The sequence below is a fragment of the Octopus bimaculoides genome, chromosome 2 (assembly GCF_046866305.1).
Source record: "Octopus bimaculoides isolate indiv1 chromosome 2, ASM4686630v1, whole genome shotgun sequence".
NCBI lineage: Eukaryota > Metazoa > Mollusca > Cephalopoda > Octopoda > Octopodidae > Octopus > Octopus bimaculoides.
In genome coordinates, this window is record NC_142929.1 from 108,284,841 (window position 1) to 108,429,019 (window position 144,179).

The window sequence follows — 144,179 nt, forward strand, 5'->3', positions numbered from 1 at the left end:
ACATTTATACATATCAATAAACGTAACAATACTGGGCTTAGTAAATTAATCTGGGATCTAAAGGATCATAATATCATACGGTATATCTTTACCGTATGATAAAGGTAAATCTTTTTGTTCGCTTTGTAACAGTGAAACGTATTTCATCCTATTCTCAGATAATCCTCTTGTAAACCCGTTTATAGAACGCATTTATCTTTGAAAACATTGGCAGAAACATGCTATAAGTGATGCTATAAGTGATTTTTACCATTTTATAAAATTCGACCTTTGACTGTCTTCTTACATTTCACTTCCACTAAATATATCTACTTCCGTGCCTTTAAGCTTTATTATAATTCACCTATCACTCTATATCTCCCCACTATTAGTTTTCTGCTAATTTATTTCTTTCTCCTCCTTCTATAAACTACTTTGGCGTTGTATCTACTTACGTTTTTATTCCCTTCATCATATACGCAGTCATCACATTCTGTTAAAATGTCTTATTGATGCGTTTGGTTTCTTTCTTTCCCCGATGAAAATTTTACATTGTATTATACCATTTTATTCCTTCTGAGTAATACCAATGTTTTCTTCGAAACATATGTCGGAAGTAAAAGAATTTGAATTACACCTGTGTTTAACTCCATTTATTTATTTATCTATATTATATAGAACATTTCGCCTAAACTTGGAGTTTCTACCTTTATAAGTAGGCTGTTACATCCTTGGTACTTGTGTGAATATTTGCTATCCTTGTAACTATTTATTTATTTTTTCCGTGTTATTTGTAAACATTGAAAAAACACATATACATTTATATATATATATATATATATATATATATATATATATATATATATATATATATATATATATATATATATATATATATATTAGAAATATAATATTTCTAAATCTCTGAGAGATTTAAGCAGTAGTGGAGCGATAAAGTTGTAGTATATTGTCAACTTAATGTGACAATCCCAATAAGGGAACACACTACTGCCGTTTAGCCCTAGGAAGCTGGACCGCTTCCTAGGGCTAAACGGCAGTAGTGTGTTCCCTTATTGGGATTGTCACATTAAGTTGACAATATACTACAACTTTATATATATATATATATATATATATATATATATATATATATATATATATATATATATATATATATATATATATATATATATATAAATGTGTGTGTGTGTGTGTGTGTGTATGTATATATATATATATATATATATATATATATATATATATATTACGGAGATGTACTTGCATAGCAAGTGACCTGATCTGAGATCGTGTGCTGGAACGAAAACAATTGCAGCGTGGAAGGTGTTTATAAGCCATTTAGAATAACACACAAAAGCCGTCAGATTCACTTCAACGTTTGAATTTAATTTGTCAAAATATTTTCGTCGCTTTGAGACCGCGACCTGTTCACTGACAAAATTGTTCTGCATCTCAATTTTGTCAGTGAACAGGTCGCGGTCTCAAAGCGACGAAAATATTTTGACAAATTAAATTTAAACATTGAAGTGAATCTGACGGCTTTTGTGTGTTATTTTAAATGGCTTATAAACACCTTCCACGCTGCAATTGTTTATATATATATAAATTTGCACGAAGCGTAATGATGCTTAATGAGCATCTACCTGCTAGAAATAAGAGCCAAGTCTTAAATAATCCACCGTAGCGCACCAATATAACAGAGAAAAACAGTATGCGAGGAAAACAGAAAGAATTAAAACATTTAACAGCACAAATAAAAATATTATGCAATTAGGGATATCCACAAACCAGGTTTCGGCTTTTGGTTATTCAACCTTGAGCCTCGTCAGTGTGGACTACGAGTTTAAATCCATGACTGTTCACGTTAGTCTCTGACTGTGCAACTGGTTTTGTTTTGCGCCAAAATCAGAGCACATGGTGCGTAAAAATATATAAATGAAATATTCAAACACTGAGATTTGAAGTTAGATGTTCAAATGAGCAGATAGATGCTCATTAAGCATCATTACGCTTCGTGCAAATTTATATTTCATAGCTCCTTAAAGCTATCATAACTGCGTTCCACCCATGCTACTACTGGTGATATCATCAAATTTTGAATTTATCCACAGATGATATGAACAGTAGTGACATCTAACTTCAAATCTCAGTGTTTGAATATTTCATTTATATATATATATATATATATATATATATATATATATATATATATATATATATATAACACTATATGAAACCTCACGCCAGAAATTTGGACACCTTTTCCACATCTTTTTAATGGATAACTGGAAAAGATATTTGGATGATTGTTTCATCATATGGAAGGAACCCTATGAAAAACTTCTAGAATTCAAATCCATACTTAATAACATACATCCCAGCATTCAATTCACTATGGAATTCAGCAAACATCATCTCCCTTTTCTTGATCTCTTAATTATAAAAACACCTAATAACCAAATCACAACCGACATCTACCACAAACCTACAGACTCACAACAATACCTCCTTTTCAGCTCATGCCACCCAAAACACACCAAGATAAATATCCCCTTTAATTTAGCTAAAAGAATTTGCACCATTGTCTCTGACCCAACCACTCGAGAAATACGCTTACAAGACCTCAAAAAAACACTGTTACAACGCCAATATCCCTCCACACTCATAGATCTTGGAATAAAACGTGCCAAGGAACTTGACAAAAACACACTAAAAACCAACCAACATAATAACACACCCAACCCCAAAATACTTCCATACATCTCCACCCATAACCCCCAAAACATCGAAGCATACACCACAATTAAACAAAACCTCCCCTTACTCACCACAGACCCGAAAATGAACAATATCATTAATACACACAAAGTCCTTAAATGCAAAAGGCAACACAAATCTTTGAAAACATTATTAACCAATTCCAAACTACATACACCACTTCCACCCCCATCAGTTAAAAAATGTGCACGCCCTAATTGTGGCACCTGCCCCTACCTACTTGAAGGCTCTGAATTTACCTTCAAACGAGGAACAAAGTTTAAAATTAAAACCAATTTCTCTTGTTCCTCTGGTAACCTCATTTATGTCCTCACTTGCGCAGGTTGCCAAAACTTCTATATCGGACAGACGAGCCTCCCATTGCGTAGAAGAGTAGCTGTCCATAAGGAACAAATAAACCTCCCTCAATACCGCCAAATTCCACTCAGTGGCCACATAGACTCTTGCGCCAGAAACAAAAACCCCAAATTCATTATATTCCCTTTCTATCAATGTGAAGACAGAATCTCCACACAAGAAAGAATCAACAAGGAGAATCTTTTCAAAGAGAAATTCCAACCATTTCTTAACACACACACCCCTCAGTGACCTTATTTCTCTATGAACAGACACAAACTTCCTGTTGAAAAAGAGTTCATAACTCCAACTAAAAACACTTGTCTCCCCTTACACACACTTCCTGTTTTGACACCACATTTCCTGCTTAACACAAACTTTTAAACCTTTTTTAAACCTAACAAAACTCCCAACTCTCATGCATCCTTATTTTTCCTACCAGTTTATACATGAACTACTATTGAACTACAAAAGCTCAAAGACAATATAATGTATGGGTATATTTATTTTTTTATATATTATTGTTTTATATATTATTTTCTTCATTTTGTACTTCTTTGTAAAAAAACATTTTCATTCTCCTTCTTCTTGATAATTTGCTTTTTCGCAATGAAAACCGGTTAGAAGAAATCTTTATTAAAATATGCTTCCAGTTCAGCATTCTGGCTTTTTTTCATTTTCCAATTATTTCTCCACGTGCGGTTAACACAACCCCACTATTTACTGACTTATATATATATATATATATATATATATATATATGTATATTACTTATGAACTCATCTAGATGTATAGGTACTAATAGCATGAAAGTACATCTACGCACTTGACCTCACTCATGTAATATTAATAGGCACACAAGTAACACATGTGAAAAACTTAAGATGTTAAATAACCAACCAACCTTATATTAATGAATTTTGTGAAATAAATAGGACACATCTGTCAACATCTTTACTTCCATGCCTGAGTGAACCCATGACAATTGCGATATTTCTACACCATAAATATATATATATATATATATATATATATATATATATATATATATATATATATATATATATATATGTACATACATATATACATATAAGTATATATATATTTAAATATATATATATATATATATATATATATATATATATATATATATATATATATATATATATTTATATGCATAAACACCGAGTAACAGTCTTTTGTTATATTTCTGCTGCTTTTAAATAAAGCATATTACTCTACCTCTGGTATTTGAGTACTCTTTTTTCCACCTTGTTGCACATTTTATGTGCTTACTCCGGTATATATTTAAATATATATATATATTTATATGTGTATATTTATATTTATATATATATATATATATATATATATATATATATATATATATATATATATATATATATATATATATATATATATATATATATATATATATATATAATACGTCAAGAAATAGCTATTGTTTCTTTTAAAAGAGACAAAGAGTTAATAAGACTGCAAAAAAGAAGTGCTGAAATAAATGAGGCAAGGATAATTAAACATTGGTCATAGAACAACCATTAAAATGAGTTAACGACTTTATATACGGTATCAAACCTCCAAAATACATCATATATAAATAAATATTACCATGGCTTTCATAATATATAAATCAAAATATAAAATATATAAAAATACAAATATAGAAAAACACCAAAGGTAAAAAAATATATACATATATGCGAAAAAACACGTATAGGAACGTCCCATCAAAAAATGACTAAAAATTATAAAATACTTAAAATACTAAAAATATATCATACTGAAAAATTTGAGAAAGCGGGTAAACAAATAAAGAATAAATCGACTAAAAAGCTATTATTACTTCACTCACACCAAAAGGTAATAATCCATGAGTAAAACCTATGTAAGGCCAAACATAATTTTTTCTACATCTATTTTTATTTCTATACACCCTCAAAAAAGTGGAAGAGAAACTGTGATTGCAAAAGGGGATCACTTCAGCAAATTTATTTAACGTTTTGGGCCCGAAAGACCTAAGGATAGCAAGGGATTCCCTCACACATAGCTTACATTTATTAATATTAACCCTAAAGTTTGGGGCCCTCGAAATAATGGACCATTCCAAGGAGTGCCTTTTATTATTCCTCTTTAGAAGGTGTATGCACCAACTGCAAATGAAGTCTCTGTTATTTTACCCTATACAAAGCAAGATGCATCCCCCTTGCATATCGTCTGGAAGGAAAGAGGAGGTGAACTAACCATAAATTCGGAAACTCATCGTTCGTATGACCCATTGCAGTACGTTCTCTTTTTTCCTGAAGGTAACAATGGGTGGAACATCCACTTGAATATGACAAACAATAAGCGATTGTCAATATTATGAAAATAATAAGCGATTGTCAATATTAAGAAATATTATGCCAACAGTATTTGGTCGATCAAGCTGCAAAAATCGAATCTAATAACCTCTCTTTTTTGATACAGCATCAAGTTTATTTAAGAAGTACAACATACAAGTGACTAACGGATGCCATAAACGACAATAATGATTTTAATGACGTTGGAAAAAAGATCTTACTTCCTTCAAAATTTACTGGGGGTCTATGATACATGGCTGAAAAGCAGGTGGATGCTATGGAAATTTTGAAGAGACACAGAATACCATCGTTGTTCATTACACTTACTTGTAATTCCAAGTGGCCACAAATTACTCAAAATCTTTTTCCTGGACAGGTAGCATCTGACAGGCCAGATTTGATTGCAAGAGTTTTCCATCTGAAGAAACACGTGTTTATGGACTTGATTGTCAAGAGAAAACTCTGGGGTGAAGTCAAAGCACATACTCATACCGCTGAATATCAAAAACGTGGCTTGCTACACTTGTATACCTTTTTTGGTCGCTAAACAATATAAGACCAAATGAGATTGACGACAAGCAGAAATTCTAGATCCAGCAACAGATAAGGAACTACATGATTTAGTCATTGTTGATATGATTCATGGTCCATATTGTAATGCAGATTTTCCATGCTAGAAGAATGGATCATGCACCAAGAGATTTTCCCCAAAATACTTGCAAAGTACTGTCCGTGGAGAAGATTTTTATCCTCTTTATGTTTTTTCTTAAAAGGAAAATTACTATGCTTTCTCTTTTCCACCAGGAGTAGTATCAACGAACATGACACTAGTATTTTTTGTTGTCATACCAAGTGTTGGCCTTATTTATCTTATTACTGGTCCTTTCCGTGCTGTTCCAGGATTTACTCCTATACAGCGGGCAGATCCCCTTAGCATCACTCTCTATGATGGCTGTGTACTTAGTCCTGGCTCTTTTATACACTCTTATCCTGTTCCTTTGGATGTAGGCAGAGAACTGCATGCGGTGGATGAAGTGTTGTATGCGTTTTTCCAATTCCATAGAGATGCATATGCGAGACACGTTTCTCATTACTCTCACCAAGTCAGCTATCAGAATGTTGAACTTGGCGTTGTCCGCAATCGCTGCGTTCTTGTAAACAAGGTACTTAGAGGCCATAGGTTTAGCAGAATGAGAGTGAAGGATTTGGACCTTAACGTTTTTCGTTTCTAGCCAGATCTCAGTATCTAAAACGGGTAATCCATAGTTAGGGTGCTTACTGGAGTTAGCTATTTGCTGGATGCTCTCCATAGTGTTAGCTTTTAGATCATCAACATTGTCTTGTAGGGGTGCTCTGGCTACTATGTTGATATCATCCACGTAGCGGGAGTACATGGTTAAGTTTAATGGAGTTCTCTGCTAATTTCTCTTTAAGTCTCCCATCCCATCATACCATAAATAGGTTAGCCATATCGCCATCTATACTGACACAGATGGCTGCACCTTCCTCTCAGGCGTATATCTTGTTATTAAACTTAAACATATGGCCCTTGAGTGTGGTCTTGGCACTCGCACCCACCGCATGTGTAACCATCTTTTTAACCTGATCATTATTTTCAGGAGTCCGTATAGCTCTGGTTCACCCATTCCATCTCTCTTGGGGGTCTTCTTGGCTATAGAAGTTATAGTGGTGGGGTGTCTTCCTCTTATCAATCCAGTGGGGCAGAAACAACTAAGGTCATGTTTATCTAAATACTCATTGTCGCATGTCAGTCTCAGGAGGAGGCCTAGTTCTTCAGTGTCAGCACTACAGAACTCCACATTACTCTCGTTGATCACTTCCACACATTTCTCCACAGCAAAATCAAAATCAATACTGCCTATCAGGTCGTGGGCACGGTTGCATTCATTGATTCTGCTGAGGAAGTCCTCTTTGCTGTCACACACATCTGGGGACATTTTTATCAGGAGGCGTATGATCACTGAGAGGAAGTAGGAGATCTGGTAGTTGTATATATATATATATATATATATATATATATATATATATATATATATATATATATATATATATATACATATACATATACATATACATATACATATATATATATATATATATATATATATATATATATATATATATATCTTTTCGATATCAGTGAAGAATTTCACTGGAAAAGTATACATAAGATTGCCAAGGATTTATCTCTCTCATCAAAGATCAGTAGCTATCGGACGCTGACGATGGGAAGTAACCCTGAAACCCGGGTCCGTTCGTGCTACAGATCATGATGGGAGGGATAACTTCCCTTGGCAAACAGGACACAGCAGCGTGTCGATAAGCCAGCTGGAGGAGATGTCCTCCTGGGGCTAAAAGCAACAGTAACATCCACCCTAGGGGTCAGCCACACTTAAGTGGCAATATACTACACTATATATATATATATATATATATATATATATATATATATATATATATATATATAACATACAAAAATAAGAGGAATGACCAGCAAAAGTGGACTCCTATAGGAGTCCACTTTTGCTGGTCATTCCTCTTATTTTTGTATGTTATATAATTTTAATCTTCGGATTTTTTTAATATGCTAGACCACTGGTTTTAATTCATTTATATCAATTTCTACCCTCATTAATAAATTATATATATATATATATATATTATATGTAACGATAGACGTTAATTAGTGTAACGGTTGAGTCACCAATTTGTAACGGTAGAAGTTTATTTTTGTAACGGTTGAAATTAATTTGTAAACAATAGTATGGAACGTCGGAGTCGTATTTAATTTGTAAGGATTGGTTCTTCGTTGATTGCCATTATGTAAAGATAAAAGAACAGCGATTGAAATTTTGAAGAAAGTATTTATTTACCGTTACAATGTAAAACACCTTGCCTCGACGGGTAGGTGATAAAATCGTAAAGCATGAGAAGTAAAAAGAGATGTAGATTTTCCTTGAATAGTTTGTGTTTGTGTTCTTGTCATTGTTTAGTAGTAATTACAGATAGAAATAGAGTGATGTTATAAGATAAAAATAAAGTGAGCTAGTGAGAGTGTGGGATGAAACAACTGCTTCGTTGGTAAGTTACCATAGTTTTCCTTTTGTGCCCTTGTAGTGAAACTACCTCCCGCCATTAGATACAAACTACTATCGCCATTACATACAATCTTCTCATTTAAATATAAATAAATGCGAGCGTAGTAGAGAACCCATTCCTTGTCATCACGTGACTGATTATTATTCGAATCGGCAAATTCTTCGAACCTTTCCCGCCAGAACGCAAACTGACCAATCACGGCCCCTAATAAGGTCACGTGATAGAGTAAAATTCTGAAGCCATCTGGGAGCCCTCTTAACGCTATAAATAGATCAACTCATATCCCACAAATTTGTCCCGGTCCAGTTTCTCTTTGAGAACTGTTCCGTGTACCACACGACAGCAGCAGCAGTTCCAGCGACCACTTCAACAGCTTCGTCCAGCCAACGATGACCACCGCCGTCGCCACATCAGCAACAAGAGTCTACGACTACTATCCAGCATCATCGTCATGACCAACACGATTACTACCAAGCAGCCTCTACACCACCAGCGTCAACACGACTTACTATGTACACCAAACCAAACCTCCGCGGCACATCTCTCTCTTCGATTCTGTTAGGTGACTCAGCTTCACCACGATAAATAAACAGACAAGAAATTCTCAGCCAGCGACGAACATCTGTATAACAAGAATCACGGCCCGGCATCGATGCCACGACATCACAACAAGTGATCAGCTCTGCCACACTCAGCCAACTCATTTCACATACAGAACTTTTCCTATAGTGTACTAAACAACTGGTATAATTACTCACGTGTTATTGACTCTCTTTCTATCTGCTGTAAACACTCATACACACATGTATCACTCACATACACACTTTTCATTGTATGACGGCCTGTCTTTGATTATGTTATTATATGTCGCATTCACACTCTCACACAGACATACATCTTTAACGCCATAATAAATATCTCTGTTATTCATCTAATACGGTTGTGGTCTTTCATTACTGGTCATCTATGTTATCGTCGTATAACATTTTGTATATCATATCTGATATATATAATATTGTGTGTTCGACCGTGTGATACGTTTAAATAAAAGGAGTCCTCTGTTTTTCCATTCGTCACCATATCTCCTTTTTGAGTTCGCACGGTCGTCCGTTACACCCTTTTCTTTTGCGACGGCGTTTTGTTCAGCCGGTCAACCAGACTCCGTTCTCACTAACTCACTTACTGACTTTTGCTTGGGGGTTCTTGCTTTTATAACCATCCAGAAGGATAGACATATCGTTGAGAACAATAGATTTCGTTGGTGGTACTTGTTATCTTAATTCTAGCTTTTGGTGGCCTATAAGAGGTTAGAAGGGTCAGGTGGCGAAGACATTATTTTGCTTAGTTAAGGCATCTGGCAAATGTAAACTGCTGTCACAGAAAAACTATTGTTTTACCATGAGAAAAGTGATGTCGACGTGTTAATTTAAATTTGGCTATCTAGGATCGAATCTACATCATGCCTGCAAGATCCACTACGAATTCCTATTTATAAGCTTTATGCTAATTTAGAATCTTCACTTTCTCACCAAATTTGGGACGGTGCTATACACAAAAGTCAAGGTGGAAGGCACTGTTTTGCAGGAATATGAAGCAGTGACAGGAGCAAATAATTAATCAAATAAATACTTACAGTTTGGTACTTGAAGAGACAAGTCCCTGGTACCTGTCAGTGACATAAAGCGCTGAACTAATGAACCAATTAAGTTGCTTGAGTTCTGGTTTGAATTGGGTCACTAATCTCACAAAGAAATGGGCTGAAAAGAAGCTGTTTTTGAAAAGTCGGTCGTATTTTAACGTGTATAAAGAACACTTTTTTTGTCAAAAGTTAGGTTAAAAAATATGGGAGTTTCTTATACATGGAGATAGTATTATAATCCCTTACAAAACTTTTTTTTTCCAAATTTTAAGCATCCAAAATTAGGGGTTTCTCTATACACGTTAGAATGTGGTACATCCCTTCTCTTATATATTACTGCCCGATTGTCATGCTTTGCTCCAATTTTCATCTGACTAGATTGGAGCATCTGTTCTTTTGCATTTTGTGGAAGAGACTGGTTTCATTGATCAAGCAGTTCATCTGTTACTGAAATATTGTCAGGTGGGTGATCACATTCTCGTAACAGTTGGGTAATGTATCGATGAAATTCACACGTTAGTAATCTATAGAAGACTAGTGGTGGGAAAGGGAGATGGCCTTCTCAACAACTCTGGATGTCAACAAAAATCTAGGTGATTTGAGTTCAGAGAATATGAATATCATCTAGAAATCCTCGATCTACCAGTTCTACTGAGGGAGAGGAAGCATTGGTTTGAAATAAATTTATAACACTTATAAATAGTTATATATTGACATGTCATGCTCCAGCTGAGACATAGAAGGATTAAAGATCAATCGTCAGGTGTCACCAAATGTGTAATGGATTTTTTGAAAAGTCCATGGAATGAATGACAGAAGAAAATAATAATTGAAGTGGCTTTTATTTTACTGTTAGAATATTAAAGACAACTGCTTCAAGTTGTTGTATAAAAAAATAATTGAATTTCTGTTCTCCATTTCAGAGGTAGTTGTGTTCATTTATGTAACTGCTAGAAGATGGGTGGAAGAAGGAGAGAGAAAAGGTAATAGAATTTACCTTTCTGGGTTCAAGAGTTGAGAGGTTGAAAGATATATAGACTTTCATTGACATATAAGAAACGCTTCTGTCAGACGCTAGGCTAAAGCGTGATATGATCTGTGGGCAAAGCACTGAGTGAAAAGGGAGAACTGAATTTAGGTTCTGTATTTATATTTTCCTACTTAAATTAGATCATGCTAAACAAAAGATTTTTTTGTCTGTTATCTGCTCTGAGCTGTATTTAATCTACAATAGGAAACAATAGAACTTCTCTAAATATGACTGTTGACTCTCATAAATATCTTAGTGTAAATGCAAAGAACAATAGAAAGGGACTCATCGAAAAATGTAGACTGGATTTCGAATTTTGGCTCAGAATGCAGGTAGTGATTTGTTTCCAATTCTACAAGTGTGGAAATACCATCAGCTGGGTCCTGTCAAAGATGCGTGCAGAGCAATGTATCCTTTCTGCATGCAGTCATTCAGTGTCAGCATTGCTGACATGTAGAGTTTTGTTGCTTATAGGAGGAATCTGACTATTAGAGTACTTCATTGTAAAGATTGTCCTGTCACCTTCCCTTGACTAATAAGACGTATTGTTTCTCACTGGTAGAAGCAACTGAAAAGAATGACAAACGCTTTCCTCTTCAGCTAAGCCCTGGTAGGAACAGAGTTCAAGTGAGAATTGTGCCTGTACCAATTTCAGTGAAAGAGAAGATTTTTCTGATTGTCTAAGAGAGCATCCACACCGTTCTGTACCATAACCAATCAATAACGTTTCATCGTGTGATTTATTTTTTTAGCACTGCTGGCCAGGGTGTGGTTAGTCATGATTCTTCCCATCATTTGTTTTATGCTGTACTGGCAAAGATGTCATTCATGTGTGTTTCCCGCCTTTCTCCAGAGAATTCGAATAAAAATATTGTCTATTGGATCTTTTGACAGCTAACTTCGTAAATTCTTTCTCTCATCCAAGCCAAATGTCATTGCTCACCATATACCACATGCTTGCATATACTTGTCGAACTTTGTATTTGGAAATGTTTTATGAACAAGACAGGTGTCTTCGTGCACAATACATTATGCTTTTACATAATTGTTGAACATTGTATTTCAACTGTGTCAATACGAAGCCAGGTGTCTTCACATACGATACGTCGTATGTTTTCACATTGCTATTGAACAGTAAAGAAGAAAAAGGTGAGGGGAAGAAAAATTGAATCACAATTTTTTAAGTAAAAGAAATAAACGTTGTTACGATGTTTCTCGTGTCTTCCACACTATTCTCTCTTTATCTTTTTCTATGTGAATATTTTCAAAAGAAAAATAACAGCCCATTATTCATCTTTCTTGTTTAACAATTTTGATTAAAAAGCAAAAACAAAAACAAAAAATAAAAATAAAATAATGGATTTTCAATCTATAGTTGACTGAGAGATAATAGCTAACTATGTAACTTATGTCACTGGACTGTTTGGATTACACGCATCGTAATATTATTAAGCAGAGATTTTTGTGGTTTTCGTCACCGTTTACAATTTTGTTCCAATTGTTTTCAAATATGGTATCCCCAAAACATGTACCGAGAGTGACAAAAATCAAACATCCAGTCAACATTATATTGTTTTGGAGTGATCACTGGACGTTATGCCTCCATTCATCCTCCCACACGGCCTCAGACTCAACATGGAGGCCTACATCAAGTGCCTGGAAGAGGTAGTGCTGCTCTGAGTCAAAAGGGTGGCTGCTGGAAGACCCTATGTCTGGAAAAAGGACTCCGACCATGCCACACAAGCAAGAGAACCCAGTCAGGCTATCAGACAATTTCTGCGACCACGTCCTCCCTAACATCTGGCCACCTAACTCCTCAGACTTCCCCCCACTTGATTATTATATGTGGGGCGCAATTGAGCGAGAGATTAACAAAACTCCTTGTAGCACCAAAAATGAACTGAAGGCAAGGGTTATGGCAGCATTCACCAACTTAAACAAGGAGATTGTCTGGAAGAGTTGCAGGAGATTCCAAAGTTGTCTGGAGGCCGTGGTGGAAGCCAATGGCGATTTTATTGAATAAATTTACTCTTTAGTATTTCGAGATATGTTTATGTAATTTTGGTAAATACATCTGTTAAAATGAGATATCAATATGTATGTATGTATGTATGTATGTATGTATGTATGTATGTATGTATGTATGTATGTATGTATGTATGTGTGTGTGTGTGTGTGTGTGTGTGTGTGTAGATATGTATGTATGCGTGTGTGTGTAAGTCATAACACCCGTTGCCTGGGTGTTATGACTTACAGCCACATTGTATTATTTGTTTTTTTTCTTATGAGCATATCAGCACAAGAGGAGTATGAAGCAAGCAACTATTCTGTACAAACGTGTTTTTCGGTCATTTTCTGATGAACAGCGCTGCAGTTTCCGTCTACCAAATTCAGTTAACAAGTCTGTGGTTGGCTTAGCGCTATAGTAGAAAATGCTTGCCCAAGGTACCATGCAGAGGGACTGAACGTGGAACCATGTGGTTGGGAAGCAAACTTCTCAACCATACAGTCATTGTTGCACCTAATATGTGTGTGTGTGTGTGTGTGTGTGTTTACATTTGTTGCTAAATCGAGTGCTGATAAATATTGCTCAAGTAGAGTTGCCTTCCTTAGCTAAAGACCTCAAAATTGTGCGACCCAACCTCGTTTTCGAAGTTATTTTTGTAGTAAAAAAGAGTTGCGAGAAAAACATAATTTATTTGGTAGCCGAAAGATTATTGAATATTTTGATACCTCATACGTCAAAATCAGGAACTCAGTTTTCGTATCCATAAGGAACATATGTGCGCGCACACACACACACACACACACACACAAACTTTGTTTTATATATTAACATATTAACTCCAGCTTTCAAATGACCTCATTACCTCCGCCAAGGAAGGAGGTTATATTTTCATCGGCGTTGGTTCGTCCGTCTGTCCGTCTATGTGCAAATAACCCAAAAAGTTGTGAACGGTACTCGATGAAACTTGCAGAAAAGGTTGGTAATAACACAAGGAACAAATGATGAAATTTTGGTAGCGATCTGGGAATTTTTATGGATTCTTCATTTGTTATATTTACTTTACATGAAGTATTACAATGTTACGTTGAAGTCTTTCTCTGATTATCTCCCTTGAAAACACGTTCATGGTTTTCACGTAACCTATGGTAGCGTTACTGCGTCCAAGGTTTTATTTTTGTTTCTCTATTAGTAATTTTACTCGCGTGTCTAACTTTACTAAAAACTGATGGATAAAGAGATCAAACTACATAAACAAACGGCAGCGAAACAGTTCAGAAATTAAATGACACTAACATATTCAAGGGTTGCTAAAAGCAGCAGCAGAGGAGGAGGCAGTGGTAGCAACAACTGATGCTGGACTCTTGAGGGATGATTGATAATATACTGACCACAGAGGGATGTTAAGTATGTAGGTAGATTTAGTTTGGTATGGTTACGGTTTAGGGTTGTTTTTTTTATCATATGGCTGTTTTTTCTTTTTACCCCCGCCAAGGGAAATTTTACCCCCGTTTGGGAAATTGGGCGATTTTCAGCATGCGTGTATATGGGTGGAAATGAGCTGCTTGACAGGGGTCTGCGCTCCCCGAGTGCTTTTCTAGTTTGTAATTAATTACTGTCCTTGAGCATGAAGAAGGATAGATGCCATTTTTTTGTTGGGATTACCACTTGGCTGTTTTTCCTTCGCCCAAATTTAATGAAGAGCCAAAAGTTTCAGCAGCCACCTAACACAGTGAAATTTGTATTTGAACCTAGTGCGAAGCTACAAAGTAATAATGTAATATATATTTACTATGAAATCTTTTGTATAATCTGGCAGTCATCCAGTCTTTTCACCTTGCACTTAAAACTTTTAAAACTGTTTAGTTCTATTTTCACCTTCAATAGATCTACAATCCTAAAAGTTAGCAATTCTTAATTAATGACGATTACTAATTATACGTTTTTAGGTAAAGTGTATTGTAATTTAGCAAAAGAAAACTATTTTACCTGTAAAGAAAAAATAACAAACAGTGATCAAACTTTGTCGTTTAGGCGCTTAAATGTTGAGTGTCTCCAATTTGTGACTGGAATTTTGAATTCGAACGTAAGAGAAAAAAGTTTGGTGACATCCATATTTGTGTCTAGTTAACCATTATTAATAACTAGCATACCTGTGTCGTTAAAAATGCCGACAGTTTTATTAAGGATAGAAAATGACCCATCAATACAATGGGAAAAATAATTAATAAATGTCAGCGATAGAGTAAATATATCTACTTACACAGAACTGAAGCACTTGAATGATCAGATATAACTGGAACGTCTCGGTTGACAATATCGCCCACAAAATGTATGTATGTGCACATACACAGAAACGCACATAGACGTACTTATAAATACATACATACATAATTATATAATATATATATATATATATAAATGAGCATACATACATACATACATACGGCAATCTCCTTTCAGTCTACTCAAGGCTTTGCTCAGGCCTACGATATAGTAGAAGACTGTGTGTGTGTACATGTGTGTGTGACTGTGTACATACATATATACATACACACATACACACACATATGTATACACATAATACTTATATACATACATACATATAAAAAAATATATATATGTATGTATGTATATGTGTGTGTGTGTGTGTATAGGCGCAGGCGTGGCTGTGTGGTAAGAAGCTTGCTTCTCAATCACATGGTTCCGGGTTCAGTCCTAATGCGTGGCATCTTGAGTAAGTGTCTTCTACTATAGCCTCAGGCCGACCAAAGCCTTGTGAGTGGATTTGGTAGATGGAAACTGAAAGAAGCCCGTCGTATATATATAATGATTGCTTCATCTTGACATATGATAGCCGTCCCATCAACACACACATCCCATCCCATCACACAGCACAGTCCATCTGTTGATGAACCCTAAAGATGACTTTTAAGATCAGCTACTGACTGACGGTTTAAAACACAAGTGACAGATATTATTCAACTTTCTTCTACATCTTTGCCCTTTGGAATCTAATGCTGAAGGAATGCTTTTGTGAACTAGCCTATGTCTTTTAAGTCCAGATATTGTCTTATAAGTTTTGTGACATATGACACAAATTGTAAGAGGCGGTTGGGGTTCAAGATTATTACCCACCTGGGCATTTCGATTTTCAAGTGATTTCATATGATTCATGCATCCTGCTTTTGACAACAGAATACGATCACACACAATGTATATCCAATATTCCCTGTTGATTTCTGTTCCAGTTGTTTTTTTCCGACAAGCCCTTTTTAGCTCAGAGCTCTGAATCATCTTTTCCTCCCAGGCGTTGCAACCAGTCCTAGCAGCATATCTTGACTTGTTCCGATCCAGAGCATTAGTTTCCCAATCACTTTTGTTCATATCTAGTTTCTTCAGATTTTCCTTCACACAGTCTTTATACATTTTCCTCGGTTTATGTTGTGGTCGCTTACCAGAGGTGAGCTCACCTATAAAAGACGTTTTAGCAATCGCTCATCTTTCATTCTAATAACATGTCCAGCCCGTCTCATTTGAGCCAAGATGACATTTTGCTCAATTGAGTTATAACGTGCCATTCGTAAAACTTCTGTTATCTGGTATGAAACATTCCCACTTGACTCCCAAGATACGTCTGAGGCACTTTTTGATGAAATCTCTCCAGCATTTCCATATGACACCTATAAGTGGTCTATGTCTCACTCGAATAAAGAACTACAGTCAATACACACGTTATATAGACACTGACTTTTGTCTGCAAGAAAAAAACCTCTATCCACCCATACTCGCTGTCAAGCTTTCCAAATGCAACACTTCCCTTCCTTATTCGATAGTATATCTCTACATCAAGACCACCATCTCTTGACAGTGTGCTTCTAAGGTAAACAAAAGTGTCAATGATTTCTAACCTTGTCTGCTCACAAAGTCCATGACTATTCCCAAGTCCTTCAGCTTCATGGACTTTTCTTCTCTTTGCCTGGAATCCGGAGCTGCAACTCACCCGGAAATTTCCGGTGCTAGATTTGATATACGACTCGAATTTCAGAGCCCTAGCCAGCGCTTCCTGCATTGTACCTGGTCGTGTCTGCTTCACCTGGACCTTGAGATCTGCACTGTCCAGAGCATCTATGAATTGTTCTTTCAAAAGAAGAGACAAGAGGTCGGGAGTCGCTGTAGGGTAGGCTTTGTGCACCGTGCTCTCCAAGTCCTGGGCAAGCTGCTGTAGGGGCTCCCCTCTAGCCCTGATTGGGTGCGGAAGCGTGCCCTGTACATTTCGCTCTGGCACATAGTGCCATATTTCCCCTGGAGAACTTCAACCAGCGCCGAGTAACGACCCCTGTCTATTTTTGACAGCTGGCCCAGCACCTCCAGTGCAAGACCCTTCAAACTGATGGCAAGCTGAACGGCTCTTTGCCCCTCGTCCCAATCGTTCTGGTCAGCCAGCATCTCAAACTGGATTCGGTAGGCCTCCCAAGATACTTTGCCATCGAATTCCTGCGGCTTCTTCCTAATGGGAACTACACAGCTACTTTGAACCCCAGGAGACCCGGGCCCAGACGTCGGAGCATTACGATATGGCGCAGCAACAGCAACTACTTCAGGTTCAGCAACCTTAGGCTCGGTAGCACAAAATTTCTCCACGCACTCCATTCTACTGTCAAGCCTGTCCATTTGCTGCTTACTCCATGTGACATCGCCACTCATTCTGCGGAACTCCTCCTTAAACTGCTGGTGATCTCCCTGCAACCGCTGTTGCTCTTTCATGAGTTCAGTAAAACTCTGTTTCTGTTCCTCCAACATTCGCACAATTGTGGCCAGGGATATCTCTTCCTTCCTTGCCTGACCCTTCGTACGTGCTCCTTCCGAGGCCATAGCGGACAACTGACTCACTGCAGCAATGAAGGTCCCACTTCTGACACCAGTTGTTATGCCGCACGCGAACCTCTGATGCCACCACGGGTCTCACACAAACAGCCCGCAAATTGCTGGCCCAGAGAAACTCGCGCGCGACGACGACGCTCAAAGAATCAGAAATCCACGAAGCCTGTAGAGTCAGCAACAATAACAACAAAAGAAATAACACACACAAAACGTTGCGTAATCAAACTAATTTAAAAAAACAAAAACAACATTCAATATTCCTATAATTTGCAATGTATTAATTCTACATTTTGCTTGGCGCATAGTTCAGTGGTTAGAGCGTCGGGCTCACAATAATGAGGTAGTGAGTTCGATCCCCGGACCGGGTTGTGTGTTGTGCTCTTCCCGTTGTTCCTGTTCACTCAGTAAGTTGTGACATCACTGCTACCAAGCTGTATCGACCTTTGCCTTTCCCTTGGTCATCTTCGGTGGCGCCGAGAGGGGAGACTGGTATGCATGGGCAGCTGCTGATCTTTTATAAACAACCATGCCCGGACTTGTGCCTCGGAGGGTAACCTTCTCGGTGCAATCCTATGGTCATTCATGACCGAAGGGGGTCTTTACCCTTTACCCTAATCTCATACGAAAGAAACATTTCAAATGACCAACGATAAAATAAGATAAGGGTCGAGTAACCCTGAAATGGAGAGGATTCATACTGGCTTCACAACGTTGCAACCATTTGATATATACTTAAATGTCTCGAAACTGTCAGAATAAAATAAAAATATTGCGTAATTCAGTATTCTTTTTTTAAATCATGATTTCAAGAACAACACAGTCTTCTTATATCTCCTCAGGAGGAGGGAGTTTAAGATTTATAATTCTTACTTTATCTTTCAATACACCAATGAAAGGCAAACTTTTCTCTCCAGTACCGGCAACTTTCTAATCATTTATGTGCAAAACTATGAATTTTCAATTTCGGGATGATTTCTCTACTTGACGGAAAACTAAACGAAATTTCATTTACCGGCTAGAAATTTTGTATTACACTGTGTTACAAACTTTTGCAGATGTTTCGTTAATCCTAATTTTTAAGTGTTCATTATGCAAATTTTTGCGCCGAACCCGAAAACGATCTTACTTTTTTTTCTACTATCGACCGTTGTTGAGATATATAAAAATTACGCTAATTATCAACAAATGTAATGTTTGGGCTAGCTAAGGAAAATCGCCTTTTGGGTTTAATGTAAACCTCTAATGAATGGTCAGTGATAAGCTACTCCACTTTTCATGGAACTCAACAGGTATGCCAGTTTCATTTCAATCTGATAAAATTGACGGACTTGCTTCTTATGTAGGAGAGAGACTGTCCATTAAGGTGTATATTGATATGGTACTAATATTTTTTCCTCTTTCAGCTCTGTATTGTGAACATTACTCTATATTGGAACAAAGCATGTATCACTTAAAATCGCGAAAGGTGCCAAATATTCGAATGAATTTAGGGGACCAAGATAAGCCTTAGCCACTCCACTACACACACACCCCACACCATGTAATATTTGGAAGTTGTCGATCAAATTTAGAAGGATGGTTAAGAGGTGCAAGAAGAGCCATAACTTTTAGTATTCCAAGAATATGGCGTGAGCCAAAAGAACTATCACGATGATTGCTGTTTTTACATGATTGACGTAACAAAGTACAGAAAAGTTAAAGGAAAACAAATACTCCAATATCCAAGCATATCATCCTCTACTGCACTTGTGCCACATGATGACAAGTTACTGGTGTCACAACCACCAGAAAATGTAAGAAAATCTCATCACAATGTTTAAATTGAATTTAAATTTCTATGCTAGATAAAATAATAAAATTCAAAGGTAGAAAGAAAATTTAGCTCAGTTTTCTTTTAATGTTATGGTCACTAATAAAACTCATACTATGGTTCAAGTTATTATACGCAAAACATTTTATTATGTCAAATAGAAGATACTATGGAGGTGTCATCAGGAGAGTCTGAAGGTAGCAGTAACCAAGAAATGGATGAAGCATTCGAGCCAATAGTAAGTACCCGCCCACACTTTCCACATCAACGTGAACTGGATGATCTTAGGAACTTAAGCTTCACCAAATCATGAGGTGAACTTTTAGCATCCAGGCTGAAGGAATGGAATTTATTGGGGGAGGACTGCAACCCAACAATGTACAGGAGATTACATGAGGAATTTGAAGCATACTTTGATATTTGTGAAGGTCTCTGTTTCTGCAAAAATATAAATGGCTTGTTTGCAGCTACTGGAATTGATCATGACCCCAAAGAAAAGCGACTTTTCATACACAGCTCAGCAAAAAGCCTCAAAGCAGTTTTACTGCACAATAGAAATCAATACCTATCTCTGCCTATCGCATACTCTGTACAGATGAAAGAAATATGTGAAAATGTCAAAAAGTTTCTTCAGGAAGTAAACTATGCGGACTATAAGTTGGATGTTTGAGGTAATTTTAAGATGCTTGCTTTCTTGCTTTGATTACAGGGAAAATACACAAAATATTCGTGCTATCTCTGCCTATGAGGAAGCACAACTGATCATGAACATTACTGGAAGGTTGAGTGCCAACAACGAAATGATATGCAGTCGGGACTGCAAAATGTTATAACGCAACCTCTTGTAGAGCCTGCTAAGTTTTGTTACTTTCGCTTCACATAAAACTGGGTTTGGTAAAAACGTTTCTGAAGGCCTTAGATCATGGTGGAGAACCCTTTCAAGAAATTCATTTAGTCTTTCCAAAGCTATTTGCAGCAAAGATTAAGGGTGGAATTTAGTAGACCGCAAATAAGGACAATGTTGCCGTCAGAGAAATTTGAAAAGACAATGAGTGATGTCGATACAAGATATGGTGGCATAATTCATGGTTTCCTTGATAACAAGATCCCAACTACAAGCAATGGTTGCAAAGCTTATTGCGAGTTTTAAGAATGTAGGCTGTCGAATGTCCTTAAAGATGTACTTTCGACATTCACATTTAGACTTCTTTACTGAAAACTTAGGTCATGTCAGTAAGGAGCATGGTGAGAAGTCCCATCAGGACAATACTGCAAGGGAGAAGAGATACCAAGGAAGATAGGACACTGCTATGATGGGAGATATTGTATAGTCGCTTATCCGTAAAGATAAAAGAGCTCACAGTAGGCAAACATGATCTTTAATGCATTTCTGGTGTAATCTCATCATACGCCTTATATTTCCTGTTTTGCTTAAAGTGAGATGCAATAAAAGATTACAAAAATACTACTTGATTGATATTGTCGCACAATATAAAGCACTACCACAACAAAATATTATTATTCGAGTTCACACCGAAAGCCAACAAGAAATCAATATCTGACTTTTACAAGAAAGCTTATCGTGCTTATTCTCATAATATTATTTCTTAAATTACACTGGTCAACACGATTTTTGGTGACAAGAAACAAAACACGATTCTAGCTAATTTGATGGTGCTGATTCCGAAAATGACCTTAGTTTTTCATGGTTAGCTACCGTTTTAGCTGTATTCAAATTGCTCAATTTTGGAAAAAAGATCAATTAACGATCTTGGCTGATCGCAAATATTGGTCTGCTTATTGAGAAATACTATTTTTGCAATAACAATTAGACCCTGAGTCTTTAAAAATAACACGATTGAATATACCAAGACCAACAAGTATTTTCATCAAATCACCCCGCCCTCTTTTTCCGAACCAAAATAAGGAATTTGCAGCATATTAGAAGGTGAGGGCACTTGATTCCATACAAAAGAATCCGAGATTTGTTTTTTCTTAGTGAAAATTGTGCGGGTGTTTGCGCCCTCAAATTAGCTAAAAAAGATGTTTGGTGTCTCGGCACCATTTCAAAAATTCTTTTGTTGTTGACCAGTGTTATCAATGGTATGCAAAATCTAAGGCTATTTTTGAAATCGGGAGAAGAAAAACACTATGAAACATAGAAGAGATTTAGAGAAACAAAATTGGCGTTACACAGTGTTATTGCATCCTCTTCCGAAAATACATCTATGTTAAATCGAGGGTCAAAAATAGTGCAATAGGTGTACAACAACATGTAGTAAACGAATATGAAAAAAAAATGTGCGCTGGCGAAAGGGGGAGAGGACTCGGAAAATTCACATCGGGAATGTTCCGAGTCCTCTCACTACTTCCCCGTCCGTCGGCGAAACTTTTTTTTATTCATATTCGTTTACTACACATTATTTTACACCTAGTACACTATTTTTTTTTTCAATTTTTGTGACGTTGGATGGGTGGGTGCTGACTCGGATAATTCACACGATCCAGTAAAAAAAAAAAAAATGCGCGCTGGTAAATGGGAAGCGAGGGAGAGGACTCGGAAATTTTTATTTTTTCATATTCGTTTACTACATGCTGTTTTACACCTATTACACTTTTTTTTTTTGCATTTTTGTGACCAGGTGTCGAAGTGAGATTACTGGATCGTGTGAATTATCCGAGTTCGCACCCTACCCACCCCGTCACAAAATTTTTTTTAAATAGTGTACTAGGTGTAAAATAATATGTAGTAAATGAATATGAAGAAAAAAAAATTTCGCCGACGGAAGGGGAAGGGACTCGGAACATTCCCGATGTGAATGTTCCGAGTCCTCTCCCTCGTTCGCCAGCGCGCATTTTTTTCCATTTCATTTCGTTTACTACATGTTGATGTACACCTATTGCACTATTTTTTTTTCTTTGCTCGGGTCAAACACTTTAATTTGACCGAATCGAGTGTAGTAGAGGTATATCCTCAACTCGGTTTCTCATGTGTTGAAATCATTTCACTTCTCTTACCAAAGACTTTTGAGGTAGGCATTTGACTCCAAAATGATATGCACCATAATCAGATGACCTCTAGATTTTAAAACCCTAGGTTTTTGCCTGCCAAGCCTATAGGTAAATCCGGCACCGGTTGTGGTTATGTAAAAAAAATATACTGATATTAACATCATCTGCTTAAAGAAAATGAAAATGCGAAAGAGGAAACGCGCGCGAGAAAGATATATATAACTCATCACCTTTAGTTTTATTTCAATCGGTTGTTTACGGGGTGTATTTATTTTGTCGAATACAGCTCATGACTTTAACTTGTACATATTTTTGAGCTCTTTTTAACCATTTTTTTCTCGTATATGACGATAAATCCCGTGCTGTAGCATCCTGCGTCGCATCTTGTGTGGACGTTTCCGAGTTATCTACTGTGCCTTCGTCGCACGATATTTCATCGTCGTCGGAAGTGTTACTTCGTTCACAAGAACAATTGGACTGTTTCTCTGATACATGATCAGCATAATCAGGATCAATTTCTAATACACTATGAGATGAATCCGATGAGGTACTCTTCTCAGCGCTAACATCGGAGATGTCGTCTCGGAATTGAGTCTTCTTACGAAGTTCGCCATTTTCTCCAAAGTTGCCCATCTGAGTTAACGTTTCACACGTCTGTGTTTCTGAATATTCATCGCAAGAATAATAATTTTCTGCATTATTTACAGCCTCGACGTGTTTATCGTTCGAATTATTATTCATAAATGAAGAAATACCTTGCGAAGTTCGATGATGTGAAGTTCTTTTCAAACCAGAGTACTCAGTACGAGTGTTTCTATTCTTATTTTTGCGTGAATTGAAATCTTTATCAAAAGCCGAATAGTTTTGTGAATCGCGTGGCACTAAGTTAACATCGTAGCTTTTCTCGAAATCTCTGTTTTTCAGGGTAATTTTGATCCGAGAAGAAATGTTTTCCGGTGTCATCAAGAAAGTCGTCTTTAAATTATACATGTTAGACATTTTCGGACGAGACAGATTAAATGCTTTCGTGCTTCTAGCTTTATTCATGTAGGTTGGTTTGTTTCTAGGAGTATAGTTTCCTTTACTTGATAAGTGGTGTTCGGCTTTTGATAAACAACGTCTAAGAATTTTCATACAGTCAGAATGTTTGTAATCTTTAGCCAAATCCATTGGTGTATTCCCATCATCGTCTCGATTCGCTACGTTAGCTCCTTTTTCTAGTAACAATTTAACAATATCTAATTGACCCCATGAAGCCGCTATATGTAAAGGTGTAAGTCCATCAATAGTTTTTATGTTTGGGTCTGCTCCATGATCGAGTAATAAACGAGTAATGGATTCATGTAGTCCTGCACTGTAATGAATAGGTGCGAACTTTTCTCCGGGTATGTTTGCGTTTGGATCAACTCCATTTGCTAATATATTCATTATAGTAACTTCATCTTTTTCTTCAATTGCAATTCTAAAATTTTTCTTCATGTTCGACATTAAATACAAAATTTTAATGTTAAACAAGGCATTAGATTTCTCTTTTTTTTTTTTTTATAAAAATTTGGAAAATATATCACTCTTCAGTGGTATTCCTCTGCTCAGTCATTGCGCTGTGAGAGATACAAAAACGGTAAAGCTATGCTTCTAATTCCTTCAAACAACCATCATTTATAAAAAGAATGTCATGTAAGAAAATAAACGAACAAAATTCTCTGAGAAGTTAGCGTTTCTTTGAATAACGTTTAATGAGATTTCGACGCTGTAATTAAAACATTAGCGCATAAGTATATCACATCTGTTTTCACCGACGTAGACAGCTGAGTAAGACATTAGATTTCATTTGTCATTTGTTCAGCAAAGAAAGAATCAATCGTTATAGATAAGACATAAAAGTTTCAAATATAGTTAACTGGAAAAAAAAAACAAAAAAAACTGGTTCCTAATAAATATTTGAACAGGGCCAGGCATACTGAAAGGATACAATGTCGTCGTTTAAATCGACTCTAGTACACGACTGTTATTTTATTATATATCGAAGGGGTGAACAGTAGAAGTGATCACGGCAGAATTTGAATTCCAAATCGAAAGGGTCTTATCTCGATACTGCAAGTCTTCTAAAATTAACTCAGCAAATTGAAACATTAGCGGAGTTTCGGATCAGGACGGTCACATAAGTTGGACTTTCTCCGTTTTGACGGGGATTTTTCCAATTTTTTTTCGGTCAAACTAAAGGGTTTGACCCGGTGGGAAGTAAAAAAATAAAATATTCTGATAGGTGTAAAACAACTTGCTGCGAACGAATATGAAGAGAAAAACGCGCTCTCACGAACGGGAGGTGGGGAGAGGCCTCAGAACATTCACATCGTGAATGTTCCGAGACGCCTCACCGGAGCCAAGAAACAAAAGAAAAATAGTGTAATAGATGTAGAACGACTTGCTCTGAACGAATATGAAAAAAAAAAAAAAAAAAAAAAGCGGTCCCGCGAAAGGCGGGGTGGGGGAGAGGACTCGGAACATTCTCATCGTCACATATCGTCATTCCATGGGCTCTAAACTATAGTGTTTGACCCGGTGACAAAATTTTTTAAAATAGTCTAATAGGTGTAAAACAACTTGCTGGGAACGAATATGTGAGTGTGTGTCTGCAGTGTGACGATGTGAATGTTCCGAGCCCTCCCCCCCCCGTTCGCGAGCGCGCATTTTTTCCTTCATATTCGTTGCCAGCAAGTTGTTTTACACCTATTAGAATATTTTATTTTTTTACTTCCCACCGGGTCAAACTAAAGGGTTTGACCTTTTTTCACCACAGCCTTGGAAATGATGGAGACGGGGGCTTTTTAGCTTGAAAATTTATGATTTTATTTTAATAGCATACCCTTTTGTTAATATGTTTTGGGTGTTAATTTAAATTACATTTTTTTTTTTTTTTTCCTTAAATTTCAGCAGTGGACCACTCTTGGGCTAAACAAAACCCTTGCGTTACTTTTGCGTCACCATTCCATAAAATGTATTTGGGGGTGGGGGGATATTGTAAAGTATCAATATATGTCAGAGTGACAAGGAAACGAAGAAAATACCAGATGCTTGTGGAATACGCTAGAAACAAGTTAGATCTCCATTAAATCACACACCTTTTCATGTGAAAATATTTTGAAAAAAATCTTTCTACTTTTCATCGAAAAGGCTTCTTCCATCATTTTTAAGTGTATAGTGCAAAAAGAAAATGGCAAAATCGGTCTGGGAAGGGGGTGGAAAGGAAGGGAAGTGGATAGGGAAAAATCATAAACATGATAGCTGTATTTATCTCTGCATATGTGGTAAGCCGGCAGAATTGTTACTGTACTAGGCAAAACATTTAGTGGCATAAAAGTCTGTCTTTACATTCTGAGTTCAGATCCCACCAAGGTTGACTTTGCATTTTCATCCTTTCGGGGTCAATAAAATAAGTACCAGTTGAGCACTGGGGTTGATGAAATCGACTTAACCCCTTTCCTGAACTTGCTGGACTTGTGCCAAAATTTGAAAGCAATTTTATGCACTACAGTCAAAACAATTATGAACAGAATTACAACTTCTATGAGGTTTTTCTCACCATACTGGTAATGAATGACAGCAAACTCATTATCATCGTTGGGAATTTTAATGGAGATTTACGGCAACACTATGATAGTTTCTCTAGAACACTAACTATATAGTGGCTATCAAAATGATGCATGGAATAAGGATAGATCAAAGCTCATAGGATGCAATGCATATGCCCTAACCAGTATAGTTAACAATATCTTTAAGAAACTGGTCAACCATCTGATTGCCTACCAAATATTGTATGACCAATATAAGCAATAGATACACGAGGTGTTGTGGGATCAAAAGCAGGCCTCGCATGTAGCAGATACACCAGAACAACCATGAATTGTTGTTGTTGATGATGATGATGATTCACTTTACAATATATGCAAAGAAAAATTCCCTGTCCCAATTGAAACAATTTCACTTAATACATGACACTAATGCCTATGGGATATCCAAGGCTGGCTTAGTTAAATTGAGTATTGCTAAGAAGTTGTGATGTAATGTAAACCAAGTCATGTCCCAGCTTGACTGGGTTTACATTTTTCATAGTTAGTATCACAACATTCTGTAAACAACTAGAAGGAAGCAAGTAGCTGTTGATAAGGCCTAAACAAAAGCCAAAATTTAACTGAAATGATTCCTTCCTTCCGAATTGTTCAGAGTCCAATAATTTAAACATGGCATTTATTTTAAGTGAAGCTAAATGTAAGGTTATATGATTTATAACTCTGTGTATGTATGTATGTATGCACTATATTTATTCAAGTGTTGTACTTTTTCTTTATTTTTTCATTAAAAAAACTATAATCATATGATTTCCACAATACTGAGTTTACAGTAAATGCTCTTTTATGATCAACACTGGTAAAGTTTAAAGGCAATGCCCCAATATAGCCTCAGTTCAATGACTGAAACAAAAGGTTATTCTAAATAAAACAAAAAGCAATTTTCCCTTCAATTTTCAGTTGCCAAGGTGCACAAAAATCTAATATTGTGTAATTGTTTTTTTTTTTTACCTGTGATAAAAGAATGAGCACAACAAATGTATAATAGTTATTCACATATACACAACTTTAAGAGAATTATGCTCAAGAGATTTCATTTTTCTGGTATTATTGCCATTTTTGACAACAAATATTCTGATCTAGTTTTAATGACTAACAAGGGTGTGTGTCCATCCATGAGTGTGTCCATCCATGTGTGTGTCCCCATCCATGAGTGTGTGTGTGTTATTTCCAGGTCTACTTTGACTCAGAGTAGTAGCACTTGTTAGGGTCCCAGCTATGTGAACCACTGTGAGTGAAAGACCTCTAGTTCTCATTAAAACTTATTTCTAGAAGATAAACTCATATAAAAAAAGACTGAAGCGTCATTGGTTTCTAGTCATCTCAACCACTGTTGTTGCAGCTGATTGCACTGAAACGTGGGTTCAGTGGTGTGCAACTCTTTATCCATTCAAAACAAATCCATACACAGGAACGTTTTGAACTCTTGGAACATTTGCATGGACTTACTGAGTCTAGGAAGTGGTCTTGCTTGATCACAAATTGACTTCCACAATGTGTGTGTGTGTACGTGTGTAGTTAAGTTGGTAGACGTGAAAGCACATGGCTTTGTGGTTAGGTACTCAGCTCATGATTGTATGGTCATTTTATTCCCAGCAGCCCATTGTGTCTTTGAACAAGACACTTTATTTCATATTGGTGCAGTTCACTCAGCTGTAATTCAAGGGCTAGCCTTGTTACATTCTGTGTCATTCTGAATTTCCTTGAGAACTACATTAAGGATATATATTTGTGGAGTGCTTAGTCACTTGTACATTAGTTTCACAAGTAGGCTGTTCTATTGATTGGATCAACTGAAACACTCATAACTAACAGTGTCAGTTAAGTAGGTATTTATCACTTCAGCCACTCCACTCCTATCAGGCAGATATTTACAATAAATTAAAACATGCTAAGATAAGCACCAAATTTCTGTTTTCCTAATTGCACTGCATTCATTCCTTGCTTTACATTCTAATGTGTTAATTAAAACTGCCTTTTTTTACTCCTCTTTAATATGTTCTTGTTCTCTTTTTTGATGAAAGTTTGGAGCTCATTTTGTCATGATGCACGCACCCAATTCTGCCTTTACCAATTATACTTTCCTCTCCAGATAAGTAAAAAGCCTAAACCCTGCTCCTCATCCTCTGCATCTGTGTGTCCATATATGAAATACTGCTACCCTATCTCCCTTCTTCTATATCAGTACCCTGTTGCCAACAGTAATAAGTCATAGCAAAATCCCATAAAATTGGTGATGTTAATGAAATGAGGAATACTTATTATTTTTTTATAATAAGCATGCCACCTTTTTGTGGCAGATGTTACCAAGGCAACTGAAGTGCCTTAGCGAGAGGAAATTATGGAGGAATCAAGCTATTGTATCAGGTTATAAAGGTCACAAAGAATTACAACACAATTGTTCTATTGAGTAGACCTTGATGAGATGCAGTTTAGTAACTGCAGAAGTACTTGGTTAAAAGTAAACCACTATTCCTGGCATTCATTGACTTGGAAAAGGCATTTGGCAGAGTACCACATTCAGTAATTTGATAGTCACTAAGAAAACTAAGTGGAGATGAATGACTTGTAAGTGTTGTGCAAGCTATGTGCAAAGACACATTAAGTAAAGTGAGTCAACAATTATTTCAGTGATGAATTTAGTGTGAGGGTAGGAGTCCAAGGTGTAGTCCTCAATTCCCTCCTAGTCATCATAGTCCTAGAGGCCATCACAGAGGAGTTTAAGACTGGCTGCTCTTATAATGCTGATGACTTAGTTCTCAACTGAATCTATTGGGGTATTAGAGGGGAAATTCCAGACATGGAAGGTAAACCTAGAATCAAGTGGTTGTAAAGTCAACAAAACAAAAGTTTTAGTAGGAAAGAAGAGAAGACTCTGGTATCTTCTGAGAAATGGCTTTGCTTAATATGCAAAAAAGGAGTAAGTATAAAAAAATTCCACATGCTGTACCTATTGTAAGCTATGGATACACCGGAGGTGTTATGGAAATTGCAAGTAGACTAACAGAGAATGTAAGCTTTGTGTGCAATAGTCACACCGGAGCAGTACATTTGATGAGCACATTTGAAATAGATTCTCTTAAATGCCCTGATGGCTCATTAAAATTGGTAGCTTTAGTTACTTAGAATATATAAGTAGAAGAAGTACAGCAGCCAGAGTAAAAATGGGTTGGAGAAAGTTTAGGGGGCAACTACTGCTGCTGGCAACAAAGGTCTTCTCTCTCAGAATGAATGGTAGATTTCACAATGCTGGTGTTAGAACTGTAGTAAGACACTCACTACATGTAGCATGAATCTTGAGTGCTGAGGACTTGAGAAGACCAAAAGGAAATGAAGTGGGTATACTCCAATGGATGTGCAATGTAAATGTGCATGAAAAATATGGTGCAAATGTACAGAAAGAAAAATTGGGCTGAAGGGAAACAGATGCAGTGTATAGTGTGTGATTGTGAATATGTGATGTGTATGGGTGGGGACAGTCATATACAAAGGAATGCTGAAAAGGTCCTGGCTATAAGGGTATTGTGAAAGGCTTGGCTGGCAGCTCAACTTTCCGAGTTCTTTTGCAGGTCTTAGAAAAACTAAAAGACTACTGCAATAAGTGTGTGAATCTGAGAAAGGAATATGTTGAATAAAATCATAATTAACTGATCCTCCTATAGTTTTCTTTACCCAAAGTCAGGAACTTTGCAGTATCCCCTTGTAAAGATGTGCTGATTACTTCAGTGGATAGAGTCTGTGGAGAAGGGAAACCCAGAAAATTATGGGGCAAAATGGTGAAGACTGATCTTGAACCTCAAGAAGACGACAAGGGACCAAGGTGACTGGAGATATGCAGTTCTCAAGAAGTTCCATTGAGCTTGGTGAAACTAAGTTCTGGAAGTGCTCTGTGTGTGTGTATATTTGGCGATTTTTTTCCTCTGCCTTCCTTTTCTACTGGACTTCCTCTGTTTCTGAAGAAGAGCTTTGCTCAAAACGTTAAACCATCTTTCTTTCCTTTCCTGACCATCTGCTAATACTTTACATGTACCACATTCTTGCATGGTTGGTTTTATTGTGTTTGTTCTTCGTTTTCTTTGGATTTACTATATATATCAAGCCACCCACCTCCACCTTCCCCTCTCAAGTACTTTCCTCTAAGTAGTGGGAGCTTTTTCTTTTTTTCTTTCCTTTTTCTGTCTTGTAAATTTCCATGACAACCTTACTAGTGCTTGTGACATGAAAAAAGCACCAAGTACATTCTGTAAAGTGTTTGCATTAGGAAGGGCATCCAACAGTAGAAACTATATCAAAGAGCTGAACACAGCCTGCAGGTTACTGGATGTTGTCAAACCATCAAAAATATGTAAAATGGACATTAAATGATGATGATATATGTATATGCATATGTTTATATATATATTAATGTGTTTTGTTTTTATGTTCAGTTATAATAAAAACAATTTTGCATCAACATGAAAGGGTTACTCCATACTTTTGCAAAGTACAAATTTATTTTTTAACAAGAATAGTGTTAACAGTGACTTTGAAGTTTTGGCCAGTTAAGCCATCATTGGTGGCTCACAAACAGGATATAGGTAGAGGAAGTTTTTGGGTCAGTAAATGTGTCATTAGCATTAGTTAATTCTGGTTTTATTGGATTTAATCCTTTGCTTGTGCAATATTCAAAGTTTAGTCCAGCATTTAAAAACCTAGTAATTAGTGTACCAGCTTTTTTATAATGGAATTTTTAAGAGCTCACAAAACAATGAAAGTAGGTGGTGTGTTGTTTAGGGTATTTCCTCTCTGTATTCGGAAGATGGAGGTTATTAGTTGAGCAAGTCATGGTGTTCTTAGTATAGCAATTTGTTTATCTTGTGCTTTGATATTCACAAGAGGATGTGAGTAGGTGTAAAGGTCATTGGTCAGTATATTTGTCTCCATATGATGTGTATGTTGTATATATGCACAACTAAACCCTTCATTCAATTTCCTCAAGACACACCCACCACCCACATTCTCTCTAGCTGTTGCTTTGCCTTGCTACTATAAAACCTCACTGCTCCATTCATTTCACTTGATATCCATCTTTCATCATTGTACTATCCTCTCTCCACCTATTTTACATTGATCACCCCACCACCAGCCACCAAATTATCTCTTCTTCCCCACCACAACCACTCTCTCTCCAAGCATTAAGCCTACCTCTCTTCCACCTACCCAACCGTACATCCTCTCACTCTCTCAACATTCTACTGTACTAGCAATGCTATACTGTTGCTCATCACTCCTATACATCATTGGTCATCTTTTATGTCTTATTCACTACAACTACCCTTTAACACTTGTTCTTCATTCATTATATTCACCCACTCAACCATTTCCTGTCTCATTCTCTCATACACTCTTGCAACATCTACCCAACCACACTCCCAGTTCTTCAGTCTTCACTCACTTCTACTTACCTTATATATTGTGGTTCCACCCTGAGACCTCATTATCACTATTTTTATCTCTTCACAGCTCCAACCCGATCACCCACCTCTCTCTCCTAAAACGGGAATAATCGTGTCACACCTCTACAGCAAGAAACCTCTTTTCCCCTGGCTCCTTCTCTCATCGTGTTTTACCCCTCATCTCCAAGCATAATGCCTCCACTTTTTGGTGTCTTAGTCTTGCAAGATGCATGGAAACCTCTCCAGTGCTGGTGGCATTAAAATTGCACCTAGTTCACTGCAAAGTGGTTGGCATAATGAAGGGCATCCAGCTATATAGACCATGTCAAAGTAGATAATGGAATGTGATGCAGTTCTTGGACCTACAAGATCCTGTTAAACTATCTAATCCATGCTAGCATAGAACATGGACATCAATTTATGATGAGAATGATGTATGTACGTATGCATTATGCATTTGTATATTAATACAATTTGAAGGTGAAATTGCAGCAGCTTTCCAAGGCTATTGAACCAATACCTGTAACCTAGGAAAGCAGGTCAACCATTAAGACATGAAGATATTGCCTTTACTTATTAAAAGCTTACATCATTGTAAATAATATAACTTCGTTTTATATTATTGAGGCTCAAGTATGACTGAAAGCATTCTAGCTACAACCATCTGTCTTTTTAAGGGCATCTAGGTCTACATCATACACAGTGATCTTCATTGTTTCAGGCAGGTTTGGTTACTATTTTTAGCAAAAATATATTTAGTAATGGAACTCTGGACATTAGATCTTATTTACTGCAAAGCAAACTATCTCATTCTGATTCAATACATCAATGATAACGTTTTTGAATCTTGAATTAATATATTCGCTTGTTGAAAACATGAATTAAACAATGTATTTTAATTAAAGCTGAAATGTTGCTTTAAGTAAATCAAATTAATATTGATTTGTAATATTTGGTTATATTTACTGGTACCCAGTTCATAGAACGCCAACTCAACCTCAGCTAAGTGTGCAGAAAAATCAGGGGACACAACTACGAATTGCAAAATATTTTGCTTAGTGCTTTATTGATTCTGGTTACCTCTGCTCTCTAATCAGATGAATATTGATACATGAAATGATAGAGCTAGAAGACTTTATGCATTCACTGTCTTAATTTTCGTTTATCCTCTCTTCCTGTATTTTCTTTGATTTTTATTTGATTTCAATTACTTTAATTTAAATTTGGTGACTACTTTTAGTAAGGGGAACAACCGGGTAGATGTTTTTTTATTAGCCTGCCTTAAAAGTTTAGTAATAAAACCGCAAAAATCAAACCTTTTCACATTTTTCTTTTAGAGAGAGAGAGAGGGGGGAGAAGAAGGAGGGAGGGAGATAGAAAGAGCTCAAGGAAATAAGTCAATAAAATAAAGGAAAGCAAGAAGAAAATATGAATAAAACAAAAGGTGATAAGAGAGGGCTAGAAGACAGGAAGGAATGGAAAAAATAAAAAAAGAACAGAAATTAAAGTAAAAGAGAACAACAGTTGTTTTTGGAAAGAGAACTGGATTGGAATTCCATCACTGTCTTGCATTTCCTCAAGGTTAATAAAAAAAAAATTTAAAAAAAAAAAAAAAGCAAAAAGTTCCAATATTACATTGCAGTTGTGTCAGTGATAAAAATTAGAATTATGTATAGTGCCAGAGGAAGAATTCAGGTGCTTTTGTGGCAAACTTTATTTTGGGGTTGAAAATTCACTTTACTTTTGAAAATTTTAAACATCACAACTTTTCATTTGTTTGGCAAAGGATCTGAAATGAAACTACTTGCATAGAAAATGAAACATTTAGGGACACATCGAATATATATTACCATCTAAATTATAAATACACTGCTATATTTACTTTTATTCATATCATTTCTTCATGAGTTTCAGTTATTAGGCCAAGGTCATGCTAGAGCACAGCCTTGATTGCATCAACTCCTAGTATTTATTTTATTGGTCTCTACATATACATATTGACAGGCTTCAGCACAATTTTCATCTATCACAGTATTGGTCAACCCAAGACAATTGCCTTAGTACAGAACCATATAATTGTGAAGTGAACTTCATCGCCACCTAACTGTGAAGATCCAATTTTCTTAATAGCAGAGTAATTTATTCACTCTCAAAGTTGTTTCCCATACATCTTCACCTGCATGGCTGACACTACTGCCACAATTGCCATCATCGTTGCTACCATTATTTTGATTCTAAAATAAATAAAATATAAAATAAATTCCTTTAAGAGACTATTGTAATTTGATTTTGGATTATATACGTTTTCTATAACACATTTCTGGTAAAAATTTGATATCCTTGAGAGAAATTTGGTAGTAAAGCGACTCAGGGGCAATACTCTAGATGAAGCAATTGATGGGAAGTATTTGACAAAGAAGATAGAAGATACAGCTGTTTTGTATTCGTTGAGCTAGAAAAGGTTTTTAACACAATCCCACACTCTGTGCCTGGTAAATGTTAGTAAATTTTATTAGGAGTTCAATGCCTGAAGAGTGGTGTTCTGCTTGGAAAGTAAAAACAACTAAAATCACCCCTTCTCTGAAAACAATAAATTTTGAGACTTCCAACCAAAGTCTCTGTTCTCTAGATATGTTTATATGAGAAAATGCACAATTTCAAATGCAAACCATGAATCTTGTTTTTCCTTTTCTCTTCCCCAAGAAGCACACTTTAACAAGGTCTATTACTAGCAAATCTATAAATTAATTCATTGAACAAAAATCTTCCTTATCTCCAACTAATACAACAATTTTATTTCTCTGAGATACAAATTTCTTATCATATATCTCCAACCCGTCTTTGTTGTCCAAGCAAAACTCTATATTCCAACATTTTTTTCTAGATATAGGCATAGGAGTGGCTGTGTGGTAAGTAGCTTGCTTACCAACCACATGATTCCGGGTTCAGTCTCACTGCGTGGCACCTTGGGTAAGTGTCTTCTGCTATAGCCTCGGGCCGACCAAAGCCTTGTGAGTGGATTTGGTAGACGGAAACTGAAAGAAGCCTGTCGTATATATGTATATATATGTATGTATATGTGTGTATATGTTTGTGTGTCTGTGTTTGTCCCCCCCCAACATCGCTTGACAACCGATGGTGGTGTGTTTAGGTCCCCGTAACTTAGTGGTTCGGCAAAAGAGACCGATAGAATAAGTAGTAGGCACCCAAAGAATAAGTCCTAGGGTCGATTTGCTCGACTAAAGGCGGTGCTCCAGCATGGCCGCAGTCAAATGACTGAAACATGTAAAAGAGTAAAAAGAGTAATATGTCTGCACCTGTATAGCATCCACTCTCCTCATTTCTTTCACCTGGATATCAACAATAAAGAGTTCCAGTAACTCTGGCTGAAGTTCTCTCCTCCTCATTGTTCTAAATTCATCTGCTACTGCTGTTGCCAACCAAGCTTTTCCAACCACCAACTTCTATTGACTACAATAATGTAGATCACTCTGAAGTCATCATCTGCTCCATACACACAAATATTCCAAAATTAACTCTAACTGGCAAACATTCTCTCATCAACACAACATTTAGCTTACAAATGTGTTATTTCTTCTTTGCTTTCTCTACTGTCTTTAGAATAGCTTCTGCTCCTTTGGAAAAATAAACTGCATACCAATTTCGCCTAAATCTGCTCGATGCACCCATCTCTTCTGCTCTTATTATGTCTTTCTTCCATTCTCAGACTCCCTACTAAATAGTTTTCCCAGTCTTTTCTCACATAGGTAATAAATTGTTAGAATTCCTTCCATGGTTACATATTTTCTACACACATCAATCTATATAAGTCCAAAGTGAACAACAACTTCATTGACATCAGCTGTCTGAGAAGGTCACAGATACTTTTCCTCTCAAGACTAAATAAAATACACAATTGTCAACAACAAAAAAAAAAGAAGAAACTGTTGCACCAGACATGTTGCAAGTAAATGCCAGTCATTCAAAACTTACCCTTTAATGTGTAAAGAGATCATGATAGTTGAATGGAAAAGCTTGTTAGGTTATTAATGATAATTAGGCAGAAAGCAAGAAATGGAGGTTGCATTCTTAGACATGAATGATCTAACAATAAATGATATGTATTTTCACATATTTATAATTTCTAACAGTTATATTTTATATATGTACAAGTGACTTGTACATACCTTCCCTCCACATTTGCTAGTATACATATGATATTTAAGCTTCACAATTCATAAGACAGAAATGATATTTTAGGTAATACTGTTATGTGGTATGTAAACACAGAGTTATTAAGCATGGCTGTGTGGTTGATGGCTAAATCAAAGAGAGTTCCAAGATATTATTTTCTCTCAAGCAATAATGGAAAAGTTTAGAAATGTTAAATATTAGTTCTTAACAAGAGAGAACTTTTCCAGTTAAATATACATTGTTTTTATGTTATAAACAAAAAGTGAACAAAAATGTAAATCGTTTTCAAGGGGAATAACCACAAAAAATTATGAAATCAATAGAATTAATATTCTATTTGATTTTGATGTTGAGCAAACGATATGTATGTGTATATGTTTTCTGAATGTCCAGATATACAAACTTAAAAGTGAAAGTTCCAATAAAAATTTGCTTAGTTAGTATATCGAACGAAAGACTTGTTCAGAAAATGTAAGCATATATTAGTAAGTTACTTCCCTTGAAATAGTTTGCTGTGGCAAACGATTTATTTCATTACAGAAGTAGCCGTGTCGTTTATAATTAGAAAGTTATTGTTGAAAAAGTTACCAGATGAAAGATGATTAGAGGATGAAGAAGTACATGAAAATTCCCAAATAACAGAAAAATAAGAAAATGATACTTACCATTCCCAAATGGGATGACTCACTGTAGAAGTTTATGACTAGCATTTCTTGTGTAGACAAGTGAAAGCACTAATACTCCAGCGCCTGCTGCATTTTTTATTTGTAATTTCAAAATGTTCCTAACCCTTACCCAGATCAGATCATTTCATGGTACAGACTACAGATACTGTGGCAGACCACACACTAAAGTAGCACTGAAATTTCTTATGACTGCCGCAATACTGGGTGAATCACTTGAATTTCATCATCATCATTTGTCCTTTGTCCATGCTGGCATGGGTTGGACGGCTTGACCAGGTGGAAGGCTGCACCAGACTCCAGTCTGATTTGGTATGGTTTCTATGGATGGATGTCCTTCCTAACGCCAACCACTCCGAGAGTGAAATTGGTGCTTTTATGTGCCACCAGCACAAATGCCATTTGCATGATACCAGTATCTGCCATGGTTGCGATTTTACTTAGCTTGATGGGTCTTCTCAAGCACGACCTAATGCCAAAGGTCTCAGTCATTGCCTCCATGAGGCCCAACACTTGAAAAGTGCTTCTTACGTACCACCATCATGGGTGCCAGTTACATGACACCAGCATCAGCCAGGACTATGACTTCACTTGGCTTGACAGGTTTTCTCAAGCACAGCGTATCACCAAAGGCCTTGGTCACAAGTCATTGCCTCTGTGAGACCCAAAGTTTGAAGATCATGCTTCACCACCTCATCCCATATCTTCCTGGGTCGATCTCTACCACAGGTTCCCTCTACAGCTAGAGATCGGCAATTTTTTACACAGCAGTCCTTGTCCATATGCATCACATGACCATACCAGCATGCCACATCTGATACTTCTTTAGTCCAACTTTTCTCTCAAGATGCTTACACTCTATTGAACATGCACACTGACATTGCACATCCAGTGAAGCAAACTGGCTTCATTTCTTTCAAGCCTATGCATGTCCTCAACTGTCACAGCCCATGTTTCACTGCCGAGTAGCATAGCTTTTTGCACACAGGCGTCATACAATCTGCTTTTCACTCTGAGGAAGAGGCCCTTTGTTGCCAGCAGAGGTAGGAGCTCTCTGAACTTTGCTCAGCTTAATCTTATTCTCACTGCTACACTCTTGGAGCATCCACCTCTGCAACTAACTTGGTCACCTAGTTAATGGAAGTTATCTACTACCTCTAGCTTATCTCACCTGATAGTTGATGGAGTCTATTTTCTGTACATTTTCGGTTTTTATTGTACCTGTACATCTTCCACACACAAATGCTATTTTCCCTGTTAACCTTTCCTTGATATTACTGCACCTCTTATGAGTCCATAGCTTACATCGCATACATCTTATGGAGTTTCTACTTACACCTTTTCTACAGATCAAGCAGGGCCATTTACCTGAAGGATTTGTGATTTGTCTGCCTTCCTACTTACGAAGACTTTGGTTTTTTGCTAAATTAACTCTAAGGCCCTTCGATTCTTGACCTTGCTTCCATAACTGAAACTTTTTCTCTAGTTCTGGTAGTGATTCAGCTATAAGAACAAGGTCATATGCATAGAGGAGTTCCCAGGAGCAGCTCATCTTAAATTCCTCAGTTATTGCCTGGAGGACTGTGATGAATAGGAGGGGGCTGAAGACTGATTCTTGGTGGACTCCTAACTGTACTCTGAATTCTTCGCTGTATTCATTGCCAACCCTCACCTTACAGGTAGCATCCCTGTACATGGCTTGTACAACTCTCACCAAACACTCATCTACCCCTAGTTCCCACATTGACCACCAGATAAGGGATTGGGGGACTCTGTCAAAGGCTTTCTCCAAATCAACAAAAGCCAAGTACAGAGGTTTATCTTCAGCTATGTATTTCTCTTGCAGCTGCCTTACCAGAAATATAGCATCAGTGGTACTTCTCCCTGGCACAAAACCAAACTTCATCTCATCTAGACTAACTCTCTCCCTAATTAGTTGGGCTATGACCCTCTCCATAACTTTCATTACCCGATCCAACAATTTGTTACCTTTGTAATTATTTCTATCTAAGGCATCACCTTTACCTCTGTAGCAGTTGACTATGGTGCTGCTACACCTGTCATTAGGCATGACTCCTTCATGAACCACCTGATTTACAATATGGGTGACTAGACCATAACCCACACTGCTAGATATTTTAAGCATCTCAGCAGTGATTCCTGATAGGCTGGGGGCTTTCCCTTTCTTCTTATCCTTAATTACTTTATCTATCAAGGTACTGTTGATTCGGATAGCTGGTCCCTCAACTGGATCAACATTTGGCAGACTCCTCCTCCCATTCATTCTCCATGTTCAGCAGTCTTCCATAATGGCATTTCCAAGCCTCTTTCTTTGCAAAATCATTAAATTCAAGTGTGCCATCATCCATGTGGACACATTTCTCTCCCATGACATCACAATTTTCTCTCACACACTGTCTTGCAATCCAAAACACTTCAAGTCTTTGGTCCTCACATAGACAAATTTCTTTTCTGCTTCTTCCCTTGGCTAGATATACCCATCTCCTTACTTCCCTTCTGGCTATCTGGTACAGTTCCCTGCTACCCCAACTCTTCCAGGCCTGTATCTTGCTCTAATGGCCTTATCTACAGCATCATTCCACCTCCACAACACCCTAGATCTAGATGGGATTTTGCACTAGTTGCAGATTTGGTCTGTGGCACTCAGCAAGCTGTCCCACAGGAATTCCCAGTTACCCTCTATGTCACAAATCTGTAGCTCCTCCTCATCAAATTTCTCAATAAAGATGTCCCTAAATCTCTGATCATATGAAGGGTCCTTAAGCTTCCAACTCCTTCTTTTTCAGATTGGTCTGCTTTTTGGCATCCTTCTGGCCCGCAGTCTAAAGTCACTAATGGCAAGTCTATACTGGGGGATACATTCTTCACCAGGGAGGGTCTTTGTATTTAGGAGCAACCATGCATCCCACTGTCTGGTGAGAATGTAATCGATCTGACTAGCATAGTCACCCGATTGGTAAGTTATCAGGTGGTTGGCTGGCTTCCTGAATTTGATGTTGCAGATCAATAGGTTATTTGCATCACAGAACCCCAGTAGCCTTGTTCCCTCTTCATTTCAGGAACCAATTCCTTGGCCCCCATGTACACCATGGAAGATACTGGGCTGCTATCTGACATGCCCATTGAAATCCCCAGTCACAAATATGAGATCATTGTCACTTGTCTTTAAGGTAGCCTGTAGAAGAATATCATAAAAGTGGTCCTTTTGTTGATTTGGTAGGCTTGCTTGTGGGGCATAGGCAGAGATAACTGTTGCTATACTATTCTGCAAGACTAACCTGAGCTTAAGTACTCTATCGCACATTCCGACTACCTCTATGACCTTATCCACCCATTTCTCTGTAAGAAGTATGCCTACACCACCTTTTACCTTCCCAGAAGATTTTATACCTATGTTTCTAGCCTGTGAGGAACCTGGCTGAAGCTCCTCTCCACCTTACCTCTTGAATGCAACATACACTAACACATCTCCACAATCTTGCTAGACCTACCTCACAATGTGCCTACATTGACAGTGCCAACTCTGAAAACTGGCAAAGGGACATTGGAGGGAACATGGGAAGGAGAGATGGTATTCAGCACCTGAAAAGAAAGTTTCAATGATCATTTGATAACAAATATGTCACATCAGCTGTTCTCACTTTAACCTACCATCATACAAACATGTTAAAATTGTTGCCTCTATTGGGAATGAGTGTAATGTAGGTATTGTAAATATGTGTTATTACTGCAAACATAAATAGGTCAATGTTTAAATTAAGTAAATGAGCTGCTATTGGTTAGCCCAAGAAATATAGAAAGAGGTAGGTGGTTTGTTAATTTACTAAGTAACACATCTCCTTTTGGCGCGTGCAGAAGTGCGGATGATGGGTGGTGAGGTGGGGAGGGAGTTTTGCAAGTCTTCTAGTACAGAAGCAAGGCAGAGCCTTGTAGGGCAGTGCTACTCAAAGTGGTGGTCCGTGGACTGGTGCCTTTCTGTGAGCCATCAGCTGCCGATACGCAACAAGTTTCCAGAAAAGAAAGAAACATTATAAAATACTTATGTAATATTGTATTATTTATTTACAAAATAAATATAAGATAAAAAAAAATTATCAACTTTTATTATATTCATTATATATATTGTTTCCGGTATAAATTAATATTACTAAGAAATATTACCGGTCCCTGGCACATTGGTAAAAAAAAAAACTGCCGGTGCACCACATCAGATAGTTTGAGAAGCACTGCTGTAGGGGTTTCCAGTATAAGAGATTTCCAATATAGGTGGTGGGAGCAGGAATGGGTGGGTTCATCACAGACAAGCAATGGCCAGCTTCACCTCAGGAAATAGCAGTAAGATAATACTAGTGAGGCAGAGAGAGAGAGAGAGAGAGAGAGAGAGAGAGAGAGAGAGAGACTTGGAAGACTTTATTCTGGAGGAAATCATGAAGAGTATGAGGAAGACACAAGTTATAAAACAAGACGAAAATGTTTACAAATTTTAGAGAGAGTGAAAGAGATCACTGAGGATATCAAGGCAAAGTATGGCAACACAGGGGTTATGAAATAGGGAGAAAATATTGCAGAGATTTAAAGAGTTACGAGTTTTGAAAGTTATTTCAAATCAAAGTACAGCATGTTAGTATTACGAGTTAAATGAATGAATGAAGAGTGATTAAAACTAGAGAAATTTTTTAGGTTAGCTGGTCTTTTTGCATGGTATGATAGTGTCAGCAGTGGAGCAAGCAATGTGAAAGTTTGGAGAAACCTTGTTGCAAAAGGTTCTTTATATAATCTATAGCTGGAACTAGTCCAATAAAAGCAATGGCCAACTTTACCTCAAGAAATAGCAGTAAGAAGACATATGAGAGAGAGAGAGAGAGAGAGGCAGACAAAGACAGACTTGAAAGAACATTAAAATATTATGAGACAATGAAGACAGCAGGATAAACTTCTGATTACAAAAACTAAACAGAATAACTCCAGCAAATAAGTGAAGAACTTGCTTGAAAATTTAGAGAGAAAGATTTTTATTGGTCTTAGTGGAAAAGAAAATCAAGTCAAACTTAGGTGTCATTGTTCAATAGTATGGCAGCAACTTACCTCAAAAGAACTGTTTGGGTTACAATAATGATGGAGAAATTTCTTATAAATGTTGTGATGCACAGCAAATCATCAAAATTTAAGAATATTAAAACATTAGTTAAGCAATCAGAAAGAAGAATGCACTTTCAAATACAAAAGACAAACAGAACAACTCATTAGAGATGCTGCTGCAGTAAGAAAGTAGAAACACTACTGGTTAATATAGAAAACTTCAAACTGTTTCATTAAACATTATGAGACAAATACAAAATAAAATAAACAGAATGCCTCCAGCTTATGTCAAATGATTTAGAAAGTAAATTTTTTTAAAGTGGAACAAATTCAACAGCTTCAGATGCTAAAGTGTTACTCTCTCTTATTCTTTACTTGTTTCAGGCAGGAGCACCGCCTTTAGTCAAACAAATCGACCCCAGGACTTATTCTTTGTAAGCTTAGTACTTATTTTATCGGTCTCTTATGCCGAACCGCTAAGTTACGGGGACATAAATATCAGTTGTCAAGCAATGGGGGGGGGGGGGGGGGGGGCAAACACAGACACACATATACGACAGGCATCTTTCAGTTTCTGTCTATCAAATCCACTCACAAGGCTTTGGTTGGCCTGAGGCTATAGTTTGTTGGATAGTTGTGATGAAAATATATATAAATATATCTTTTATCTTTTACTTGTTTCAGTCATTTGACTGCAACCATGCTGGGCCACTGCCTTGAGGGATTTTAGTTAAATTGACCCCAGGAATTATTTTTTAAGCTTCATACTTATTCTGTTGGTTTCTTTTACTGAACCACTAAATTGCAGAGATGTAAACACACCAACACTGGTTGTCAAGCTATGGTGGAGGGCAAACACACACACATAGATATACACATACATTCATATATGTGTGTGTGTGTGTGTGTGTCCAGCGACATGAGGACCAAAGAACTGAAGTATTTTGGATTGCAAGACAGTGTCTGAGAGAAAATTGTGATATCACAGGAGAGAAATGTGTCCGCATGGATGATGGTGCACTTGCTTTTAATGATTCGGAAAAGAAAGAGGCTTGAAGCCATTATGAAAGACTGCTGAATGTGGAGAATGAATGGGAGGAGGAGAGCCTGCCAAATGTTGACTCAGTAGAGGGACCAACTATTCGAATAGACCCTGGTAGATAAAGCAATTAAGGGTATGAAGCCAGGAAAAACCCCTGGCTCATCACGAATCACCGTTGAGATGCTTAAAACATCTGATGGCGTGGGCTATGGCCTAGTCACCCGTATTGTAAACCAGGTAGTTCATGATGGAGTCATACCCAATGACTGGCATAGCAACACCATAGTCAACTGCTACAAGGGTAAAGGTGATGCTTTAGATAGAAATAACTACAGGGATATCAAACAGCTGGATCAGGTAATGAAGGTCACAGCCCAACTAATTAGGGAGAGAGCCTGCTTATATGAGATGCAGTTCGGTAGGTGTGGAAGCAAGGTTTAGAATCGAAAGGCCTTAGAGTCAATGTTGCAAAGACCAAAGTTCTAGTAAGTAGGAAGGCAAACACATCACACACCCCTTCAGGTAGGTGGCCATGCTTGATCTGTAGAAAAGGTGTAGGTAGAAACTCCATTAGATGTACCCAGTGTAAGCTATGGACATATAAGAGGTGCAGCAACATCAAAGGAAGATTAACTGGGAAGACAGCTTTCGTGTGCGGCAGATGCACAGGGGCAATAAACACCATAGATGCTCAGTAAACAGATTTCATCAGATGCCAGGGGAAGAAACTAGAAGTAGTTGACAGTTTCCGCTACCTAGGTGACCAAGTCTGTGTTGGGGATGGATGCTCAGAGAGTGTTACCACTAGAATTATAACAGCCTGGGTAAAGTTCAGAAAGCTGCTACCCCTAATGGTGACAAAGGGCCTCTCGCTCAGAGTGAAAGGTAGATTGTACGATGCATGGATTTGATTTGAAATTCCAAGAATGTTACCAAATATGAGAGGCACCTGAAAATGATAAAAGAATACAATGGCTCTGAATACATCAGTGTATAAATACTGATAATTTCTCATCTCAGCAATTCAGAAAAAAGTAATTATGAGAATATGAAATATATTTTTGTCAAAGGATATCTAGACATTTGCCAGGACAGTTTGCAAAGTTTTGTACAATTTCTTCGAAGCTTTCAATAGCAGAATTTGAATATGGAAAAAAAAAGTCTTCATCAAACTCTTCCATTTTCCCTTTTATGTGAAAGAACAACTCCAAAATGTTAAATTCCGCTTCTCTGCATCACTGGCATGCTAATGTATCTATCCAACTTCATTGTATACTTTTCATTATTGCAGACCACCACAATTTGTTCTGGGACTCTAATTTGTTGACAGATTAATACCTGTGAAAAGATTCTTGACTTTTAGGATTCAACAGAGTTTTAGATCATGTAAACTCCTTCTAACCTTATATATAATGTTTTAAAAAGAAAGTAGCTATTGGATTTCTGTTTTGAACATCAGATTCAGAATCTGCAAAGATATTTTTTCCAAAACTGTGTTTCTTTACTGTCTCAATTCTTTCATATCAATTTAAGGCTGTGAGCTGGCAGAAATGTTAGCATGTATTTCATCTGTCTTTACATTCTGAGTTCAAATTTCGCCAAGGTCAACTTTACCTTTCATCCTTTCAGGGTTGATAAATTAAGTACCAGTTGTGTACTGAGGTCAATCTAATCGACTGGCCCCCTTCCCAAAAATTTCGAGCCTTGTGCCTAGAGTAGAAAAGAATTTAAAATGGCTACTCCACAAATGGAAATAGCAAACAATTTAGCATCTATTGCTGTTATTATGTGAACTACACTATTGCCCATGTCTGGCTGAGTGTGTCTGTGTGTGCACATAACATCATTGCAAAAAATCTCAAAGGTATCTAAATGGTGTTATTAGATGCTAAAAATGTAAAGAGACAGTCTCTAAACACCATTGTTTAGAAAGGAGTTTTGACTAGCTCCCTAAAAATTATTACCTAGATTTTCCAAACAACAATGTCTAAGAAGTAACTGTAAATCCTTTAACTCTAATGTAGCATTTTAAAATATTATGTCAAGTGTTTCTACATCCTGCAATAATGTCAAGCAGGTAATTAATACATAGTTCCTCAAATCCCAAACTTAATATGTGTCATGTTTACCTGTCTCCCTAAATCCTATATAGAATGAATGTTTGCTTCACTCCTTAAATATTAATATCTAGAATAAGTGTGTATCTAACTCCCCAAATGTTTGTTCAGAACGAGTATTTTCCTAGCTTCTTAAAAGTCATTGTCTGGAATGACTGCTGGCTTAACTCTGTAAATGCCAAAGTTCAGAATGAATGCTTCCAGGTTCCCAAAAGCTGTTTTCTAGAAAACACCTGTAAATCCCCTAGCCTTGATCAATTTTCGATTTTTAAAATGATTTACTATTTTTTCCTATTTGTAATCAGGTTCTTTGAAAACATACAACAAAAATCAGAGTTCAAGTATAAACAAAATTTAGGGAATGCAGGATTTTCATATTGTCATACTTGGTTGGCAGCTTTGTTACAATTGTGTGCTTGTCATGAAAGATTTTTGTGGTTTCCTACAACAACAACAACTACTATTATTACTACGTCATTATTATTATTATTATTATTTTACTGGCATGAAACAGATGGTTCAAAAGGAGCTGGTGCTGCCAGAGGACAGCACCAACTCTGATGTCTATTAAGGCTGATGATGGCTTGAAGGAGGGAAGACTTCAGTTGGCTTTTGAATCAATGTTGTTTGCTGTTGATGAGCTCGCTGTAGCGGATGGTTTTACTCAGTGGCTTCAATATTTAAGTGGGTGAGATCTTGGGAGACAAGCACAGTACGCCTTTCAGGTTGGTATGTAGTTTGCATGTCCATCAAAGTTCTCACATCCCATGCTTCCAAAGTCAGAGAATGGGATCAAATTTTTCTACCTCTAAGATGGGTGTCAGCTGGTCGTGGTAAACTAGCCAGATGAAGAGAGCAGTGACCAATGTTTACCCCACCTTTTCTAGGGGCTTCCCTGTGCAGGACAGCGGTGTGCTAAAATAGGCCAGTCCTGACATGCACACAGCTGCTGAAATTCAGTCACCATTCCTTCAAGGAGAAAATGTTCATCATATGCACATCACCAATGAGTGTTCACAAGCTACAAGTTTCCAGTGTACCAAGCCTGCTCCTGTTCCCAATAGGGATATCACCATTGGACATGAAGAGGGGATGAAGAGTATCATGCAGGGTCCAGATGGGTCATTCATGTGATTTTTATAAGTGTAGACGACAGTTTGCAAAATCAATGCCTACACATTTCACTCCAAAGCCTGCTCTGCAGCTCATGTTGAGATGGGCAGTCTTGGAACAATGGGGCTGCATTGATCTGCCAAAACTTGGTTCTTTTAGGGATCACACCAGCCAGAATGTCGGTACCAGAACTCCTTCAACCTACCGCTTCGAGGTTCTTAACAGGCCTTCACAGCTACTATAGCGGCTCTGGGTCATCGAAGGCCCAACCGTACTTCACCCTACAAAGCAATCCCCTACGCTGGCGCTTCCCACAGTTCACGACTAGGACACATATATTTATACACATACATGACGAGCTTCTTTCAGTTTCTGTCTACGAAAACCACTCTCAAGTTTTTGGTCGGCCCGGGACTATAGAAGACACTTGCCTAAAGTATCATGCAGTGGGACCGAACCCGAAATTTAAAAGCATTTACAAAAATGACGATTTCTGCCGACTTCACAAGTTTCGCTTTCTGGAACATCATTTTCATCTATTGGTTACACTTAAACGTATTAATTTTTGATACGATAGAATTGCAAGATAACTTATTCAGGTAAAACAAATTTAAATTACGTAATAATTTTATTATTATCGTTGCAAAATGAAAGATAGCAACACGCAATTCAGGGTATAAAATAATTCACACATTTTCAAGACTGTGTCTTAACACATAAACACAATTTCATGGAAAATGCCTTTAACAATTCCTAAGTAAAAATAAATAAAATTTCTTCGCCTAATTTAGTTGAATCTAACAAATATTTGATATATCTCTCTCAAAAAAATCAAAAAGGTAGCTTAACATCGAAGAAAATATATCTGATGATTTACACCAGCTGTGTCAACATGTATCAATATAAACATTTCTTCTGAAGAAACAGTAACAATCATTCACTTATTAAATTAGGACTTTTTAAAACACAGATCCTGGATATTTCCGATTTTAAATAAATCTTCATATATAACTGCTGTTAGCGAAAACTAAAAATGTCGCATTGTTGAATGTAAAAGAACGAAAATTATTACAGATATGAATACAGAAACTTTTACAGATATAAAACGTAAGACTTGTTGAATAAAATGATTATGGGGATGTTATTGCTATCCCTTCGCGAAATAATAAAATAATGAAGGAGGATCGTAAGGTAGCGCCAAATATATGTCACATTACAAAATGCGCGCTAACTCCATTGATATGAACAAACGACAGATGAGAGGAAACGCGAAATTGAGAGTAAATAAATTCGGCAGCTAAATTATTACCGATTGAAATGCATCAGATAAGATAATTATAAAAAATAATATATCTTTTAATATTTTTATGATCGAAAACTTCCTTGAATTAAATTAATTAAAAAAGAAAAGAACTTACCTTTGTGCGAAGAGTGTGGCGCCAGTTCTCACGAACCCCACACATAGGCTCAGGAAGTGGACACATTCAAACATGGACGAATATCGAGCAAGGGAAGCATAACTTTCTGGATCTGTAAATCACCGGAAATTTAGATTATTGATATTATCAATATTTTGATGAATATTCTGCCCCATATTAATTTTCAGGTGATTTCCAGAATAAATGATTCGTCTCTCTCTTTATTAGGTAGGTTTTCTGTATGTTCCTAAGTGTTGTCACTGCATTAATATTTCTCTAATGTTTATTAAACTTATTAAGTATTTTCAACTTTTAACAGTAACTTTCTTATTTGATAAACTTCCTTCAATGATGTGGTTAATAGATTATGTATTGTGTGCGAGTTTCCTGCATGCTGAACGTGTATTTTCCCGATTTACATGCAATCAAACTGCCTTCAACGTTTACGTCTTTAATAATCTTTTTGTTTATAATTAAGTCGGTAATGTCCTTTAGATTCCTATGATACATTTTAGTACGATTGAGTAAAAATCAGATATTCAAAGCGAAGAAACTTAAACTATTTTAAGTCTGATAAATAAACAGCGTTATTAGTAAAAATTTTATTTAATTTAAAAAGACATGTTTTGAATTACAACCTCAAATATGTTCGGTTCTACTAAAATCGTTGTTAGTTTGGAAAAGAAAAGAAGTTAAGTGTACATTTGTTACTACATCAAGTTCCCGCTCATCTAGTTGCCAGCAACGTTGTATATCTGCCGAGAAAAGAGGACAATAACATTATTTCATTTTACGTCGTTTTCGAACAACATAATAAAGCTAACATAAATATGTATTTATATTTATGTTGCCTGAAAGAATTATATTCATTGTCTATATGGCTTAAGTTGTAGTGCGTTAAACATTGAAAGCTTTGTAAAGCTTGATATATAAAAAAAAACTATTCATATTAGAGATAATTAGAACAGTTTGAAATTGAATGAAAAATATCGATTACTTCAGTTAAGTTTTAATTACAGAATCAGTAAACGTTGCATTTATTTTTAATAAAAACATTAAGCGTGCTCTCGATTCACGTCCTCAATTTTCTAGTGATAGCAACCAGCCTATAAACTATGATTAATAACTCATTAGAGTTAATATTCAGTGCTTGCAATCTAGCTTTTGGAGTCGTGGTTTGTGTGAGAGGTTCGTAGTAGTCGGTCTTGTTTTTCTCATTAACTCATTAAGAGTATTTTCGGTCTAGCAGTTTTTCCGTTTTCACTGAAATTGCATAAACATAATATCTCTGATTAGAATTTGTTACATTTACTTTTTAGAAAAATGTTATTTTTGCAGTTTATGTCAGTAGTTCTTTATATATATAAAGATGAGAATATGTGTCTGTTTGTGTGAATCCCTAAAACTCGAGAACTACCCAACCGTTTTCATTCAAATTTTACACATGCTTTATTTAGGGTCCATGCAGTGTCATGGGCTAAAAAATTTTCAACTTCTTGCCTAATGCGAGCCCGGAGCAATATTTTATCTCTTACATTATTTTAGTATTACGTGTCAAAAGTGAAAGAATAACATCTCTCTATTCTAATGTCGGATACTTTCACTATTAATACAGAAGTAAAGTAAAACTATATATATATATATATATATATATATATATATATATATATATATATAGCACATGTATATGTATAGATCTACATGTATAGATGTATATATATATATATATATATGTATGTATGTATAGATGTATATATATGGAGAGAGGGATTGATATGTTTTTATAAATGTTTGTATATATATATGTGTGTACATATATATATATACATATATATATATATATATATATATATATATATATATATATATATGAAAATGTAATATGTATATATATATATAATATATATATAGAGAGAGATGCAGGTATGGCTGTGTGGTAAGAAACTTGCTTCCAAAACACATGGTCCTGTGTTCAGTCCCACTGATTGTTAACTTGGCAAGTGTCTTCTGCTATAGCCTCAGACCAACCAAAGCCTTGTGAGTGAATTTCTTAGACAGAAACTGAAAGAAATCAATCTTATATATATGTAAGTGTATGTATGTGTCTTTGTGTCTCCCTCATCACTGCTTGACAACTGCTGTTGGTTTATTTATATCCCCATAACTTATTGGTTTGACAAGAAGAGACTGATAGAATAAGTATCAGGCTTATCAATTGTATCACGCCTTTCCAATTGCTATAGATCCATAATGCATCTTATGACTGTACCTGTCACCTGTATGGTGAGGAATCCTACAATGGGGAGTGGTAACGACTAGGGTAGGGTAGCTGACTGCTTATTGTGATCATACATCTTTTGGTTTCCTGTAGCTTTGCTCTCTTTTACAAACCTAGTGAACATTCATATATTTCCGATTTCAAAGAAATTTGAACAATAGATATAAGACCCAAGTTAAAAAAGATTCCCAACAATTCAACTTCTCTGGTTGACTTTAAGAACCCCCCCCACACACACACACACACATTTTAGAGCTCCATGTGCTCCATTTTTCAGGAGCAAAACTTTTGTATTCGTGTGTGTATGTATGTATATATATATATATATATATATATATATATATATATATATATATATATATATATATATATATATATACACATACACTTATATAATGGTATACAGGAGTTCCAGGTATTAAAAAGCTTAGCAACTGAAGCAACTTTTATTGCCACAGATCATTACAGTACGGATATCAATCACCAGTTAGGTATCTTATAGTTTTGTAACAATTCAGTTTATGCATGTTGTAGACAGTATGAGGTTTTGCTGTCTACAAGCCCTAATATGCATCCTAGTACTACAAATGTTGAGTTTGAAATATAAAGACAACCAGTAATAGATTTTTTTGTGTATCGATGCCTGCCTATTTACAGAAACAACCGATCAAGTTCCAGACTTGACCAATGTGAACTGACATTATATCAAAGAGAGAGAGAGTAAAATTATGGTCGTGTATCAATAAAAACATTATTGTTTTATTGGTTTCAGTCATTGTACTGTCACCATATCTTTAGCTCCCATGGAAAGAAAAGGTCATGGAATTAGACAGCAAAAATTGAAAAACTTGAATTTTTGGAGGGAAAAGAAATATTTCAGAATCAAAATTTTCCTTTGTATAAAACTCAAGGCAAAGGGACATAACATCTGCAGAACCTATTTTTTTCAGGACAGATGTTTTCACTCCTAAACGTGTATATATATATATATATATATATGTGTGTGTGTATATATATATATATATATATATATATATATATATATATATATATATATATATATATATATATATATATATATGTGTGTGTGTGTGTGAAACAGACTTGCAAACTTAATGCTGTATTTCCCTTATTGTTTCAGTGGAAACTTAAGTAAAGTCTCAAGATGATCCAATTATTGGTAAATGCTCCAGTTTTTAACTCAACAAAATTTATGTTGTTTTGGCTAATCCATGCTATCATGTAACATTAGGTGTTAATAAATTAAAATCCATAATGTGGAGAAGCCTTAGGTGCATGACAAGGTAAACAACTGCTTTTCCCCATCTTTCCCTTCAGCCAGTGAGCCCCAAATGATCTAATTCATCATGCTGCATTTCAATTGTTATAATCTGCTGGCACTTTTCTCCTCTCCAGCTATTATTGGTTAATCCTGTTAGACCCCACATAGATTCCTTACTCAGTAAACTAAGTAGGGTTGGCCAGTTTAGTTGCAGACAGTCTTGCCACAGCTGCAATTTGAAAGAGAGAATTCCTTGTTTGGAATTCTCTTTGATGTAATCATTAAGCAGGCATTCAATTTTTCCTTTTGTTTGGCATTATCGTTCTATCATAATTGAGAAAATTGAAACTGAGTCCACAGTCAATGAAAGTAACTCTTGTAATTGTAAATTTTCCTCTTACAGTCACATATATATATATATCATAGGGGTAGATGGATGAAGAGTCACGTTTTTCTGTAGTGTTTTTTAAGCACTAATTTGCTTTGTTTTATTAATCAAATATTTTTAATAAATAGAATTATTGTTACTGATACATATAGTAAAAATGTTAATATCTTTTTGTCTTCAATTGATCTCTTGCAAAGAACATAAGAACAATTATTAATGAAGGTATAATCTTTGATTTAGAAGAAAGTGTTGTATCCATGCCCTCCGAGAATGATAAAGTCAATGTGATTAACGCTTTTCTTAAACATCTGCAAGATTTTGACTGCAGGAAAAACTTGGTCAGGGGAAGAATTCGTGGGGGTTGACATTTTGTGAAGGAATAGTAGTAAGTGTGAGGCTTGGAGTGTTAGAGACAGTAAGAATGATGAAAGGAAGAGAAGAGAGACAAATGACTCATGGGTGCCTGAATGGACTAGGCATTAGACTGGCCATTACTGAGGAGCAGAGGTTAGTGTATTAGTAGTGGAAGCTATAGAGATGAAACAGTACATACGTGGACCATAGCATGAGGCTTTAATTGTGGTCATGAAATAAAGTAACATTAATCTGAAGACCACAGATTTGTTTCCAAGATCAAATTTGGAACATTTCTGACAATATTTAAAGTTATTAACTTATATATATAGTTTATATTTTTATTTGTGTACATACTTTAATTTTTACTTTTTCAGATTAATTTTGTTTGTAATGACTACAAAGAATGTCAGAAGTGGTTTTTAAGAAGGTAAAAAAATTTTTTTATTCATCATAATCCTCTTTCTCTTGATATTTTTGCTTTTCTTTAATGTTGTGGCATTCCTAAAGCATATGACCTGGTGGTTAGAGTGTTGGGACTTAAAATCATAAAGCTGTGGGTTTGATTCCTGGACTGAGCAGCATGTTGTGTCCTTGAACAAAGCTCATCATTTCACATTGCTTCAGTCTACTCAGTTGAAAATGAGTACCAGCTGACTGCTGGTGCTGCTATGTCTCCCTTCAGCTGTCGTATTCTCAGTGTTTTGCTGAGTCAAGGATGGGAGGGAGGAGAGAGTGTTTATGTCTACTCACAACTAGATGGGCACCAAAAGCAATTTCTGAAATCCTGATACAAGTTACCCAGGCATATTTACTTGCAAGTGACGACCAAAATTTAAAAATTGTTTTGATTGATTGTAATACTGAAGTTGGTGCAAAGATGGTTGTATAGTTAAGAAGTTCACTTTGGACCCACATGTTTAAGGGTTCAGTCCTACTGTATGGACACTACTGGTTAGTGTCCTTTACTGTCGCTGCAGATTGACCAATAGCTTGTGAATGAAATTTGTTGGCAGAAACTGAAGAGGCCCATCATATATATATGTGTGTCTATGTGTGAGAGTTTATATTTCCCCATCATCTTCACATGTGTGCACTCATCATAAACAATGTCTCATCATTCACACAAATGGTGCTATTTGCTTGCAGCCCATGACAAAAGCATGTCTGGGCTGTTGTTTGATAGACTGATGGATTATTGACTTTGCTTGGAAATAAGTGAAAATTGACATCAGGAAGGGCATCCAGCCATAGAAAACTACGCCTAAACATAGTCTCATCTGGCCCTAGCAAGCATGGAAAATTAGATGTTAAAACAATGATCATGATGAAAATTATTTTCTGACAACAGAACAACAAATTGTGCCAAATGCCATGTGATAAAGTGTGGCATACGTTAATAAAATTTCCTGTAAATGTATAGTCTCTTGATTAACTGTTGTTCACAACATTTGATATGAGCTTTCCAAGCATCTGATATGTAGACTTATTTGTTATTGTGTCTACAATAACTTTAATAACAGGATTATGGAACACATTAATTTAACTTGTAATAACTTCATGAATACATATGCAAAATTAATGAAATTTTGTTTTAGTATTTTGTTGGCCCTTCTTTAGCAAATCTTGTGGCTTTCATCTGATTTATTAAATCATATGCAAGAGATGATAATCTCTGGTCAATGCTTCTTTCAGCTTTGTAAGTGATGTCATTTTTGGCAAGCTTGCAGGCAGCCTTCTCTCTTGATGTTTCCATATGGGTTCTGTTGGATTAAGATTAGTCCTTGAGAAACCCATTTCAGACATTTGTTTCTCTGAGTTCATTCTTTTCCAAGTTTGTGAAAGCTTGTATGGCATGGGGCTCCATCTTCTCAGAAAGATCAATCTTATCAATTCCTACATTGGAATAAAGTGTTTGACAGTATTTTGGGCTATTAAAATGATTTTCAGAAAAATGAGCTCTGATCTGTCAGTACCTCCCCACTCCCACAATAACTCCAAACTTTCTCATGTTAAACTATTCCTTACTAACTGTCTCTCATGTTTCAGTTTTGATGCACCTCACATATATTTATCTTGAATTGAAAAATTGGTAGGATTTACTTTTGTTGACTATATTATTGACACGCAAAATGCATCTTACTTGTTGCAGATTTCTTTAGCCTTGTCCTACCTATTGGTCTTTACTAGCTTTTGAAATTATGGATTTCTTTCTTATAATTCTTCATTCGTATCCAAAGCCTTTCAGTGACATATCCATAGAACTTGCAACTTCTCTAAGAGTTAAGTTGCTTTTTAATTATTCTTAAAACTCTCTTTGTCTTCTCAGAAACTTTTGTAGCCTCTCAGATTTCTTCTTCATTCAGCAATGCCTTTCAGTCCATCTCTTGGCTATGTTATTCCTTGTTTGATGATTAATAATAAAAATTAGGCTACCTCTTGAATGAGTTTTCTGTATTAATACAAACCTTGTCTGTTTGTAAATTCATTGGTGTATTTTTTCCCAATATCTCTTATTGTGTTTTGTCAAATAAAAGCTACAATTAATCTGAAAACACAAATTTATGTGTCTCTAAAGAAGAGAAAACATATCCAATTAGAAATAAATAAAGAAAAGAAAACTGAAATAATCAACAGGTATTAGAAACTTTTGGTAGGCCACTGTAATACTTCTTCAAAAGCCCTTTAGTATTCTGGACTGGTTCTTGTGCGGGTGGCACATTAGATGCACCATTTTGAGCGTGGCCGTTGCCAGTACCGCCTGACTGGCTCCTGTAGGATTTTCGAGCGAGATCGTTGCCAGTGCCCCTGGACTGGCTTGTGCGGGTGGCACATAAAAGACACCATTTCGAGCGTGGCCGTTTTCGTGCGGGTGACACGTAAAAGCACCCACTACACTCTCTGAGTGGTTGGCGTTAGGAAGGGCATCCAGCTGTAGAAACTCTGCCAAATCAGACTGGAGCCTGGTGTTGCCATCCGGTTTCACCAGTCCTCAGTCAAATCGTCCAACCCATGCTAGCATGGAAAGCGGACGTTAAACGATGATGATGATGATGATGATGATTATTCTGTCAAATACTTATTTATTCACATTGTTTTGATTTAATCATGCCCTATCTCACAGCCTCCAGATTTTGATGGTGTAAGAGGTGAGATCTGGCCAGCTTAAACATAAATATTTTGGACCAGATGAGCATGTTATATACATTAGATGGAATTAGTTGTTTTAATTGTTATTTGTTAAAATGGCACATTTCAATAGAGTATGAGCTTTTCAAGTAATTCTTAATGTAAATCTTTTGTCTGTCTATTTATGTTGTATTTCTCTTTGCTTATTCTTTTGTAATCTTTAAGTGTCATATTTATATATGCAAACTCACACATGTATTTATAACTGAATCTTTTTATTTATGTTCTTGTGGAATTCATGTTACAAATTTATTTCATAATTCATACATTAATTACTCCAAAAAAAAAATTTCATTATTCTTTGAATAAGAAAAAAAACTCAAAAGGAAATGATGTATATTAAAAGAAGCCACCCCAGATATACAGCAGTACTGTGAACGAGTGTGAGGTTAAGATGCTGGAGGAGCAGTGAGCAGTGCACCCTCATGAATTTTACCTAGCTTTTGGTCAAAGTAGAGACCAAGAAGTCAAGAATTTTATGGTTAACAGCCCAGCTCCTAAATTTTCAAATACTTCTGTGCCTTTTTCTGCTGAGCCATGGAATAAGTTTACCCCCATCTCCACCACAACATTTAGATCATGTAAGGGAGTGAGAGTATCAATATCTGTAATGTCCCACATCTACCTCTTTGACAAGTATTGAATTCAGAAACTTTACTTTTGATAAAGGGCGTCACACTTATCTACATATCAACAGTCTTCTAGAACAGAGGTTCTTGAATTGACAAATAATCTCCCCTTCCCAGTATTGAAATTTTTGCTCTCATCCTGTTTCTATTAATTAGAAGACAATAAAATTTGCATCCATACAATTCTTTGCAATAATGTTGGACAAGTTTTTAAAGTTAAAAACAATCTCAATTTTATTTAAAACTAGCAGAAATACCCGGCTTTGCCCGGGTTAAAGAGAATAATGAAATCTAAAAACGCTGTCTAGACTACGCAACCCTCAACTGTTAGTAGCTACAATACCATATTTCTACATTAATAACTCTCCAATCCATGCCAGCATGGAACATAGACATTAAGTGGAATGCCAGTCTCTCATCTAGGAGGGCCTTGAAATCAATGTTACCAACTGGGGACTATGTGTGTCGCAGTGATAATAAAAAGACCCAAAGGAGGTCTGCAACGAAATAATTTTACTCAACACTTTGCAAGTGAATCAGTGGAGGCAAAGATGCGTCTCATGCACCACATTGCAGAAATCACAATGTAAGTATATCTGAAAGGGTAGTCTTACACCGTTGTACCGTTGAAATACAAATAATGCTCATCTGATATGTTCGGGTTAAAATTTCATCAACATCAAAAATATATGAATTTTCATGGGAGTTATGGCCGTTATACATAGAATATAATTTCCAAATTTCATAAAGATCCGTTCAGTACTTTTGACGTAGTTTTGGATAAGAAAACAAATGACTAATGTGTGTGTTTGTGTGCATGTGTTTGTGTGTGATGGGTGTATATATGTATAGATATCTGTATACATGTATATATATGTATATATGTGTACATATTACATGTACATATATATATATATATATATACATCTACACATATGTATACATAGGCATGTATGCATATAGATCTATATTTATATATATATCTATGCATATACGTGTACATATACATGTATATGTGTACATATACATCTCTTTCTCTCTTTCTCTCTCTCTGAAAGTATCTGTAATTACAGTATCGAAATGTGATTGTTTCAGTTAGTGGAATAACGTGTACATATACATCTATGTGTATACATATACATAACTCTCTCTCTCTCTTTCTCTCTCTCTCTCTCTCTTTCTCTCTCTCTTTCTCTCTCTCTCTTTCTCTCTCTCTCTCTTTCTCTCTCTCTCTCTCTTTCTCTCTCTCTCTCTCTCTGAAAGTATCTGTCATTACAGTATCAAAATGTGATTGTTTCAGTTAGTAGAATAGTTTCATTTTTAAAGTGAAAGTATTTGACATGAGTGTTTTTGTTTTACTTTTGACACATAATACTTAAATAGTGGAGGAGATATTATGTTGCCGTGGGCTCGAACTCTGCAAGAAGTTAAAAATTTTTTTGACTAAAACACAACTGGAACCCTAAGTAAGGCATCTGTAAAATTTGAATGAAATTGGTTGCGTATTTCTCGAGTTTTAGGGATTCACACACACACACACAGACAGACACACATTCTCATTTTTATATATATAGATGGCAGTAAGTCTGCCTTCTTTTCAATCCTTACAGGGCTTCTCTTATGAGGAACATAATTCTAGAACCCTGTTTTAGAAATAAAGGCTATGGGTTCAATTTTAGATAAAGCAGGAGTTGAAAATATAACATGGCAAAACAATGAAGAGAAACATTGATTCAAGTAATGAGGATGTGAAAAACCTATTTTTTAGTAATTTAATCTTAAATAGACATGTAATATGTAAATGTTGATTTATTATTGAAATATTATTTTATTACTTTTAGTTCTTGGACTTTCTAGAAGATCATCTTGAAGAAAACAAAGAATTGATATCATTTGTGAAAAAGCGATATGATGAATGCAGTGACTCCTTCCGTTTTTCCAAGGACTTCTTGGAGTTGACAGCAAATATACAGTCGAAAATTGAGGCTGAGAAACATCGAATATTTGTACATCTTAAAAACTTCTTAGCAGAATTGAAATCCTACCGAGTTACTACTGCTCCAAATAATAAACGCAAACTAGTGGACAATGTCTGTGAGGGGACTAATAAAAAACAATGTGTTAACAATTCATGTTCAGATCTCAGTTCTGACTCTGACTTTTTTAAGAAAAATAACACAAAGCAGGTCAATGAAGATAGCAATAGAAAGAGTGAAAAAATTGAAACAGAAGAAAAAATTGAAACAGAAGAAAAAAATGAAGACAGTTGTGGTAAAGGAGAATCAGTATCCTGTGAGAAAGATGATCAAGTATGTGGTGAAGGAGAATCAGTATCCTGTGAGAAAGATGATCAAGTATCTCCCATTGTAGAAGAATCACTCTCAAATGATTCTATTCAATCAGAGTTTAAATCATCTGATTCTTCAGACTTTCCTACCTATTTTTCTGGTGAGCGGTTTGATAAACAAAAATCTCCATCTGTTGATTTGATATCATTGGATTCCAAGAGTCCTTGTCCAGCATCATCCAGTAATCATGAAAGTGTTTCTGGTGTCAACAAACATACTTCATCTAGCACTGTGTTATTGAACTGCAAGGAGTCATCAAGTCTTGATGTAGCTTCTGACAGTGCACTAGATTCTAAGGCTGAAGATGTGGACAGTGATAGAGAAAAGGAGGCAGAGGAAAGCAAACAGAATTGTTTAGATCTGGCATCGCCTTCCCCTAACACTCTTGAGGAAAGTGCAAGTAACTTAAGTGAGACAACAGAAAAGAAAAAGAAAAAAGGATCTGAAAGGCAAATAAAACGATTAGAAAAACTTCTTGCTGTAAGTATTTCTGAATAACTCTTATGTAAATATATGCTGTGCTTCAATGGTGTTGTATGATTATATTTATATATATATACACACACACACACACACACTGAGCTGGGTGTAAGTCTGTTAATCATTAATTAACAAAGTTAACATTTTCATTTACTATTTAACTTTAAAGTTAATTTTGAAAATCATTATCAGACTAATTAACTTGTTACATTTAGTTTCCATTAACTCAAGTCCATTAACCCAAAAATTTCATAAAAACTGGTAAACGTTTAAAAGTTTCTATTGTTTTCAGATTGTCTTAGCTTATTTAATATTGTACACGTCATTCTTTCAACGCTGATATAACGCCACTTATTATTATAAATAACTTGTAGGACCTCGTTTGGCCCTGCCTGGATATGAAACCAAATCCACCTGCTTGTTGCTTACAAAGACAACGGGAAATTTCTTTATATCTACAGGATATAAGCAATTATTTGGTGAAAGTTTCATTAAAATGTATCCATTTTTCTGGAAGTTATGAGGCAGCAAATTCAGTGGGGTATTAAACTATAGTTGTGCTTTTTTTCAATAAATGTTAATGTTAACTTCCATTACATTTTCAAAGAATTAATGATTAAGGAAGTTAACTTTTTGGTCAATGGATTAATGATTAACGAAAGACAGACTTTATGGCTTGGTTTATATAGTCTTGGGTATTCTGTAATTGTCTTATCTGCTTATAACAATTACTAAAAGTATAATTAACATGAAGTCATAGGAATCTCTTGCTCATGCCTATTGACCTGTAATGGGAGCAATTCATTAATTATTATGAAAGGTAGATAAATGACTGTTAGCTGACTGACATGAAATACCTATGGTTTGATTTTCCCAAACATGAAATAATATCATTATGTATGTTTAAAAACGGTTTGGCCTAATTCCTGCAATTGTAATTCCATGGATTACTATATATGTGGTGCTGATGAGAAAGACACCAAAAGCTGGTGGAGGTGTTCAAAGATCTTCCCAGGGACACTGAGGAACGCATGTGCCAGATTCCACAGCTGTCTTGAGGTTGTAGTGGAAGCTGAGGGCAGCAAGTAAACTGCTGTCTTTCAGGCATAATCTAGTTTATATTTTTTGATTTTTAAAAAACTTTAATTTTTGGATGGGATATTGTGTGTACTTTTCCTATTATGCAAACTGTCTAATTTAGCCCAACCATCCTATGTGTGTGTGTGTGTGTATTTGTATGTATTTATTACCCACGAAACAGCCTATTGTATTTTATATGTGTTTGTCTTTCACATGTGTCTGAGTGTTATGTTAGTGCATGTTACATTTTATTGTCTCTCTTTTATAAATGGGAAGAAATTATTTTTCTTTTAAGATATAGAGCAAAATTCTTCTGTTAAGGGATCTGGGGCACTAATATAATGGAATTGCTTTGTCAAGGGCTTGTGTTTAGGTGTACATCAGCAGAAATCCTTTTTGCACTACAAGGGACTATTGTTTTCACAAAATTTAAGGTACATACAAACAGATAAAGAGATTCCAAATGTTAGTATTATATAGATTGTAAGAGAAATAGATAGGTTGAATATATTATAGGTATTTGTGTGTCAATGTTTGAAAGAAAGGTTATTCTGCAAGTTACTATACAATGTAGAAATTTATAATATATACTATGTACAAAAAAGTTGGTAATAACTGATGCAAAAGTAGAGTAAAAATGACTTGAAATTAAAGTACTGGGTATAAATTGACTTATTAAGAGATGACACATGACTAAAACAATGGCATGGGGATGCTTTCAAATATATGACACTGTAGAAACACAAAAAGAAAGCACAGAGGCTATTTTCCACAGAAAAAATGGTTGTTATTAGGGAAGTTGATATTACAGTTAACCATATTACCATGTCAATCAGTAGTGTAATGGTTTGAACTGATGACTGTGTGATTCATCGAAGATAAGTCTAGTTTGTATTGTGTTTTTCACCACCATCATCATCATCATCCTTTAACATCCATCTTCCATGCTGGCATGGGTTGGATGGTTTGACCAGGGCTGGCAAGCTGCACCAGGTTCCAGACTGATTTGGCTTGATTTCTACAGCCGGATACCCTTCCTAATGCCAACCACTTTACAGTTTGTGCTAGGTGCTTCTAATGTGGCATCATCATCAGCATCGTTTAACGTCCGCTTTCCATGCTGGCATGGGTTGGACGGTTTGACTGAGGACTGGTGAGACAGAGGCTGCACCAGGCTCAATCTGATGTAGCAAAGTTTCTACAACTGGATGCCCTTCCTAATGCCAACCACTCCGAGAGTGTAGTGGGTGCTTTTACATGCCACCGGCATGAGGGCCAGTTAGGCGGTTCTGGCAACAATCATGCTCAAAAGGTGTTTTTACGTGCTACCTGCACGGGAGCCAGTCCAGCGGCACTGGCAACGACCATGGGCATTTGTACTTAATTGTATTTGTTAAAAGGCTTCGTAATTCAAAGCCTACCATGTGTACATCAGAAATTGTAGATGGAAATATATGCAATGCATTTGATGGAATTTAATTGAAGATCAGTAAAGATGTCAAAATCATTAATTAAATGGAAAACAATCAACTGTTCTATTGAGAGTATTATGTTTGGTGTAACAAATTTAAAAATGGAAACTAAATAACTGATACACTATATTTAACCCTTTAATTTTTAAACTGGTCATATCCAGCTAAAATATTCTTCCTGTTTTATGTTCAAATTGATCAAATCTGGCCTCTCACACGTATCCAATAATGTCATTCTAATGATAGACATTATAAACTATGTGATTATGCATGAATAATTTAAAACAATATGAATATATAAGCATTACATTTGCCAGAGTAATATAGATATTCTTTTCTACTCCTGGCACAAGGCCCGAAATTTTTGGGGGGGGGCCAGTTGATTAGATCAACTCCAGTGTGCAACTGGTACTTAATTTATTGACCCCCGAAAGGATGAAAGGCAAAGTGGACCTCAGTGGAATTTGAACTCAGAATGTGTGTGAATGTAAAGACAGATGAAATACCGCTAAGCATTTTGCCCAGTGTGCTAACATTTCTGCTAACTTGCCACCCTAGAATAATCTAAATATTAAAGAATTAATATATTAATAATAACATGTTGATATTTTTTCTTTTTGAGTAATTGTTTTAAAATTTTATCATGTTAAGTTTGCTATTTCTTTCTTTTTTTTTCTTTTTAATATACCTCTATTTTATTAATAAAGGAAATCAACAAAGAAATTGAGACAGTAAATGAAAAGGAACTTGATCTCGAAGAAATGGAAAATGATGATTCAGCCTATCTTTATGAAGATCGATTGCAGAAAAAGTTTGTGAAAGTTTGGGAAAAGTTATGTGAACTTAAAAATCAAGATACTAAAACTGGGCGCCCAATTGAAAGAAAATTTCATTATAATGGTATGTTAATCTTTTTTATATTTTTCAGTTTATATATTTCTATATATATAAAACTGAGTGTCTGTCTGTATGTGTGCATCACTAAAACTCAAGAACTACCTGACCATTTTCATTCAAATTTTACACGTCATGGGCCAAAAAAATTTTCAACTTCTTGCCTAATGCGAGCCTGGAGTAATCTCTTACACTATTTCAGTTTTAATAGTCAAACTATTAATACTTTCACTTTGTGTGTGTGTGTGTGTGTGTATATATATATATATATATATATACTAGCAGTATAGCCCGGCGCTGCTCGGGATTAAGCTAGGATTATTAAGTGATCAAGTGCTTTATTTCAAACCAAAATAAGTAACATGGACATCAGATTTGAGCGAAATCCGTTGAAATTGGTTTGGCTGAAAATGGTTTGCTGGTAATTTGATTGGGAAATCCCATAAGGAATCAGTTTATTGGTTATTTCCACTCATTGACTGTTTTTTTTTTAAAGTTGCATTAGAGATCTGCATAGGAAAAGGTTGATCTGAAGGTTTGCATTGGGGATGTGAATTGGAATAACTTAGGAAAACTTACCAACAGCCTTAACCAAAAAATAAGGGGCCTGTCCCTTCTAGGTTAACTCTAACCCTAAACCCTAACCCTAGCCCTGACCCTAAAACCGTAACCCTAACACCAACCCTAATCCTAACCCTAACACTAACCTTAACCCTAATCCTAACCCTAACACCCTAGTGGAAATCGTGCGGGTGTTAATCTGAAAAATTACCAAACCCTTTTTGTGGTCCGAAAAACGGGTTGGGGGGGGGGGGTGACAAATTGTTACATTTTTGTGAAATATAAACAAAACTCTTTCGCTCCCAAAGTAGTATATGTGCGTGTGTGTGAGAGTGAAAGGTGGGAGAAAGATGAACGATTTAAAACAAATAAATGATTTAAAATAACTATATTTGAATTGTTGTGTGAGAAAGTATGTATAATCTCATTATAGAATATAGTGTTTCAAAAACATCGTATATTTTAAACTACATCTCATGTTTAAGAAAAAAAAATGCATTTTACATTTTACACTTAACTACATTTTCATTCCTAATACGCTTTCTGCCTCCCTTTCCACTTTTTCGTTCTTTTTTTTTTTTTTCTAGACGCTAGCAAAGTAAACTCTGTCTTGCTTAGAAAAATTTGCTTTGATTTCTGTCTGCCTTATCCACTTTTTTCATTTTTTTTTTTCGGACTCTAGCAAACACTGTATCCCCCCCCCCCTCCCTGTCACAAACACACTATTTCTTTCTTTCTTTCTCTCTCTCTCTGTGTCTGTCTGTCTCTCTCTCTATCCTACACGCACGTACGCACAGATTTGACTTCGCCATGTCAACAAACTTCAAAATTGGTAAAAGTTTATTGATTTTTACAGCTATACGCGGGTGCCTCTGAGAGAAAAAAAATTGGCCAAAATGCACATAAGGTCATTCCGAATCTCCTCCTAAAATTGGAGCGACATGCGTGCTAATTTGTGGACGTGCATAAACTACATTCATGTACACACACACACAAACATCCTCTGTTTTATAGATATAGATATACATATGGCACAGCAGTGGCTGTGTGGTAAGTAGCTTGCTTACCAACCACATGGTTCCGGGTTCAGTCCCACTGCATGGCACCTTGGGCAAATGCCTTCTACTGTAGCCTCTGGCCAACCAAAGCCTTGTGAGTGGGTTTGGTAGACGGAAACTGAAAGAAGCCTGTTGTATATATATATATATGTATGTATTTGTGTTTGTCCCCACTAACATCGCTTGACAGTCGATGCTGGTGTGTTTACATCCCCATAACTTAGCAGTTTGGCAAAAGAGTCCAATAGAATAAGTACTAGGCTTACAAAGAATAAGTCCTGGGGTCGATTTGCTCGACTAAAGGTGGTGCTCCAGCATGGCCACAGTCAAATGACTGGAACAAATAAAAGAATATATATATATATATATATATATATCATCATCATCATCATCATCATCGTTTAACGTCCGCTTTCCATGCTAGCATGGGTTGGACGACTTGACTGAGGACTGGTGAAACCGGATGGCAATACAAGAGAGAGAGAGAGAGATGGATATATCATAGCCTCAGGCCTACCAAAGCCTTGTGAATGGATTTCATACACGGAAACTAAAAGAAGACTGTTGTATATATGTGTATATTTGTGTGTCTGTGTTTGTTCCCCCCCCCCCCAACATCGCTTGACAACCAATGTTGCTGTGTTTACATTCCCATAACTTAGCAGTTCAGCAAAAGACACTGATAGACTAGGTACTAGACTTACAAAGAAGAAATTCTGTGGTCGATTTGTTCAACCAACAGCTGTGTTCCAGCATGGCCACAGTCACATGGCTGAAACAAGTAAAACAATAAAATATGCCATTTTAATCCCAAGCAAGGCTGAGTATCTCTGCTAGTAATATATATATAAAAATCATTCTTACATTCATAATGCCAGTTGAATGACTTATGAATCAGTTGAGCATTTTATCATAGCTTTGGTTTCTAACCACACACATTCTATTGTCTTGTAATTGATACTTAAAATGTAAAGATATTTGATCTTCTGATACAATTTCAAAAGTTGACTCTGACAATATACATATATGATGCACATTGTACAATCTTCTCTTATTGACTAAATTTTTGTGTGACAGTGTAAATCTTCTCTTGTTAATTTTCTTGTGACTTCTTACTAAATTAACTTTTTATTTCTTTGTTTATCTAATTTTTGAAAATTTTTTTCTTTGTCCAAGAATGAAGAGTAACGCTCAAATTCCTTAAAAGACATTGTAAACAGACAAATAGGGATGAGTAGCTTCATGAAGTTGAGAGAGTTCAAAATTAATTTGAACTTTTAACGATTTGATGGTGGGAGTGCAGGAGGATACGGTTGTGAAGGAAAAGTATGAAGTGATGATGGGATGATGGGGATAGTCGTAACTACTTTTTTCTAATATTTGGTTTCATAATGAAATCTCATTAAAATTCTTTGTATTTTGTTTTATAGGTACTCGTTATTCTGAAATCAATAAAAAAATTGAAAAGTTTATCAACAAGAAAAAAATTTTCCCAGATTATTTTGATATCAAAAATATTATTAATCAAGTGAACACAGTACACAAGTTATATTTAGGGTAAGTTATTATTTGTTAAAGAATCATCAGGGAAATGGAATCTGTTTTCATTGATACTTCATTTTTATGCTCTATATTTTGTTGTAATCTTCTGACATGAATTGCCATTTACTGTAGAAAAACAAATATTGATGACTTAGCCAGAGAAACATTTACTGATGTTGGGAATCAACTCCAAGAAAGGCGTCATCGTGATTTTATCCTAACATTTGGAAATAGTCAAACTGAAGCATACAGGTATTTAGATGGTTTTCTTACCTTTGAATTGGTGTACTGAGATTGACAATATGTAATTTGAATTATTCCTGTTCATATCTCAGTGTAATCTCATTGAGTGTAATCTTAACTCTAGCATTCACATTGTTCTGTCAAATGTAATGTTTATTTATTCACATTGTTTTGAATTAATCATACATTATCTCATAACATTGATATTTTGTTGGAGGTTGCATCTGGCTGGTCTAAACATAAAACAAGTGGAATATTTGAACCAGATATGGTCAGTTTACATGCTAAAGGATATGTGGGGATATGTTGAAGTTATGGCAGTCAGATCATATCCTACAATTTGTATTTCATTTAGTATAAGTTTAGTGAAAACAAAAGCCAAAAATATATCCCTAATTGATAAAAGAACTCTGTTGTTCATATCAGTTATGATGTCATTCATATTATTTAAAGTTGGTAACTCTTCAGAAGTGTTACATGAAGATTTGGTATTTGATATCTCTTGATTATGTAAGAGCATACACATGCTGTAAAATTGATAGACCATCAGTTAGAAGATTACTTAGATAACAGAATATTTTCTATTGCATTGTTTCTGTACTCATTAGGCTCAGCATTGTTTCACACCTCATGTTGATGCTTGAGCCTTACATATGTTTGTGGAATATTCAGCCACTTAATGCTAATTCAATAAGTAGGTTGTTCAGTTGGTTAAACTACTGGCTTTTCATACATGCTGCTCAACTGTATAGTTCATCACACAATAATTGAAACTAAGGGGTTCAAATTTTGGCACAAGGCCAGCAAGTTTGGGGGAGGGGTAAATTGATTACATTGACCACAATACTCGACTAGCAATTATTTTGTTGATGACCCCAAAAGGATGTAAGGCAAAGTTGACCTTGGTAGGATTTGAACTCAGAATGTGAAGGCATGAAATGCTGCTAAGCATCTTGTCTGATGCAATAACGATTCTGCCAGCTCACCACCTTATTAATAATAAGAACAATGATAATGTTAATAATTTTAACATCCACTTTTCCATGCTTACCATAGTTCGGACAGAATTCATTGACAGATTTTTCTGTGGCCAGATGCCTTCCCTGTTCCCAACTGTATCAGATGTTGTTTATACACTGCTGGTCACAATATGATTTCTCGCATTGTTGTAGCTTTCAAATGATGCCACCCTGCTGACTTGGCGAGCAGGCTAACATCCTTACTGAACAGCTGATTAAACTGGAGCAACATGAAAAGAAGTGTTGGGCTCAAGAACACCATACACTTGCTGGTCTGGCAATTGAAAAACCATGATCTTCTGATCAGGAGTGCAACATTCTAACCACTACCTCATATGCCTTCTCTCCCCCACCTCCGTATAAATATGTGTATGGTTGTATAGTATATACATAGTGTGTGTAAGTTGATCTTAGCATATTTCATGTATAGAGCATAAAAAACTCTCCTTAGAAATAAATATGCACTGAGAGAAAATATATTAGTGAATGACTAAATATTACATGCAAATTTTTAGCAAGTATGGGAGACAAATCTGGTCTTGTTTTAGTTTTATTTTGATTTTATCAGTAATGCATAATCCAGACACCATTCAATATGAAAACTAATAGGTAAGCTAGTGTTAACATCTTCAATACATAGATTCTTAAAAAGCTAACTGTAAATAAATATGCATTGAAATCAAAATATTATTATTAGTCAGCAGCTAATATTTTCATGTTTTTGAATGAGGATGCGAAGAAATTTTGGATATAGTCTGACATCATCATTATGTGATGTCCACTTTTCCATGCTTGCATGGGTTGGATGGAATTTGTTGAAGTGGTCTTTCTACAGCCCTTTCTGTTACCAACCCTCACCTGTTTCCAAGGTAGGTAATGTTTCTACATAACCAGACATGTTTTCATGGAAGATTGGATATGAAGGACACAGCTTGCATGTTGATGACATTCGTTTATAATTATCACATAAAGTCAAACCTAGGAGACAGTAATATACACACATACACACAGATAGAGGACAGGCTTCTTTCAGTTTCCATCAACCAACTCAGCTCACTAGGCTTGATCTCTTAATTAGTTGACTTCTTAATTGTGTTTTGAAATAAAAATTTTTATTGAAGATCTATCTTTTGCTTAAAGTATTAACCTTTATTTCATTTCTTTTTCATCAGAATAACTTCTGATCCTGCTACTTATGACAAAAACTTGAAGAAGAAGTTAGATGAAAACCGTAAACTTGCAAAATCAAAGCTGGATGATGTAAATCACCTTTTATCTACACATTTTTTTTGTTATAAATTGTAACCAACATTAACCCTTTAGCATTCAAATTACTCTCTCATATGTAATGCTTATTTATTCACACTGTTTTGAATTAATCATGCATTATCTTGTAGCTTCAAGATTTCGATGATGTGATTGTTTATTTTTAGAATGACATTGTAGGATCAGTGTGAGAAACTGGATCTGGCCAGTTTGAACATAAAACAGAGAATATTTGGGCCGGATATGGCCGGTTTAAATGCTAAAGGGTTAAGTACTAACAATTTTCTTCGGGTAATTCCTTTCTTTTCTAATCTGTGGCTCTTCTCAGTGTAAGATGATTGTTGATCTACAGTTAACCTGAATGCTCATTCTGACACCTAATTCCAGAACTTTTTGCATGAGTGTATTAGCCATTATTTAAAATAAATAAATCCACTCTATTGAAGTATATTTATGTTTAGAATATAGTCTTATTTGGGAATGTACCTTAGTTTCTAAGTAACACGTTATAAATATCAAGCTTACTCTAGTCTTAGACATTTTATGACAGATCCCTTTGCAACCAATATAAGCCATTAAGTTTTCTACCTCATTTGTAATCCAAGCAGATTTTGATACATCGGCAATCATGGAAAAACAGACATAAAAAGGGGATGATGGTCATGATGACAATGACATAGTATGGTCTCAACCCATAAACTATGGGATAGCTTTTTAGCAACCTATCTATTTACAGTCATACTGAGTTAAATTGTTTCATTTAAATTTGATATATGTTGTCTTTCTTGTTCTGTCCATTCTAAACCAAGTGAGTTCGTAATAATGACCGATGCCAGTGTTGCATAACTGGCCCTTTAAAAGCATCCTTTAATCGTTGGGTGATATGCTGTGCTTGTGAAAACCTGTTGAAATGAGTGAAATCATAGTCGTGGCTGATGCCAGTGCCGTCTGATTGACACCCATGCCGGTGGCATGCAAAAAGCACCATTCGAGTGTTGGGCCTCATGGAGGCAGTGACAGGTGACCAAAACCCTTGACGATATACTGTGCTTGTGTTGATCTGTCAAGCCAAGTGAGACTGCAGTCATGACTGATGCTGGTGTCAGATCAGTGGCACACAAAAAACACTCACTACACTCTTGGAGTGGCTGGCATTAGGAAGGGCATCCAGCCATAGAAACCTTGCCAAATCAAATTGGAACCTGGTGCAGACCCTGGCTTACCAGTTTTCAGTCACACCGTCCCACCCATGCCAGCATGGAAAGCAGACATTAAATGATGATGATAATCACAAGCAATGAAATACTAATCATTATAATCCTCATTTTCCATACACGTATTGGACAGGTTTTTTCCCAACATAGCATCTCAACACTTGTTGCTGTCTCTTGTCTTCTTGATGAGGTTTGTCCTCTGGAGATCATCTTTCACTTCTTCGTCTTTCTTGGTCTTCCTCTACTGCAGGTTCCTTATTTGGATCACTTGGCGCTTGCATGTAGCCATCTATGTTGATATATATAAGATAAGCTTAATACAGTTTCCATCTACCAAATTCGCTTACAAGACATTGGTTAGCCTGGAGCGATAGTAGAAGCCTCATGCCTAAGGTACTGTGTAGTGGGCTTGAACCTGAAGCCACATGGTTGTGAAGCAGACTTCTTAACCACACTGCCCTGCCTCTGATGTTTAGTATATTAATGACCATCTCCCAAATGGCAACAGAGTTTTGCCTTCTTTCCTTTCTCAGTTCTAAATTTTCCTTCCATGTTTCAAATTTTTTCTGTAATTGTATACTAGGTCTTTGCATACAAGAGTGCCTGTGAACTACCAAGTGTAGACACCTGTTATGGTCTGGGGAACTATAATAAACAAAGCTGGCTGAGAACTGAGCCAAGATGAGTACTTGTATGCATGCTAATATATTTGCTGAACTTGTTGCTAGCTCTCAGTTTTTTGACAATATCACAGTACATAATTTGCATGGTTCTAACAAACCATTCATCTACACCCTAGTTTTTATTTTTGGCTACTGAGTGTGGTATTCTATCAGATGTTTTCTCCAGGTAGACAAATATCAGGTATAGTGGCTTGTTCTTAAGCTTAGAATGTCCTGTAGTGTATCTTTGATGTAAAAAAATAAAAGTCATTTTAACAGCCACTTTTCTATCTTTCTATGTACTTAGCTTTTATGTACAACTTGAAATATCTAACTTATTGTTAACTTTTTTTTCAGTGTATATGCAGGGAATTAGCTGTTAATGTATATATCTTTTTGTTTTAGATTATATCAAAATATGCTCAGAAACAATATGATACCAATGCTCAGCCTGAAGAAGTTGATGAAAATGCTTTAGAAAGTTCATCTGAAGAAGAGGATGAGGAGGATGAAATTCCAGAATTGGATGAAGGTGCATATCAGCAATTTAAGTTAAAATAGTACCATATATCATCATCGTCATCATTATCATTTAACATCCATTTTCCATGCTGGCATTGGTTGGACTGTTTGACAGGAGCTGATCAGCTGATGGACTACCCAGGCTTCAATTGTTTGTTTTGGCATGATTTCTACAGCTAGATGCCTGTACCAATGCTAACCATGTAACAGAGTGTATTGGGTGCTTTTATGTAATATCGGTATGGGTGCTTTTTACGTGACACCAGCACCTACAAACCTGTGAGATTAAGGATGATCAGCTGAGGCAGCTTGAAAAGACATCCACACTTTTACTTAGCTTGATGTGTCTTTTCAAACACAACAAACCACCAGGAGTCTTGGGTCCCCTGTCATCCTGTCTGTGAGTCCCAACGTCTGTAGATTCTTTCTCACCACTTAATCCCATGTCTTCCTAAGTTTACCCCTTCCACATATTCCCTCTACAATTATAGATTGGCACTACGTCTTTTTTTAATTGTCATATACATTTATCCGTACTAAATTTTCAGATATATTTTTGAACTGACATAGTAAATATTTTTACAGAAGATCTAATTACCATAAAAATCCATGTAATTTACGCACTTTTTTTCACAAAAATAAAAATAAATTTAGTGGGTGCTTAAATTAAATGAGTAGATCGTTTTCAGAATTTTTTTAGAAATTTTTTTTTGTTGAAGAAAGACATACAAAACAAACATTCATACTGGAAGTTGACTCATTTAATGGGCTTAAATATAATGAAGCTGACTTTTATTTATGCTGGATGGTATAATCCTTACTTTTTCTGTATAAATTTACTAAAACCATCTATTAACTACTTTTGAAGTCTGACGTACATGCTGGTAATCATGGTCCAGGCCATATTTTACATATTTTACTTGGTTGAGTAATGTGTCATCCAAGCTGATGTTTATTGGTAATTAAACTTAATTTGCAACACCTGTGCATATTTATCAGCTTTGTTTTTATTGATAGTTCTTATCAACAACTTTTCTTGTGATCATGGTCTGAGAAGACATATAGCTGTATGCTAAAGATCAGACATAATCTCTTGTGAGCAAGAAATGTAAAGTTTATTATAAACAAGATTATCCTCTATCTTTCCAACAACAACCTTGGGCATCTTTTAGAATTCCCTGTGACAAACACTCGCTGACATGCTTGTAAAATCAAAAAAACAACATAGCACCCATGACTTTTGGAAACACATTTTCACACTCAGATTTGCTGAAGCATGGAATAAACTACCTGCATCAGTTATTAGATACTACATCCTTAAAAATTTCCATGCTTCCTAAAATCTGCCAACAGTATACCTGATGGCTTTATGTTTTTTGTTTATTTTTTAGTTGTAGTGCACCTGAGCACTGTATACAATAATTTCCTTCATTATATCATATATACATGCTTACAATTTGTAAAATAATACTTCAGTTATTTCCTGTTATGTGGAGACACACAAACACAGAGTCTCATACAGGAGGTACGTGTGTGTGCATGCACATACAAGCACACACAATCACATACAGTTACACATACACGCAAACACACAGTCTCATACAGTTACACGCACACAATCAGCGTCATATTTTTCATTTATTTATTTTTACTATTAGAACGCTAATGTCAAGGGAGGAGGAAGGTATACCAAGTGGCTAAAGCAGATTGCCATTGTCAGTCTCATAAGGGAGGAGAAGGAGGGTATACTGAGCAGGTAAAACAGACAGACATGTGTCAGTCCCCGCAAAACTGATTTTATTTATATAGACAACACAAATACTTCGTAATTTAATAGATTTTAATGTAATACCTGTTAAACAGAAATTATTTTTATTTAATGGAAAATTTAATAAAATCTAAGTGAAATTATGCTAAATACAACTAAATTGAAAACCTTTTCCTCCTGGCTATATTGGCAATTCTGAAAACTTTTGGGTACGAATTTTACAAGTAGAAGCTTTTTGTTATTGATTTTTATCCTGAAAATCACCTGTGTAAATTATATAGGTGCACAATTTACATGGGTTTTTTATGGTAGCCTCCTAATAGCTCTTCCCTCTCCCTGTATCCACTCACTGCATTCCCTCTACCCTCTATCTCCCACACCCCCTTTGCAATCATTCACCTACTCCAATCCCTGGTCCACTTCACTGTATACACCTCCCTGTAACTTTGGGGATATGGTTGCCATTAAGGAAGAGTATGCAGCCATAGAAACCATGCCAAAGCACACAGTAGAGCTTGGTGCAGTCTTCTGACTTGGAAAACAAACATTAAATGATGACGACGATGAAGATGTTATAGTTATTTAAATGTGTAGTGTTTGATGGTAGAGCAGAAATAACTGACAAAAATATTGAAATGAAATTATGGAGCTATTTTGTCTATTTACTTTTCTAACACTACAGAAAATGTATAGGATATGTGTGGGTCTATGAAATTACTAGTATAACCCTTGCTAATGTGGAAAATTAACTTGAAACTTATTTCAAAAAATTTTCCTTGTTATTTAATTATTATTTGAAATTACCTGACATGTCATTGTTTAGTTAGTAGTTTAGCCATCATTCTCTGACATATTAACCTTGAGTTTCAGAGCAAAATGTGCAATTTTTGTATGAAAACTGAATAGACTCTTTGGTTGTTGGATAGACTGTTTTTCCTTGCTGATTTTCCATCATCATTATTTTACTATATCTGTATGGATGTATAACACTGGTACTAACATTCATTTTCATTCTCATGTTATTTGCGAAGCCTGACATTCTCTGGTTTAACTTTTCCAGTTGTCTGCAAGTGTTTCATAACCTGCCTGCGGCAAAAATACCTTCCACATTCAGTTTAATGGTGCACGTCAATTGTTTACATTAAACACTTATCAGTGCATCTGCATCTATTGCACATACTGATTGATGTATTTTATGCCCAGTCATTGTCTCTGCTCACTTCTACAATTTTAATTAATCTTGAGCTCACAATATCCTTGTCTCCCAGCCACATGTTATCATTCTACCTGTTTCATATAGTTCATCTTTTAAATGGTATAAGAAACCCTTGTTACAATTCTCTGAAATTCTTATACTGCCATTCATTGAAATTATATCTGCATTATATCCATCTTCAGTACTGTCTTCTAAGGTAGCAAAAATTATCTAAGACTTCTACTGAACCATGTATAGATGCCTCAACTGTTTATTACTCAAGTGCATCTCATGCATCTGCGGTTTGTTTCCGTGTGAGTACTTATAAGGATTTCTAAAGGATGTCCAGACTTGCTCATGTATTTTTGCCTCAAAGATTCTAATAATGAGAGACTGAAGAATAGCCTTAGTGAACATCAACCTGTATACAAAATTCCTTTCTAAATTTACTGACAATCCTCCTTTTGCTTATATGTACCCTAGTATAGGGTCCAGATTACTCTCCAACACCATTCATCTATACCTAGCTTTCTCAACAGCCTTTAGAGCACATTTTGTGAGATCCAGTTAATGCAGAGCTTTGTGAATGGTGTTCTGTCTGATGTAGGTATTGATTGTAACTGAAGATCCATATGTGGTTAGCTTAATAAGCCAGTTGCTTATATAAGAATTTTCAAATGATATTGTATAGGTCACTTGTAATAATAATGCTTTTTTGGTTTGTTTTCTGCAGTAATGGCATTGGATGATGACGATGAAGATGATGACATTACTGAAGTCAAAACAGCTAAACCTTCAGGGAGCGTCTCATTACAAATAACCCCCACAAAAGACTTGAAAGTACAATTAGAGAAGTTGGTAATACCTACCAACTTTCAAAATGATATAAATAATATTTCTGACAGTTCTGCATCCAGCAGTTATCCTAAGACAAGGAGCAGACAAAATCGTGGTTGCAAAATGTCAGCCCAATCACCTAAAGGTAAAAGCTCTTCACAGGCACTACCTTTGTTACCTTTACACAGAGTGGTTAAAAGCAATTCAGACAAATCCAGCAATGAAAAGAGCAAAGATGTGAGTGAAAAGATAGTTATCGATCTCGATTCTTCTGAATCTGAAGAAAATGGTGTAAGCTGCAGCATTCCAATCAACAAAGTAGACACTCATACATCAACATGTAAAGAGCAATCTCTTATACCACTAAGGCCTCGATGTGCAGTTGGTGCTAGAAATTCCAACACTTCATTATCATCGTCGACAACCACATCATCATCATCATCATTATCATCAGGAAGAATGTATGTTTCTTCTCAAAGCAATATGCAGCTTAGTATGGAAGTAAAAACTCAGGTTCAGCAACAAGATTTTGATGGTGTCTCATTTAAAATTGCTTCTGTTGCTTCTTTAGCATATAGCATGAACAATCGGACTAGTAATTCTGAATATTTTACTGCACAACAGACTAATTATCAAAGTCAGAATTATCAAGTGACTTCGGGTAGTAGTTATGGTGTTAGAAGCAGTCAAAAGTGGCCTGCTATTGCTCAGTCTAAAGAAGTTATTGTTTTATCTGATTCTGATTGAAATGTTTGTGTGTACGAAAATATACATAAACAGCAAATCTACATATTAACATGTATAAATATGGGATTTATAAAAATAAAAGTTATTATAAATAAAATCTTAAAATAATCTAAAACCAGTCACACCTGCTTGTTTAATAAAATTATTACTGGTATGTGTATAATATCCATTTAAAAAGTAATTCACTGTTTTATTTCATTCTCACATTGTTAACTCTTTTCAAAGTTAAGCTACTTAAAACCAAACTATCAGTAATATATTCAGAGGACTTTTTCTTTTCTCTCCTCTGTATTTTATGTAGGGTAAACTTGTATGTATAAAAAACTATTCTAAAAAACCAGTATTTTTTGCAGGAAGCTAAATTCCTCCAAGGACTTTTCATCATGCATTCTATTAGTCAGTAAATACTGGAGGTTTATTTTTTTTTTGGTCAGTTGTATTTATTTATTTTTTTATTTTTTTTTCCCACTTATTTTAAGCCAGCTTTTTGGTTTTACAAATACCAATTTCTAAAATGCCACAAGAAACCTCCAGAAATGTTTTTAAAAGAGAAAGAATCTTATTAGACTTTTGCAATTAATGCATATAAAGTTTTTTTGGTGGGGCTGATGGATTAGAAATTCAGGTTTGATCCATCTAATAATCATTAATGCATCTTGCATCAAAAAATGTTTTTCATCAGTCAGTCTGAAACATAAGACCTGGTTTGAGACTACACAGTTTTGAAGTATTGTTCAAAGGGGGTTAACTCTTTTCTGCAGCAAGCTATACCCCTTTCAGAGTTTCTCTACATGCATTCTCATTAGTCAAATATTGGAGGGTTTTAAGCCAGTTGTATGGTTTTCGTTCATAATACTCCCCTTTTCTGTTGTCACTCTTATTGTCTAATGGTGATTTATAAACACTCTTTATCGGTTATGTTTTAAAATATTTATTGGCAAATGTTTGCATTTTTCAGTTATATTAAAAGTTTGAATGATTAAGATACTTCTAAAGGTATTTTAATAACTTTCACAAATTGCGTGGTTAACTTGAGGTAGAACTAAATAAATACATGTTTAGTTTAATACTATGGAAATAGATCAAACAGCTGAACATTGAATAAATGAATTAGCAAGTTTTATTCTATCTCTTAATCATGTTGGGATTTACTTTCATTTGGTGCTGATTAATATTAGTAGACTAAAAATCTCTATAAGATCAGCAAAATAAGCACCAGTAATATACGATTCATCTTTTCAGTCAACTATAACACTTCCTTGCTTCGTTTGGCATGTACTAAAACATATATAGAAGGTTTAAAATACAGCTCTTAAGAATTTTCCCATCATCAAGTTAACTGACAACTTTGATGATTTTTAGCCATAATTTTTTAACAAGTAAACAATGACAATCTTTTATAAGTTTTACTTATCATACAAAACTGTTTCATGGTTATAAAAAAAAAACACCTACAAAATCATTGAGAAATAGTGTTTTTTACTTAAATTGTTGCTTTATAATTGTCTACAGCTCGATCTCATGTCACCAAACATGTTTCTCTAGGAAACATTCAGCTTACAAAAGTTTCTATTTTCCATCAAAAATCTATTTGTATTTATCATAAAATATATTTATGCATTGCTCTTGTACAAAATAAATTATCATTCCTTCATTTTATGAGATTTTTTTTTCCTGTTTACATTTTTTATGATTCCTATTATTAAATTATTAAGATGTCGTTGAGACTTTTAAGTATTATTCTAATATGTTCTTTTAGGCTAATAAGTTTTAATCCATTGTTGATGTAAAATTAAACAAAAATGTATTACTTATGTGAAAGAGATTGTCTCTTGCCGAGATACTTACTATTTTTGGCAATCCTGAATTATGCAGGAAACTCTTTACATCTTTCTAATCATTGAAATTTAATAAAAGGAAAGATCTGTATATTGGTTTTCTTTTAGGAACTATGTTAATAATTCATAAAATGTCAATAACATTTTTCTCTACTTTTTCAAGTCTTTACATATCAAAAAAAAAAAAAAAGTCTATTATCAATGATCTCCCTTTAAAAGGTTTATATATTTAATTCTGTTCAAAAACTTGAGTACACCTGTTTCATAATGAAAAGGCACTTCAACACTGAACCTCCTGCAAGAGGCACAAGTGTGATGTTTATACATTTATAATCTCTTGGTGTTAGATGAGAGTAACCAGGAATCAAAACTATTTTTCAGATTTGGCTGGCTTGGATCATACCCCTATTTGTGTTTGCTAATGAATTCCTGATCTCTGACCCTCTTTCCTCTCAGTAAATATAAGTATTAGTTTGTTATGTAGGTACAAAGACATTTTGTTTTTCAGAGAATACAATATAGTTGGCTGAATTGATCTCAGTATACTAGTACTTTTATTTATTGACCATAACAAGATTTCCTCCCTGCTACTTTTGCCTTCTTGCCATCATTCCTTTAGACATTGTTTAAAAGTGTCATATCGGTAAAGAACTTTTATTGACTGTCCAGATTTGCTTTTTTAATTTGTCCCAGTTCTAGTTACTTCAATGGATTTCAGTACGTGATTACTACAATATGTATATATATGTTCATTTGTTTTGAATTCAATATTTCTTTTTAATCATGCACTTTACATTTTCCCTCGGTTAGCTAAAGCAAGTAACATTGATTGAATGAGATTATAGAACGTCGGGATGGTTGAGTCAGAAGTGATGCATGGTTATAATTCAATCACTGAAACTCTTTTCAAAAGTTATAATCATCTTAAAATTTGTTTTGTTAGATATCTAGATAGTTCTAAAGGTGTTACTTTGGGCTGTGGATTTGATCTTCCTCCAAAAGTAATTAAACACATTTTTAAGCATAGCTGTTGTTCAACAAGTTAAACTCATACAAAACCAATGAAACAATATCTTATACATTTATTAATGTTAGTGACAAAAAAAAAAATAATTAAAAAAAATCCTAATTTATTTTTCAAGTTAGGAATTTCTTAATTCTGAGGTTTTCAAGAGAACAAAGCAACTGTTCATGTCAACATTTGCACAGCTTCACTGTAACAAGGTGGAATATCAACTTTCACCCTCCATCTCGCATATATAAAATGTCTTCCTGCAGTTTCCATCTACCATATTCTGTCGCACGGTATTGGTCAGCCCTAGGCTATAGAAAACACCCAGGGTTCCACACAGGGACCAACTTGAAACCATGTAACTGAAAAGCAAACTTGTTAACGACATGAGGTACTGGTTGAGCTGTGCCTAAGGTAGAAGACATTCAAAGTATCAGACACTGGGTTTAAATCTGCAACCTTGTGGTTGGAAGTAAATTCCATGCTTGAACATACAGCAGATTTGATGAGTTAGAATTTAATATGTACACACAATCATCAGTTAAGCACTAAAATTTCCTTTTGGCTGAGTAACAGTTTGCTCTTTCCATCTTTTTCTCTTTAATCCTTTTGATATTGACCAGCTTTTGACTGCCTATAATTCTGTGATACTAACAGTCATATTTATATTGAAACTTAATTATCGCAGAACTTTTGTAAAGTGATGTTCCAAACACCAGCCTAATAGACAAGTCTGTTACTGTATTTAAATCTACCAAAATTTCTGATTAATTTAAAAATCAAAATACATTGACAACATGTTTTATTTGAAAATATGGTCACAAAATGATTAATTTGTTTCTTCCTTATGATCTCAATATTTTGTATGCATACATGAAGGTTTTCAAAATTCCTGTCTGTACCACTTGAAGGCCACCATGTGCTAAAACTTTTCAAAATTACTTTTCTAAACATTTTGTTAACTAGTTAATATTAAAAATACATAATATATTTCTGCCTTAAGATATTTTTCATTTGTTGTTTTTGTATGAATTTAACTCGTTATTCTATAATTTATTTCATAAATAAAGGGAAAATAATGCAATCGGATAAATAATCTATATAGATGAAAATACCTATTGACTTTGAAGGAGGGTGAAAAGAGTAAGCTGTGATGGTCATGTCTCTTTCAAAAACATTGCAATGTAAAATGAAATAGTTACAACTAGGAATCAACCAAATAGAGGAAATGAATTGCTAGGGGCCCTTTTCTCTGCAGTGTTTACCAGTTTCTCACACATGGCAAATGGTTGTATTTACTTAACTTCTGTTACACTGCTTAATGTCCTAGGGAAAGACATGGTCATTACTTACTGTACTTGTATTTCTGAATGTTCAATTTACATACAATTGAAACACTGACATGGCATCAAAGTATTAAGTAGCCTAGTTTCAGAAATTTAGTACAGCTGGTAATGACCAGTGTGTGACAAATATGGTTAGTTTATTATCCATCTTGTACTGTACACTGTTCACTTAAACTTATATTTTTTCTTTACCAATAATTTGAAAGAACACTGCCATTTTAAAATTAAAAATAATGAATAATGTAAATGCTTTTATCAGATTAACAAAGTATATTTGAATAACAAATAAATACATTACTTAAAACATGGAAAATCTGCCTGTTATTTTCTATAGTCTTTCTTCTGCTGTGGGTTGTATTTAAACCCATGTCAGTTCTTACTTAGCAGATCTATGATTAACCCTTTAGTATTCAGATTACTCTGTCAAATGAAATGTTTATTTATTTACATTTGTTTTCAATTAATAATGCATTATCTTGTACCTTTGAGATTTCAATGATATGACTGTAGCATTGTAGAATAGGTGTGAGAGGATGGTTTGAACATAAAACGAAATATTTTAAGAAGTTTGCTTCCCAGCCACATGGATCTGGGTTGTCTCACTGCCTGGCACAATGGGCAAAGATTTGTTAGTGGAGACAGCTGAAAGAAACCCATCATATATATATACGTGTCTGTGCACTGCTTGACAACTGGTGTTGGTTTGTTTACATCCCAATAACTTAGCAGTTTGGCAAGAAGGAATTAATAGAATAAGTACCAAGCTTAGAAAAAAAAAATACTGGGGTTGATTTGACTAAACCCTGCAAGTTAGTGCCCCAGTATGGCTGCAATCTAATGACTGAAACAAGTGAAAAAAAAAATAGTTGGTTTAAAGGTTAAACCATCTGAACATCAGATTTCTTTTCAAGGCAGTGTGTCAAAAACTACATTGTTGAATGTGTCCTTTTAAGACATTCAATGCTTGGAGGAGATTTGGTTACTATATCTAGCAAGTCAAGTGACCATATAGAAGAACACTTGTTAATTTGAATTATTGTGTGTAGAGAGGTTTATTGGATTATTTCACAATGCTTGACATGCTGTCCAAAAACAGACAAATATGTCACCTGTCTTCTGTAGGCAAAGACTTAATTGTAGTAATAAGCAAGCTGACCTAACATTCACCTTACAGTCTCAGATATATAAGGAGTGGGGATTGATCTTATTAATAGAAAGGTAAACTATTGCAACAGGTAATTCTCAGAATGTTTTGGAACTAATTACCAGTTAAATGTAATGAGAATTAAGTGATCTTGAAATAAAATATCATCAGTAAAATACAAACTCATGAAATAAGTTTTAATACTAATTGAAGATTAAGTTTTTTTACATTTTTTTTTTTTTGAGTAAAGCATAATTTCGAACTGTTTAATTTGCTATTCTTTTATTTCAATCATTTGACTGCAGCCATGTTGTAGCACCACCTTGAAGGGTTTTGGTTGAACAAATCAACCCCAAGACTTATTCTATCAGTCTCTTTTGCTGAACCAAGTTACAAGGACGTAAACACACCAACACCAATTGTCAAGCAGTGATGGGGGTACAAATACAAAGACATGCATGTGTATATACATATATATTATATGTAGCAGGCTTCTTTCAGTTTCCATCTACCAAATCCACTCACAAGGCTATAGTAGAAGACGGTTGCCCAAGGTGCCACACTGTGGGGCTGAAGTCCTACTGCATATCTACACATGTGCACATTGGAGTGAATTGATGCAGGGTCCCCAAGAAAAATAGTTCAAGTACTACTTTCCTTCAGTAATTTCTTCCATTTCTATAAGAGGAAGTCTACAGCACGAAAAATTTCTGTACCCAATACTGGTCAGTCTATTTTGGTCACCATACTAAGGTTATCAACCTTTTAAATCCAATACTGCATCAGGATAGATCATCATTAATATCTTTCTCAAAGTATATCTATTCAAACTAATGAATGTTAATTGCAGAAACAAACTTTTTCAGCATGTAAAAGTTGGTTTGCGTATTCAATGCTAACCTAGGCTTATGTACATATAAATAACTCCCAATAAGAAATAAAAACTAAATCTTTTGAAATATTGGAAATGAGAACCTAGAAAAATAAACAACTAATCTTGAGATTTTTCATTAGTACCATGAGTTAGTGATATGAATATCCATTAGTTAGTAGCTTTATCCATACCCATTTAGTAATTTCACTTTGTAACAGTGCCACCTTACTGGCTTCCGTGCCGGTGGCATGTAAAAAACAGCATTCAAGCATGGTCACTGCCAGTGCCAGTGGCACATAAAAAGGACCCACTACACTCTCGGAGTGGTTGGCGTTAGGAAGGGCATCCAGCTGTAGAAACTTTGCCAGATTGGATTGGAGCTGGTGCAGCCTTCTGGCTTGCCAGCCCTCGTCAAACCATCCAACCCATGCCAGCATGGAAAGCAGACATTAAATGACAATGATGATGATATGTAAGGTGCAAACATGAGTGTGTGATTAAGAAGTTCGCTTTTCAACCATGTGGTTTCAGGTTCAGTCCCATTGCACGGCACCTTGGGCAAGTGACTTCTGGGGTCACAAATTCCTTGTGAGTAAAGTTGGTAGATGGAAACCAAGGAAGCCTATCATATATATATATATATATATATATATATATATACATATATATATATATATATATATATATATATACATGTGTGTCTGTATCTTTGTGTTTGTTCTTCACCACTACTTGGCAATTAGTGTTGAGACAGAATAAGTACCAAACTTCTAAATACAATGCTGGGGTCAATTTTTTGGGCTAAACCCATCAAGACAGTGCCTCAGCATGGCTGTAGTCCAGTGACTGAAAGAAGAAAGAAAAAAAAATGTCCACTCTTTTATACATTAGCAAAAACCAAATAGTATCCAATCAGTTGAAAAGTTTGGATGCAAGAGTTTTTAGCTTTGTTCCTAATGAATGTACAATGAACATAAGAGTGGTCATGTAATGGATTATAGATTTAATGTGATACTGAAGTAATAAGAGATCATAATGAGTTTAATACTGGAAATGAATGGCATTGCATGTATGGTAGTGACAATCATTTTACAACTCATGAGATACAAAGACGAGGAGACACAAACACACACACACATATATATATATATACACACTCACACATGGTGGGTTTTTAGTTTGTCTACCAAATTCCACTCACAAAACTTTGGTTGGCCTCGTCCAAATGCCACATGATGGGACTGAACCTGGAACCATGTTGGTAAGTAAATTTCTCAATACACAGCCACGACTGCACCTGGATGTTGAATTCAAATTCTGTACTTTTAATAGAACAGCCTCTCTCTCTCTCTATATATATATATAAAAGAATAAGATAAAGAGACCAATGGCAAAGGTAGAATTATATAGACTTTATACATAAAATATAATTCTACCTTTGCCACTGGTCTCTATCTTATTCTTTTTTATATATACACACGCTAATACACGACCCAGGTTATAATCCCCACTCATGTTGCAACCACGTCAGAGGGCAAAACCAGTCAGTATACAGCACTTACTCGGTATTACCTGTATCTTTAGGGTTTGGTTGACTCCAATACCCTTCATAACCTTTATTATATAAGAAATATAAGATAGTTCCAGAAAATACTTTAAATTTGATTAATAAGGCCTCTAAATTAATAATGTTTAAATACGAACTTGATAGTAAGACAGAACCTTATGTACCGATGCACCCTAGAATTACTTTAAAAGACCATAAAGATAATTTTTATTCTGACCCTAAAGTTAGGCTTATTTGTCCTTGTAAGTCAGATCTAGGTAAATTAAGTAAAATAATTTTAGATAAATATATTAACAAATTAAATGGAATTAATTATCTTAAGTTATGGAATTCCACAGTAGATACTTTAAATTGGTTTAATAGTTTTAATGATAAATATAGGTATAAATTTATTCAAATTGATATTGACAATTATTATTCTTCTATAAATGAAATTGTACTAAATAAGGCCCTAATTTTTGCTATGAAGAAAGTAGGTATGACTAACGATGAAGTAAAAGTAGTTAAAATGGCTAGAAAATCATTGATTAAATATGATAATAAATTGTGGGCTAGAAAAGATACCAGAGATTATTTTGATATACCAATGGGGGCGCCTGATTCAGCACAGGTAACTGATTTAGTAGGTATATATTTATTATCTGAACTTGAACTTGAAAACTTAAAATTGGAGGGTGGTTTATATAGGGATGACCTTTTATTACTTACTAAAAATTGCACTAATAGACAACTAGAATTATATAAGAAGAGAATATATAGTTTTTTTAAAAGAAATGGTTTAAAGATTACTATTTATAATGAGTATTATAACGTTAATTATTTAGATGCTAATTTTAATTTATCTACTGGTAATACCCAACCTTACCATAAGATTAATGAAAATATTAAATACATTCATGCTAAAAGCAATCACCCACCCTCAGTTAAAAAATCCTTAACTTTTACTATAGGTAAGAGAATATCTTTACTATCTTCTAATATAGAGATTTTTGAAAAACATGCACCTTATTATAATAAAGCCCTGCAAGAAGCGGGATATACTAATAATATAAAATTTTTTAATAATCCGAATTATTTTTATAATAGTAGTAATAATAATTATAATAATAATGGCCTTTTTAATAAACATAACTTTTATACTCATGATAATGTCTTCTTAGGTAATAATAAGAATAATAAGAATAATTGGTATTATAATAAATTACCTAAACATAAACTTAATTTTAATGGTAACAATTTTAAATATTTTAATTTTTTTAATGATAATAATAAATTTAATAATACGAATAATAAATTCAATAATATCTATAATAAGAACAAACTCTGGTTAATTATTCCATACGGTGTTCAAGTTAAAACTAACATTATTAATGAAGTTTTTAAAGTTATTGATTTATTCCTTAAAGATAATAATAAAAAATATCATTATATTTTTTCTAAAAATAATTTTGGTGTAGGTTATTCCACTACTAATAATGTTGCTAATATTATCTCTTCTTTTAATAAATTTAAGTTAGATAATTACTACAAATTTAAATTTAATAATTATTCTAATATTAATTTTAATAGTAATAATGTTGACCAGAATATAATTAATTGTACATGTTTAGATAAAACTAAATGCAATTTTAATAATAAATGTAATTTGAAAGATGTAGTGTATAAATGTATAGTGAAATTATTGAATGAAAATAAACATTATGGTTATAATTTAAATAAGATTTATATAGGTTCGACTTCTAATAAAATTAAATTAAGAGTAGCTCAACATATGCACTCATTTAAGAATAGAAATTTAATTAATTCTACTGGCCTCAGTAAATATATTTGGGAACTTAAAGCTAAAAATATTAAATATATTTTAAAATGGGAGATAGTTTGTAAAGCTAAATCCTATCATATAGGTAATAACTTTTGTAATTTATGTAATAATGAATTTAAAGAGATATTATTTCATAAGGATAATAATTTACTTAATTCTTTTGATGAACGAAAAATAAAATGTAGACATAAACTACTTTATTTATATAAAAACTTTAGCTAATAATTTTATATTTATTTTGTTTATATGGGTATGTGTATATGCATGTACATGTATATATTGAGGGTGTGTGTTTTAGTCTATATGCATTAGTATGTATATTTTTAGGTGTATGTATATATGTTTACGTATGTATTTATATAGGTTTAAGTGTATATATATGTGTTTTTTTTTTTTTTTAAATATATGTTTGTGTATATTGAGTGTATATTTGTATTTACATGTATGTATAAAGATATATACTTGTGAGTATAGATGTATATTTATATATATTGTGCATGTGAGTGAGTGTAGTTTTGTTTTAGAATATTCCTTATTTATATATTTATTTGAGTGAATTTTTATTTGTGTGTATATTTTGTATATTTTTTTATATATATAGTTATGAGTATTTTTGTGTATATGTATATGTCTATTTATGTATGTACTTATGTAAATGTGTATATATATGTATATATATGTATATATATGGGTATAAGTATATATGTGAGTGTGTGGAATTTGTCTATATAAATTAGTAGGTGTATATATTTATGGGTGTATATATATATATTTATGTATGTGTGTATATATATATGTATATATATGTATATATGTATATGTATATATGTATATGTATATGCATGTTTTTTCTGTATATATATGTGTATTTTTATGTGTATGTATATATGTCTGTATATGTGTATCTATATAATATGTATATTTGAGAGCATGTGAGGATGAGTGTGTATTTATATATATTATTCTTTATTTTTATATGTGTGTATGAGTGTATTTGTTTTTATATGTATATTTTGGTAGGTACATGTGTGTATGTGTAGATATATATTTATGTATAAATATATATATTTATGGTAGTATGTATGTTTTGGTCTATATGTATTATATGTATTTATATATATGTGTGTATTTATGTATATATGTGTATGTATGTTTTTATTTATGTATATGCTTTTATTAGTGTTTATGTGTATATATGTGTGTATGTTGTGTGTATATACGTATATTATTTTGTATATTCGTATGTATATTTGTATATGCATGTAAGTGTATATATATATGTGTGTATGTATGTATATGTGTGTATGTATGTATGTATATATATATATATATGTATATATGTATGTATGTATATATATGTATATATATATATATATATATATGTATATGTGTATGTATGTATGTATATATGTATGTATGTATTAGGGTGTGTGTTGGGGTATCTATTTAATTACTCTAGTAGCTATATTTTGTTTTTATTGGTAGGTTAATTTTTTAGTAAGTTTAAGGTTTTATATTACAATGACACTACGATTTTGATAAGACTAAATCAATAGTAGTATTTTAGTTTATTTCATAATATTATTTAATTTACGACTATTAATATTTTTATTTATTTATTATATATATTAGAATTTAATATTTATTAATATGTTTTATAAGATAACTATAGTTTTTTGTTCTTTTTATGTTGTTAGTTATATAAATTTTAAATTTTTCATTCATTTATTTAAGTATTATTATTTCATTCATGCTTTCGTATTCTATTCTCTATTTTAACGTTCTTTTTTAACGTAGTATTTTCGCGCGAACTCTTGCTTAAAACGCTATAGCTATTAGATAACGTCTTAGTTTTTCAGTTTGAATTACGGAAAAATTTGGATAAGTACTGTTTTCACTTTGCTAAAGATTTTCTACTATTTGAAAATAATATGTATTCTTGTTTTTATACTATTCATTTGATTCTTTATAGATTATTTTAATAGATAACTTATTTAACACTATATTATTTAGAAGTTATAGTTTCATTTCAACATAATATTAGAACTTCGATTGGAATAGTGTTGATATATTTTCGATTATTTTTGATTAATATTATTTGATTAATTACTAATCTTTATAGTTTATAATATCGTTAAAGTTTTTTTTAAATCAAAACTTTGTATATATATATAAAGTTTAACCTTTTATTCTTAATAATTTTTTCTTTCCTAATTTTTTCATTCATAATTTTTTCCATTCATATTTTTTATTATTACGTTTGTAGAAATAAATAATCTTGTATTTTTCTATTATTCAATTGATCTTTAATCATAATTAAATAAACGTCTTTAGCTTTAAATAGTATAGCTTTAACTATTACACCGGTTAAATATGTACTAATTTTATCTTCATTATTATTTTAAACTTAAACTTCGTTCAACTTGTATTTAAAACAATGATAATTTAAAACAATGATAATTTAGGTAAGATGTTTTTTGTATATAATATACATGTTATTATTATGGATGAAGGGATGATTATTGAATGGTTATTATTCTGATATTATGATATTTTTTAAATAATTTTTCTATCTTTATATAAGTATTTCATATTAATTCATTTGGTACTTATTGTTGGTTGAGATATATATATAATTATTGTTCTACTTACGATCTGACGAGTAGCTATATTTTTGAATAGAACTTATTTTTGATAATTTCAATTGATTTTAATCGATTTAAATTTCTTTTCTATTTGAAAATTGGTTATGAAACACGTGTAATCTTTTTATTATATTTATCTTATGATATTTACTTTACTTTATATTATACTCATTTATTGTGCTTTTAATTATTAATTTTTCTATATGTGATAGTGGATTTTCATCGATGAGTTCTTGAAAATTGGTTATTTTCCCTAAAACTATATATATTTTATATATACTTTATCTATAAGGCTCAATTTAATTTTAATTTTTTATAAATTGATTTTAATTGAGTTTTTTACCTGTAATTTTGGATTTTGTCCCTAATAATATTATAATATATATATATATATATATATATATATATATAGTTTAACAATATCATGCTGATGATTATTACATAGTTTGTATTCTGTCACCAAACCTTTTGCATCAGTAGAAAAAATTTCTTAAATCACACAATATAATTAACTTACCACTGTAAACAACAGCACTAACATTTATAGATGGTCTGTTAGCTTTATCTTCTAAATCCAGCTTCATCCATGGACATAGTTTAGAGCAAGTGACTTATTCTAAATATACTATATGAAGATTCCCTATCAAACCTAAATAAAAGTTGGCATAATGAAATATGAATAAAATTGATAAATAATGAAGCTTTTTATGATACAATACATACATAGCACTAATTAGAAATGTCTATCAGTTTTGAATAGATTTCAGAACAGCTGTTTTATAACAAGCAGTTCAAGATCAGACAGAAAGTCTAATGGCCTGGGCCAATACTAGCCAAAACCTATCAAAGTAAGACATGGACTTAACTCACATTATTATTATTAACAACAACAATGGTTCCTAATTTAGGCATAAGGTCACCAATTTTAAGTGATGAGTGTTAATTCAGTACTTGATTGGTAACCATATTTTATTAGTCCTGGAAGGTGAAAGGCAAAGTTGACTCTGGTGGAATTTGAATTTGAAATGTGGAGATGAACAAATGGCACAAGGCATTTGTCTCATGTGCTAATGATTCTGTCAAGCCAAATAATAATCATTGTTATAATTAGGTACAAGGCCAGCAATTTCAAGGGGAAAGGTACCATTGACTCCAGTACTTGACAGGTACTTTATTTTATTGATCCTGAAAGGATTACAAAGTTGATCTCAGAGGGGTTTGAATTCAGAATGTAAGATCTAGAATAAATACTGTAAGGCATTTCGTCTGGTGTACCAACAAGTCCACCAATTCAAATAATAATAAAACACAAAAGAGGGGGGGGGGGCGGAAAAGTGATATTTGAGATCTATACTATCAGGGTGCTTAGTTAAATGAGTAAATCTCATGAAAAGAATAAATCTGAAATAAAACAAAAAACAAGCAAAAAAAAACATGAAAGAAAACTCAAGACATAACTTTGTAGAAAGGATTCATATATTACAAAGCAAATACAGAGACATTGGCCTGGAATGAAATAGAAATTCTAAAATAATTTGTTCCTATCTTCTGTTTTGTCGACCTGTTATTCTTACTGTGGCTAGGCCAGGATTTGCGTTTGCATTCATCTTATTTTGAACTGGCGGTAAAGTATTTCGAGGTAGTGGCAGGCGGCTTGGGCTTGTGGTTCCTGGAGGAGGGGGTGCTGAATACCCAGCGGGGGGAGGATAATGTGGTGGTGGTGGTTGCTGGTACAAGTTAGCTGAAGGTTTTCCTGGAGTTAATTGTGGCTTGTAAGCAGCTGGTGAATCAGCGTAAGGTTGGGTTGGCGGGGGTGGGTAGTTGGGTTGATAATTGGTCTGTAAGGGAGGAGGGTAGTTAGGGGCTTGGTAATTACCACTGAGATTAGGTGGTGGTGGTGGAGGTGGTGGGCCACTTGTAGGAGGCACTGCTGTAGCACCCTGTGGAGGATATGTACCAGGTGGGGCAGGAGGAGGGTATTGATACAAATTAGCATTTTGTGGAGGCAAGGTTCCTGGTGGTGGATAGGGTCTGGTTGTGGGAGTAAAGGCAGCTGCTGGTTGCGGAGGGAATGGTGGAACTTGATAAGTTCCAGCTGGTGGGGGTGGAGGTGGATACTGTGATGCTGGAGGGTTAACCGATCCAGACTGAATATCAGCTACTTGCGATGGCCGGCTTTGGCTGATTAATGACTGAATAGACTGTGCTCCCTCATGTGACATGAAAGAGGAAGAATACATCTGTGATGTCATATATGGGTTATACTGGGAAAAGTTTTCACTGTTGACATTTTGGTTATCATTCACAGGAATCAGTGAACCTGAAGGCTGGTTCACAATATTTTGACCTGTAATGGCTCCGATTGGTTGACCGATATTTTGTCCAGGTAACTGTTGTGATAGAGTTGGATTTTGCTGTTGAGAGGGTTGTGGCTGTAGTGGCAGGTTCTGTGATGTAGATTGAACTGTTATTGATGCTACAGATTTGGAAAATCCAGATGAAGGTGTATTAGAAGACACAGGGGAGGTCTTGGAGCTTGAACAAGAAGTAGATTGCTGCTGCTGCTGTTGTTGTTGTTGTAGCTGTGGTTGCTGCTGCTGAGCTGAGCTACGTTTGTTGTTGTTGTTGTCGTCATTAACTGGCATCTCAGAGGAGGATGATGATGAAGAAGAAGCATCATTTCTTAAACTCCTGCTTTGTTTTGCAGGGGGTTCTGATGGAGATGGAGGTGTCTGGCAGGAAATAAAATAAAACAACAAAATTACTTTCCTATAAAAAATAACATAAAATATAAATAAATTTATGTAATTCATACAATTCTATCTTAAAAGAACAGCAATATCACAATTGAATAAAGCAATATTTTATTTTAGATCGAATATATCTGACATAGAGGCACAGGAGTGGCTGTGTGGTAAGTAGCTTGCTTACCAACCACATGGTTCCGGGTTCATTCCCACTGCATGGCATCTTGAGCAAGTGTATCCTACTATAGCCTCGGGCCGACCAAAGCCTTGTGAGTGGATTGGTAGACGGAAACTGAAAGAAGCCTGTCGTATATGTGTATGTGTGTCTGTGTTTGTCCCCCCAACATCGCTTGACAACCGATGCTGGTGTGTTTACGTCCCTGTAACTTAGTGGTTCGGCAAAAGAGACCGATAGAATAAGTACTAGGCTTACAAAGAATAAGTCCTGGGGTCGATTTGCTCGACTGAAGGCGGTGCTCCAGCATGGCCGCAGTCAAATGACTGAAACAAGTAAAAGAGTAAAAGAGTATATATTGGGTAAAACTGGCTTGATCATGACTGTGCAGCTTATCAATTACAATAATGTAATACAAGAGATTAAATACTTCTGATCGAAATTCTAATAGCAGTTTCACTGAAAATATCACTAAAATATGGTACAAGTTATTCTTCAGTATGGAAACAACACAAGCTGAACTGTTAAGATTTTCATATAATCCATTTCACTTATAACCTAATCCTGGAAAAATGTGGTCAAAATCAGCAACCTGGAGAATATTGAGTTCCACCAAGTTGACACATCTTTAGCACACTACATGAAAATAAAGAGTGTACTGGAGCCTTTATTTAACCAATAATGGATAGTGGGCATATTTTCTTTGTTTATCTTTTACTTGTTTTAGTCTCTGGATTCTGGCCATGCTGAGGCACCGATTTGAAGGGTTTAACAGAAAAAAAAAAAAAAAAAAAATCAATCCCAGTACTTGTTTTTTGTTAAGCCTCTTCTTACCAAACCACAAAGTTACAGGGATGTAAACAAACCAATATTGGTTAAGTGGTGGTATGGGGACAAACACGCACACACACAACAGACTTCTTTCAGTTTCTGCCTATCAAAACCACTAACAAAGCTTTGGTCAGGCCTAAGCTATTGTAGAAGACACCTGCCCAAAGTATCATGCAGTCAGACTGAACCTGGAACCATGTGGTTGAGAAATCTTTAAAATATGCAATACATTTTTATGATAAATTTAAGCTTCAACCAAGAACATTTTTTTCACACATGGAAGAGAAAAAATACACATATTTACAGCCTTGGATCTTTTAATAGCAGACATCTGTGGAGATTTACTAGACGATATGTTATTGCTTTGACGTGGAGCATTCATGGGTGGAGATTCTTCTCGTTTCTGAGAGTTTGTGGAGTATAAATCAAGAACTTGATGGCATATATCTGTGAAATAAGAGGAAAATATAAACCAATCAAAACATACAAAACAGGTAGAAAATTAATTTTTGTTTTGTTTCACTTTCGATCCCACATAACTTTGATACATTTCAAAAACTGAATAAATTCTTTGTCATTTTTAAGTTTACAGTTTCTCTTTTACTTCAAATAATCATAAGTCAAGTGAAAGGAACAGATTTCAATTCGAAAATGTAACAGAGCAAAACTAACTTAAGAGTGCACAGAAAATTAACCTTTCCAGTTTGTTCAGATTTGTTTCAGATAATTTTCACTTGAGGAATCTTCAAGTGTATTAAAAAATTATTGATCTGAATGAGAAAATGCTCGATTTAGAAAACTGCTAACAAACAAGCTCTTTCTTAACAAACAAGTTTTTAAAAAAAAGGCATAAGCCCTGCTTGATCTGTAGAAAAAGTGTAGATAGAAACTCCATAAGATGTACTCAGTGTAAACTATGGACACATAAGAGGTGCAGCAGCATCAAAGGAAGATAGCTTTCGTGCGCGGCAGATGCACAGGGGCAATAAACACTACAGATGCTCAGAAAACAGATTCCATCACATGCCAGGGAGAGAAACTAGAAGTAGTTGATAGCTTCCGCTACCTATGTGACCAAGTTTGTAGTGGAGGGTGGGTGGATGCTCAGAGAGTGTTACCATGAGAATAAGAATAGCCTGGGCAAAGTTCAGAAAGCTTCTAACCCTACTGGTGACAAAGGGCTTCTTGCTCAGAGTGAAAGGTAGATTGTACGATGCATGTGTGTGAACTGCCATGCTTCACAGCAATGAAACATGGGCCGTGACTGCTGAAGACATGCGTAAGCTCAAAAGAAATGAAGCTAGCATGATCCGCTGGATGTGTAATGTCAGTGTGCACACATGACAGAGTGTAAGCGCCCACAGAGAAATGTTGGACATAAGAAGCATCAGATGTAGTGTGCAAGAGAGACGTTTGCGTTGGTATGGTCATGTACTACAGATGGATGAGGAGATCTGTGTGAAGAAGTGCCACTCCCAAACAGTGGAAAGAATCTGGGATAGAGGGAGACCCAAGAAAACACGAGATGAGGTGGTGAAGCATGACCTTCGAGCATTGCGCCTCACAGAGGCAATGACAAAAGACCGAGACCTCTGGAGATATGCTGTGACTGAGAAGACCTGGCAAATAAAGTGAGTTCACAGCTGTATCCTACACCAGTGTGGCATAACCAGCCCACTCAAAAGTACCTTGGATCATACAGTGACATGCCGTGTTTGAGGAGACCTATTGTGTCAAGTACATCAAAATCAAATGGAAATTGTAGTTGTGATCCCCGTGCCGGTGGCATTTAAAGAGCACCATCCAAATGTGGCCGATGCCAGCACTGCCTTGACTGGCTTCCGTGTTGGTGGCATGTAAAAAGCACCAACCAATCGTGGTTGTTGCCAGCCCCCTTGGCACATAAAAAGCACCCACTACACTCTGAATGGTTGACGTTAGGAAGGGCATCCAGCTGTAGAAACACTACCAGATCAGTCTGGAGTCTGGTGCAGCCTCCTGGCTTCCCAGACCCCAGTCAAACCGTCAAACCCATGCCAGCATGGAAAACGGACGTTAAACGATGTTGATGAACCTTGGAAAGGACAAAAGGTGAAAATCAACACTGGTGGAACTTAATCCCAAAGAATTTTGTTCAGTGTTTTGTCAAGCTATCCAACCACTGCTTTTAATAACAATAATAGCAGCTACTGCTACCAAATTTCATGCCAGTATTGATGGACAGGTTTGTAACACAATATTTCCACATCTATCTGTGTTAATTGTAAGAGTTTATCAATAAAACCTAATATTCTGAGAACTTGCATATTTCCTTTACTTATTATGCTTTGTCAGGTGCAGGTGCCTTATAGTAAACCTCCTTTGCATGTTTTATGTATTCACAATACATATCTATTTTAGTAAGGCTGTCTCTGAAGCCTAGAAATAAAAATTGTTAATAGATATTATTTCAAACTTGTAAAAAAAACAAAAAATATTACAAACCTTCCATAAGTTCCATGGTAATACCTTCTACAAACCATTCCCACCATTTCATTCGGCTACCAGGTGGTTTACCATCCCATTCTTGGATATCAAATTTTGATAGTCGACTAGCTAGATACATGAGTGACACAGCAATAATCTCTGCTTCCCACTGCAGACACAGTGTTGTACATAAACTGAAATGATAGCATGACATTATTTACATAATGAATTAAGGAAATAGAGTACAAGCAACTTTTACTGGTTTCAATATTTTTAATCTTTGTATTAGTTTCCACTGGATTAGTCAACATTCCTTGATACATGTTGATCCTGTACCTCTAATGAATCTTGTTCGTTATTTACAAATCTAACATATTTTTCCCATGTTTTTAATGGTGGAATTTGATCCATGTAGCCTATACCATCAACTCATCACACCTTTTCATCCAGCATATTTTGTTCACACAAGAACAACTGTCTTTCATGCACTTAACAATTTTCCGTATGCCATCTATTTACCACACAGTAGACTTTTTCTTTTATTCTTTTATTTGTTTCAGTCATTTGACTGCAGCCATGCTGGAGCACCGCCTTTAGTCGAGCAAATCGAACCCAGGACTTCTTCTTTGGAAGCCTAGTACTTATCCTATCAGTCTCTCTTGCCGGACTGCTAAGTGACAGGGACGTAAACACAACAGCATCGGTTGTCAAGTGATGTTGGGGGGACAAACATAGACACACAAACATATACATATATGACGGGCTTCTTTCAGTTTCTGTCTACCAAATCCACTCACATGGCTTTGGTCGGCCCGAGGCTATAGCAGAAGACACTTGCCCAAGGTGCCACGCAGTGGGACAACCCAGAACCATATGGTTGGTAAGCAAGCTACTTACCACACAGCCACTCCTGTTTAACTTTGTATACATATGAAGTTATACAGTTTAGAGAAGGAACGGGCAATGTATTTATCTTAACCTATTTAAGAGAAGATTTATTATGTGGCTGTAAAACAAACTGTAAATGTCTGACTTTGTAAACATGTTCAACTTACATAAGTATGGAACAAAATAGAAGAGATGTAAACAAAATGTAAATAATGTCCTAATGTCTTGCAAATATAGTAAATCAATAACTGATAGAAACTGAAATATATGACATGTATTTTCGTTTCTCATGTGTAGAGTCCAAATATATTTTAAATTATCCTTTTTGTTTTTATTTTACTGTAATTTTCTTTAATATAAGCCAGAAAAAAGAACAAAACACTTACTGGTCATTGATAAAAGTCCAAGCCATTTGTACCATACTCTGGATTTTAGCTTTGTCTCCTAAAAAATAAGAGATAAATATCTTTTTGTATTAAGATAAAGCTGGCAATAAAAACGATTTCTGCACTGAAGTTCTTAAAAAGGGTCTTTAGACAAAGAAAATAAGTTATGATAATTCCAATAACTTTTGGGCTTCTTCCAGAAACATATGCTGTGTATGTGGCAAGAGGCTTGCTTCCCAACCATGTGGCACCTGGAACAAGTTTCACCTACTATAGCCTGGGCTGACCAGAACCTTCTGAGTGGATTGGGTAGACAGAAACTGAAAGAAGCCTGTGGTATTATATATATATATATATATATATACACATACACACACATACAGTCTAACCTGTCAATAATGAACTTTTTGTTTCACGAAATTTTTGAAAGTTCGTAATTGAGTGAGTTTTTAATATAAATATGTCAATAACAAACTTTTTTTTTGAGAAAAAGTCATGAATTTAAGTTGTTTTCAGGTATTTATTTACCTTATGATTTTTTAATAACATTTTAAAAGAAAAGTTGGTTATTTTGACATTATGAAAAAAAAACAAAAAAACGAAAAAAAGAAAAACAATGTAAAAACAAAAGATGTAAAAATTTAAATTTAAGATTTGTGTTCTTATCTATGATGCTCAATTCTTCTTTGCAGGTGTCATAAATTCAAAAATCTTTTTTTGTCTCTTTCTACTGTTAAGTAGGCTGTTACTATCTTTTTCTGCTGAACATGTGCTTTAAACTTACAGGATAAACCACTGAACTGAGAATTTTAAGTTCATTGATTAATTTAAAGTAGTTTTTAAAATCAGCTTTCCTCTTCCATATCATTATTTAGATTTGGAATTTATCATCTGACTTGTAAAATTTTTTGTTTCATCTGGATTTCATAACTTTTTAGTTCAGTTTAAGTAACGGTATCATACTTTAATTCCTTAAGTTCCTGAAGTACAACTCATATTCCCCATTTTCTAAACTCAATCCAACTGATGTTAAAATCTCCACTCATTTGAATTCTGTATTAGGAGACATGAATTTTTCCAGCAATTTACAATTGTCTCTTTTACAACCAAATCCCATGCCTGGACTGACCAAAAAATACCACCCAATAATGATGTTCCTTTTGAATTGACACTTTTGCATCTTTATTAACCAAACTTTTAATAAAAATCATACTGTAGTTGCACTTGAATGACCAAATTATTCCTTGGTCTAAAGGTTGTCAATTTGTAGTTGTGTTCAGGAGTAGAAAAAAAAGTTCTATATTTGAAAAGCTTTGTTGTTTGTGGCATGCTGCATTACCAAGGAGCAATAATACTGTTTTCTGTTCTTTAAAAAATTCGTAATCGATTTTTTTTAGGTAAAATGAAAATATGTTTTTCATCATCCATGCCATATTGTTGTTTTTATAATAAAATTCCCGTTCCAAAATGTCAATATTCTTGAAACAACGAGGTTTAAGACTTTTTCCAATAAAAAGGGGTTTTAACTTGTCACCAGTTGCACTACATGTTAATAATATTATAATTCTCTCTCTTGATTTCTTTAATTTTGTATTATCATTGTTAGGAAAAACATAACTTTTAGTCGGCAATTTTTTGTAGACCAATGCAGTTTCATTTGTGTTAAAGATATTTTCTGCATTATATTCAATAAGTTTGGCTTTAAATTTACAACAAAATTTATTTATATCATTTTCAGACATGTTAACTTTAGTACCAGTTCGTTTTAAATTTAAATTATATCTTTTTTTCATGTTTAAATTCTTTCCCGATTGAAGTATATCATAAGTACATATTTTTTTCTCTTTTTTTAAAGTTCAGATATTGTTGACTTATGAGCATCACTGTCATACAAGTGGTGCTGTTAGGTTCCAGTCTTCCATGACAAACATGCCTGGCCAGGGGGAAATATTAACTTACTTAGAAGCAGATAAGGGTTGGCAATAGAAAGGGCATCCAATCATAGAATGTCTGCCTCAAAGAGTTCCTTCTAACCCAAGCAAATATGGAAAAGTAGATGTTAAAATGATGATGACATACATGTGGCAGACTTCCATATTGTTTCTGTCAACCAATTTTTACCCACAAAACATTGGTTAACTTGAGACTAAGTTACAAGACATACACTCAAGGTGCTGCACAGTAGGCTCAAACTCAGAACAATGTAGTTGCAGAGTGAAGTACACAGCCATAAGCAGATGTGTAATACACATCCTGAGAAACAGATGTAAATGAAATGACAACTGGCTTAAATAGGTAGGGAAATATTAAACCAATTATGATGTTAATAATTAAATAAACTGAAACATAAGTTTAACACACATATCCACCTAAGGAAAATAGTGGATGACTTAAATACTCATTTAATATAAAATGAGCTGTGAACAGGTCTTCCTGAGAGAAAAGTAATCACTGTAACTAACATTCCCATATAATATTGTGACATGCTACCCTCGAAAAGGAAGTTTTCATACTATACATAATCTATAAATTACTCTAATTCATAGTAGAAGTTACCAAACTGCATTTGGACAAAATACTTCAAGTTACATAAAACAATTTTGTTATCATAAATTACATCTTTCAATGACTGTTAAGAGCAATAAGGAACTTACCTTTTAAAATTTTGGCAAATTTTAGAAGAAAACTATATGGATGCTCCAAACGCAAGTCAAATTTGATTGTCTGTAACAAAATTCTTTCAAGAGTCATCACTTCTTCCTAAAAAAGAGAGTAAAAGTGTAAACAAAAGCTTTGACAGAGATGCAGATGTGTGTACGAGAGAGACAGAGAGGGAGACTTTTAGCACAGATTACTGCTTGGAAACAAAATGTAAACCTGGGTATGAAATACAGGGGTTGGACAAAATAATGGAAACACCTTAAAATTGCAAACAAATTTATTTTAATATGGGGTAAGACCAACTTTGGCAGTAATTACAGCTTGAATTCTACGAGGTATGGACTTGTACAAAGATTGAATTGTTTCCAAAGGAATTTTTGTCCATTCTTCAGCTAAAACTGTCTCCAGTTCTTGTAGTGATGATGGTGGAGGATATCAACTCCTTATTTGTTTTTCTAAAATGCACAATAAATGTTCAATAATATTGAGATCTGGAGACTGTGGTGGCCAGATAAGATGTTCAACTTCACTAAAATGTTCCTCGTGCCATTCTAGCTGTGTAAATTGGTGCATTGTCATCCTGAAAAATTGTGTTTCCCTCTGGAAACAGTTCCGCAACCATAAGATGAATTTGATCAGATAAAATGCTTAAATGATCTTGACTATTAATTCTGCCATGAAGGGAAACCATTGAGCTGGTAGATTTCCAAGATATAACCCCCAGATCGTCACAGATCCTCCTCCATGTTTAACAGTTGGAAGAAGGCAGAGTGGATCAAAGTATCCAGATTTGGCCTCTCACATCTACCTTACAATGTCAAATTAAAAATAAACAATTGTATCATCAAAATCTTGAAGCTATGAAATAACGCATGATTAACTCAAAATACTGTGAATAAATCTTTTACAGTTGACAGATCAATCTGAATTCGAAAGGGTTAATGCAAACTTGTATTATATTTGAAATTGCAGGTCCTATGTCTTAATCATTTCAAGACAAAGATAAAACAGTTATAGCAACAAAGTTCACTGCAAACACTATCATTTGTTACGAGTTAGACAAACCATGGCATACTAAGTGTATTAGATCACTGAATTACTTCAAGTAATCTTATGAATTTCTACGACCGTGGAAAAAAAAATCAATGGTAACAATATTTAGTTGTCATCTTTGACTTGCCAACAAGTGTTTTCCATTTTGTACATACAATAATCTGTAAATGTAGAGGTTGAAAAAGAGATTTTCTAAATGCCTTCACTTACTTTAGGATCATCTCCAAAAACAGCAAACTGCTGAGGTGTCAGTAAACTTTGACATATTTTAATGATATCTTTACATTTCTTTGGTGTTTCTTCAACCTTCCCAGCGAGGAATAAGCAACAAGCTCCAGTTACCTAATAACAAACACCAGAAAAATTACTGAAATTTTTATAAATATAATATTCATATTTTTTTTAATAACTGCTAAATATAACTCATTCTATTACAAACATTATTAAAAATAGCAAATGCATTCTATAAGAAAAATAAAAAAAAGACTGAAGCGTATTTGAAATGTGTGTATACAGTTAAAGGTAAAATTAAGCTATATGAAACCAAGATGATTTCTAAGACCATAAAAACGATTTTAGTGAAGCTTCGTTTTGATTTATTTATTTCCCAATGATTTAATACCAAATATCTTATAGATATTTTAATAATTTCCACACTACTAACCTCAACTTTAAAGTGTATATTTACACTATCCCTATCTACATTATGTTCCTGTCAAGTTGATGTCAAATTTCCATTTGATGTTCCAAAATATATTTTGTACAAGCTGAAGTCTCTAATCAAAACTTGACTTCAATTATGCAATTGGGCCCCTGACTGGTTCCATATGATGGCTAAATCTTCATAAACAAAAATTTTGCCTTTAGAAGAATACTGAATCTACATCCATCTTTCATGTAAGCTAATATGGGATGATATTTGTAAATTTAGATATATATCCAAATAGTATACATATGTATACTATTGTAATAGATTCTACAACTGATGCCCTTCCAACTGATTGCTCAACCATTATATGTAGGAGTAAAATTTGCTGTCAACATGAGTGAATGAACAAGCTGGTTGTACCTCATCATAGCATACAAGACAAAGGCTGTGGTTAAATTTGTGCTTATATGTATGGGATGCTGCTGCAACACATACATTTTAAAATCTCAACCGAAAGAAGTTCATTCAACTGTTGGTCAATGATCCTCACCAACATTCTGCAATCACAAGCCTTGTGAGGCATAATTTCAACATTTTGCTTCTTTTATTATTATTACTACAGCCTTGACTCTTCTGAACCAGCAAGTTGGATATCATTACCACCCAGGCCTACTTATCATTTGTATTAAATACTTCATCTAATTGTTCCTTCCTATGACTGCAACCCCCATGGAATTTCCTCCCTATGTACACTTTTCCTGCAGACATTGACCTACAAAATGAATCTCAACCACATTAATTTCACCAGTCTGGGAGGGTTTATAAAAGCCAGAAGAACTGCCTCTCATCCGCCTTAACAGAATACCCTAGCCCAACAACTATTATATTTTAATAAGTATTTTTATTTTTTACTTACATAACGATGGAACTCTCGGAATGAATGCAACATATAAAATCTGTGGAAATATACCACACCTGTACCACATGTATCAAATCTTCTGTGACAATGTTAAGAAAAATAGGTTACATTAATCAAGCAAAAACAAAATGATTCTTTTCCTTATCACTTTCCTAAAATAAGAGAAAATATATTATGAAAAATAAATACGTAGATAAGAAGGTGATAAAATTTCTTAATCATTAAATGAGATGATTCCAGTTTAATCTCAAAATTATTGTGTGTAAGGAACAATGGAATCATGTACCAAAGTGTTAGTCCATTTTATGTCCACTTTTCCTGCTGGAAAGAGTTGGATGGATTGTCTAAATCAGATTTTATTTAGAGTTACTACCTTCCTAGGTGGGTTAGAGGATCACATCTCACTCATTTTATTTTGGCTTGGTTTCAATGGCAGACAATGTGACTAGAAGGTGAGTTGATGAGAGAGCAATGACAGATGGATCAGCATAAGTGGTTGAAGGGAGCAAAGGTATCATGGTAGAAACAGAGAGCAATTGTGTGGAAGGGAATGATAGTTAGCAGTAGACAATGGCAAGAGCGAGTGATGGATATCAAGAGAAGAAGGAATGCTGATTAGCAGTAGAGAAATGGTAATGGTAAAGTGTATCAAGTACAAGTACACCAATGCAATTTCTTATACATAGGCCAAGTTATGAGAGAGTAATGAATTCTTTATTGCATTGAACACAGCTAGAGGATCATGGCAGCTAATACACATAGAACTGCTTCAAAAATCCTTCCCTCTCAGCAACAACTGTCTTGAATTCTCACCCATTCATGTTTTCCATGCAGTTGTTCTAACTAAACATTATTTTAATCTCATTAATTTCAGAGAATTTGCAAAGATCATGTGCAGAGCCACTTCTTACTCATTAAACCACAGAAAAAATATATACCTAAGCTCATTATGAACAGATCCACACCTGACATATAGATCTCATACTGCAGATAGTAAAGTATTCAATCCTAGCAGACTCCATGCCAAAACAAAGGCCATGACAACATCAGTACACAGATAATGCCATAGTGCAACTTCCACAGACAATTAATGACATGTAGACACATATGAGAATATTGCTCTACTGGCAACACAAAGTTTTGCATTAACAAGTACTCAACAGGTAGGAACCCTGTTTAGTCATTCATATATATGGATAGATGGAGGAAAATGTAAAGCACTTCCAATATCTGGGTAGTCATTTATTACAGAATGCAGATACCAATGAGATCCAACACAGAATAAAAACATACTGGTGCACCTTTAATCATCTGGGGAGGTAGCAGTATATTTATTGTCATCATAGTTTTAACATCCAAATTTTAATGCTAGCATACTGGTTTTCAAGAATGCCAAAACAAGGATACACAAACCCACACACAATAGATTTTTTTCCAGTTTTTGTCTACAAAGTTCACTCACAAGACTTTGGTTGAACCAAAAGCTTTAATAGAATGTATTTGCCCAAAGTGCCATGAAGTGCAACAGAACCCAAAACCATGTAGCTGGGAAAGCAAATTTCTTAATCACAGAGACAATACTGCATTCGTAAATACCTTGTTTTTTTAAAAATGTATTTACTATCTTTTCAAACAGATGTACGAATAGCATTTTCTGTTATTAATGCTGTTGCATTATTCAACACTGGATTTGAACATGCCACATTACAAGTCAAATACATCCTCCATTCATTTTCCCCAAACCAATCTAATTGCAGCTTGAGTTTGTAGAATATAAAGTATTTTTGGGGTTTGTTTATCTTGCAAATAAGAAAAAATATGAAGACATTATGAGCAATAGGTGCAGGAGTGGTTGTGTGGTAAGTAGCTTGCTTACCAACTACATGGTTCCGATTTCAGTCCCACTGCATGGCACCTGGGGCAAGTGTCTCCTACTATAGCCCTGGGCCGACGAAAGCCTTGAAAGTGGATTTGGTAGATGGAAACTGAAAGCCCATTGTATATATATGTGTGTGTGTGTGTGTGTGTTTGTCCCACCAACATCGCTTGACAACCGATGCTAGTGTGTTTACATCCCTGTAACTTAGTGGTTCAGCAAAAGGAACTGATTGAATAAGTACTAGGCATACAAAGAATAAGTTCTAGAGTCGATTTGCTCGTCTAAAGGCAGTGCTCCAGTATGGTCACAGTTAAATGACTGAAACAAGTAAAAGAGAATTTAAAGAACTAACCATCTCCTTTTATCATACACTGTCAATAATTATACTATATTTAGGACAAGTCAACTTTGGGTCTATGAAATTCTTGTCAAGAAATAATGAGGCTAATGTTTATTAAGATAAATAAGAAATAAACATCATCTCAAGTCTATCAGTTGTGTTAATGCTTGAAAGGCCAATTGATTTCACTGATAATATATGAATGAACAAGTCATAACTGACCAATCAGTTATTCTTGGAGCTCTAAAATGGTTCTTCTCTTTCATAAATTTCCACTTCAGAGTAGGTGACCTATAAGTAGGCGAAATTTAAATAATTATAATAATGAATGCTGTCTTACTAGGGAATTTACAATATATATATATATATATATATATATATATAACTAAAACAATTCAGTAGTTGCAAACACAATTATATACATTTTTTTACAAGTTTTTTACTAGAAAAAAGAGAGAGAGAGAGAGAGAGAGAGAAAAGGATACAGTCCCATTTTTGAACCAGCATCTAAAATAAAACGAGCACCTTCTCGGCGATACCGTGCCTCAACTTCTGGTGAGATACCATCTTGATACGATGCAGTGTTTCTTAAGTCTTTCTTTTCAAAAAACCAACAAGGCATTTTTCTGCAGTAGAAAAAAAACAAAAACAATATATGTATTAGTTTAATGACAGTTATTCTTGAATTAGGCATTATATTATATTTACGATACATAAGTAGTAGTAATTTCTTACATTGGTACACATTACTAGAGGAGTGGTATAGTCAATTGAATAGACCCATGTACACGACTTGTACTTACTTTATCGACCATGAAGAGGGAAACGCGAAATCAATCCCAGACGGATTTGATTCAGAACAGAAAAACGAAACTAAATACTGTTAAGCAATTAATCTATCATTCTATTTTCTCTGCTAATTCTTTCTCTATTTAGAACGAAACCGATTTTTGATGAGGATTGTTATAGTGGATTGAATCGACCGTTTGCCCCCGGTATAATAAAATTAATGAAAAAGTCTATAACCCGGCATTATAAAAACTGTAGCTAAGAATGTTTAGTAATAATTTCTTACAAATGTTTCAGTCTATAAAACTTCAAGGGAAGGATATTTGATTGTAAACTATTTATATCTTTCACAACTAATACGATTCGAGACAGGATAGCGGATTCTATTCGTTACATAGCGTTCGCCAGATGAACAACAATTACATCAAAAACGATAGTAATATAATAATGAGAATTAATAAACTAATAGTACCTCAATGAACTTTATAACTTTAATATAAATTTTTCTTCAAAAGGACTCAACATTAAAAAGCTATATTAAAATTACGAAGTTTATACAGGAATAACAACCGACACGAAAAAGGAATGGCTTTACGGTAAAGATTATAGTTTCACGGCATACATGTATCACAGTTCTACCACGAATGAAATATAGTCTTACCCTGAGGAGAGTTATGGTAATCCGTCGGTTACTTTGGTTTGTATTAAAACTGGAATGTATCATGAGTATCAGAATAGGCTTAGTTGCAGAATTGCTTGAAAAGTAAGGATTACAGAAACAAGAAAAGTTACGAAACGTGAACACTTAAATGATTACACAATTAACGAAACAGAGCTAGGGAGTGGATAAAGCTAGAGAACTAATCATAATATTAGTCACGCATTTCTATGATTTACTATTTATTATCTATAACGAAAACAATAGTTTTGATCAAAATATAATAATATTTAATTTTAAATAGCATTTATCAATTTTAAAGTCATCTAAATTATAGCATTATAGAGACGATAGCTCAATAGTTTCTGAAAATCACAATGCAGACTTAACACGAAATTTTATATAAAGCTAGAAACCTCAGTTTCGAACAATTTATGGTTGTTTGAATTTTGCTAAATGTCTACCTTGAAAGTTATCTTTTACTATTTTTCCTTTGTTCAGATGTAAGATTCGCTGAAATCTTTTGCTTTAGGAACTTGGTGAAAGTTTGGATTGATTTATTCTCGGAATTTATAGAAAATAAGTAACTTCGATGCCTCGTGCCACGATTATTTTATATTTTGAAAGATATTTTCCGTAATTTAAAGTGTAACAACAGTTGTAAGGTTTGATTATTCTCTATTTCACATGTAAAATTGTAAAATACTTTCCCAACTTTTCTGTAAACTTTAATAAGCCTATATTACGATATATAATGAAACCAGCTGAACATTTACTTTGTAGTAACACATTCAAGAAAGTTTTGCAACGCAGATTGCTGAAGTTATGGCGTCCAATGAAATATATAACTGATTCACTGGTTTCATTTTCAGTTGCTCTTTCGAATGATGGTGGTTGTTCTTTATTCATTACGATTCTTATAAGTAATTTTCTTATCTATATATAAACTTTATAATGTCCTTGAATTTACTTTATGATTTTTATTAGAAGTTAGTTTTAGATTATTTTCCAAAAATATACAATTAGCTTTCCTGTGATCCGAGTTCAACCGTATAATATTTATTACTTTTGTTTGGATAAAACGATCGGATAAAATTACATGCATTTCATAATTTCTCCCGTTTTATCTTCCGCAATGTAAATGAGACTAGTCTCTTAATTATCGCCCAGTTACTTTATAATCTTCAATCAAAGCAATTAGTTTAACGACTTCCCTCTAGTTGGTAGTGGAAAGATATCAACAATTATCCACCCCCTCTTCTGTTTTAAAATAATTTAAACGATTTATCTTAATATTTTAGTAAAGATGTTTCTTGAACTCAGCACTTCTTCGTCTCCACGGTCTCTGAAAGTAAGTTTCTACTTCACTAAAAATATTTTCCGGGCAATAAATAAAATTAAAAAAAAAACATGAAAGTGCTTTACAAAATGAAACAGTCAATAAACGAATGTAAAATATTGAACAGTAGTCACTGCAGGATCAATTTCCCCTCAGGTGGATGTAAAGATTAGTGAGGGATTGAAAAGGGGGCGGGCAAATTATGTTTAATTCAATTAAGATTGTTTTAAGTTTGCTCACCAACACCAACCACCATGGTGGTGAAAAAAATTTTATTTTGCTTCCTTATTGGGGGTGGGGGGGTTGAGGAGCAGAACTTGTGCTATCATTTCTTTAAGTATGTTTTTGTGGAACGGTTATTTAACAGTGTGAGAATGACTGGGCTATATATTAAATATCCATTGTGAAGTTCTCATTAAATTGGATCCACCAAATATTTTGTAATTACAAAACATGGTTATTAATTTCATAACAATATCGAACGTTAACAAAAAAGAAAACGATTAGCAGGAAATACATAAGGTACATTTACTTTTCTGCAAAAACGTGACCTTCTTCATCGCATTTGACTTAGTCTGGTTGTGGTGAAGATACGAAGCTCACTAAATATCCACATCATGCATATTTAGAAGGTTATACTAAAAGAGTTTATCACAAGGAATTTTCACTAACTTTAGTGTATCATAGAAGATTCTTATTTATTATTGGACGTATGACGTAGCGAACATGAAATAGCATTTGGGAGCCTATTTAAAGAAAACTGCCTAACATGTGAAAAGCATCTATTCAAAATGCAATTCAAATTGGAAATGTCGGTGTCACCATTTAAATTAATTACAAAAAAAGTAAATAAATAAAATTGGCTTTTTGCTCATGAAAACACTTTCACTTTTTGACTTAGACAAAAAAAATGTATATTTCACTTTCACGATGCCCTTGAAAACGAAGAAGCGTCTGACAAAGTGAATATTTTCACTTATTTGGGGCCCTAAAGACAAAGAAGTACTAATACCTAACTACAACGTTACTACACGTTGAAGAAAATCTACTTATTTATGTAGTTAACTTTAATATGATATTCAGTTTTCCTTAGATTGTCACATTGGCAGAAATGGTGGCGCCCTTCCTTCCTTACGCACCCATTTGGTTATTAAACAGTGTAAGTCGAAGAAAACTTTACTTTGGCATTGGAACTAATGAGAATTTATATATTACATTGTCTATGGCTCAATAGTTGTAGTTATTACAGTTGGATAGAAATATACCCTCCTCCCTAAAAAAAACAAAAAAAAAAAAAAACAGCAAACGACAAAAAATGATAATCTTTCTTTGAAAGCTAAAGTTTTAAAAACGATTTCTTATAACTTTCTGTAAGTACAAAAACAAATGCTGATTTTAAAAAGTTAAGCTTTTACATTTTTTTTTTAGAAATGGCTAATTAACTCCCCTTGTGATAGGGGATAGGCATTTTCTAGGAATTTCCAAACATTCGCCGAAAATGTGAACAGTATGAATCTAATCACTTTACATTTTTCTGCTTCAGTTATCTTTAAAATATTTTGTCTTATAATAATCAACAGTAATTCATTGTTTCAGTTTTCACTAATTTCCTTTTCACTTAACGACATTGTGAGTCTACAGACGTCACTCGTTGATGTTACTTCACTTTGTACCATCAAACTTGAGTGGATTGATAGCTATTGTAGACTAAATCTAATGTATAGATTTTATTATTATTATATTTCGTCTGTCTCTCTGTTCTGATTTCAAATTTAGCCGAGGTCGACTTTGCCTTTCATCCTTTCGGGATTGATAATATAAGTACCAGTGAAACATTGGGGTCGATGTAAATCGACTAGTCCCCTCACCACAACACCACCAAAAATAATTCTGGCCTTGTGCCTTTAGTAGAAAAGATAATTATTGGTAAGACAGCAAGTTGGCAGAATCGTTAGCACGCCAAGCATAATGCTTAGCGGCATTTCGTCCCTCTTTACGTTCTGAGTTCAAGTTCCGCTGAGATTGACTTGGCCTTTCATCCTTTCGGGGTCGATGAAATAAGTAGCAGCCAAGCACTGGATTCCATGTACTCAACTTACCCCTCTCCAAAATTTCAGGCCTTGTACTTATAGTAGAAAGGATTATATGATTATCTATTTTTATTTTATTCTATTGCTCACTTTTGAGAGAATCTCATAGCTTGCACAGTTAACATGTTAAATTTGGACAGAAGAGCTGTTTGGGTCTTTTTAGTTTTCTTCCAAACACAAATTTTGATATGAAAATTTTCAAAAAATCTATTGTTATGTAGCTTTACATGCTGATGAATATCGCAGTCATTATTTTGGAAAATGAATATTAAAGAAGTTAGAAGCATTTAAATTTACGTATTCTTAGCTAATGAATTCCAAGCTAGTTGTCCTAACAGCAGAAGTCATAACTGTTTGTTGTGAAAGAATTGACAAGCACTAGGTTTTGCGAGAGGGAATTAGGGATTGGTATGACAACCCCAGTAGACAATAAGAAATTATTTACGGGAAATCTTTGCGGAAGTGCATACTCGCATATTCCCGAGATACCATGGTACCAATTTCGCCGTAGAGGGATGAAACGCAACGTTGAATTTGTAAATTCTCAGGGCGAGACCCATACTCAACAGGTAGAAAGTATTTAGGCCTGTCTTAAGCGAAGGAGTAAGTGGCACTGTGACACCCATCGTTCTGTTGTGGACTCGTATCTCTGCGAATTTATGTGGTATCGCAAGTACGAAAAATGCGATCTATTTGAAAAAAATATTTTTCTTTTATTGACAGTCCATGAGTTTTCGTTTCATTTTGACTTATTTCTAACCTGTTTGAAGCAAGACCCGTAACTATGGCAGTAATATTTTTATTCTAATTTTTATATATAGATCTTCAACTGATTGGAAGAAAACTAAAATCATCTTCATTGTCTTCATTACATTCCATGTAAAAGAAAAAAAGAAATTATTCATTATTTCAAAATTGTTTTCTTTAATTAAATTCTTTTAGAAAAAATGTCAAAATTTTTATTCATTCTTTTAATTTTTTTTTTTTTTAATCTAAGGGTCTGTAACGTTTTCAGTTTTAAAAATTCGTCTTTCATTCAATTCTCACTGTTCCCTTTTTGTTTTCATTTTCGAAAATTTGTATACAATCCTGTGGATAAACAACGATACACTGGAGTTGCCATGGCAACAACAGTTTCGACTTCCGCTTGTAGGGACACTGGACTTATTCCATTGGCTAAAATTACGTTACTTTAAAATGTTTCTAACTTCTTTGCTAGTGACTTTTCTAAGAAAAAAAAAAAAAAAATGCAATTTTCGTCACCAGCATGCAAAACTACATCAGTGTGGAAAATTTGAAAACAATCCATTGAAAAATCTTAGTGGTTGGAAGAAAAGGAAAAAGATCTCTCAGACATCTGTGGAGCTCTCCACATGCCTGTTAATACGTACAGGTATGGGCTTGTTGGTAGTTTAAGTACTATATTATGTTATAAATTAATAAATTCCAGTTCTTGACATCTGGAGTAAATGAAAAGAAATTATCCCAGTATATTTTCTTCAAGAAAGCTTGAGAAGTTGAGCAGGATTACCATTATATCACAATTATAAAAGAATCATCTCTTTGTCTCTTCTGCCATTACAAAATTGGACTTGCAGATTGGGTGCCATCTTTATGTAATTTCACTTTTCTCACTCATCTCTTCTCTTTCGATTACCCCTCCTGCAACTTGTTCTCTATGCTAAATTATTTTAACCAATCATTCCCCAACATTTCTCAGGTATTTTTTTCTTCATTTCCCTCTTAGTGACCTTCAACATTTCAAACTAATAGCTAATGTTCACAGTGCATCCTTATCACTAGTTAATGTTTAAATTCCATTTTTGTTATAAATTAAAGTGTTCCTAATGTTTTACTATTTCATTATGTTCACTTGGTTTTAATAAAATTATTGCTTCATTTATAAAAATAAAATTGTTGTTATAACATCGTTACTCATATGTGTGTTTGTCCTGTTACAATATTTTCATTTGAGCATTATATTACATCATCATCATCGTTTGACGTCCGTTTTCCATGCTGGCATGGGTTTGACTGAGGTCTGGAGAGCCAGCGGCTGCACCAGGTTCCAATCTGATCTGGCAATGTTTCTACAGCTGGATGCCCTTCTTAACGCCTACCACTCTGAGAGTGTAGTGGGTGCTTTTTATGTGCCACCGGCACAGGATCCAGTCAGGAGGTACTGGCATCAGCCATGTTCAGATAGTGCTTTTTATGTGCCACTGGCATGGGAGCCAGTCGGGTGGACCTGGCATCAACCATGCTCGGATGGTGCTTTTTACATGCCACAGGCATGGGAGCCACTCATGGGGCACTGGCCACAGCTATGATATTGGTTTTAGTTTGTATATGATATCAGCAGTACTCTTAAATGGAGCGGACATGCATGGTTGCAATCTCACTTTAGCTGCCAGGTCTTCTCAGTCACAGCATATCTCCAAAGGTCTCGGTCTCCTGTCATTACCTCTGTGAAGCCCAATGTTCAAAGGTCATGCTTCACTACCTCATCCCATGTCTTCCTGGATCTACCTCTTCCACAGATTCCTTCCACAGTTAGGGATCGGCACTTCCTCACACAGCTATCCTCATTCATATGTAGCACATGACCATACCAGCACATTTGTCTCTCTTGCACACCACATTTGATGCTTCTTATGTCCAACTTTTCATTCAGGGCGCTTCCAGCGGATCATATAAGTTTCATTTCTTTCAAGCCTACACATGTCCTCAGCAGTCATGGCCCATGTTTCACTGCTGTGAATTATTTTAGAGAAAAGTATGAAATATGTATATACATGTAGCCAAGAAACAAGGTTAGTCATTTTAGGAGCAGAACAAACAAAGAATTATTTTAGAGAATAGATGAGTTTGAATGAATGAGGCGATTAAAAAACAAGAGAAATTCTTAGCTGTGCTTATTTTCGCGTGTCATCAAATGGCCAATCAGTGTAGGAAGAGCAAGATGTGAACTTTTGTAGAGCTTTCAAAACTTAAGAAGAAAAGGGAGTAAGAAACCACTGTCCATGGATTATCCACTGACCAAAGACGTTATCTGGATGCTTGAAACAGGACTCTGTTAAAGACAGCTAAGGGCTAGGTGGTGATGTTAAGCTAGGCAATGGAACTACACCTGAACATGAACATTAGAAGGTAAAGAGTTCATAATAAATAAAGGTTATAAGTGCTATACATTTGTTGACAATTCCTTATGTTGTAATAACAGAAATTCATTTGTTTTGTATTTCATTTGATGAGTCTATAGGAAGGGGCAATGTCCATAGCCTTTGCAGGCCTTCCAAGAGCAGCAAGACTGATTTCTTAAATGTTACTTTTAAACCATTACAAGCAAGTAAACACCTGAGTGAGTTCTAGAGAGCTGACATTCTGAAAAGGAAGGACTGGGCATAGTGTGGTTAGTGCAGGGCCTGAGAAACTGGATATAATGAGTGATGGAAGTGCATATGCAAGCCAACTCCAAAGAGCAGAGGCCATTGTAGAAAAGGCACAGAGGGAGAGAGAGAAAGAGGGGAGACAGTGCACCTGCAGTCCAGAGGCTGGAGTATGTCTGTGAATGACTTTATATCAATCAGTCGGATGCCTTTCCCTGGATGTGGTCTAGAATGTAAGTGTATGCAGCAACAGCATTGTCACAGATGTGCAAGCTTAATCTGAGCTTTGTGGAGTGTTGGTAACTAAAGTATCTTCTAGCTCTTAAGAGGAAAAGATCCTTGGTGAGAGCAAGGCCCAACCTTTGGAGTGATTATGAGAGCTCTAGTTGCATGTTGCTTATATTTTAGGTGTGTATATGGTGCGAAGATGTTTCCTCAATAGGATTAGCATTTGTATTTTTTTTGCTGTTCAGAGATTGGCATATCCTATAGACAGTTACTGTAGGAAATGGAGTGACTTGAAATTTACGTGCAATGTACCATAGAGAGGAGAGGAACAAATATAGTGATAAAAGTTAGTGCAGTAGTGCTGTGATTTTTGTTTTGATTACATGACTTTGATTGTCTCGATTGCTGTTATTTGGCTGCAGTGCATCTGTGCAGAGTTTTGTTCTGTTTATGGCACAACGTGTTCAGTGTTAGTTTTTAGTTAGTCGAGACTATAGCAACTCGCTGCATAAAATTGTTATTGCGTTGAAGTTTAGTTGTGCTTATAATTTAATAATCTTTGTATTGTAGATTACTGTATTTTTAGTTGATTAAAACCTTTTAAACTTAGATATTCCAGTTTGGGTTTATAACAAGTAGCTTTTGCATTTTTACTGTTGAAAATCTAAATGTACCATTTTCACCACCTCTGACATCAAATTCTATAAAATCTGTAACATTTACACATGCGATACTGAGATGTCACCTCAAGAATAAGCACAACTGTACCTCTACTGGTCTGCTTCTCAGATGTGGTGAATTCTTTGTTTTGTACCAGTTTTCATTCTTCTTCCAATTCTGCCTTAATAACTGTGTCATTCTTGAGTCATTTCCCTGATCAGAAAGGGTAATTGCGACATAGACTGTCAACTACTGTCCAGCCTTTCTTACTAACTGCATCGCCAAACAGCCTTGAACTCTCAGAGTCTTATTTGACTCTCACAATTTGGATTTATTCCTAACTCCAGCTGATGTAGCCAACTCATTGAGCTGGCTATAGCAACATCACCCAAATAACAAATGCAGCTCAAGTGGATATTATAGATGTTTTCAATCTAGTTTGGATTCTTTGCCATCAAATTTGAATTCTTTGCAATCATATATATCGTGCCGGTGGCACATAAAAGCACCCACTACACTCTCGGAGTGGTTGTCATTAGGAATGGCATCCAGCTGTAGAAACTCTGCCAAATCAGATTGGAGCCTGGTATAGCCATCTGGTTCACCAGTCCTTAGTCAAATCGTCCAACCCATACTAGTATGGAAGGCGGACGTTAAACAATGACGATGATGATGATGATGAGATTATATATATATGTATGTATATATATATATATATATATATATATATAGATAGATAGATATTGATATGGCAGGCAACAATCCTGATATATCACCTTAGGCCTGGCTGCTCCATACACAAGGGCTTGGTACATAACCCTTGCCACTTGTAAAGACTACAGCCTCACCTATGCTGACAATCCAACCTAACATCACCAAATCTGGTTACTCTCACTGAAAGGCTGTTGCTGCTAAATTGTTAGTTCCCTGCTTCCTGTTACTAAACTTTACTTGTTTTCAAAGAAGAGGTCCCTTGTTCCACACAGTTCAAAGGTACAAGTCAAGTAGATGATTTGTTAACAAGAAAAGTAACAACAGCACTACTTGTAAATGATGACTTTTGTAAAAAGGTGCACAAATGTAAACAAACACATAAGTCTCAGTCAGCCCAGTGCTATAGTAATCTGTTAAGGCTCTCCAATAAGGTAGGACTAATACTACTAATCAGACTAGATTGAAATTATTACTCACTAATTAATGAATAACAGAATAAAAGTGTGAAAAGGGTCATTGAATTGGCAGCACACTCTTGTAAGTGCTACATAGTGGAGGATTTTGGGGGTAAAAGTAGTAGCTAAGTCTTGTATATGCTCTACCTCATATTTGATGTGAGATTAAATTGTGGAGAAATACTATAGTGTACCTCTTCAACCAATGAACAGATACTAAAGTGATGATGATAAAGATAGAAAACGTCTTTTCATTGCTTTTATTATTTTTATGCCGGCACACTTGTATTGCAGATTTGCACTGTTGCTGCTTATATTGTTGGAACAAATGATTTACCAGTAGAATGTTCCTTCTTACTATGAAATAGGAGTGGAGGAGTGGAGGCTTCCATCTTCTAATTAAATTGATGCAGAGTTGTGTATCTTATTTAAGAGCACAAGAAACTTCTTTCATTGTTTGATCTGCTAGAAATAGCTGCCAAATCTCCTTCAAATTATATGTCTGGAAAACGACAAGGGATAGGTGACATCGGTATCTTGGATAATGTAGTTATGAAAGCTTTAAACATCCCATCTGGTAGTTGGTATAACCAGAATGTGTGGGGTTCCTTGGTTGTCCCTGTGAGGAACTCCCCACTTTTGGAGAATTTTATTGTTAATTGTCATTGTTATTTTATTGCTTACTTGATTTTTGTGTCCTCAGTTTTGTATTCAGACCTTGTGGCCAATAAAGAAATTATTATTATTATTATTATTATTATTATCATTATCATTATTATTATTATTGAGTGAGAGAGAAGTGCATGCCATCAAAGTGACACTGGGGTAAAATATACGAAGCCCAATATACCCATCATGACTACCCGTCTGGATAAGGGTACACCAGGCACATGCATCACAGCCATGTGTGCCCGACATGGTGATCTCATATCAAGATAAACAGCGCATGACCTTGAAGGTGGGGCCCAGTTAGAATTTTCTTCAGGTTGAGTAGCCCATTCCATTCAAAAGGTTCCTGAATAAGGTTTGTTTAAGGATGTTGAGCAAAGCACCCATGTTTCCAAAGGTGAATTATTCAAACCCCAAAGAATTCCTCTCAACACATGGCTATGATGCTCCCCCACTACTTCTGCTCATGATCAGAGATGCACATATCGTCAGCCCCCAAGGGACATGCTCAACTGGTTATGGTCAAACAACTGACAAGCAAATCTGTGGTAATAAGCAGAATATTTGCTGGTGAGCTTGCCAGACAAAATACTTTGCATTCTGAGTTTAAATTTTGCCGAGGTTGACTTTATACCTTAAAGATTGATGAAATAGGTATCAGTCAAGCACTGGGGGTCAATGTAATCAACTAACCTCACTCCATCAAAATTTTAGGCCTTGTGCTTGTAGCAGAAATATGATTATTATTATTAAAGCAGTGAGCTAGCAGAATCAGTAGTATATCAGACAAAATGCTGGAAGAAATGCAGTATTTCTTCTGGTTTTATGGTCAGAACTCAAATTCTGCTAAGGTTGACTTTGCCTTTCATCCTTTCAAGGTTGACAAAATAAGTGGGCCAGTATAATCAACTAGTCACTACCTCCAAAGTGTGAGGTTCTGTGTCTATTGTAGAAAGAATTATCATCATTATTATTACTATTATTATTAGACAAGAGCACGATGTGGTTGCAATCAATGTTTTATTGGTTGAATGATATTTTGACAGCTAACCTGTCTTTGTCTATTGTGCTCTTTATATTGTCTATTTACCTTTGTGAGGTGTTATGTCAATCCTTTTAAAATATTATCATTATTATCATTATTATTAATATTATTATTATTATTATTATTGTTGTTGTTGTTGTTGCCTTTGCACAGCTTCTAATGCTGGAGATGTACTACAGTGTCAGATGTTCACTACCAGGGAATTAAGATAATACCTCTTGTTTTTCGAGCACCTTCCGGAGTATTTGAGCAGTTCCAAGCAGTGCTGTTTTCTGCAAGTGCTCCACCCTTATTGCAGCCCTTATTTGTTCCACGTACTTCTCAAGATTTTTGCTCACTGTTCCAAGGGCTCCAACAATTATTGGTACTACTGCTACCTTTTACATCGACCACAACTGCTTAACTTCCCAAGCTAACCTGTCATATCTCTCGACTTTTCTTTCTTCCTTATCGCATACCTTGTTGTCGGCTGGGTATGTTATGTCTATGATCCAGCATAGTTTGTTTTCTTTCTCAATTAAGACTATGTCCGGCTTCCTATTTTCAATCTCATGGTCGCACTGAATCATAAAATCCCATAGGATCTTTGCATTTCTATTTTCGACGATGCCTTCAGGTTTGTGGTCATACCAATTTTTTGCTCTGTCAAGTCCATACTTGTTGCAAAGTGTTCAATGGACAAGCCTGGCTATATTGTTGTGGGATCTCTTACATTCCTTCTGGGCTAGTGGCGTACATTGGCTGGTAATATGCCATACGGTTTCACCGTTTTGTCCACAGATTCTACACTCATCACTTTCTGATGTGTTGTCTATTCTGTATTTTATGTAGTTTGTTCTTAGTGCTTTCTCTTGGGCAGTACAGATTAGGGCTTCCGTTTCCACTTTTAAATAACTTTTAGCTATCCACAGCCATCTTTTTTCTCTGTCTGTCTTATTTTCAACTTCCCTATGAAATTGTCCATGCATTCTTTTCTTTATCCACCTATTTTCAGTTTCATTCATTTTCAATTTCTTGTATAGTGCTTTATCTTTGCAATCTTTCATCCTACACAAGCCTGACCTTCCTACTTCTAATAATAGCTGTTCTGTGGCATTTTTTACATACCATGCTATGTTGTTTTCTTCTGCTCTAATGCTATGTTCACATCCAATAAGTCCTCTTCCCCCTCATTTTCTTGGTACATACAGTCTGTCTGTGTCACTTTTTGGGTGGAATGACCCATATCTAGTTAGCAACTTCCTTGTCTTTCTGTCTAAGCTGTTAAGTTCGTCTACTGTCCATGCGATTACCCCTGCTCCATATCTAAGGAGTGAAACCACCCAGATGTTGATAGCTTCAGTCTTATTCCTTCTGTTTAATTTCAACTTTATGATCAGTCTCAGTCTGCGTAAGTACTCCACCTTAAATTTTTCTGTTATTTCTTTCTCCATTAATTTATCTATTTCCAAAGTCTCCAAGTACTTATAGCCCGTCTCTTCTATCTGCTTCATAACCTCCCTCAACGGTATCATTAGTCCATCCATACATTTGATTTTGCCTCTTTTCAATACTAACACATCACACTTTCTCAGTCTGAACTCCATTCTGATATCAGCACTGAAGGTATACACCATATCAATGAGGGAACTGACTTGGGCTTCATTATTACCATAAAGCTTGAGGTCATCCATGAATAGAAAATGGTTGACTTTTTGTTGGCAGCTTTTGAATACATACCCAGCTTTTACTTTCCGCAGAATCAGTGTCAGTGGTGTGGTGGGCTGGCAGAATCATTAGCACTCCAGATGAACTTCTTAGTGATATTTCACCTGTCACTACATTCTGAGTTCAAATTCTGCTGAGGTCAACTTTGCCTTTCACTCTTTTAGTGTCGATAAATTAAGTACCAGTGAAACACTGGGGTCAATGTAATTGACTTGTCCCCTTACTCCAAATTTCTGGCCTTGTGATTTTAGTAGAAATTATTATTACTATTATTATTATTATTATTATTATTATTATTATTATTATTATTATTATTATTATTGAGGGTGCATGGCTTAGTGGTTAAGGTGCTGCACTCATGATATAATGATCCTGATTTCAATTCCTGCTGGTATGTTGTTCTTGAGCAAAACACTTCATCTCACATTGCTCTGTGATCACTTCGACACATGACATGTGAGGTACACCTTGCACCTGTTCAGACAATGTCGATTTGATGGAGAGAGTGAGCTAATGTGCTGCACAAACATTTGGTCACTATAAACAAATCATTTGTGTAAGTTGTTCAGCTAAACCTGAACGCTCATATGTCATCTTTGACAGGAGAGTTCGTCATTATTATTATTATGTTAAAGTGTTTCTTAGTTGGCAGGAAAGTGAATTTAGATCTTTTATGTTTCAGTATCATGAAAAAGTTTTAGAGTATTTACATTCTTGTTAAGTTGTTGTTTAAAGGCTGATCAAAGGCATTCTAGCTTTGACCATCTCAGAGTCACATTATCTAATTTATCTCCTTTTTTTTTTAAGATGGCAAAATGTGAATTGCAGAAGACATGGCTTTTATGCATATTAAGTTCTTAATCTTGGCCTTTTAATTAACTATTCATCATTTTTCTTCTTCTACTACACATTCAACTGAAAATTTTAATTCATGTAGAGTAATAATGATGACTACTTTTTTTGAGATTTGAAATAATTTGAATACTTTTCCTTTCTCATTATTTAAAGTAATATCTAAAGTTGATTTATTTATCTGGCTATATAATGTTTTAACTTATTCTCGTCTGTTTTCATCTAACATGAAGGTGAAAGTTCAGGTCTTTTAGGAGATCACAATGAATAGAGGAGGCTCATAAGAACTAATTTTTGTTGGTATTATTACAAGTTTGTTGATCAAGTATTTAATATATGGTCTGTGAGGTGGAATAATAAGTATGCCAAGAGAGCTGTGAAAATCAAATCAGCTGCAATGGAAATATTGCAGAAATAGCAGGTTCAGAGGATTTGAAGTCATTGTAATGATTATAGTAAAGGTAGATGGGGGATGCAGTATGGTAGGTAAGCTTGAAAATTAACAAATATGGATTTACTTTATTATCACTTCAAATAGGAAGGAGTGGGAGCAGTGCCAATGACTTTTGCAAAACTTCTGCGTAGTGTTAGCTAAGGGCCTATGTGTGGCTGACAAAGTATGAATAGGAGAGACAGATAAAAGTGTTATCTGACTATCCAGTTCAGAGGTGCCAAGGCTGTTGTAGAGACAATAAATAATTAAAAAGGCCTGAAGGTGAATGTAGTTAAGTTTAAGGTACTGGTTGTTGAAATTACAGAACCATGGTAAAAATGTCTTTACTCTGAATACAAAAAGATAGTAGTAAGGAATTAATATTATATAGTTGGCTCAAGTGAAAGGGCTTTATGACTTCTGAAAACAAGAAACATACATCATTTGTACAGGACTAGAATGCAATATAAGCAAACTGCTGGATAATTCTTTTGTCTATACGAACTTCAAATTAAAACAAACCAATATGTTATTCCTCTCTGGCACACAAATTTCTCACCTAGCTCTAATCTATTTCTGCTGTCCTGATGATATTATATTCCAAGTTATCTGTGATGACAGAGCATACATTATCATTGTGGCTTAACTCATATCTGAATGTTAGCAACTGAAACTTTCATATCTTTTGAATCCAAGCTGATGTGTTGGCTGAACTCTGATCTCTCCTGGTGAAGCATATCTTCAATATAGCTAAAACTTTATGGCAAAAGATCAACCTTCTTCAGAGCGAGAAAATACTCCTAGCTATCAAAACTATTCAACTTTCTACAAAGGTTGAGACCCACAATAGATTACTTCTCCCATATCTGAGATGGTGCCTTTACTATATACATAGACATTCCAAGCTGAATCCAAAAAATGGCCACCTGACAGTTTGGCAAAAATTCACTCACTATCGTTCTACAAATTCTGCCTTTCTACCACTTCTACAATAGTGCTTACTCCTAGGAGATAGCTTGTCTCATATTTACTCTGCTCTGGTACTCTTGACTCAGTTACCTATATTGTCTCCTGCAGTCAGAGCCATATGAACAACTCCATCCAATCCTTTCTCTCAGAATTTGATCCTCTGGAATTCCTTTCCTGCACATATTTTCCCCCTCTGTTGTTGACATGTAACTGCTCCAGTGGAACATTAATCATGTCAACCTCATTAGCCTATACATAATATCCAGTACTTTTAAACAAAGACAATATTTCCTGTGTAGGCCATAAAAAATTTCAATACTGAACAAAGCAAAAGTCATCTAACTCCAACCTGTTTCCACCATACTAATGACACTATATTTCAATGTCTCTGTCATTACGTTGCATTAATTCTTACTGTGGTTCAACTCTCTCATCTAAATGTTAGCAGTTGAGACTTCCAAATACATTGGAATGTCTGTCCCCTTAGTTCATCTGTTGCCTCAAACATCTTTGCAAATTTCTGTAACAATCAGTTGACTATCTCTCTTCTTGCGTTGATAACATCTTACATCTCTCTGAAGTCATTATCCTCAGTACCTCAATACATACAACGCCTCTCTTAAAATGTTTCTTCCACTGCTGGAATAGAAGTTGATGTAGTCCCTTGAACACTCTGCACTAGGAAGTCTTTACCCTTTAGGTTTTACATCAAAACTCCAAATAATTTTGGCTTCTTTTTCTCCTCTAAACCCAACCCCTTGATCAGCATCACAGTTTATGCTTCTATTAAATTGTCTGATTGCCTAATTGCAGCAATATCTTCATTATCCTACTATATAATATTGTATTTGATTGTACATAAAATGCACTTTTTTTTCCCCAAAATATATTTCCAAAATCACCTTGAGTCCTACATGTGAAGTTGAGCCTTCCACATGCTAATTTTGTCTCTGACACTTTTTAAATCTAATTTTTATCTAGTCTCTTCTACATAGCTTGACTCCATAATAATATTTTTTTAAAGCATTATTAATATTACTTATACTGTAATGTTTTGTAATATACTACTAGGTTGCTCGATATATTACATGCTTTAATGTACTATAAACATTTTGCTTGAATATGTGTTGATGAAACTGAGGTTTGTCTAATATACCCAAGCATCTTTTATGCCATAAAATATAGGACATTTGCTTTGTAAATTATGTTTCACTTCGAGGTAGCTAATTGAGTAGCTTTTCACCAGTTCTAAGCATAGCAACCAATATACTTTACTCATAAGTTCTCTGAGAAAGCCAGTCAGGTAACCAAAATCCTTTTTCTGTGTACCTCTCTCCCCAGTCTTCACACAACCAAACCCCATAGATCTGAATACTCTTAAGAATGTATTTGCAGCTGTACTGCAGTCTTGTAGGCAAACATTGGGAGGAAATATCATGCTATCTCTAACTTAGAAGTGGTCATCCAAGCAACATCTATAGTGACATCTGTGTAGGAAAAATTAGGAGTATTTATGGCTGGAAGTGACAGTGAAAAGGTTGTTTATGCACAAAAGGTAGAGTATGGAAGAATTAAACAGAAGTTATATCCATATCCAAAAATTATTTAATAATCCTTAGTATCATAGAAACTATTGGTGTGAATTCATAACAGAATATTTATATTCTCTCAATATTTATAGCTCTCGGTACCACCACGACCAAATCCTGTGCAAAAAAAGAAAAGAAAAATATTGAGCATTTTATTTTTCATCAATAACTGAGATAAGAAACTTTTTTAAAAATACAAAGATTTATAACATGATTAAGGAATGGTTATGAGTTATTAGATTCATTGAGTCAGATAACTTGAAATATATTTTGGACGAAATTATAGAATGCCTCACCACTACCACCACCGTTGTTATTGTTTTATTTTATTTTATACATGAATATTGTGCTAAGCCCCACTTGTCCCTTGTGTTGTATTGTCCCTTTTTGTTTTGTGTTCAGCCATTGTGACCAATAAAGGAGATCAGTATTGTTGTTGTTGTTATTTTGTTTATTACTTTGATGAAACCTCTCAGCTTATTTTGCTGGGTATGATAGTAAGTGTCAGATGCTCACAGCCAGCATATATACGATAAGAACTCAGCAACTTAAAGCTGCTGCCTGGAGCAGAAACAAAATGTTGTAATTTGCAATTAAAGCTTGGTTTTTCCATCATCGTGTTGTATAACTATTTTAATTTTCATATTAATCTTATACAATAGCGGAGTTTCGCATGTTTATCTAGCTCAGGGATAAACCTAGCTGTAAGATGGTATATGGTAGCTGATGATAATATAGGAGTTTTTAAACGAAAGTCATGAGGTATCACCCTGACTGTATTCTGTCTGTCCGTCCGTCCATGCATGCATACATAGTCAAATCGAATAATCAAGTATTAGAAATAATAATAACAATCAACAAGAGCACGTGAGAATTTTTAACCTTTTGCACATAGCTCTTCGTCAGAAAAGAAAACGGAAAAGTCCACAGAAGGAAAAATATCACCAACAGCACATGTGTAGTTACATTGCTGAAGTGACTGGAAGTGGAAAAAGATAGCGAAAGTGGTTTTTTTGGGACCGGAGAATGCAAGATGGCCAGTGTGTATGGTAGTATCTGTGTGCGTATGTGTTTGTGTTTATGTGAATGATGTATAATACCTTCCTCACTATTTTGTTGCAGCAATTAAACATTGCTTACAAGGGAAAATAACAAACGCGAAATTTACAGAGTTATTTCCCTTCAATACTGTTTCGCTAAATCTGAAGTTGGCTTCAAATTTTGACAAAAGGGCCTGCAATTTCAATGGGAGGTAAGTTGGTGTTACTTTGGAGGTGTGATATGCAAGGGAGATTACTTTAGGTTACATTTTAGTTTACTTTTCAATTTCTAAAAACCCGTAAAATGTTAGCTAAAGATTTCTACAATGTGATCAGCGAAGAGACGAAGGCAGTTGCATTTTTCCAAAAAAACCAGTACTAAATTCACATCATTTCTTAAGAAAAAGAAAGGTGTCATTTTAGCATGTGATCTACAATTTAAAGGGAGATTACTTTAGGTTACTTTTTAGTTTACTTTGTTTTAGTGCTACTTTCCGTGTGATCTACGTAAGCAAATTTACTTTGGTGGGTGATCTACGCGCTTATTTTTAGTAAGAATTTTGAAAAAATACATTTACAATGCTAAGTATGGACAAAATAATTTAAAAGGTAAGCTAAAGTAATCTCCCTTGTAGATCACACACCAAAATAGCTAGAATTTTCGAAGCAGTGATGCCTTCTAACGCCGCCGTCATTTTTTCTTCACTCCTTCTACATCTGCAAGGACGAACAGAAAAAAGTCGCAGGGAGCAAGATCGGGCGAATATTGAGGGTGGTTAAGCGAGGTCATGCAATTTTTGACAAAAACTCTCACACACTCAAGGTGGTGTGCGCAGGCGCTTTGTCGTTATGAAACCACCACTCTTCACTTTGTCACGGTTCGGGGCGTTTTCGTCTTACCGCGTCTCGTAAAACTTTCAGAACTGTCAAGTAAAATGTTTGGTTAACAGTTTGACCAAGAGTAACAAACGCCTTTTTTTTTAGGCGTGGTGACATTGAATGTTTCCATTGACTTGACTGCTGTTTCGTTTCCGGGTCGTAGCCGTAGCACCAGTTTTCGTCACCAGTGATGATCTTTGAAAAAAGCTCCGTATCAAGGTCTGGACGTCCTGCAATTATCACCACTGAGGAAACCATTGATCGAGTTCACCATGTGGTTTGGATGACAAGCGATTAACTATAAATCAGATAGCCAATGGTATTAACATATCCCGTGAGAGAATAGTGAATATTCTCCACAATGACAAAGTTTTCTGCTCGGTAGTTAGCTATTTAGAAATAGATGTAACGTAGTGAGGCTGATTAACATTATCAATTCATGAAACACATTCAGTCGTGGCTGATTTTAATCTTCTGTGAACAGGCGAGACACAAATTTTGCTGCAACTCTTTTCATTCGTATGTTGAATATGTCTATTGGAGTGATTATCATCTTTATGAGGATGAGCTGAAAACATCATAGGCTGTGAAAACATCATGAAGGAGTGATGCTAGAGCTGTGAAACCTTACATGCATTCAACGCTTCTTATTAACTGTATTGCTAAGCGACTCCTGTGGGAAATGAACAAAGTTTGGCATCGTGATGTTATCAAGTACCTGCAGAAAAAGTGTTCAGCGCCCAACAGCATTCATGCTAACATATTTACTACATGAGGAGATGACGCTCAATCTTTATCAATAGTGCAAAAGTGGGCAGCTGAATTTAGGAGAGAAGGGAAGAGTCTTGAAGATGACCCAAGGTCTGGACGTCCTGCAATTATCACCACTGAGGAAACCATTGATCGAGTTCACCACGTGGTTTGGATGACAAGCGATTAACTATAAATCAGATAGCCAATGGTATTAACATATCCCGTGAGAGAATAGTGAATATTCTCCACAATGACAAAGTTTTCTGCTCGGTAGTTAGCTATTTAGAAATAGATGTAACGTAGTGAGGCTGATTAACATTATCAACAATATGTCTGAGGGAAAATACCTCAAGGAGTATGATCAAGCTACTCTGAGGTGTACCTCATCAGCTTAGATTGTAAGACAGTCGCATAGTCTTCATACAGCATTAAGATCTTCCTTAATTAATTACACTTTATGAAAATGGAAAAACCAGGAAATTAAAACAAATATTTATTTCGATGCCTAACGTTTTTAATTTAGTTCGATTATGTCAATAAAAAAGATAATTTCTGTAACAAGTGATTATGACTTTATCGCTGCTTAGAGCGAGAAATACAACAGGCTATTATCGATGACTAACACGGCGATTGAGATTGGGGAACCGAAAAAGTAACAAATATTTAGCTATGCTATTTTGTTACATCCCTGTATACAAATTCCTTCGGGTTTGACTTTTCCTTTCAATCTTCCAAAGTCAATAAAATAAATACCATACAAGAAATGGAGTCGGTATCGTCAATACCCCCAGGCTTCAATTTGTGGCCTACTCCCTGTGTTAGAAATATTTCTAGATAGCAACACAAATTTAAGCATTTTTACAAGAAGTTAGAATTAGTAGAATTTATCTTTTGTTATATTTAGCTACGGATCTTTGCATTTCTGACTTTAAATCACGCCGAAGTTGGCTGTGCTTTCATACTTTCCATTCGACAAGATAAAGTAAAAGTTATTTACTGAGGTCGACTTACTCGACCATTCATTTCTTCTAAATTGTGGATATCATCAATAATAAAAACAGGAAGTTTTCAATTTAGCAGATATAACAAAATCATAGACGCAAGGTGGAAAATAAATACAGCAAAGCATTACATTCTCTTCTCGTTTTCTTCAATTTTCTTCAGTTAATGTCTTGTTAAGCCTACAGTATATATATATATCTTTATCTTTTATCGTTTATTTGTTTCAGTCATTTGTCTGCGGCCATGCTGGAGCACCGCCTTGAAGGGTTTTATTCGAAGAAATCGACCCCATTACTTATATTTTAATGTCTAATAATTCTATCGCCTCATGCCGAATTGCTAAGTTACATGGACATAAATACACCAACGCCAGTTGTCAAGGGGTGATGGAAGACAAACACAGGCACACGCACGCACACGCACGCACACGCACACACGCGCACACACACACACACACACACACGCACACACACACACACACACACACACACACACACGATGGGCTTCTTTTAGTTTCCGTCTACCAAATCCACTCACAAGGCTTTGGTCGGCCTGAGGCAAAAGTAGAAGACACTTGCCCAAGGTGTAACGCGATAGGACTGAACCCGGAACCATGTGGCTGGGAAGCAAGTTTCTTATCTCACAGCCACGCCTGCGCCTGTGTGTGTGTGTGTGTGTGTGTGTGTGTGTGTGTGTGTGTGTGTGTGTGTGTGTGTGTGTATTGTGTATATTCTCCTCTTTCTCTTTTTACTTTAGATTAAATTTTGATCGGTTGCTTACTTGGTAGTAAGGTTGTGAAGGAAAACATCTTGTTTTGTTTGTCATCCTTTAAATCTTAAGAAGGTCATGCAGACTTTACAGTCCCAGATATAGTGATCATTTGTAGAGTATGAATTAAAGATTTGCATTGTTTTGCCGAGAACACATGTTCAACCATACTTTTTTCCTGAGGGATTGGTATGTATCCTGCTACTCTAATAATAGACATGAGGCTGAAAGCGTATCTTGGATACTAGATTTGCAAACTCCTTATTAGTGGTCCATAAACGTCGTCTTTCTTATGTATTTTTCGAACTGCATTACTGTTCACAGTCAGCTGATTTTCACAACAGAACATATCTTTTTCTTGCGGTTCCACTAAACATTATTTGGTCGGTTGTATTTTAGCTTATTGACTCTTTTACTTTTTAAATTCCATTAATATTCTTTTGACTCATCAGTCTCAATGTGGTCAATTCCATCTGTATGTATTTCGTTTTTATTATCCTGTTCCAGATCATTCTGTTACTGCGTTATTCCTCATGGGAAGATAACATCTGGAAGATATTTTCTCACAATTGGCACAAATGTAGTTGATGTCTTCAGTCTTGGTCTCGCACAACCTACATTTGTTGTCTGCTTCTTATGCTGTAGGTACTTGGTGGGGATCTCTCTTCCTTGAATTGTATGTATGTATGTATGTATGTATGTATGTCTCTTCTAGTTTTTAATTATAAATCTTGCACTGAGGAGGAAGCCGGTCTCCAACAAAGATATAAGGCTCCATTTTTGGGATGTAGTCAACACAGACAAGTTCACATTTGGAACTTGAGAAAAGTTTAGCATATTTTTACTGTTCCACTCATAGATTGCACTTGTAATGTACGAATCAACCGGTCAATTTCTCTTTCTGAAAATCCCAGTTTATACAGATTCTCCTTTAAGCATTTACTAACAAAACCTAGTGCTCCAATTATTACTGGTATGAATATGAATTCATATTCTGGATATTGAAGCTGGAGGTTTCGAAGAAGTTGTCTATAGATATACTCTTTTTCATTGATTTTCAAAGAGATATCTATATTTGCAGAACAGCTGACCCCTAAGATGGTACATACCTTTGCCCCTCCATCCCAAACAACAATACTCGGCCTGTTATGTTTACATTTGACAGAAGTTTTGATGAGAATATTCCACCAGTATTCTTTGGTTGGTGTTTATGAATGTATTCCATAACAGAAGGATTTTGTATGTATGTATGTATGTATGTATGTATGTATGTATGTATGTGTGCGCGTGTGTGTGCGTGCTTGCATGTGTGCATGCGCGCGCGTGTATCAAAGACAAGAAGGTATTTTCCATTTGTACATGATTTAAATTTAATTCGCATGTAAAATATGGTTGTGATCTGATCTTTTAGATGTCTTTCCTGAATAGAGATGGCTGATAAGGGATAGAAAAAATTTATGGCTTAAATTTTCTATTCTTTTAAGACATCACTTTCCACCAAGCTCTTTAAAGTCCATAATGTTTAGGTTACGTATTTTAGACAATATTGTTTCTACGTTCATGCACCACATTCAGAAACAAGCATTTTAAACATCACCTTACTTATCTACTCAGGAGATTCTGTCTTTCCATAGGAGTTGTATACTGATCATCATTTACACCATCTGACAGTATCCAAAAAAAACTTTATAGAGCCCACCGTTAACTGCTTCAAGGGACGTTACAACAAACGCATGTAGTCTTTTAGATAGTGGATCAGGGAAAACTACTTCTTTGTGTCGATTTATCTGGGAACTCAAGGATGAAGGCTACGGTCACCTTACTATAACTTTAAATTTTATTGACAGTGATATTTCATATTCGAACAGATTACGTAACAGTAAACTTTACTTATCTTAAAAGTAGTGGATGTTCAAGCAACTAACGATATCGATCAGTAGAAAGTCTCAAGTATTGTTTCATCGTCTGCAAAAACCAGCATTCTTCCTGTTGGATTTTCTGCTGCTTTGAACATCCCGAGATAAGCGATTACAATTTACAAAATTCTCGACTACGAGATATGTGAAGTAGTTTTAGCTTCCCTTTTTGATGAATATATATCTCAACCGGATCGCTTCCATCACAGTTTACTGGTCCGACTTAGGACCTGATGTATTTTTGACTACGTGATTACTTTCATCCGTAGGAACCCATCTTACTAACAACCAATAAAGGCTGCCTTCACCGGTGGTCTGTGCTTAGATATCAATTCCTGAATGACACATGAAATATCACAAACATGTTTTGTGTGTGTGTGTGAAACTTGAAGTAAAGTACTAGTGAATCATCTTCTATTTGCATATCAATATAAACTCTACTGAATGCAGTGAGTGCTCTTTCGCCTGTAGTCATATGTCCACACACGCGTGCACGCGCGTGTATGAACTGTTACAGCTATCGTTTCAACCTCAGATCATCACCAAGAGTACTTAATGACTTGAGATCCTATCATGTATTGAGTTATGTTAATTTAGTAATTTTAAAACTTCAAAAATTTATATTGTTTTCAGCTATTTTTTTATATTTAATATTATTACCTACTTAAAAAAAAAAAAGTATGTGCAAAAATTAGATTACTGAGAAACATCCTTTTATATTGTTTAACCTTCAACTTCTATCCATCTATCTATCTATCTATCTATCTATCTATCTATCTATCTATCTATCTTTTTTTTTTTCGATCCCTTTTGATTGAACCCCCCCCTTTTTCCTTCCTACGATCCCTTTTGATCGACACCCCCCCTTTTTTTTTCCTTGCCCCTCCCAAAAAGAAAAGCTCTACATTGTATTTGTCCCATCTTCGTTGAGCCCTGTGTGGCTAATAAAAGAAATGTATCTATCTATCTATCTATCTATCTATCTATCTATCTATCTATCTATCTATCTATCTATCTATCTATCTATCTATCGGTCTGTCTGCCTGTCAGTCTGTCTGAAAGTCTTTAAATACACTTAAGACTGTCTTACCTTTTGCTCCAAATTTAGATGAGTAGCATGGATGATTGCAGTAAGGCTTGCCTTCGTGCTAAAATGAAAATAGAAATAAAAGTAAAATTAAATAAACAAAAAACAAAAAGCAGACGTTTCCTTTATGCAAGGCTACGTTTCCTTTATGCAAGGCTACGTTTCCTTTATGCAAGGCTACGTTTCCTTTTTGACAGAGCTACTGTAACTTTACAGAATTGTAACAAACTGAAAGTACAATTAGAAATGTGATGTTGAAATTGCAGTCAAAAGGCGACAACATTAAACATTGTATACAGAAAAGATGTAGCGTAAAATAAAGACTCTGAATTCTTTGCTTGCATGCAATAAATACATTACTGGCATTCACTGCATTTAGACTCTTGTAGGAAAATGTTACCCATGGTAGCTAAACTTTTGGGTAGACTTGGCATAGATTGTAGAGAACTAATTCAGAAACTGTTTTATATTTTAAAATTAAAATGCTGCAGAAACCGAGTTAAATTTCCTTCCAAAGAATATGGTACTAATATTAATAAATATAATATATATTTGAGCCGATTCATTTGATTTTACTATACCTTACTCCTTTTCAAATCATATGTATCATACAAATTAAAGGTGAACATCTTAATTCACTTTTCGAAAAATAGTCTTCTTCCTTGCAGAAAATGTTTGAGGGGTGTATCTCGAGATTTGTAAGCATCAAGAAAATTTCAGTTGAACTATGAAACATATAGATGTATATCATTATACCATAGTTGTACATGAAATGGTAATAGGAAGTTGTACAGTAAAGTTTATTATATTTTATTAGTTATTCATCTCTGAAACGAAGTAACTTTTTGCCAATCAAAACAGGAACGATTTGTTTGAATTGGTTTGAATAAAACCAAACAGCGAATATTTTTATCTGATTTTAAAAAATCAGAGTCTTCTCATTTTCTTCTTCTAGCTTCAGAAGATTATATTTTTTCTCATCAGCAATGCATTCAGTCAAGCGGTCATCATAATCATTGTTGTCTGATAACTTGCAATCTTCGTGAATGCCGGTAGAAACAAGCACTGCACAATTCAATGTCTCATGGAATTCCTTTTCTGGAAAGTTATTTTGATGTAATCCCTCTGACGAAGGTGGTGAAGAACGACTTGATTGAAAGAAACCTTTCGTTGAACTAGAACTTAAACCTTCTCTTAAAGTTCTATCAGACCGATCGATCTTCATATTTGTTGTATTTGAAGAGGATGATGCGGAATAGTGAACATCTGGTTCAGCAGTAGGACTAGCCAGAGGTTCAGTATCTGTAAAATGATGTGAAAGTTTCGAGGGTGAAGACCTTTGAAATTCTAGAAGTTGTTGCAGGTTATTTTGAAAATCCGGAATTGCATTATCTTGTAAAGAATGCTCATTGTGATGATATTTCGTTGTATCGGAATCTTGTATATACGTTTGAGAGTTAATAGATGGTTCAGCAAATAATTTAATTGGTGGTACATGATTTTTAATAATAACATTTTTTTCATTGTTTTTGTCAATGGCATCATTTTCTCCTTCACCTTTTACATTAAGTTCTTTTTCAAACCATTGATTGAATGCTTCATCAAAAGAAAATTCTTTTTGGGACATTTTCGAAGAAGGTTCTTTTTGTGGATCAAGCTTATAACTTGTTGAATTGGTTGAATATTCTGTACAGTGACTACTTTCAAGCATTGCTTCTAAAGCTTCAAATTCCCTTAATGACACGTTTGAAATAGATTCCAGTTTAAATTCCCCTTCCTCTTCATCTTGGAAAAGGTGTGAGATTTGATTGCGAACTTGTTCGGAATCTATAGGAGGATTATCTTCTGAAATCTGATATAAGAAATAGTCAATGGATGGGTCATTTGAAGAAAAATCATCCTTAACAGATTCTAATTTTTTAGTTTTCTTAGCAAATTCGGGTCTACTTTGTAGGTCTGAAGTTACTGAAGCTTCCACATCTTTTTTTACATCATCTGAATTATTATTTTTTAGCTTATTTGAGGAAACATTTGACACATCAGAATAAAGAGAAACATTTATTTCGAAAAATACTTTAATCCAGCAAGTAAAGGTCAGCAATGCCCTCTGACTACTTGCAATAAGTTGTTCAACTGGAATCACTTTATCTACTTTTAATACATAAAATGCGTTCTGAAGTAGTTTATAATTGGATAGATATCCCGTCGGAGAAGGATCTAATTTGATTTTCTTCCCTGCGATTATTCCTGGGTGAATTAAATTAATAAGTCGACAATAGGCTGCACCGTTTGACAGGTTGTTGATATCAGAAAAATTTGTGCGAAGTTTACTATTTACCCAAGTTAAGAGGCTTTTTCGACCACATTCTGGAACGCGTTTCGGAATTTTCAAACGGTTCATTTTTTTGTTTAATGAAGCTAAAATATTTAATTCCTTTCTTTATTTCTTTTTCTTCCCTGTTATCCACTCATTCTTTATTCTTTCTTTTTCTCACCGTCTTTCCTTATACTTTCCCTTATTCTTTTGGTTTCAATTTTTAAATATTTATTTATGACGTAAACGTATTCTCGTTCTTCGTTAGATTTTCTCTTTTCGTCTATTTAGATCTTTATTTGCAGTACAATGTATTTATGCATTGGTTCTTGATTATTCCCGGAAAATGTTGGTCTTTTCTGTTATTGTCACAGTTTTTTAAACTTTGAAATGAAGTAGAAATTTCAAATTTGGTATATAGATGTAAATTTTCACGTTGAATCTGATTTTGATTTTTACTTGTTCCAGGAAAATTTTTGAAAAATGTTGCAGAGGTTTAAAATTTGATAATTTTTTTACCCAATCAGAAAACAGGATTTAGAAGCTGGCATTTTGTGCGTGATAGCTGTCTATGACAACATTACGACGACAAACATGTAAGAAGTTTTGAATTTTAATAGATTTTAATAAATAAAGTCATGTGAATTGTTGGAACAGACAATTAAAGTAAAAAAAAAAAATCCTCAATGAATTTTTTTGCGAAAAATTACAAAAATACAAACTACGTTAAATTACATAAAACGAACAAAAAAGAAAAAGAAAACTAGTTCATTTCATGTAAGCAGTTAATACATTTTTTTGTAGTAAAACTGTGGTTCGCTGTGCTTTGTAGAAAATAATAACCATCAATTTCAAGAATGTGAACGTACGACCTCCACAAGTCGCTGAAGATTGCCGTTCCTTGAAAAACCGACAGACATATGCATTCCTCAAGTGCGTCGCGATTCCGACATAGCACTGCATGAAGAAAAAACATACCTGGTCTCGTGACACACTCTTCTGAAGATCCACTGCTCAGGTAGCAAGTACTCTTCTTCGGTTGTATTTACGTCTTGGGAAGACTGTTTAGTCTATCTCAACAATCTTCTCAAGACCGCCTATCTGAACTGGAGCACATATTTCACAAACATAGCTGTTGTAATCAACATCTGTGCAATGACACATCCTCAGTTCTTCAACACAAAACCGGACTGAAGTCAATTCCTTGACCCATGAGGAATAAAATAAAAGCAGTACAGTCCTAAGAGGAAGAGTGCCACTTTCCAATTATATATCTTTTCTAACAGACATACAATCGTTACATATTTTTCGGGAGCACCACAGTAAATTTTCCTGTGAAGCATCTTTCTTGTTCATGTGGTGTCTTTTTGTATATATTCTTTAAGTAATAACACACTTTTCTTGTAAGTAAGAAACCGCATCCTCCTCGGTTTTCAATTTCTCCATTATATTCGAAAAGTTAACCAGTTGGTTGCAGTCACATTTAGGATGAAAAGGTCCAGGAAAACACACAGTTCAAAATTATGGCGGCGAGCTGGCAGAACCGTTAGCACACCGGGCGAAATGCTTAGCGGTATTTCGTCTGCCCGCTACGTTCTGAGTTCAAATTCCGCCGAGGTCGACTTTGCCTTTCATCCTTTCGGGGTCGATTAAATAAGTACTAGTTACGCACTGGGGTCGATATAATCGATTTAATCCGTTTGTCTGTCCTTGTTTGTCACCTCTGTGTGTAGCCCCTTGTGGGTAGTAAAGAAATAACACAGTTCAAAATTATGAAAATGAAGTGGTGACAGGACAGCAATCGAAAATATCCATTCGTTTCTCAAAAAAAAAACCACAGATGAAAATAAATAACAAAAATGAAGTAGTACAAGCGTTCAGAAAATAGATATTTGACAAAGAAACTAGACTTGTCAAAGTAACTAGACAGGTAAAGACAATAGATATGGTAAGAGTTTTAAGCAGACTATACCTTAGTTTGTTACTATGGAAACAGAGACTCATATGTTTGTGGCTTTCGATTGATTAGAATTACTAAAAATTTGTAAACTTTAAATGCTATTAACTTTTTATTTATCAATTTGTTGCAAAAATGAATTGCATTTCCATAATTAGCATACAAAACTACAACAGTACACCAAATTTGAAAACAATTGGAGCAAAATTAAAAGAATTGAAAACTGTGACAGCAACAGAGAAGATCCGAACGTTGCCGAACAACATTGACCATTTGATTTTCAAGTGTCCAAAAGAGAAATACTTCAGAATAGTTTCCCATCACCTTCTGTGGCCACCAAAGAATCTGAACTCAGGATTGCAAGCTAACAAAGCTGTTGCTAATTTTTCCAGTTTTGTTGTGAAAATATATAGTAATTACTACTTAAATTCGAATCTAGTAAGTTAAGTAATTCAGCCATGACGAGTCAGTGGAGCTGGCACAATACAAACCAATGACTTCTATAATACATTGGTGGTCTAGAACAATGTGGGTACGAGGGTGTGTTCTATGCTATGTTTATCTTGCATAATTGACTGAAAATCCTAAGCGGTATTTCGTCTGTCTTCTGGTTCTGAGTTCAAATTCTGACGAGGTCGACTTTGACTTTCATCCTTTCGGGGTCGATAAAATATGTACCAGTTGAGTACTGAGGCCGATGTAATCGACTATCACCTCTCGCAAATTTCAGGCCTTGTGCCTTCAGTAGAAAGGATTATTTACTCAGAAAGGGCAGCGAGCAAGCAGAATTGTATGCATGTCTGAAAAATTCTTGGCAGCACTTTTTCTTTACGTTCTAAGTTCAAATTCCCCCGAGGTCGACTCTACCTTTCATCTTTTCGGGGTCGATAAAATAAAACCCAAGTTAAGTAGTGGAGTCGATGTGGGTACGAGGGTGTGTTCTATGCTATGTTTATCTTGCATAATTGACTGAAAATCCTAAGCGGTATTTCGTCTGTCTTCTGGTTCTGAGTTCAAATTCTGACGAGGTCGACTTTGATTTTCATCCTTTCGGGGTCGATAAAATATGTACCAGTTGGCTGTGTGTCAAAATCAAAAACCATTATTTACTCAGAAATTATTCTTTACAAAGCAGTTTTAGACAGATCTTAAGATTTGAAGACATCTTCATACCTTGGGAAACTATCGACTATAATAATCCTTTCTACTAAAGGCACAAGGTCTGAAATTTGGTGGGAGGGGATAGTCGATTACATGGACCTCAGTGTTTCACTAGTACTTAATTTATTGACCCTGAAAGGATGAAAGGCAAAATTGACCTCGGCGGAATTTGAACTCAGAACGTAGCAACAGACGAAATACCGCTAAGCATTTCACCCGGCGTGCTAACGATTCTGCCAGCGCGCCGTCTTAAACTATTGATTATAATAATAATAAAACAGCTCCTAAAAATTGCAAAAAAAAAAAAAAGAAAATATCCACTTTCTTCACAGATACGTTAATAGAAGTGGTAAGTGTGTGTAGTGCGAAGGAACATACAGGAATACTTCATTTTCATAATCCGTATTGTGCTTTTTAAAGACCTATTATGAGTGACCACTGTTCGCAAGTAAACATGAAAACTGGACATGAGAAGACATGAGAAGACATGAGAAGACAACACGATCAATCTCATTTTTTATATATATATTTTATATTTATTGGTTTGATCTGAAGAAAAGAGCTGTTCTCATGCCATTTGCAGACACACTGAGTTCACTGAGATCGATGCTGTTGGCGTTCTTGACGATGACAGAGAAAACATGTGCAAGGAAGGAATGCCAACAAGGTAACGTTTTCACAAAAAAAAGGTCCAGGCATAGTGATTAATGCGGGGCCTGAAGGGTGCACACAATATGGGTGATGATAGAAAGAGGGAGGAGTGAATTAGGGGTATCTAGGTGGAGGTAGGATAAGACCTGTCACTTCTACAAGTAGAGGTAAAAACGTAAAGACAATAAACAGTACGCCTGTAGTCCGAACTTGTTGGTGAGCGACCTCATGCCACTCAATCGAGGGGATTTTTCCCCCACTGCAACTGAAACCGGAGCCATTTAAATAAAGTGTATTGTTATTGCAGGAAGCGTTTAAATACAAGCATTTCAATAAAAATACATTGCATTCAGATGGCTTCAAGAATGCTATAAGGTATCACACGAGCATTATGTGTCCGAACATTAGTATGTATACGGATGTAAATGTGAACGACCATGCATGTGTACGTATGAGCCTATTCTTAAAGGTCAGCTAAGGACAATCGCATGTGTAACTAGCCACGAAGAACAAATCAACGGTTCAAAGAAATCAAATGCCAATCCCTTTAAAACGGCAACCACTTTAACAAAAGCAGAATCACCATCCTACTACGTCTACACATTCAAAGCAGTTTGCCAACAGTCCTTCAGCAACAACACACCTTGATAAACTCAGTGGCTACTACTAACTTCAGGCCACGTTAGACAGAGAGGATGCTCTTAAAGTCGAGAATTTGAACTTACGGAGACAATATTTACATATCGCCCGAGGAAACACAACTAGATATCATAACGCTACATGTCCTTGTATATATACTTTTGTTATGAGTAATACTTTAGCGTTTGAAGCACACTAATATACAGTTATATATATATATATATATATATATATATATATATATATATATATATATATATATATAATATGTGAGTATATGCATATGTACGTACATGTATGTACAAACTTACATCTACATGTATGTATAGATGAATATCTGGGTACAGGACATCACAAAAAAATGTGGACAAAATGAAAAACAGAACATAAACAGAGCACAGAAAACAAACAGGCCACATAGAGAACATTTCCTTCATCAACTGCCCCTATTCTAAACTAAGCGTTTTGAAGAATTAGGGCAGGACGCATGGTTAGAAGAGTTCTTACTGCGGAAACAAATTAAATTAAATTTGTAATGCGGAGGAATAGTGGCAAACAGAAAACACGACAGGAGGACGAAACAGTGAAAATAAACAAGAAGGGCTGTAGGCCAGACGTGAAAAAATATCTGTATACTGAACACTGTAATGTGACGTATATATATATATATATATATATATATATATATATATATATATATATATATATATATATATATATATATATATATATATATATATATATATATGTATGTATATATATATATATATATATATATATATATATATATATATATATATATATATATATATATATATATATATATATATATATATATATATATATATATATAGAGAGAGAGAGAGAGAGAGAGATAGACACAAACTGATAACTGCGGCCGTCACTTGGAATCAAAGATGACGTTGCTCGTAGGCGCAGGTACCAGCTAAATGTATGTTTGGTACACATGTATATATATATGTATATACAGATAATAGAAATACACACACACATACACACGCACACACACTGTTGGTTACACGTACATAACAGAAAGAAAATATGCGCTCCTAGTTCGCAAGTTCTTTTACGATACTCGGAAAATAAGATTAAACTGTTGAGTTATCATCAATGGTATTGACTTTAGGCACTTGAAGCTGTAATACTCATGCCTTTCTTAAGTCTGTAACTGAGTAAGTGAAACAGACATAGACGAGAATCGAACCTGGATCGCAAATTCGTCTTTCCGTATACAAATCAAGGAAGTTTGAGTAATTGGATCAATGATCCATTCTTACCTCAGAATGGCTTCCAACAGTGAGTATTTTTTGACATTTCGCACATTTCAAGCAAGGTCTGTGCCAGTCTTTTCCCATTGAAGAAACTTTCTCGGCTGGAAAAGAGACAAAAAGAAATAAAAACGAAATTTAACAACATAAAAATGGAGAATAAAATTTTCGGAGCTATATGTATGTATATTATGTATGTATGTATGTTATCAATCAGTTTAATTTCTGTATTTCTTGTCCATAGAGAAAGAGCCGGACTCTAACATAGATTCAAGGCTCCTTCATTGGAACTTTTATCAACATCATCTATGTATTTGTGCATATGTGTGTGTGTGTGTGTGTGTGTGTGTGTGTGTGTGTGTGTGTGTGTGTGTGCAGTATTTGGTGTTAGTGTATGCGCAGATTTGTATGTTTGTTTTATGGATGCGTTTTTATGTATATATTTTCATGTCTAGATGCATGCATATGTATTTATGTGCTAAATTTTTGGAAAGTTTTACATATCTTTACAGTTCCATTGATGGCTTGAATCTGTAGTCTTCTAATCAGCCTTTTTCTTTCAGGTTTTGAGAACCCTAATTTTTCCAGGTTTTTGATGAGGCAGTTCGTTACATATCCCAATGCCCCAACAATCACGGGTATGAATCTTAACTTGTAGTCTGGGTGGAGTATCTGCAAATTTCTCAGTAGCTCGGCGTAGTTGTTCTCTTTTTCTCTAATCTTTAGCGTGATGTTGACATCCGCAGGACAGCTGATTTCTACTACTGTACAGTTTCTCTTCTCTGTCCCAGATTACTATATCCGGTCTATTATGTCTGCACTTTATTGAGGTTTTTATTGGGACATTCTACCAATACTCTTTCATATTGTGAGTGGTAATGGCCTCTACCTCATTATGGGTTTTCATCTCCTTAGCCCCGGGGTTATCCTGTCGGCGGATTTCATTGTACAGTGTCTTGGCCACAACATCATGTCTCATAGGTAGGTAATACCGTGATGACATTTTTGGACAGCTGCTGATGATGTGGGTGATATCTTCGATACTGATTCCACAGAGTCTGCATCGATTATTACATTGTGGCGATTTGCCCGCCTCTCTGTCCCGTTTGTTTATTAGGAATTTGGTTGCTATTTCTTGTTCTTGAATAGCAAAGGCATACCCTTCAAAGTGAGAGTCGGTGACCCGATTGTTTGTCCACGATAGACTGCTCTGGTTGTCAATGTTGTTACCACCCTGGATCTTTCTGTTAACGTATCCATGCATGATCTTCTGCTGGAATGCATTCATCCTCTCCTCTGATGTTATGTTACGGTAGAGTTTTGCAATTTCTTTGGGTAAGAGTTCAGGGTTGTCGAATAAGGAATGCTTGTCAAGTAGTTGCCTTCCCAATCTCATGATGGTATTTACCTCATGTCTGCAGACTTCATCAAGGGGTGCACTTCGACACTTGGTGGTTATGAGATGATGTATGTATGTATGTATGTATGTATGTATGTATGTTCTGATCTAACCGAACCACTGCATTTTCTTCGTCTTACAATTATCTTCCCCTCTCCCCAATCAACGCAGATCAGTTGGTCCGATAGCCCTTCCTTACAATGTCAAAAATTCTGTAAAAGTAACTCCATTTGAATGATAAAAATTTCATTCCAATAACTGTTAGCAGGTCCATATTTCACATCCATACCTCATCAGTGCAGTTATAAAAATTCCATTAACCTCATTTTGTTTTCAGTTGCAATGTTCTTGCTGCTTCTAAATCTTATCCATTTTTGCTATTTGTGTTCATAACAATTCACCTCACTATCTAGGCTTCAAACGCTGCATTTTCGTTAATTAGAGGTCCCAAGTCAATGAATATATCGACCGATTTCACACGAATGTCATTGATTTTGATTGTATTTATGTTGGAATCATTATTTGCTTGTTCTGAATGTTGTTCTCCTGTCGTCATAACCTGGCTTTTTGGCAGTAATTTCCATACCATATTTTCTTAATGCAACGTCTAGTCTAACTGTGGTATTAGATAATTCGCTTTTAAAACTAGTTATCATATCAAATGTTATCTGTAAATAATAGATTAGTGATCATGTTTCTGTTTGTCTTCACTGCACCTCAAAATCCTTTAGAGCACGCGTCATGGTTTGTTCAGGAAGAAGATTAAGAAGTCCAGGTGATAATGAGCTGCTCTGGTAAATTGCAACGTACTTCTTTTCAAATCATTGCATTGGTTCATAGCTGTACAGAACTGACACTATTCTAATAAAATTTTCACAGTACTAAGATTAGATGCTTTGGGATGTTGTAATTCTTCAGTATGCTCCATAGTGCTTCTCTCCATACTCATTCAAAAGCTTTTTTGAAGTTAACAAATGTCGGGTATAATTGCTTTGGATTCCCTTCAAACTTGCTGTAGGGACGTTGACTAGATAGTTGTACTTGACTAACCAACTCGGCCAATCACTAGATCACGTGATAGCTGAATGAGGAGGCTTTGTATAATCTAATTGAAGACATTTAATATCAAACAACTGAGGTTTTAACATCGCACTCAGGCCTCTGGTAACCGCTTCTACTACACATGCACACACACATGCATACATACATTTGTGCTTATGTATGCATGCCTGTGTATATGTTTGTTTATACATGCAAATATATATATAAAAGGGAAAATCTCAAATCGTAATTTGTCACTAGAACAAATGTAGTATTCACACACAGACAGTTATAACGTATATTTGTGTGAACGAAAAAAAAAAAAAAAAAAAAAAAAATAAATAAAGAAAGAAAGAAAGAAAGAAAGATAGGTAGAAAGGAAGGAAGGAAGAAAGAAAGAGAGAAAGAAAAGAAGAAAGATGGTGGTCGGACAGACAGATAGACAGACTAGAGATTAATTTGAACATATTTCTTTGAAATTTTTGAAACTAACATTTTGCTTTAGTGTTGTATGCATGGGCAGTTATTGAGGGCAAAGTGTCATGATGATTCACAAACACTTGTGTCAACAGACGTCTGTATGAAGGATCAGCTAACGCAATGTGAATAGTGTCGTTGATTCAGTACACAGTTCACACACACATACACACACACACACACACACACACACACACACATACATACATGTATGTATGTGTGTGTGTGTGTGTGTGTATATATATATGTATATATATATATATGTATGTATGTATGTATATATATATATATATACATATATGGGAGAGAGAGAATGAGAGAAAGAAGAGTATTTTAATACAGCTTTTCAAACAACGAATAATTTGTTGAATAATGTGTCATCGTGAAAAAGAGAGGGCGTTATTAAGCACATGCCGAGTTTATTAATGACTTACTTTGTCAGTGTTGCTTTAAGACGTATCCGTGAAATGTGAAGTAACGCCCATCTACGTATGTAGTTCATGTTGTTCAAGTATAGGAGTATGAGCCCTTACTTAGTGGTGTGTAGTGGTTAAATGTATATCATGGTGAACAGATGCAAAAGGAATGTGTATGCCTTTGAAGTAAACAAATGAGTGAATCGACTCATAGTTATAATAATTTATTCACTGGACTTAATTTGTTGTTGGTACACATAATTCTTCACTAGATGCAAAATGTTGACAACTGCTACGAGTTGCTAGAAATAGAAACAGGGTACATCTGTGGAAATGATATGTCAGAAATGAATATGTTCGTGTGTGTGTGTGTACGTAGTTAATCTGAGACAGTAGTCTACCGTGGAACTTCGAACATTGCTCTGGTCTCTGCGAAAAGCTGTTGTAGACCTTTCTCGTTCGTCGGCTAGGCTTTTCTCCCCTGTCTGTCTGTTGACTACCGTATTAATAATCGTGGCAGCTAGAAGGACAGACATACTGCAGCAGAGTTTGCACCTAAATAGGTCAGCTCCTGTTCATTTGAACTTCGCCTGACATGGCTGAAGTCGTAGGTCAAAGGGAGATGATCAATCACTTTTTGACAGGACGAAGAAAACCTGTTTTCGCGCCTGTTGACTGTTGATCGTGGTGGTTTGGACGACCGAGAATTCTTAGATTCGGTTTCGAATCTAGGCTTGGAGAAGGAAGTATTAGTTTTTACAGGTGTATCAAAACCAGAGGCATAAACTGATCCGGCGTAGATAAACGATCAAAGAATGGCGTACTATGGAATTATGGAATTGATTAGTCAATTGGAATGTTTTGTTTTTACTGGTTTTTAATTTGCTATCATTTCGGAGTAAACAAGTATATTACAAATATGTAATATATCATAAAAAAGAGCCATAAAACACCATCATTTAACGTCCGTTATCCATGCTGGCATCGGTTGAACGGTTCGACAGGAGCTGGCGAGCCAGCGGAGTGCTCCAAGTATCATTATATGCTTTAACATACGTAGTTTTTTACGTCCGGATGCCTTTCCTAACGCCAACCACTCAACAGAGTATACAGGGCACTTTTTACATTGCACCAGGACTAATGAGGTCATCAAGTACCGTGTATACTCGGCTATAAGTCGCACTTTTTTCCCTTGAAATTTTCATCTAAAGTTGGGGGTGTGACTTATAAGAACATCCTATAAAAAAAATCTTCAGATAATTTCTAGGTACAAGTCATGTCTGAAGTTCCGACACCTGGAATAACCGAAAAGGATAAAATTTTACATTATAAACAACGGTTTCTAAAATGTTTGGACTTAATGGGATAACAGCTGTAAGTCATCTTCAGCTTACTGAAAGCTCGGTTACCGAACAACAACTATATCGGAGCGATTTCTAATCGAACTTTGCTCTCCAGCATAAAAAAACGTCGCTGCGACTTATAGTCGGGCCAATGATAAAATTCCCGATTTGAACCATGTAAGTCGGGGGTACGTCTTATAGGCGAGGGCGTTTTATAGCCGAGTATTTACGGTAACTTGTAAGACAAATTCCATCAACTGAGGCCGGAATAATATTGAGGGAGATATCTTTGTGCCAGATGATGCGAGGTTAAAGTATGAAAGAGGGACGGGAATAGGTGTTTTGCTATAAGGGAAATATATGGTCATCCCCGTTGGAAAAGAGAAAAGATGGTGGTAAAGATGTGTTAGAGTGTACCCTCAAGTTCCAGGAAGGCGAATATATGGGAAGTGGTACAGAAGATTGGATAGGGTGAGTGGGTAAATAAGTTTGTTTGCAGGTGTGAGAGGTGAGTGGCAGATGAATAAAGATGCGGATAGAGGGAAATGCAGTGAGTTGTGAACACGGGTGAAGACATAGTTAATCGGGAATATCAGTTGGAGAAGAAGGTGGCGAAATAAATCTATTCTTGGTTACAACTGATCTCGTAATAGTCAGTCCTTGATTGCAGTTTCCTAGTATGGTGCAGCTGAGATATATATTTCCTCTTGGATTGTAAGCAAGTCTATCGTAGCAACACACCCAATAACCTAACATTTATCCTAAACACATCGATAAACTGAAGTAAAGTAAAGTGCCCAGCCAGAAACACAAGGAAACGTGAACAATGATTTGAGTTTATGATTCCTGGGCAGGAAAATTAATACCTGTACATATGACTAACTCACTCACTTTAAAAAAAAAAAAAAAGACTGTTATTCAAAAGAAAATGTCTGTTACTAAGAACGAAACGCAACCTGTTATAAGAACTAGTTTATTTGTTGCAGAGAAGATTTACTCAAAGGAAAAGAAACTCTTGAAGAAATAAAAGGTGGGAGCAAAATAAGTAGAATGGTAAAAAAAGGAGAAACAGCCTGTTACAAAGACCACTTGTTAAAAAAGAGAAACAGCTTCTTACAAAAATGAACCAGCCGTCATAAAGAAACAGCCTGTTACAACGTAGAGCCACTTCTATTTTTTCTCAAATTTCATTTTTTTTTGTCCGCTAATAGGAGTGGCTGTGTGGAAAGTATATAACTAAACAGCAAAGTCTTTTGTCCAGCACTTTACTCCATAACCTAATATCAATAATAATAATTATCAAAATTTATTTGAGTAGAATACGCTCAGCTCTGTGCAGTCAAAGATAATATGACCATTTTACAAAAAAGCACCTGCCACGAGAAAGCTTCAACGTGGTCACTCTATTTATTAGAAAAGGCAGCCAAACTTTTCTCAAATCACATCCCACATATTTTAAAAGGTGACATTGGTTGATGTTGTTTTAGATACACAATTTATGGGTAAAAGATGAGATTATAAACATTGGACTACTTTTGCCAACAGGCCCGTTCGATTAGGATTGACCTGGAACCAAACAACAAGAAAGTTGATTTAAAAAATTCTAGCACAAACATTCCATATTAAATTAAGTTAAACTATTTCTTTCTTTTCTTGTGAATAATTTAAAACTATTTCATCGTTATCGTGATCTCATTGCCATCGTCATCGTCGTTAATGTCACCATTGATGATGTAATGAAGTTGTTGTCTTCATTAAGATTAAATTGCTAGTTTGTGAGTCATGCAGACGAAAATCATTAAAAAAAAAGGTCATGATTTGTTACACTTGACTTTAAAGAAAACAAGTGTACAACATATGCAAGTCATTCAGGTGCATGCGAGAATAACTTTTTGCAGGCTGGGTGACAAAGCGTTTTCAACGAATTTAATATGGTAAACTTGAACCATTTACACACACACACACACACACACACACACACAACATAGGTTTAAGTGGCAGCAATCTTTATTTATAAATAAGCCAAATGATAACGAATGCATTAGGATAATTTTAGTTCCATTACTAAAATAGAGATTGCTTACCTCGCAGGAGAGCTAAATACAATAAAGCACGTAGACCGATGCCCGACTACTTTTATCATTCCACTAACTTTTAACATTAATATTACAAGTATAAGAAGTAGCCCACACTACGCTGGTTAAGTCGGCTGCCTCGTTATTCGATCTTATGAAGTACAGTACCAGTTGTTTCATTAATAACGCATTTAGGTGTTAGTTATCTACTGTGCCACCTTCATATTTTATCTTTTATTTGTTTTAGTCTTGTACTGCAACCATGATAGTGCACCGACTCGAAGAGTTTAGTCGAACAAATCGACACTTGATACGTATTTTTAAGACTAATACTTATCCTATTGGCGTCTTTTTGCCGAACTGCAAAGTCATGGGGACGCAAACACGAGCACCGATTGTCAGGTGGTTGTGAGGGACCGATATAAAGACTTACACACAAACACACACATATGTCTATCAAATTTCGCCAACCAAATCCACTCACAAGGCTCTGGTCGGCCCTGGGCTATAGTGAAAGACACTTGCCTAGGGTGTCGAACGGTGGGACCGAACCCCAAACCACACAGTTGGGAAGTAAGCTAAGCTTAGAAGCCAAAAGGCTTGAAACAATGCCTCACGGGGAAGACTTACGAGGCGGAAATACCCAGGGAGGTGTGGTGAATGAAATTTGGTATCTGAAAGCACGTGGTTGGATGTATAAAAGATAAGTTAGGGTTAGGGTTAGGGTTATGAGTTATAGGGTTTTAGGGTTAGGGTTAGGGTTATGAGTTAGGTTATGGCAAAAATAATCATAACCCTAACCCTAAAACTAACCCTAACTCTAAAACCCAAACCCTAACCCTAAAACCCTAAAGCTTAAACCAGTACAAATGCACGAACGATGTTATAAATAATAGTACCGCCGATAGCTGTTGTTGACAAATAACGGCACTAATTTTATTCAAGGGAAAAGATCCCATGACACCGTTAAAACATGTTGTTTACATTTCACGGCAGTAATTGTTTTCACCTCAATAGACGTCAGTGATTGGTTGAAATTACCGAAATACGGCAATTTTTTTTTACATGAAATAACTTCGAATACAAAATTTTTTATCTGTTCTATAACACAAAATATACAAGTATACGAAGTTTGAAAGTGTTTCGGTACCAAAAACACTACATAAAACATAAATGAAAAGTGGTGCCCGTCAATTCAGAAAGATCCGCTTCCACCAACCAAATGTCTTCGCGTGTGTGCGTGTGTGAGTATGCTTGCCTCTAGTGCAAAAAGGTACGCTGGCCTATCAGGGTCAGTGTCCAATCAGCTGTTCCAATTCGCCAGCGTCCAAGCAACCGTACCCAATCGCCTCATTCCACTGTTGAGCTTGACCGTGTAAGCGTTAACCATGTCTGCATTTTGCACTCCATTTTCTATTGATTGTGATAGCAAAATTCGCATATCATACACCGTACTCGCTAACAGTTCGCAGTTTACTCATTGTTGTCTAAAAACGTGCTGTATTGTACACACCCAAAACTGAATATACAATGTAATATAAATACACAATATCCTATAAATACACACGTCATCTTACACAAATACACAATGTCCTATAAATATACACGTCAACATAAAGGCCTTTGATCATTTCTAGATAGACACACACGCATGATCATACTAATGCGCACACACGTTCACACACACACACACACACACACACACACACACACACACACACAAACATACACACATACACACACATTCACACATACATACAGATATACATACACATTCCTGGGTGTGTGTGTATGTGTATATATATATATGTAAATATGTGTGGGGGTGTACACATACATACATTGTGATATGTGTGTATAGAAAAGAAGATGACGCAATAAGGAAAAAATGTTTTCAAAACAATGATACACCTCAGTGGAAAACTTGTAACAGTTGGTGTGTGTGTGTGCGTGCGTGTGTGTTTATGTGTTTGTGTGTGTGTTTCTATATCTAGGGCAGAGAAACAAAGACTAGAATAGGATACAAAGAACTTGTGACAAAGAAAACAGGGCGAACCCCTTGTATAAAACCGACAAATATCAAGGAGTGATCTTTGTAGAGGCCACAGCCCATGGAGAACTAGCCCGTAGATTTAGAAAAGCTCTGAAGGAGACCAAACTCAACATTAAGATTGTTGAAAAGCCAGGGAACTCCGTCAGATCACAACTATGTAGGACATACCCCTTTAAGAATACCATATGCACCAATGATAATTGCATAGTATGTAGCATTAGCCCTGGCATTAACTGTAGAACTAGAAATGTAGTTTACAGCATAAGATGCATAGAAGGTGCTTGTAAAGACATGAACATGACATATATAGGAGAGACATCTAGGAACATTGCGGAACGACTAAATGAGCATTTGGGAC

At 35.2% G+C, this 144,179-nt stretch overlaps 5 protein-coding genes and 1 long non-coding RNA gene across 10 annotated transcripts in view; 1 reads left to right on the forward strand and 5 right to left on the reverse strand.

Annotated features, from left to right (window-relative positions):
• Nucleotides 1–23,193: 23,193 nt before the first annotated feature.
• LOC106871013 (uncharacterized) lies at nucleotides 23,194–25,280 on the reverse strand. Its single transcript, XM_014917269.2, has one exon. The coding sequence runs from the start codon at nucleotides 24,460–24,462 to the stop codon at nucleotides 23,230–23,232; it is 1,233 nt and encodes a 410-aa protein (XP_014772755.1). The 5' UTR covers nucleotides 24,463–25,280; the 3' UTR covers nucleotides 23,194–23,229.
• An 8,747-nt stretch (nucleotides 25,281–34,027) lies between these two features.
• Nucleotides 34,028–47,817, reverse strand: LOC128251596 (uncharacterized). Its single transcript, XR_008267199.2, has 2 exons — nucleotides 47,706–47,817; nucleotides 34,028–34,272 (listed from the first exon to the last, which is right to left on the reverse strand). It is a non-coding gene; the product is annotated as an uncharacterized LOC128251596 (long non-coding RNA).
• LOC106871014 (uncharacterized) lies at nucleotides 47,768–76,392 on the forward strand. 2 transcript variants are annotated; one of them, XM_014917270.3, is made up of 9 exons: nucleotides 47,768–47,933; nucleotides 52,385–52,437; nucleotides 57,667–58,653; nucleotides 61,913–62,105; nucleotides 65,149–65,275; nucleotides 65,393–65,512; nucleotides 67,695–67,782; nucleotides 70,070–70,196; nucleotides 73,883–76,392. In XM_014917270.3, the coding sequence occupies exons 2-9, from the start codon at nucleotides 52,414–52,416 to the stop codon at nucleotides 74,731–74,733; spliced, it is 2,517 nt and encodes an 838-aa protein (XP_014772756.1). In that variant the 5' UTR covers nucleotides 47,768–47,933; nucleotides 52,385–52,413; the 3' UTR covers nucleotides 74,734–76,392. The 2 variants fall into 2 exon arrangements, with proteins under 2 accessions (XP_014772756.1, XP_052834533.1); XM_052978573.2 differs by lacking the exon at nucleotides 65,393–65,512.
• Nucleotides 76,393–88,439: 12,047 nt separating this feature from the next.
• LOC106871018 (uncharacterized) lies at nucleotides 88,440–105,356 on the reverse strand. 4 transcript variants are annotated; one of them, XM_089347454.1, is made up of 10 exons: nucleotides 105,294–105,356; nucleotides 103,426–103,519; nucleotides 102,461–102,601; nucleotides 99,754–99,835; nucleotides 98,399–98,530; nucleotides 97,129–97,234; nucleotides 94,475–94,532; nucleotides 93,219–93,394; nucleotides 91,039–91,181; nucleotides 88,440–89,713 (listed from the first exon to the last, which is right to left on the reverse strand). In XM_089347454.1, exons 3-10 carry the CDS (start codon nucleotides 102,595–102,597, stop codon nucleotides 88,523–88,525), a joined length of 2,025 nt encoding a protein of 674 aa, XP_089203580.1. In that variant the 5' UTR covers nucleotides 102,598–102,601; nucleotides 103,426–103,519; nucleotides 105,294–105,356; the 3' UTR covers nucleotides 88,440–88,522. The 4 variants fall into 4 exon arrangements, with proteins under 4 accessions (XP_089203580.1, XP_089203581.1, XP_014772763.1 ...); XM_089347455.1 differs by lacking the exon at nucleotides 105,294–105,356 and adding an exon at nucleotides 103,887–104,864; XM_014917277.3 differs by lacking the exon at nucleotides 105,294–105,356 and having other exon boundaries at nucleotides 103,426–103,612.
• Nucleotides 105,357–119,554: 14,198 nt separating this feature from the next.
• Nucleotides 119,555–144,179, reverse strand: part of LOC106871019 (cysteine-rich protein 1) — a 32,368-nt gene continuing 7,743 nt past the window's right edge. Inside the window, exons 2-4 of the mRNA XM_014917279.3 lie at nucleotides 135,027–135,121; nucleotides 127,010–127,067; nucleotides 119,555–119,678 (exon numbers count right to left, since the gene is read on the reverse strand). Coding sequence (XP_014772765.2) covers nucleotides 119,641–119,678; nucleotides 127,010–127,067; nucleotides 135,027–135,121 — 191 coding nt within the window. The 3' untranslated portion in view covers nucleotides 119,555–119,640. The remainder of the gene's footprint in view (nucleotides 119,679–127,009; nucleotides 127,068–135,026; nucleotides 135,122–144,179) is intronic.
• LOC149137188 (uncharacterized) lies at nucleotides 127,801–130,298 on the reverse strand. Its single transcript, XM_089347457.1, has one exon. It carries the CDS (start codon nucleotides 129,405–129,407, stop codon nucleotides 127,926–127,928), a length of 1,482 nt encoding a protein of 493 aa, XP_089203583.1. The 5' UTR covers nucleotides 129,408–130,298; the 3' UTR covers nucleotides 127,801–127,925.

Coding starts and splice junctions, on each gene's coding strand:
- LOC106871018 (XM_089347454.1), bottom strand. CDS start 102,597: ATGCCTTGTTGGTTTTTTGAAAAGAAAGACTTAAGAAACACTGCATCG. Junction 98,531..99,753: donor TCCGAGAGTTCCATCGTTAT/GTAAGTAAAAAA, acceptor GTTTGTTATTAG/GTAACTGGAGCTTGTTGCTT. Junction 94,533..97,128: donor ATTTGCCAAAATTTTAAAAG/GTAAGTTCCTTA, acceptor CTTATTTTTTAG/GAGACAAAGCTAAAATCCAG.
- LOC106871014 (XM_014917270.3), top strand. CDS start 52,414: ATGTCAGAAGTGGTTTTTAAGAAG. Junction 62,106..65,148: donor AAGAAAATTTCATTATAATG/GTATGTTAATCT, acceptor TTTGTTTTATAG/GTACTCGTTATTCTGAAATC. Junction 65,276..65,392: donor GTACACAAGTTATATTTAGG/GTAAGTTATTAT, acceptor CATTTACTGTAG/AAAAACAAATATTGATGACT.
- LOC149137188 (XM_089347457.1), bottom strand. CDS start 129,407: ATGAACCGTTTGAAAATTCCGAAACGCGTTCCAGAATGTGGTCGAAAA.
- LOC106871013 (XM_014917269.2), bottom strand. CDS start 24,462: ATGTCGAACATGAAGAAAAATTTTAGAATTGCAATTGAAGAAAAAGAT.